The sequence below is a fragment of the Ipomoea nil genome, unplaced genomic scaffold (assembly GCF_001879475.1).
Source record: "Ipomoea nil cultivar Tokyo-kokei standard unplaced genomic scaffold, Asagao_1.1 scaffold1074, whole genome shotgun sequence".
NCBI lineage: Eukaryota > Viridiplantae > Streptophyta > Magnoliopsida > Solanales > Convolvulaceae > Ipomoea > Ipomoea nil.
The window spans coordinates 4,467,009-4,611,187 of NW_017617502.1; the positions used below are offsets into that span (position 1 = coordinate 4,467,009).

The 144,179-nt window shown below is 35.6% G+C and overlaps 6 protein-coding genes and 3 long non-coding RNA genes across 14 annotated transcripts; 5 read left to right on the forward strand and 4 right to left on the reverse strand.

Moving 5' to 3' along the window:
- The first annotated feature begins 10,942 nt into the window (after positions 1-10,942).
- LOC109182807 (ran-binding protein 1 homolog a-like) lies at positions 10,943-14,043 on the forward strand. The gene is made up of 4 exons (XM_019333011.1): positions 10,943-11,221; positions 11,324-11,475; positions 11,588-11,713; positions 13,505-14,043. Exons 1-4 carry the CDS (start codon positions 11,067-11,069, stop codon positions 13,726-13,728), a joined length of 657 nt encoding a protein of 218 aa, XP_019188556.1. The 5' UTR covers positions 10,943-11,066; the 3' UTR covers positions 13,729-14,043.
- Positions 14,044-18,314: 4,271 nt separating this feature from the next.
- LOC109182806 (pyruvate decarboxylase 2-like) lies at positions 18,315-24,588 on the forward strand. 2 transcript variants are annotated; one of them, XM_019333010.1, is made up of 7 exons: positions 18,315-18,342; positions 20,952-21,448; positions 22,195-22,358; positions 22,455-23,105; positions 23,221-23,338; positions 23,736-23,924; positions 24,015-24,588. In XM_019333010.1, exons 1-7 carry the CDS (start codon positions 18,330-18,332, stop codon positions 24,183-24,185), a joined length of 1,803 nt encoding a protein of 600 aa, XP_019188555.1. In that variant the 5' UTR covers positions 18,315-18,329; the 3' UTR covers positions 24,186-24,588. The 2 variants fall into 2 exon arrangements, with proteins under 2 accessions (XP_019188555.1, XP_019188554.1); XM_019333009.1 differs by lacking the exon at positions 18,315-18,342 and having other exon boundaries at positions 20,727-21,448.
- On the reverse strand, positions 24,334-25,156 carry LOC109182808. Its single transcript, XR_002054437.1, has 3 exons — positions 25,034-25,156; positions 24,492-24,932; positions 24,334-24,348 (listed from the first exon to the last, which is right to left on the reverse strand). It is a non-coding gene; the product is annotated as an uncharacterized LOC109182808 (long non-coding RNA).
- Positions 25,157-54,097: 28,941 nt separating this feature from the next.
- Positions 54,098-71,926, forward strand: LOC109182583. The gene is made up of 4 exons (XR_002054387.1): positions 54,098-54,109; positions 56,318-56,323; positions 71,518-71,678; positions 71,854-71,926. It is a non-coding gene; the product is annotated as an uncharacterized LOC109182583 (long non-coding RNA).
- LOC109182581 (probable N-acetyltransferase HLS1) lies at positions 56,312-57,796 on the reverse strand. Of its 2 annotated transcripts, none has more exons than XM_019332734.1 (2): positions 57,655-57,796; positions 56,312-57,447 (listed from the first exon to the last, which is right to left on the reverse strand). In XM_019332734.1, exons 1-2 carry the CDS (start codon positions 57,724-57,726, stop codon positions 56,437-56,439), a joined length of 1,083 nt encoding a protein of 360 aa, XP_019188279.1. In that variant the 5' UTR covers positions 57,727-57,796; the 3' UTR covers positions 56,312-56,436. The 2 variants fall into 2 exon arrangements, with proteins under 2 accessions (XP_019188279.1, XP_019188277.1); XM_019332732.1 differs by having other exon boundaries at positions 57,565-57,796.
- On the reverse strand, positions 61,265-62,071 carry LOC109182582. Its single transcript, XR_002054386.1, has 3 exons — positions 62,011-62,071; positions 61,394-61,492; positions 61,265-61,299 (listed from the first exon to the last, which is right to left on the reverse strand). It is a non-coding gene; the product is annotated as an uncharacterized LOC109182582 (long non-coding RNA).
- Positions 71,927-111,575: 39,649 nt separating the features above from the next.
- Positions 111,576-116,910, forward strand: LOC109182860 (ubiquitin-activating enzyme E1 1-like). Of its 4 annotated transcripts, none has more exons than XM_019333082.1 (7): positions 111,576-111,840; positions 112,032-112,384; positions 112,551-112,768; positions 113,477-114,271; positions 114,576-115,444; positions 115,551-115,983; positions 116,112-116,910. In XM_019333082.1, the coding sequence occupies exons 1-7, from the start codon at positions 111,578-111,580 to the stop codon at positions 116,706-116,708; spliced, it is 3,528 nt and encodes a 1,175-aa protein (XP_019188627.1). In that variant the 5' UTR covers positions 111,576-111,577; the 3' UTR covers positions 116,709-116,910. The 4 variants fall into 4 exon arrangements, with proteins under 4 accessions (XP_019188627.1, XP_019188628.1, XP_019188629.1 ...); XM_019333083.1 differs by having other exon boundaries at positions 111,745-111,827; positions 112,029-112,384; XM_019333084.1 differs by having other exon boundaries at positions 111,745-111,827.
- Positions 116,911-127,206: 10,296 nt separating this feature from the next.
- Positions 127,207-128,422, forward strand: LOC109182861 (uncharacterized protein At5g39865-like). Its single transcript, XM_019333086.1, has one exon. It carries the CDS (start codon positions 127,416-127,418, stop codon positions 128,229-128,231), a length of 816 nt encoding a protein of 271 aa, XP_019188631.1. The 5' UTR covers positions 127,207-127,415; the 3' UTR covers positions 128,232-128,422.
- A 10,647-nt stretch (positions 128,423-139,069) lies between these two features.
- LOC109182574 (BAG family molecular chaperone regulator 4-like) lies at positions 139,070-140,735 on the reverse strand. Its single transcript, XM_019332727.1, has 4 exons — positions 140,331-140,735; positions 139,806-140,050; positions 139,584-139,730; positions 139,070-139,407 (listed from the first exon to the last, which is right to left on the reverse strand). Exons 1-4 carry the CDS (start codon positions 140,578-140,580, stop codon positions 139,207-139,209), a joined length of 843 nt encoding a protein of 280 aa, XP_019188272.1. The 5' UTR covers positions 140,581-140,735; the 3' UTR covers positions 139,070-139,206.
- Positions 140,736-144,179: the final 3,444 nt, after the last annotated feature.

The window sequence follows — 144,179 nt, forward strand, 5'->3', positions numbered from 1 at the left end:
TATGAGCCCCAAGAAATAGATGAACAACGATTTGAAGAAAATGAGGCTTGCTTTAAAAGAATAGAAGAACATTTAGAGCAAATTGCTAAATTTGTGCAAGGGCATGTGCCAGGTAAGTTACCTAATCAACCTGAGGATGCTCTGAATGATGAAAAAAACAAGTTAAAAGATAATATCACTTCTAAACAAACTGAAATAATTGAAAACTTTCATAATGATGTTGATATTATTGTTGAAAATGAGCCTCAATTGCATAAATCTGATAATCCTTATGTGCCTCCCAAGCTTTATGTGCCCCCAATCCTTGTTGATGAAAGCTTTGAAACCACCCCTATACAAAATGAAGATTTTGAGGAAGAAGAGCTTTATGTACCACCCCAGCCTTATGTGCTGCCAATTCCATTTCCAAATAGGCTCAAAAGTTGTGTGCCTGTAAGTGTAGTGTTACAAAAAGAATTGTCCCTAATCCCTATTGATGTTCAAGCAGGCAAACTGACCAAAAGTGTGCTTGATGAAACTGTTGATTTTTCAAATTTTAAATCTATGAATTTGCCTGACAGATCTAATCAAGTTTTTGCAGTTAAGGGGTTGAATTTCGCAGAGGATGGTAAGTTGGAGTTTGATAAACTCCAAAAAGAAAATCTTTTGAATGGCGTTGATAAATTAGTTTCTTTTTGTTATTCTCAAACTGCAGGGCTAAATGATAATTCCACAAATAAAAAATCTAATAAAGGAGGACTCTCTTTGTCTTCTTTTCTTTCCTCTCACAACATTGGAGACAATGTTGAAAATAAGTGTGGGGAAGGGATTTTACCCACAAATCACAAAAAATTAAAAAATTTTAAACTTTTTAATTTCCTTATGTATATTTTCTTAAACCTGTTTATTTTAAAATTCTAGCATTAGTTGAGCTTTACCTTTATAAGTCTTTTAAATATTCGTTGATAGAAATATTGCATGTTTTTGTCAACTCTTAGTGTGTATATTGATTTTGACTAGTTGTTAATTTCTTTAATTTTATATCTTTGACAAATCAAAAATCAAAAGAAAATAAAAAAAAATAGAATTTGAAAATCACAAATACCCTTATGTGTTCTATACAATTTCTTTAGTAGTTTATATGCATTTTTCACTTTATTTTACCTTTTTCAAATTCTTAAACAATTTTTGAGTGCTATAAATTGTGGTGTAGTGTGTTGGTTCAAGGATCATCTTTGTGGCATAAGTAAGGTGAAAAGAAAAAAGTTAAAAAAATATTTAAAAAGATAAATGAGAGTGTTTTATTTATTTTGTTTGCAATATAGTAAGAGATTCTACTCCGCTGAATCAGCCACCTATACACATGTACCATAAATAAATAAGTGTCGTGGTCTGGTTTATGAGTACACACAAAAATGAAAACCCAAACAAGTCTGGCGTAAAATGGCGAGGTTTTTGGGGAAGTTCTCTTTTGAAAAAGTCAAAATAAAAAAATAATGAGTGAATTTTGGAAAAGACGAGCAATTGCTTTTCAATTTTAATAAATGCCTTGATTCTTATTTCCTTCATGTTTTGCACCTGCACAGTGATAGAATATTTCTGAATTTGGTTTAGGTTGAATTTGGTGAAATTTTCATATTTGTTTATTGAGATTTTGTATAGTTCATATAAGGGGTGTCAGCACACGGGCACACGTTTTATATTTATTTTAGTTGTTAAAGTTTTTAATTTCTAGTCAAATGTTTTATACATTCTTTGAGTTGGCACTAACTTTGCATTGGTGGCAATAAATTTGAAAGACTATTCGGGTAAAGCTCAGTTTAATGTTGGATTTGTTTTTGGTTTTATTTCGAACTTCTTTATCTTTTCTTTTTTAATAATGCATTTGCTTGAGGACAAGCAAATAAATAAGTGTGGGGAGATTTGATAAACATTATTTTTAGTATTATTTTTAATGATATTTTTATAGTTAATTTTCAATAATTAATTAATTTATATATAGTTTTATTTATTATTTTGAATAAATAACTTTGTTAATATTATTCAATTTTAGGTTGTTTTTATTAAATTTATTTTATTATTTGAATTCTGTTAGTCTAATAATTTCTTGATCCTAATTTAATGATAATTATAACTTTAGTAGTACATATGTTCAGTAGGAGTTTAATAAATGTAGATTAGTTATATATGGTCTCTAATATTATTATTATTATTATTATTATTATTATTATTATTATTGTTATTATTATTATTATTATTATTATTATTTGAGTTAATAAAATTGTTGTTAGCCGATTATTTTAGGGCCATGAAATAAACAATCTTTTTAATTCTTTCGGTCAATTGGCGAGGAGCGAGAAAGGCGCAGCAAACCAGAGCCAATATTCCGCAGATGAATTTTTCTGGCAATCCGGTTGATCAGCGGGAGCTCAAGCGGAAGCTGTTGGATTTAGGCATTATAAATAGAAGAAAACTTGAGAATCAAGGACACCAATCTCACTCCGGACCAATTCCGGAGGCCATTTCGGAAACTTCGATTATCTTTCTAACTCGGCGGCAAACCTGATTCGGCATCTAAACTTTTGTTCGTAGCTGTACGATTCGGCAGCAGCGCGCAGTTCCAATTTCCTTAATTTCATTCGGCAGTTTTTTTGGTTCTTTTTCTAGCTTCTTTAATTCTTCATGCACTTTGTTTAATTTAATTCTTTAATTTCTCAATTCACTTTATTTAATTGTTAATTCCTCAATTTCAATTTCAATTTGTTTACTTGTGAAAAGATTGTTTCAGTAGAGCTTAATTGCAGATTTAATGACAAATCTTAATCACAGTGGTTAATGCTAATTATTTTGCTAATTATAATGCTTAAAGATTAAGTATTTTGTTAATTGCAATGATCAATGATAATTGATTTATGTTCTAGTCTTTAATTTCTTCTTCCAAAAGACTGAACCCCAACCCTAAGGGTCTAGTCTTTAATTTCTTGTTATTTTGTTTCGTAGTTATTCAATTGTTTTTCCTGCCTTGCAATTTCATTTAGTTAATCCATGTTGATTGTCGTTTAGTTTAATCTATTTGTTATTATGCTTTCTGGTTTAATTTTATTGCCTACCTGAGTTTTATTGATCGTTATCTTTGACATTTGTTTATAGCACTTTAAATTATTAAGTTATTTATTTTAAGTTATTAAATTGCATCGTATCAATTCCCTGAGGGATCGACCCTTGCTATTGCACACTATAACTACATGACTCGTGCACTTGCGAGGACATATATAAAATTGTCCATCACCATTTAGCGACCGAAATTGCGACCGAATACATTCCGTTGTGAAATGGCGACGGAATTAAATTCCGTCATGTATCTTGGCGCAAAGATAAAATAAAGTCCGCGAAATATTAGCAGCAAATATTCACAACCGAATTTGCGACGGAAGTAATTTACGTCGTCCATGTTGCGACGGAAAAGGCGACCGATTTGTGTTCCATCGTGAAATGGCGACGGAATTTGCGATCGATTTGATTTCATCCTTAAATGAATTAAGTTTTAGATTATTGACTAAATATGGCGACGGAAATTGCGACCGCCTCGCCTAGACTCCGTCGCAATAGTTTTATTGAATTTTATTTTTCTTGTACTTAAACGCTGGCGTTTTGACTATGAAATTAGAATTAAAATAAAATAAAACTTTTTAACCCTAAGTGCTAAAATCTCTCAGAAGACAGTAGAACACTCCATTGTAGAAATCTCTCACGATGAACGCCATCGCAGAAGACAGCAGCACACCGCCGTACAGGCGTCGTCATCCGCCGTGCAGGTGACCACATATACACTTGGAGAACCATCTTCACTTACGCTCATCATGGTTTGTATTCAAACCCCATTACATTTTTCTTTTCTTGTATACACAGAAGCACTTGTTTTGTTTCTCCAATCATGTTTGTTTCTGACTGTTAAAAGGTGCTTTATTTTCCCCTAATTGTTCAAACATTTAACCTGAAAGAAAAATTTGTGATCTGGAAACCTAGCAATCAGGAAATTGTTCTATACTATTTTGAGAATGCTAGGGTTTCTAAATGTTATTGTTTCAGTGTTTCCTAATTGTCTTATTTTTAACTTGAAATTTGTTATTATTTTCAACAGATTTAGCATTTCTAAATGCCTAGTATCAATACTTTCAGTTTCTGTCGTTCTTACAATTTGATTTAATAGGGTTTAAGGTTTAGATGGAATCGTGTTATGTAAGATTTTTATGTGTCCAGGGCAAATGGTCAAGGGGAAATCATGAGATCAAACTAGTTATTATATAAGTTTTGACAGATTTCTTTTATGATTAAGACTAAACATGTTTTAGGTTTGTTTATCTTTGTTTCTCATTAGTTTTCGTTATATTTTAAATATCATTATGCTATAATAATACATCGTATTTCTTTATAGAATTTCATACTTTTCTTTCATTAGATATGAACAATAAAAATCAATGTTGCAAAAGACGCCTAGCGCCTAGGGCGCCGATTTTTTTTTTTAAATTATTTTAATTAAAAATAAAATTAAAAATTACAAATTTTCAAAATTTAGTAATAAAACATAATGTTTTCATAGTTATTTCTTAGAAACTATTTACGAAAGTGTTTGTAAAATTGTTCAAAAGATTGTTTAAACCATTTAAATACATAAAAAACTAAAATTAATAGCTAAAGAAGCATTTTTTTGAGAAATTAGTGGACCAAACCGCCTTTGACAGTTTGCAGTGTATAGATCTCGAAAAAATACGTGTTTTTAAAAAAATTTGTCCAAATCGGACAACCGAGTCAAAAGTTATGCCTTCCGAAACTTTTCCCACATTTTCAAAAAAAAAAAAAAGATAAAAATTCCACGAACCGGCCGGTTAGGCCGCCTAGACCGCCTAGCCGGCCGGCCGCGGAGGAGGCAGCCGAGGCCATTCCTCGCGGCGGCCTCCCACCGCCTAGCGCCTAGGTGCGATTTTTGCAACACTGATAAAAACAGATTCTTTGAAGGAGAATTATGGGCTGACCATCCTCATGAGTGAGTATCCCCCTGAGTAGAATATGTAAATTTGTAATCGACTTTAACCAAGCTATATCCTGCAATTTTGGTAAGCAGTGCAAAATAGTTATAAATAAATTTGATGGCACATATACATGCTGTTTTTGTGATAATTCCCATGTGATTGAGCAAAGTTTATTCAAACACCTAACCTCTTGAATGTTGTTCAATCAAAAAGAAGTTTGAAGGTAAATCATGTTTGAGAATGACTTGAATCAGAAATTTCTCTTCTTTTTATTAGTTAAATCAGTTTTTTGGACAGAATGTAGTGGACCTGAAAGGTTAGTGTTATAATTTGATGTCTTTTACATTCATGTGTATGTGTGTCCACTTGTAGGTGAGAGGCCTCTTGCGTGGCTATTACTTTGTGAAATTTATTTCTATTTCTAGCTCTATCATTCTGCAGCTGATGATATTTTTAAGACTTGGAAGAGAAGCATGGATGGATTACATTGGGAAAAAAAAGGCTGATAGATGTCATTTTGTTTAGCAACATGATGAATTAGGGATTTAAGCTTTCTGTGTTCAATTCATGCTTCTTTTTGTGTTGGTCCATAATATTGGTTGATTGTGATTATTACAGGATTTGTTTCACTTGGGGAACTAGCATGGAAGAATGAATTACCATTCTCCCCATCAAGAGTAAAATATGATTTTCATATCCCATGTGCTACTTTGTCGCTTACATGGTTTCCATCTGTTTTTAACATTGATTCTCTTGCATTATTAATTAGAGTTGAAGACTCAAACAGAAGTGGATTCTCAGGGCGTTTGACTTCAGCATCTAATACTGGTAAGGAAGACCTTGACCTCGGTATATGTGTTGAAGTCACTTGGTCTTTCTTAAAGATATAGATTTTACTGCGCATTCTTATAATTTAGTATATATGAATATAAATATATAGGCATAAATGAGTAATATGGATAGAAGTTGGATGTATCAAAGACGACCTCAACATGGTGATCTTAATCAAGATTTTATTGAAGGATTGGAAACATTTATTGAGTTTGCATGTAGTATGCCGAATTTTATGGATAAACTAAAATTCGATGTCCATGTAAAAGATGTCGTCACATCTCATTTGAAGAAGCTGAGATGGTGAGATTTCACTTGTGCAAATTTGGTTTTGTGCCAAATTACTTCGAGTGGAATAGACATGGAGAAATGTCATAGAATCGAACTTCAATTGTTTAAGTTATAAGTATTATGTGTTTTGTATTATGTGGAAAGAAGATATGGACAGAACACAAGGTTGCCACAAGGTTGATCCCACTTTCGAAATGAGACCTTGAACTTGAAGGATTTGATAATGAGGATTGATTGAACTCAGGAGTAGAAACTGCAGAGTTAATTTGGGAAGCAGTAGCGTAAATCTTTTAAAGATAAGGGTTGTTGCTGCCTTGTGACTGATTCCACAATCGAAGAGGATGTCACATGAGTTTAGTCTGAATTCTGGGTAGAATGAATAACTGGAGTTTACTTGACCCCAACTTTTATGTTTTTTGTTGATTGTGATTGTGTTTTATTGTGTTTATTGATTGATGTTGGAGATTATAATTGAATTGTATTATATATTGAACAGGGAGATAGTCTTATATACAAAGGAAACTCTGCCGATTTTTTTCTTACTTTAATAATTGCTTTTGTTTGTTAAATATAATTTGTAGGAAGGACAATTGGGTCATTGTCCATTGTATTATGAACTGTTCAGGCATACACATACCAAACAACACGATGGGCAAGCATTCATAGCTGAAAAAGCCAAACAAATTCATGTAAGTTTAATTTGTTTTAAGTTTTTAAAATATATATGCCTTTACATATATTTTGTACTAAATCTCTTACATATTTTAGGAACAAGTTGAATCACAACGGGAGATGTTGGCAGAAAATGGGGAGCAGGTGAATGACAATCAATTATACTATGACGCGGTTGGTGGACACGATAAGAAAAGAAGAGTTTATGGACTTGGTTCATATGGTTATTCTGCTGTTTATGGTCAAACTAATGATAACACTTCTGGCAATATGACACCAACATCGCGACCACCCGACAATGCTACTTCTACTTCTGCAAATGTACAACATGAAATTCAGAGTTTGAAGGAAACTATTCTCCTTATGCAACAACGACTTGATGCTATTGATGGCGGGAGAGTGGGTACTTCATCATCACCTCCATCTCAAATCAATTGATTTTAATGGTTGTTTGTTAATGTTGTTTAGACTTGAATTGACTATTATTATGTATTAAGTGTGGATTGATTTTGTATTATTATGTTGTTGACTATTATTATGTATTAAGTGTGGATTGGTAATGTATTATTAAGTTGTTTAGAGTTGAATTGACGATTATATTATGTATGAAATGTGGATTGGTAATGTATTATTATTTTAACTTAATTTACAATTATGTTATCTTTTATTTTAAAAAGATTCATTACTATTTAAAATCACAGTTTTATTTTAAAATAATTAAAAAACGCGACGGAATATTTGTTGTAAATGATGCGACAAAATTGGCAACCGAAAAGATAATATGGCGACGGAATATTCAGTTCAGAAATAATGACGGATTTGCAACGGAAACAATTCCGTTGCGAAATGGGCGACGGAATTATTCCATCGTCTATCAAAATACGACAAGGTGATAGACGACAGAATAAATTCCGTCACGATTCGCGACGAAAAAATTCTGTCGCGATTCGCAGTTTTTCTTGTAGTGTTCTTTTCTCAAATTCCTTTTCATCACTTTTTAATATACATTTTTTTTCTTTTCTTTCAACCAAGCAACAAACCATTGTCTTCAACGAACCAAGATCCCACATCAAGGCAAAATTATCTAGAGGACTGCTAGCAAAACAACTCCACTGAAAGTCTCTTCTATGAAAAAGAACAAATGCTCTATTCTCTCAAGGGTGGAGGAAAACATTTTTTGCTAAAGGCTAAGGGTTTCATAATGGGGTTAACACAAAAAAAAAAACAATCACAATAAAGGGTTAAGTGCTTAGCACTTATTAAACAAACAAAAGGCTCAAAGAGGAGAACAAATGGTAATAACATATATAAGGGTAGGCTTAAAGGCTATGTGCTAAACAAAAAATGGGCTAAATCACTTCAAAACATGCAAAACTTAGACTTTGCTTAGGGAGTAATGCGGAAAGTTCTAGCAAAACACCCATGACCGGAATCTCACATAAGCATTCACTAGCAATGCATAACATCCAAGATCAAGAATTAATGAGTGGTTAACAAGACTATTAACAACAGAATAGATCAATCATGTGTTACACCTCAAATCATCAATCATAAATTGAATTGCAACAAATACCACTAAAACAAACCACAAACCAACAAGAGAGAGCAATTGTACCTACATGCTAAGACAGGTAACTTATTAACAACAAGAAACTGAGTCATCCAAGCAAAAATTTTGAAAATTATCCCAAATTTTGGCTCTCCCCCACACTTAAAATTTTGCATCGTCCTTGATGTAAAACCAAAGAAAAAGAGAGCAAGCAAAAAGAGAAAGATAAAAAGCAATAAAACAACATGAACTAAATATGCTAAATAGAAGACTAAACTAGATGAAAATAATAGAAAGCAATAAACAAATATGAAATATGAAAGATAACATGGAGTGCCTCCCATCAAACACTAAGTTTAACGTCGCTAGCTCGACGTAACCTCTTTAGGAGTGCTCATCCCGATTGACTCGCGAGGTTGACCTCACCACCCAAGAAGTTTTTCCATTTTTCATGCTCATCATATGTCATCTCAAAACTGGGATCAAGATGTTCATCCGTATCAAGGGACTTGCTATTTACCATAGAACAATTTTCATCCCCAATAGATTTTTGCTCGTCAAGAACATTAAATTCAACTTTTTCCTCCCCAAAGTCAAAGATCATTGATCACTTTGCATTAATTATTGCTCTAGTTGTTGCCAAGAAAGGTCTCCCCAAAATGATTGAAACATCAGAATTTACTTTATAGCATCTATCATAATAAAATCACAAGGCACAAAGTATTTGTCCACACGGACTAGGACATCTTCAAGAATTCCAATGGGGCTCCTAGTAGATTGGTCCGCAAATTGCAATGTAAGTTAGACCGGCTGTGGATCTCCCAAATTCAACTTTTAGCAAAGAGATAATGGCATGACATTAACACTGGCCCATAGATCACAAAGGGATCTTTTCATCATACGGCCACCAATAACACAAGGGATTGTGAATTTTCCCGGATCTCTATGCTTCCTAAGACTCCTTCCTTCATTACGTGACAAGGCCCGATACTCTTGTACCATAGCAATTATCTCATGATCCCCAAATTTTCTCTTTTTAGCAAGAATATCCCTCAAAAATTTTCCATAAGAAGGGACTTGAGAAAGCAAATCAAGCAACGAAATTGAAACTTTCAAATTTTCTACCACATCCAAAAACTTTTTCCATCTACTATCCTTTATTTGTTTTTGAAATTTTTGAGGGAAAGGCAATGGTGATTCATACCTTCTCACGGGCTTCTCTACCTCATCATGGACTTGTGGATTTTGCTTCAAAACTACTGGTTCAACTCCTTCCTCAAGTGTCTCTTCAATCTCCACATCAACAATTTTATTTGAAGTTGGTGTTTTGATTTGAAGAGAGGGTTCTCCAAGTATCTTCCCACTCTTTGTGACAATGGCATTGGCATGTTCCTTTGGACTCTCGGGGCAAGCTAGCAGTTTCCCAGTGACCTTGATTCTAGAGGTTGAGGCTTGGTTTGCATGTTGATTTCCTAGCATCTTATTACGAGCACTTAGTTGATCCAGCCTCTCAATCACTTGCTTGAGTCTCTCCTCACTTTGCAATTGAGATTTTAGCAACATGTTCATCATAACTCTCAAGTCTGGTTGTGGTGGAGCTTCCAAAGCGGGTAAATGAGGTCTAGGTTGAGACTGCATACCTTGGAACTGTTGCCCTTGGAAACTTGGTGGTCATCTATTATTAAAATGTTGGGGATTGCAGCCCCCATTAGATTGCTCTATGAAAAACCTGGGTGGCTCCTTGAGGAATTTGGATTATAGGCCCCTTGAGGTTGAAAGGATTGTTGTGGTGGCCTATTGTACCCCACCAAGTTAATATGCTCCATGGCCGTTGCTGCCATCTTTTTATTTTTTACTTTTTAAAATTTTTTTATATTAATTATTTATTATTATTTAACTAAAAAATGTCACATCAACAATTTACCTACTATTATAGGTAATTAATCTGTTGTTGGGTCTAAGTGCATGAAAATAACAAGTCTATATATGATATATGCTGAGGGAATAACAAGTCTATATATGATATATGCTGAGGGTATTAAAGTAAAATAATCGTTAACATGAACAACTATCGTACAAAGAGCCAATAACGCCTCAACTGAGGCTCAATCTCAGTATCTCACAACCTCCCATATGGGAGTCCAACCCAGGTATCATCTGAGCACAATGTGCTTGACTTATATTACATACCCTAGTTTAATTTTAACCAAACACATAAATATAACATTATTAAAAATCTAACATTCCTAACAATCTGACAATCTTTTCTTACATTTCGTGAACCAAATGACCCGTAAAGGGGAGCCACTCTTCTCCTTATAGGAGAAATAGCTCATCATTAAGAACATTGTTCTTGAAAATAAAAATCATTATCAAGAAAAAGAATAGAACTATTCCTCAAAAATGCTATTTCATTTCAGGCATATTCCGTCAACTTAATTTGACGTAAGTGTAATAATACCAAAGTAGTATTGAAATTATTTTTTGGTGCGGCAAATAATTGGAGTCGAATGTGTTGACATGCCCTAAATGGCCCTAGTGCCCAGCGTCTTCTGCGTAGATATCACGTTTGCTGTCCCGGACTTCTCTTTATTCAAAAATCGCCCCCGTTATTATATCAACCTCCTCAAAAATCGAACCCTTCACTCTTCACTTACTCCCTCTAGAAACTTCTGCGATTTTTAATCACCATTTCAGATACGCATCTACTACCAATGGCCAGCACCGAGCCTGAGAACCAGCACAGGGAGGAGGAAGAAGCCGTCGGAGCGGATGATGAGGACACCGGAGCTCAGGTTGCGCCTATCGTTAAGCTTGAAGAGGTTGCAGTTACTACCGGCGAGGAAGATGAAGACGCCATCCTCGACTTGTATTAATCCTTCTATAAATTCTCCGATCTAACTATTCTCTCCAGATCTGTTATAATTCTACGGTTCCGGACTTAATCTTTGGTTTTCTGAAAACTTTACAGAAAGTCGAAGCTTTATCGGTATGATAAGGATGGGAATCAATGGAAAGAGAGAGGCGCCGGCACAGTCAAGCTCTTGAAGCATAAGGAGACCGGAAAAGTCCGCCTTGTTATGCGCCAGTCGAAGACACTTAAGATTTGCGCTAATCATCTTGGTCTGTTTTCGTGTTTCTTTCGATTAGTTGTTAGTAACTTATTAGTTGTGGATGCGTTGAATTGTATTTTTCCTGATGATCTGAGTGAAGTCTCGGTGTTTGTGATTTGCAGTACTACCATCAATGACTGTTCAGGAACATGCTGGCAACGACAAGTCTTGTGTGTGGCATGCACCAGATTTTGCAGATGGTGAACTCAAGGATGAGCTTTTCTGTATCCGATTTTCATCTGTGGAGAGTAAGTGTTTGTTATTTGTGGACTAGTACTTTTGCATTTGCCTTTTTAACCTATATTCCTTTCTGTAGCTCAATTCCATTTGCTTGATGCAATGCTATATCTGTAGTTCACTACTTTCTTCCATGACCAATATAGTGCCATTTAAAGTGCTTGTTTGATTTGTTCAATTTGCAATTTTGATGTCTCTGATATTCAGAGATTTGATTGTCGCAGCTAGTTTGCATTGAGTTTAGATGTTATTAGGGGTTGACAAGTTAAAAAGGATTTCTTATCAATCAAAAGTTAAAAAATGCCTAATTCCTGATGCAAGTACATTTAATCCAGTCTGGAACTACAGTGAAGAACTGGTTTTTAGACTTGCCTTTAATTCCTTAAAGATAATTGGTCTATCACTTCCCTGCTTCACAAATCATAAAGCCTTAACTAATACTGAGTATGAATCAGATTACCATATTCAAGGTTAAATCACCTCACCTTGAAGAAAGGTTCTATATTTGCACACTTTCTGAAAAGAAGATGAGCTAAGGAAAGATCAACAAGCATTTGTCTAAAGCCCACTTAAAATATATGATCATTTGAAACCCTTTAAAGTGTAGCCCTTCCCCTGTTTTTGAAATTTTCAAAGGTTATGCAACAAATAGAAGATTATGTCTAGGATTGGTTAGCATGTGGTAGATTCTCCAAAAGTGAAATTGTGAAGTACTTTGTTGGTTTGAACCAAAAGAGAAAAATGTGGCATGGGGCTCAATGCCTAAAGTTTTTAAAGTATATGTCTATATGAATTAAATATGATTTATTCTACAAATCCAAATGGATTACTTATATAATAGAAATTTATAAGTGGAATTGTGAAATACTTTCTTGGTTTGAAGTTTGAACAAAAGAAAATATGTGGCATTGGGGTCAATGCTTAAAATTTTTAAAGTATATGTTTTATTCTACAAATCTGAATGGATTATTTAGTATATTAGAATATAAATTCACAAGTAGGGGGTTGGTATAGTGTCTGTTCTGGTGGAACTTTTGATTTGGGGTTATGTTTGTTTTGGGTGAAATTATATGCAAAAATTGTAACACTTAAATTTATTATTGTCTGGGGTTTCAAATTTATGTATAAAATTGTCGCTCATATTTGAACTGAATATTTTTAATATGATGTACTGTAATAAAATATCCAAAATGATAACTTAGTGTCTAAGTGGGTTTACCCATAATACGAACTTTGATTTGGATTTTGGGTGCACTTTTGGATAATTCGAATAATGGCCAACTCTATTCATAAGGGTCTAAGAACTATTATGCTGCATAGAGTTGATTACATAAATAGAGCTTTGACAAGGAATGCATATGATATATTTCTTGTGACATCTACTTTGCAGTTGCTGAATATTTTTTCATGCAGTTAGTCAGTTACATTAGGTGTTTCTTGTCCTTGAGTGAAGTATTCTTCTGCCTAATTTTACCCCTTTATGCTTAGTTAGTAGAATGAGTATTTGGTTTGCTTTGATGTTTAGATGGAGCTATCAGTTATATGTGGGTTTCCGTTAGATGTCAAACGGAATGAAACTGAGATCAACTAAACTGTGTCCTTATTTCTCGAAAGAGATTAATGTCATTCTTTGAAAAGTATCCCAAGGTTTCCCACTATTGGAAGTATAGTTGGGGGTTTTTGAGATGCGTTGTAATTGCGATTCTTGTTATGAATAATTGATTGCATTTCAGCAGTTATTTCATTTTCTATTTGTATGGATCTTTAGCATATAGTTCAGTCTATTACTGTTTGACTTCTAGATTGCAAGAACTTCATGGAGACATTCCAAGAGATTGCTGAATCACAGAAGAAGAATGAGGAAAACAAAGACGCTTCTGCTGCTGCTGGACTGCTTGAGAAATTGAGTGTTGAAGATGAGAACGCTGAAAAGAAGGCAGAGAAAGGTGAAGAGACAACGAAGGAGGCTCCTGTTGCAACCGATGATAAAGCAGCTGAAGATGCAGGGGACAAGAAATCTACTTGAAAGGGTATCACATGCAATACTTGTTCCCGTTTCAACTTGGCTGAGGTTTGTTGTGTCACCTGTTTCGAACCCACTGGGTATGATGAGTCGAGTCTGGTCTGGTTTGGTCTGGTCAAATGCAAGCAATATTAGCTTTTGAGGTATGTTTTGGGTGATGGCAGAGAGTTTTAGCCATTCAGGGTTCTTGTATGCGGGTATTAAGAGTATTGCTATGGGAAACTTCCTATGGCTTTGGTTGGCATTTTCTTGTGTGATATCCAAGTGTCTGTTACAGAATGGGTCAATTTTGCATTTTTATTTTTTATTTTTTATTTTTTTTATTTTTTATTATTTTTTTTTTTTTTGGAACTACTGATGGAGTTCTTATCTATATTAAATTTTGAACTTCATTCACACAAGATCTTCCTTCAGGTACGTGATGCACTGTTACCAACTGAAAACATCTTTTAATTAAAGTAACCAACTCAGTTATTCCATAATGCAGCATAGCATATCACTATTACAAACTGGCAAATTGAAACTGCATTGGAAGAACCAGTTGTAGTGAAAGGCAACCGCACTAGGCCAACTATATTGTTGTCTAAGGTGTTGGATTGCTTCTGTGACTAAATTGTTATCTTTTGGCTATTTTAATTAGTGGGAGTGACATATGTGTCAACTCCAATCACACTTAGTCGACGTGGTGTTTAAGTACTAGTCATAAATATAGTTAGCATTATATTAACATTAAGATATCTTTCCTTTAAGGCATGCTTTTAAGAATTTTAGGGATCATATAGTGTACTCTCTTTGTACAACTTGAATGGTTTCTTCTTTTGATGTGAACATATTTTATTTTGAGAAATATCTCTTAAGGTACCAAGAATAAATGTTGGGTTTGTTCATAAAAGATTTAAGTTAGTGAATCAAAATGCATGTGATGCATAGAAGATAATACTCTCTTGAATAGAGGACATATTGTTGTGAGGGCTTATTAAGTAGTTTGGTTGAATTGAATGACAAGAAATTGTTGATTTATCAAGCTGGACCATGCATATAGTAAACCTATATTGATGGAATATTTGATGTATTGTTTATAGCACATAACGTTATGGTAATCACATTACTCGGAATAATTTCAAATACACCATCTAAAGTTTTGCGTCAAGTGTGAAAAAACGTCTAATCTTTTCCTTGCAGTTCTATAGAGATAGCAACACACAACTAAGAAGATGTCAATAATGATGAGAGGTATTTTGATCTCTAATATTACTTTCGCTGTTAGGAGGTTAGGTTTCATACATGTTACATTATATTTATGAAACCTTAACCCAAAATCATTTTGTATGTAATTCCTAAACTGAGTTACCATACCATGGGTATGGTGCATACCGCATTACAATTTACAAATACAGTTCAACCAAACTACTTAATATGTGTATTCCTCAAGTGAAATAATAATCAGTGATAGAGATTACCTTGACTACTGTATTCCTGAGAAGGCTGGAAAAAATATTCAAAACACAACACAATATTTCACTAATTTACTTATGCAACTAACAAACTTGACTCAAGAAATATGCACATATTTGAACAAGAAGATGGAACAGAAACCTTTTAAGAAAGATACTGCTTTCTCAACTACTCCGTACTAACTTAAGGGGATTATTGTGATCTGCAAAGAATATATTTTCTGCAATTGGTATAGGCCCAGTTTGGTAAAAAATTGGCCTATAGGTCAATTTTGGCTTATTTGACCACTATTAATTGTTTGATTTAGTTAAAATATCAATATAAATGTTTGGTTAATTAGCTTTTTGCAACTCCAAAAGGCTAAATATAAAAAGCTACTCCAAACAACTTTTTCAATTAGTTTTTTGAAAAAAAAAATTATACCAAACAGCTATCAGCTAACAGCTAATTTACCAAACACTTTTTTATAATCAGCTAATATTATCAATTATTTATACCCTCAAATTAATACAATCAACTAACAGCAAACAGCTATCAGCTAACAACCATTTTACCAAATAGGGCCATAAACTATAATGCCATTTGGACCTATCCAGTGTGACAACAATGGAATTCCGTATACTAAGCAAAGAAAAGAATGATATAAAACAACCAAATTAAAGATATATATCAGTATATCATTTTTCTCATTTGGAGGGTACAAAAGATTTACCAGTACATCAATCACGGTGACTTAGCTGCACAAATATAATAACAAGAAACATTAGCCTTTAGCCAGTCTATGAGACACTCCTGAATTTTTCCATAACAGAGCTCCCTACATCAAATCGGGCAAAGATGCACCAAAGCTCCTTATCTGCAGAGCACTTCTTTCTTCTCATTTAATTAAATTATTTTTTTGCTTTATAGTAGTCTTTTAACGTCAAGAAACATTTAGTGAGTGCATAATAGGCAACTAGGCAATAGGCATTTTATCTCCCTCTGCCAAGAATTATTATGCTGTTAAAATGTTACTGTGCGCAAAGAAAAAGTCAAAAGGCATATTATGGAATAAATTATAATTATGACAATAATAATAATAGTATTATTATGGAATAAATTTCAATTAAAACAATAATAATAGTGTGCTCAAACTCGCAATGCAAGGAGCAACATTCAAGTTTCAAACCTTAAACCTCCAAGTTGAAATACAACAAACACATGTTCCTAGCATTTCTTCATAGAGCCTTTTAAGTTTACTTGAAAACTTTTAGTTTTTATTTCTAAACTAGCTAGGTAAAAATAAAATATTGGGCCTCCAAAATTTGGAGCCCCTCCAAAATTTGGGGCCCTGTGCGGTAGCCCAGCTTGCACAGCCCAAAATTCGGCCCTGGAGTGGAGTGGAGCGGAAGAAACTTAGAAATGGATAACGCTAACCCCATCCCATCAATTCTCTCCCACTTTCTAAAATGGATCCCACTTCTACATCACTCAATTTGCAAATCATTTACTATTCACACTACATCCATGTAATATTCTCTCACTTTCTAAAGTGGTCTCACTTTCATATTATATTATTATATTATAAATATAATAATAAATAGCTAATAAATTAAAACAAAAATTAAAAAAAAGGTACATAAAGGCTGCCGCAGTTGCAAGCCTTCTATCCTACATGGCAAAAAAAATTAAAACAAAATAGCTTTTAAAAAGTCACATCATTTAGAAAGGGGAAGCATTGCTGGGATGGGATTAGCCTTAGAGGAGCTTTGTTGATTTTTGATAAAAGGGTCCAATAGACCCTTTTACTAGTTCAATTAACCAAAATTTATTTTAACATGTAGTAACTTTACCAAAAATTGCAACTTATAAAAGTTTCTAGACATCTATATATTAAACTGTTACCTAAATATGTGTTTTAATTTCCTTTGTTCGGTGAGCATACTTTAAAGTATGAATAGTATAGTGATACTGATTATTTACTGGAAATATGGTGGAGATCATTATTATCTGTGAATTACCACTCGGATCGTATTTAAAAATACACATCAAATTGTTGTAAAAGATCTAGAGATTAGCTTAGCTTCATTACTCATTAGTGGTAAGACTTTATACTACCATAAAAAAGAATATAGATACCTATTAGGATAAGGAACATAAGCTAGACCCTTTTTCTGTTGTTTTCCTAGAGCATTAATGCAATTTGCTAAAGTAAGCAGCAACCTAGCTATTAATATTTAAAATTAAAATTTCACCTTAAGATTGTGAAGCAGACAAGTAAAGATACAATAAATACCAGCACAACAACACTTTTTTTCATATTAAACTTGTCAGTTGTCATTATACCTCATTATTTAAATATATTGGCATGTTTCTTTCTTTGATTTATCTTGATTAACAGTACAAAGTAAACACACAATTAATCCAAAGAATGAAAATGTTAACATTAAATTGATTCTGACAAATAAATACACCAACCTCTCTGCTTCTATCCAAGCTCATGTTGTAATGCTTTTAACTGATGTCAACCAGACAGTGCATATACTAGCTTCAGTTATCCAATCACACACATATACCCATCATCACATATATATATGTATGCTACTTAATATATTATATAATAATATATTATATATAAGGAGTAATATTAGGACTATATGTATTTGAGTTAGTTTATGACTTCTTATCCTAGTTTTCATATGACTCTTCTGGTATATATAGCTATGATTTGTATCTTTGTAATCAAGTTCATTCAGTTCTCATTAGTAATACACACACAAATCTAGAAAACAAACAACAATACTTCACATGGCGGGTTCAAGAAAATATATATTTGTAAATGAGTTTTCAAATTTAAAGATACGGAAAACTAAAAGTTGGTCTTCCTGTGTAAAAAAAAAAAAAAAAAAAAAAAACAAAACACAAAAAAACAGTTTGTTTTCTCACTTACAAGGGTGTTCAGTCACTATGATTTACTACTTATTTTATTAGGTCAAGATGTGGAGATCCGACCAAAGAATTTGCCTTTTGAAGGTGAGGAACTACAAGCTAGCATTGAATGCATCATGAAATTAAACGACTATGCACATGTTTCTTTGATTATATGTCTTACCTACCCCAAGGATCAAAAGCTCTTGCTCTAGGATTATTTTTCAAGAAGCAACTTGGCAATGCTTTTACGTGGTATGATTTACCAATTACTTTCATTTATATACTTCATTGTAATAGAAAAGTAATGCTATATGTACTCTAATTTTTAACTTCTTAGCTGATTAATATGACATGTTTTGATTAATTAAAGGAAATGTAGACTATAATTCTTTTTTCTTTCCTTTACATTAAAAAAAATTAGAGGTGTGGTGATCAATGATGAGACATTATCTGATTGTTTTGAGGCACCTAACATTCCCCGGCCATTAGCATTACTTGATTGATGTAACTCCTTAAATTTACATAATGACTTTAAAGCATTGAATTTAAATTGAAGATTTTGGAAAGTTTACAAAGAATTAAGGGGGTGTTTGGTTGGATGGAAAACATTTTTCATGGAAAATATTTTCCTAAAAGTGAAGGAAAATGATGTTTTATGTTGTTTGGTTGGATGGAAAACATTTTCTATTGGAAAAAGTTTTCCTTGAGAATGAGGAAAATAAATTCTTAGCTCATGTTAGGTATTTTGTTTTCCATGGAAAAGGTTTTCCATGGAAAACTAATTAATATGACAATTTTACCCTCACCATTCTTTATTAATTACTCTTATTATTATTATATTATTATTGTTGTGTAGGGTTATATTTGTCATTATACACATTATTCCTTACCATTCCAAACTAAACCAAACAATGGAATTCATATTCCCAGTAATTTCTTTTCCACCAACCAAACAATGGAATCTATTTTCTTGGAATTTATTTTCCATGGAATTTCAATTCCATTTCACTTCAAATATTTTCCAGCGAACCAATTGTTACAACAAAATAGAAAGATTTGCGGGAAAGTCTGCAATACTATCTGAAGATGTGTTTTGGGTGAAAATCGCATTGTAATTCTAGCTAGCAAATGACAATAAGGTGGTAAGTCAATAATTACCAATTTAGATTACACATAGCTAACTAGCTCAAACCAAGAGGAGAGTCAAACTTGAAATCTTGTAGTTACGAAACTAACTGTCTGACCAACTCGTTTCGAGTTTTGCCCAAAACAAGAATAATTCTAATTTATAGGAAAAGTTACAAAAAATATATTAACAAGAGTTAATTCCATCAGAGGTTCCTTGTCTTTGGTGGCAATTCTAAATTTAGTCCCACATTATTGTTTTTGTCATTTAACATCCTAAACTATTATTTTTTAGACACTTTTAGTCTTTCTCATTACTTTTCCTATTTTTAGTAAGGACATTTTTGTATTTTCATATTTTTCTTTTGTTATTTTTTCGGTTTCAACCGATTTAATTGATTTAAAAGGTAACCTCTGTTTTTTTGTAATCATATCTTTTCAACCGATTTTTAGTAAAGTCATAATATATCCCAATGTATACCCCAATATAATATAACTGACAATTAATGACAATATACATATTAAGGATGGAAATCTATTAATAATCCCCGGCGCGGCCTTATACTAAAGTACAAATAAGCTATTGAACTATTTGGAAAACAATAATTAAGCTATCAAACTCAAATAACCCCCAAATAAGCCATTGAACTCATAAAGAAAAGAGCAATTAACATTTTTAACAGGTTAATTCCATGTTTTTGCTAATTGGATTGCTAAATATTTATTTTATTTACATTTTTTTTATATTATAATCCACCTACATAGTATTATATTTTAAAGTAATTATAATCAAAATAGTTTTGTCTAGAGATCTAATTTATTTATTTATTATTTTTTTTTAAAACAGACCAATGAAAAAAATAATAATAAATAAATCAATCAAATCTCGACAAGACAAAACTATTTTGATTATAATTACTTTAAAATATAATACTATCCAAGTGGATAATAATAATAATAATAATAATAATAATAATAATAATAATAATAATAATAATAATAATAATAATAATAATAATAAACATTTGGCAATCCCGTCAGCAAAAGCCCGGAGTTAACCTGTTAAAAATGTTAATTGCTCTTTTTTTTTCGAGTTCAATGACTTATTTGGGATTATTTGAGTTCAATGGCTTAATTGTTGTTTCCCAAATAGTTCAGTGGCTTATTTGTATTTTATCCTAATAAAATAATATTTGAAATAAGTTAATGACATCTAAGATCTTCCGAGTTTGGTGATTTTGCCACATTTAATTTTCAAATCGACCCCTCGTTGTCATTCGAGTTTTGAATTTCAACCTACCATAGTCTTTCCCTTAACATCTGCCGCCTACGTCATAAAAAGTAATGACAAAAGAGTATTTTTATGAACCTAGACATGTACTAATATTGAATGAAATCGAAATGTAAAGTTAAATTTACACTTGTAAACAAAAAATAAGTTTAGTTACTGAGTGTATAAGAGAAAGATATGCAATTTGGTTGACCAAAGAAAATTTCATTGGGGCTAGCTTAGCTCCTCCAATCCGATCCTGTATTTACGAATCAAATACCGTTAAACAGTTGTTCATACAAATAATGTAAACCACATATACCCACTCTTCCTCTCCTTAAATTTTCTCCTTCACATCATAATATTCTTGCATGCATGCAATTAAGCAATTCTGATCTCTATACTATATATACACCGTACCGATCGATCGAGCTGCAAATTAAAGCATTAAACATGGACGTTGCAGTAGGAAACTTTGAGGGATCCCAGCCCAACAACGGAGACGTGGTTTGCCCCAACGGCGGTGTTTCCGCCGTTTCTCCGCCCACCACCACCCCGCCGGACGCCACCCTGGGCCGCCACATTGCCCGTCGGCTGGTGGAGATAGGCGTGAGAGACGTGTTCACGGTGCCGGGAGACTTCAACCTGACGCTGCTGGACCACCTGATTGCGGAGCCGAGTCTTAACAACATTGGGTGCTGCAACGAGCTGAATGCGGGGTACGCCGCCGACGGCTATGCCAGGCAGCGGGGAGTCGGCGCTTGCGTCGTCACCTTCACGGTGGGCGGGCTTAGCGTGCTTAACGCCATTGCCGGTGCTAATAGCGAGAACCTTCCCGTGATTTGTTTGGTGGGTGGGCCTAATACTAACGATTATGGAACTAATAGGATTTTGCATCACACCATTGGATTGGCTGATTTTAGCCAGGAGTTCAGGTGCTTCCAGACTGTTACTTGCTATCAGGTACTATTCTCTCCCTGCCCTCACTTAACATCATTATATATATATATATATATATATATATATATATATATATATATATATATATATATATATATATATATATATATGTCAAACTATGTAGTGTGATGACATCTCTGTTACCATTCCAAATGAGTAGCCACACTAATCCAATCTCGATGGTTGGGTTTGACGGATATATTATACCCGAACCGACTCGGGTAGCATCGCGGATTCGGAGTACCGAGGTGGAACTCAAGACACCTCGGCCCAAGGCACCTCGCATCTCGAAGGTATCTCGGCCCGAGCCACTTGGTGGTGGGCTCGGGTGGAGCAGCTCGGCCTTACTCGAGCTTGGGTCATAATGAGCTCGGGTAAGGGAGCTCGGTCCTGCCTGAGCTCAACAGGCGTTGACCCAACCCAGTCTTGCCCGAGCGCGGTCAACACATAGATCTAACCTCCCGCCATTTTAGGGGGGTTGTTCAGGGGTTTTTGCCTGTATAAAAGTCCTTCCCATTGTCTTGTTGGGACACCAGGACATCGTATTGCTTACCTATTTAATTGTTATTTACATTCTTATCCGGATTTATTGATTCGGGTCCACCCCGGGTAATTAAATCTATCAGACTTAATAAAGAAGTTTAGAAGATACTACTTTGTAAAGAATAAAAAAAATCATTATATATATACATAGGGAAAATTGTATTTTTTGTCCAAGTTTGATTTGGGTAGTATACGTTGATGATCAGGCTTTGATCAACCACTTGGATGATGCGCATGAACAAATTGATACAGCAATCTCCACAGCTCTCAAAGAAAGCAAACCTGTGTATGTGAGTATAAGTTGCAACCTTGCTGGCATTCCTCATCCAAGTTTCAGCAGGGAGCCCATTCCATTTAACATTTCACCCAGGTTGGTACTTGGTTCTAGCTAACATTTACCATCAAATCAAATAATTGAATAAATGTTAGTACTTAGTATTTGTGGTGATGATATTATTACATACAGATTGAGCAATAAGTTGGGGACAGAGGCGGCTGTGGAGGCGGCAGCCGCCTTCCTGAACAAGGCGGTGAAGCCCGTGATGGTGGGAGGGCCAAAGCTGAGAGTTGCCAAGGCCTGCGAGGCTTTCGTCGAGTTCGCTGATGCTAGTGGCTATCCTATAGCAGTGATGCCCTCCGGCAAAGGGCTAGTCCCGGAACAGCACCCTCATTTCATCGGCACCTACTGGGGTGCAGTGAGCACTGCCTTCTGTGGAGAAATCGTCGAATCTGCAGACGCTTATCTGTTTGCCGGACCAATCTTTAACGACTACAGCTCTGTCGGTTACTCCCTCCTCCTCAAGAAGGAGAAGGCGGTCATCGTGCACCCTGACAGAGTTGTGATTGGGAACGGTCAGACTTTCGGATGCGTGCTCATGAAAGATTTCTTCACGGAGCTAGCGAAAAAGATTAAGAAAAACAACACTGCTTATGAGAACTATTCCCGGATCTATATTTCTGAAGGGAGTCCTCTCAAATCCTTGCCCACTGACCCTCTTAGGGTCAATATCATGTTCCAGCACATTCAGAAGATGCTTTCCTCTGATACTGCAGTCATTGCTGAGACTGGGGATTCCTGGTTCAATTGTCAAAAGCTAAAGTTACCAACAGGATGTGGGTATGTATATATATATGTGTTTGATCATATCATATAGTATAAATATAAATAAATAAATGCATACACTCACTAGACACAATACAATTGTACCATAAAAATGGGCTTTAATTTGCAGGTACGAGTTTCAGATGCAGTATGGTTCAATTGGATGGTCAGTTGGTGCCACTTTGGGATATGCACAATCTGTGCCCAGCAAAAGGGTGATTGCATGTATAGGCGATGGCAGCTTTCAGGTACCCATTATGAATGCTTAGCAAAGGACAGATTCAAAAATTCTAATTCATTTCTATGACAAAATATACCCGCCTTGTTTGGTAAATTAATTAGTTTATCAGTCAATTTACCAAACAGAGCCACAATGTTTATGATAAACTAGGGTATAATCCGAGACATAGCCAAAAATATACTTGAATGGAGTAAAATGATGTTGGTAGTGAGAGGGTCAACAAACTAAGCTATTCAAACACTTTGTAATTTTTGTATATATATTATATATATATAGGGGGTGGGGAGGGATGGGGGAAACTGCCCGGATTACCCCCCCCCCCCCCCCCCACTGGATCCAGTCCTGCTCGTAGCAAGTTAATGTGATTATAAATCTTTGATTTATTGCAATTTTTTTGATGGAAGGTTACGGCTCAAGATATTTCAACAATGATGCGGTGCAACCAGAAGACCATCATATTCTTGGTCAACAATGGAGGATACACAATTGAGGTGGAAATCCACGACGGCCCTTACAATGTCATCAAGAACTGGAACTACACCGGGCTAGTCGATGCCATCTGCAACGGGGAAGGCAAATGCTGGACAACAAAGGTTAGCACAAGCACCCACCATAAACCTAGTGTATGCTTTTACTGCTATCATCTCAGCTCTATTCTGCTGGTTTAATGATATAATCTGCAGGTGTTCACTGAGGAGGACCTGATCAAAGCAATAGAAACAGCAACAGGGGAGAAGGCAGATTGTCTGTGTTTCATTGAAGTCATAGTCCACAAGGATGATACCAGCAAAGAGCTACTCGAATGGGGTTCCAGAGTAGCATCTGCCAATGGCCGCCCACCCAACCCTCAGTGAACAACATTCAGAGCTAGGTTTAATCAAATAATTCATAAACAGATTCATACTCCACTTTTACAATTGCAACTTTTTTTTAACAAAACCGCAAACAAAATTTTCACAAAGCTTTGAGAGTAATTGAGATAATACCATAATCATTTCTGATTTGCAGATAATATCCCTTTCATTCAATGGTCATTTTCAAGACCATCATGTGTTTAGATGAATTCAGCACTACTGCACTTCTATAATAACAACATTTTTAACAAAACAGCAAAAAACAATTTGAGAGATTAATCATTTCTGATTTGCAGATAATATCACTTTCATTCAATGGTCATTCTCAAGACTATCATGTGTTTAGATGAATTCAGCACTACTGCACTTCTATAATAACAACATTCTTAACAAAACAGCAAAAAAGAAAAAAAAACTATTAGAGAGATTAATCATTTCTGATTTGCAGATAATCGCTATAGTAACGAGACAAAAGGAATAAAATTGAGAGAGAAATATATTAAAGCAACACACTCTTAAGTTCATTGTGTAAAACTGAAGATTGCAATCTCGACTACTCCACAAAGCAGAAATTCTCGGATTACAGAACGACATGTTACTACTAAAACGCTCCGAAACAAAAACAGAAACAGCACAGATAAACCTAAAAAGCCGAAGATAGGAGGAAACAGATTCGTGCTTCTACTTGGATCTCTGCCTCATCTTTCGGCGCTTCCTCTTCAACCTCCTCATACGCTTCTTCTTCCACTGCAAAATTCATTTTAAAAAAAATGAATAACGCCATAACTAAAAGGTGGAGATTACAAGTCACGCAGAAAATCGATGAGCGATTTCTACAGAAATTATACCTTAGCTCTCATGTTGAACTGCTGCGCTAGGTTTCAATGCAAATCTCTCCTCCGCTGCCGATAAAGAAAAGCTTAATCGAAGTACAGAAACAATGACGAGATCTTATAAACAAAAACCCTAGTGGCGATGGGAGTAGATTGGTTAAATGGGCCTGGGCCACTGGAACCATTCATTTAAAAACAAAAAGCTATTGACCGAAACAAATGGACTTTTAGTAAGAACTCTTCAAAAATTGATTTCAGAAGCCTGCCTTAAAAAACATACTGGCAAATGTGTGGCCCACAGTCCAAAATATCGTCGTGAATATTATAAGTAAAAATAATGTACATTATGTGTTAAAATAATTTATATTATGTTTTAGAATAATGTATATTACGTATTATAATAATATACATTATGTGTTTTTAGAATAATGAAATATCTGTGGTAATATAATGTACATTATGTTTTAAAATAATGTACATTATGCTTTAGAATAATGTACATTATGTTTTAGAATAATGTACATTATGTTTTAGAATAATGTATATTATGAGTTATAAAAATGTATATTGCAACTGGGCGCGTGAAAAAATAAAATTAAGCAAAATGATGTCGTTTTTTTTTTACAGTGGTCCACATAACTATGTGGACCACAGTCCGCGCAATAACTATTGAAGCATACTTGCCCCAAACTGGGGGCGAATTTTACTGTGGACCATGGTCCAAAACGGTGTTGTTTCTTTTAATGAAAAGAAACGACACCCGTTTCGTGTAATTAGTTCGGTTAGTATAACATATTCAATTTCATTTTATATATTGTAGTTTCATTCCAGCACAACAAAAGTTTCATTTTGTTTCAACTACAGTTTCATTCAATATTATACATACAATAGTCTTATTACAATGAGACATGTTATTGAATATCATTTTATACTCATTGTAATTTTGTTACAACACTACTATCATATTTCTAATTCAACTACGATTTCATTGGACAATATACACTCAAATATGTGAAACTATTATTTAGTTTCATTTTATATACACTGTAATTTCATTATAACACAACTAAAGTATCATTTTGATATAACTACAGTTTCATTTGACAATATACACTCAATATGTGAGACATGTTATTCAGTTTCTTTTTATACATACTGCAGTTTCATTTCGGCAAAACTAAAGTATCATTTCAATTCAACTACAGTTCTATTTGACAATATACACTCAATATGTGAGACATGTTATTCAGTTTCATTTCATACATACTGCAGTTTCATTTCAAAACAACTAAAGTATCATTTCAATTCAATTACAGTTTCATTTGATAATATATGCAAGACAAATTATTCAGTTTCATTTTAGATAAACTGTAGTTTCATTTTGTTATAAATACCCAAAAATACAAGATTTGTTAAAATTTAATGATGATGACTCCGTTTTCAGACCATGGTCCACGGTATAAGAACCGCAAACTGGGTACAACTGGTAACTTTTTTTTTTCTCGAGTCATTAAATTTATTACAACTGTTAATTTTTTTTTTTTCGTGTTATGAAATTTATTACAACTGTTAACTTTCATTTTTTTCTCTATTCATGAAATTTACTACAACTGTATACTTTTTTCTCGAGTCATGAAATTTACTACGGCTAATTTTTTTCTCCAGTCATGAAATTTACTGCAACTGCTAGAAGTCATAAAATTTACGATATACTTATTAATTGAAGAGATTTTTATTTAGAAAAAAATTGAACAAAATAAGAAAAATTAGAAAAATTGGTAACAAACAACATGCCGATAATACGTAGATAAACACCATGCGGTACGTTGTAGTCAGTTATTGTTCAATGACTTGTTTTCTAACAATCATCCACATGTCCACTCTCTGTATTTCATACAGAATGACATGAGACTCACCATAAGAAGGACAATGTGCTAGTCTTATCGGAATTTTAATGGGATCTAATCCCAATAAGAATTTCTATGACTAGCTAGGAATATTTTTACAATACTTCATTTATTAATTCTTCGTCACTTATATTCTTAACTCTTAAGAATGAAGAATTAAGAAGATTGTAGTGAATAATATCAAATATTAACTTGACAAAATAAAAATAAATAAAATATTTATTTAATTAGAAATCAATGACCAAAACAATAAATGTTGAGTGCTAAGGCATACATGTCTAACAGTCTCCCGGCCACTTGCACTAGACCAATCGATAATCCTAATCTTTTCGGCTGGGAAACTGACAACGCTGGCAATGAAAATGAATATTCCGATGATAGCTTCTACTGTATAGGTGTAGAAATTAAAAGCTCCGATCCGTCTTTGAAAGTGATAACATTGATAAGGTAGCTCATAGTCAGTGGCGGAACCAGAAAATTATGTGAGTGGGGGCGTATTTCAAATTACTTTAGAAATGTCAATGAAAAAAATATCAAAAACACACATAACGGTTCAAATACAAAATATATTATAAATTATAATACAATGTTTATGAGTTATGACAGACTACAAGATAGTTAGGGGAGCCAAAACTATACTTGGTAGGATTAAATTTTAAAGGGAGAAGTGTCAAATAGGCCCATCTACTACTGTCAAGTGCTTAATTCCCACCACGAACTAAATTTAAGGCTAATTAACCACACTTACCTACTAAATTTGTTCAATTGACTTTTTTTTGCAGGTAGCTAAGATTGGAGAATGTCTTTCGATTCAATTAGAAACAGGATAAAGATTACAGAGTATATCACAACTAAAACTCTAACTAACCCTGATATGTAGAACTAGCCTTGACTAACTAATAATAACCACATACTACAAGACTATATATTATACAATAATAATATGAAATAATAACTTCACTAATACACCCCCTCAAGCACAAGATGGCAGAGAAGCCACATTGAGCTTGCCCCGTAGAGTAGCAAAACACGGTGATGGAAGCGGTTTGGTGAAGATATCGGCCAGCTGATCAGTAGTAGACACATAATTCACCACGAAATCCCCTGCAGCCACTTTGTCACGAACGAAGTGATAGTCAATCTCTACGTGTTTAGTGCGAGCATGGAAAACCGGGTTTGCACATAGATACGTCACACCAAGATTGTCACACCATAGTGTCGCAGGTTGACCTGAGTGTAACCCAAGCTCTTTAAGTAACGAAACAACCCAGGTGACCTCAGTGGAGACATTAGCTAATGCCTTATACTCAGCTTCAGTGGAAGAACGAGCCACAGTGCGCTGCTTCTTGGATAGCCATGAGATGAGGTTGGAACCCACATAAACAGCATAACCACTAGTACTCTTCCTGTCGATGGGACAGCCAGCCCAGTCTGAATTAGAGTAGGCATGAATGACAGTAGAAGCGGACGGAGTAAGCTGCAACCCATAGTCTAAGGTACCTTTGATGTAACAGAGAACTCGTTTTACCAGATTCCAGTGATCTTCGGTTGGAGAATGCATAAACTGACAAAGCCGATTGACCGCATAAGACAAGTTTGGTCGCGTGATCGTCAAATACTGTAACGCGCAAACAATACGCTGATACTGCGTCGGATTATCATACGGGGTATCCACCGTAGTGAGTGACTTGGTTACAGCGGCTGGAGTGGTAAGTGGTTTACAGTCAACCATACCCGAGCGGCCAAGTAGATCTGTCATGTAGCGCCGTTGCGACAAAAGAAGACCATCACCTACCACAACTGTCTCGATACCCAAAAAGAATCCCGGGGTTCCTAGATCTCGGATTTTGAAGGTTGTAGACAGTCGCTGTAGTAAAGTAGTCACAAGCTTGGCATCATTGCCCATCATAATGATGTCATCTACGTAGACCAACAAAAACACACGGGAATCTCCTGCAGTGTAGTAAAACAAAGAGACATCGGTTTTGGACGCCTGAAAACCTGTGGACAACAAAAAATCGTGAAGGCGCTTGAACCAGGCTCTGGGTGCCTGTTTCAACCCATAAAGAGACCGTTGTATGTGACACACATGACCCGGTGTGGTGGGATCCTCGTACCCTGGTGGCTGTTTCATGTAAACTGTTTCGTCTAGATGGCCGTTTAGAAAGGCGTTGTGAACATCTAATTGTCGTAGAGTCCAACCCTTGGATACAGCCAAAGAAAACAGCATGCGAACGGTAGTGGGTTTGACTACAGGACTAAATGTGTCAAAAAAGTCCTCCCCTGCAACCTTGTTAAACCCTTTGGCCACCAAACGAGCCTTATACCGCTCTACTGATCCATCAGCGGTGCGCTTAGTGCGGAACACCCACTTGCACCCAATAATATTCATATGGGGTTCAGGTGGGACTAGGCGCCAGGTATGATTGTGGAGAAGAGCATTAAACTCCTGAAACATGGCTTCACGCCAATGTGCATGTCCAACGGCCTGTGAATAACACGTCGGGTCTGAACTGACAGTTAAGGCCTGAAAGGGCTCGTCCGTACCCTTGGTCATGTGACGGAGACGCATGACATGGTCCCGTCCTTGTAGTTGAGCACGCCGCTTACGAGTCCGTACCGAGGCGGTGTGAGTGATCGCCAGTTGTGGTGGATCACGAGCTAAGGGTATGGGCTCAGGCTCAGCAACCTCTCGTGGGCCCGGCGGATCAGTGAGTACTAAAGATGTACTCGTCGTGACAACAGGTGCTGCCGCCCACGGTAAACTCGGTGGAGGCAAAACTTGTTGCACTTTCTTTGCTGAAAAAGGAAACACATGTTCATCAAAACGGACATGGCGGCAGATATAGGTCTTACCAGTAGCCAAGTCAGTGCATCTATATCCCCTAAAGGAGGGTGGGTAACCTAGGAAGACGCACGGGGTGGAGCGATACTCTATCTTATGCCTGTTATACGGGCGTAGATACGGGTAACACTGACACCCAAAGACGCGAAGAAAGGTGTATGGAGGTGGTGTTTTGAAGAGACGCGAGTATGGGCTATCATAATTAATGGCAGAAGACGGCAAGTAGTTGATTAAGACACTTGCTGTTTCAAAGACATATTCCCAATATTCGTGAGGAACTTGTCCCTCAGCAAGTAGAGTTAGGCCCATTTCGACAATGTGTCGATTACGGCGCTCTACATGCCCATTTTGCTCATGTGTATATGCACATGACTGGCGGTGATTAATGCCTAAGGTTTGAAATACATTGTGTAATTTTCTGTATTCACCCCCTAGATCAGATTGGATTGACTTTATAGAACGCCCAAATTGGCGCTCGACCAGAACACGAAACGACTCGAAACATTTATATATGTCTGATTTTACCTGTAATGGATAAAACCAGCAAAAGCATGAGAAATCATCTACAAATAAACAGAAATAACGGTAACCACTAACAGATAGTACCGGGGATGATCCCCAAATGTCAGTAAAAATAAGATCTAGTACATTTTCACTAGAACGTGGTACACTGTCTAATTTAAAACGCGATGATTTCCCGAGATGGTACGAGACGCAGGAACTGACAGGATCATTTTTATTGGATTTGACTGGGCAACTCTGTAGGACTTTATTCTGGACAGTTTTATGCGGGTGACCGAGCCTTTGGTGCCAAACCGTGGGAGTGGCCCGGGAACTAACATACGCAAAATGTGAAGGTGACGCCGAAAGCTTGTAGAGCCCGCCCGTAGCAGGACCTCTAAGCAGGACCGCTTTGGTGATGGAATCCTTCACAAAAAACAGGAATCATGAAACTCAAAATATACACCGTTATCAACTGCAAATTTATGAACAGAAAGTAACGGGACTGAGAGACTCGGGACATGTAATATAGTGTTTAAACTAAGAGATTTTGACTCAGAAGGAAGGGATGCATGACCGACTCTAGTAATGGCCAAACCTGCACCATTACCCACACGGAGCACATCAGAACCAGCATATTCCTCCGACTAGCCCATCATGTTCACATCGGGGGTCGCATGCGCGGTGGCACCGGTGTCCGGGTACCATCCGTCCGCAGGGGCGTGCACCGGCGCCGGCGGAGTGTCACCCGATAGAGCAACGTGAGCTTGCGGCGCGGCCGTTTGCGGATGATACTGCTTGAAGCAGTACATAGCCGAATGTCCATGTGAGCGACAAATCTGGCACCGAGGACCTCCGCGGCCACCTAGGTTCTGCCGACCACCGCGCCCACCACGGCCACCGGACGAGGATGCTCGCCCCGACTGCTGTTGTTGCTGTCGTCCGCCTCCAGAAGACGTGCCATGCCCCGAGCCAGCATAGTACGCCGAGTGGGCAGCAGTACCGTCGACGGCAGGGTAGTCGTCCACCAAAATGAACTCATTCGCCTGCAGGTAATCCGAAAGATGTGCAAGGGTGACAGCATTACCGGAGGTGAAGGAGGCAGCCAATGTTTTGAGTTCTGGACGTAGACCGCGAATGACGTACAGATTTTGTTCCATCAAAGGCAAAGGCCGGCCGGCCTGGATTAGGGACTCCTCCAACACCCCCGCACGCCCGAGATAATCAGCGGTGGTGGAATTCCCTTGGCGGAGAAGCTAGAACTGCCCCAACAAATTGAGACACCTAGCTTAGCTGGAGGAACCTAACGCCGTGGTGATGGATTCCCATATCGCAGCAGACGTGTCGCGGCCAAGCGCAAGGTACAAGACCTCATCCGACATCGATGAGATCACAAGTGAAAGGATCGCTTGATCCTGTTTCACCGAAGCTTGGTACGCTGGGTTCGGAACAATGCTGGCTGCCGGAACAGTACTGGACTCCGCGGAAGACGACGGAGCAGCGATGGTTGCCGGCGGACAGGGCAGGCTACCATCCACATAACCGAGGAGTTTCTGGCTCCTAAGGAATGGGAGCGGCTGAGTATGCCAGAACAAGAAGTTTCGGGATGTCAGCTTCATGGTCACATAGTGGTGGGCGCCCGTGAGAGAGTTTCCGGCGGCCGGAGTTGGTGAACCGGCGGCAGCAGCGGAAGGAGTGGCTTCAGAGGAATTCGAAGACATCTCGGGTAGAAGGTGGAAGATCAGATAATTTGGCAGTGGAGGTTACGGTGGAAAGGGGGTAATTTGACGGTGGAGATTAGAAAATAGGATCGAGTCCCGACTGATACCAGATTAGAGAATGTCTTTCGATTCAATTAGAAACAGGATAAAGATTACAGAGTATATCACAACTAAAACTCTAACTAACCCTGATATGTAGAACTAGCCTTGACTAACTAATAATAACCACATACTACAAGACTATATATTATACAATAATAATATGAAATAATAACTTCACTAATAGCTAACAGGTTACCAATTCTGTTGACTTGTGATTAATATTTCTTGAATCTGTTCTGTATTGTCTAGCTTATCTATGGGACGCAGTTTTTGGCTAATGATTTTTCTATCCCCTTGAAAAGTAGTACAAGTGTTTAGGTCTCAATAGCTTGATAGGAAATCATATTGTGTAATCCCCGTTCCCTAAACAAAGTGTACTTTAATATTGAGCTTTTAGTGGATTTAGGCAAATTCTCAATTTGAGAAGTGCCTCGCAGATTAGGGCTGCTTGCCCGAAACTGCGTTATAAATATTTGTGTCACAACGTCTGTTTCAACGTTACCGAATTCAAACGTCTATATTAATTTCAAATTCAATTATTAAAAAAATAATTTATTTTTAAAAAAAAAAAAACTAAAAAAAAAAGGAATTTCAGCCACCAGCTGTCCGACGAGGACAGCCGGTGGCTGAGTATTTCACAGACAACCCTCCTAGTCAGCGAGATAATCCGATCTTGCGTGAGAAGCAAACAGTTTTAGTCATATCGTGGGTTGATATCAGATTCCGACGGGCGGCGGCGAAATCATCAAGAACCTGGAAGACACCACCAGGGACACTGCCAGACACCAGTCGTGTGACAACCCAAAATTTAATTTTATATATTCGGTTTTTAAGAAATTCCAAAATAGCCATTTTCACTCTATAAAAATTTTTGCGATGAATTTGGTGTTTGAATAAATTATTTTGAGCCACTTTTAAGTAAATTCTACATCGGGACTTATTTTTAAATTTAAAATCCTAAATCCTTGGTACATTGCATACCTAATTTTTGATCCGAAAGTCAATCTGAGTGAAACCGGGAGGAATCTGAGAAACCTAAACGAAGTGGTTATCTAAAAAGTATTTTTAGAAATATGTTTTTTGACCCCGAGCTATTTAAAATCTCATTCTAGCCCATGGTCCATAGTGCAAGGTGGACCATGAACTTCTAAGTTTTTGTCTGATCTTTGTAAAAGCAAGCAAAATTCCCACTTAGCCCTCAACCAATCATTGGCATTTATCCTAGGGTTTTGCACGCTATTTATTCAACACTAAAGCTTTGTCTTTCCTGATCTCTTCCTTGCATCCCCTTTTCCTAAGCTCTCTGTAAACAAAGAAGAAACAAAGCAGTAAGTTTCCTAGCTTTCATTCTCATCCATTCATTTCCTTTAAGGTTTTCATCCTCCTATGTTCAATCTCTATGTTTGGTTAAGCTTGGTTTATGTTGTTGTTTGAGGTGTCTAGATGGTGAATGGAATGGGGTTTGAGTAGAGTGGAGGGGTTGAGATTCACACAAGGAAGAAGAACAAGAAGAAGAGACAAGAAGGTATAACCCCATGGATTCCCATCTTGAGTTTTTGCTTTGTGAAGCCATTGATTTATAAGTAGAAATGCTAGATTTTTGAAGTGTTTGAGCCATTAAGTGATCTATTACTTGTCTATGATGTGTTGTTGATGATTTGGGAGTGTTTGGTTGCCTGTTTTTGTCTTACAGATGAAGGAGAAACTCACTGGTGCACAAACCAGTGTGCACCAGATGAGACACGGGACTAGCCAACGGCCCTAGGCAGGGACCGTTGGCAAGTCCCGTGGAGGATCGGCCCCAGGGCACGGCTCCAGGGCAGAGCCGTGCTCTTGGGCCACCGCTGGGCGGTCCCGGGCGGCGGGGCTCCTCTAGCCCCGCCGCAAGCCCCGTTGAGGTTGTCTTGTACTGTGCAGTGGCCGGGCCCTTGTGGCTCAGCTACGTGCCGTTTCAGACCAGGTGTCACGGGCCCTTGTGACTCGGTACCTTGGGGGTTTCATGACGCACGATTGGACTTTGATTTCGTTGAGTTTGGAGAAGAAATGAGCATTTTATGCTAGGATTTGTAAGCCTATTTGTTGCAGAAGCATGTTTACAGTGAATGGCAAATAGAAACATCAGACTTAGTTTATTTATTTTTTGAGCTTGTTATCTTTTGATTGATTAAGTAGAGAAGCATGAACGCTATGTGTTAAGTTTGGATAAAAAAACATGCAAAAAATGTTTATATGATTGGTTGAGTTGTCTGCTATTGTTTAGCATTATTGAAAGGGTACAGAGCATGTTCAAATTGAAGGTTAAACTACAGTAAATGAGTTCCTTGACGCAACTTGAGTTCCAATAGCATGTTAAATACTTGTTAAGTGTTTATTGAAATGAATTGTTAAGTTTTGAGTAGCAAGCATGATTTATGAAATTGTTGAGTTTCACAGTAAATATAAGTTAGAGGCATCAATTCACAGTAAATGGCATTGTTGAGCATGTCATGTTTTAAAAAATGTGCATAAGAGGCCAATGTGAGCCTAGGTATATTTTCTAAAATCTCATATTCATGTAGAGATCTGTTATCTTATCATATTGAGGTTTAGCTGAGAAATTATGTGCATTGATTGCATGAGAAGAATATTTGCATATCTTGAGATGCATGAGTGATATATCTATATATATATATATATATATATATATATATATATATATATATATATATATATATATATATATATATATATATATATATATATATATATATATATCTATAAGTGAGGTTTTGGAGGACCCGTTGGGAATATGTCCTTTCGGAGTAAAAGAGACAGTAACGGATATTGCGATCCGACAGATTATCATGTAACGCGGCGCATTCCCACGTTACGAGGTTGGAGACTGTCCGCCAGGCTTGGAATCCTGGTTAGGGGGTGTGCACACTAAAAGTACAATAACTGATTCCACAGAGAAAGCAAGCAAGAAAGAAAGATAAAGAACCAAGAGAGTGGTTCTGTGGGCGAGTTGAGTATGTGGCCGGCTAGATTGCCGAGCCGGTTAGGTCCATTCACGATTCGTGAAGACCTACCTCCCCACGAGTTAGAGGTTCCGTAGTTACGGATGTGGCGGATGCACGAGGTTGCACCATACGCTAAGGCTTCGTTGCGGCGGAGTACCTACCTCGCACAAGAAAAGAAATGAGAAATATGAGAAAGTTTGAGCAAGAAAGATATCGAGTCAAGAGACTCAAGAGAAAGAAAGCGAGTCATCGTGACCATGGTTGAAAAAATCGCGAGGCACCCATCGAGCACTCGGGGAGCGCCTAGCGCCTAGGGCGCCTGTGTATTTTTTATTTTAAAAAGATTTCTTAAAAGTTTTAAATTTTTTAAGACTTGATAATTATAAACTATTTAATACTTTAATAGTTAATACTAAAATATTAAATATTAACCTAAAAAAATCTAGAGTTTGAACAATTTAGGGTTATTTCGCTCAAAACGATGTTGTTTTGAGTGAAATAACTCATTTAAAAAAGAATGGACCAATAGTTAATTGGCCGACTAGGCGGCCTAGTCGGTGCCTATGAGACCTAGTCGGCGCCTAGGAGGCCTAAACGGCACTTAGACGGCCTCGTCGGTCGCCTAGCCGGCCAGATGCCTAGACCACCGATTATGGTGATACGCTAGGCTGCCGGCCAGCGCCTAGCGCCTAGGCGTCGATTAATCGGTGCCTAGGCGGGATTTTTGCAACATTGATCGTGACTCTAAGAAACCTCCACAGAAAAGTATTCTATTTTACAAACGAGTGTATGAGTATACTTATAGTATAGCACGAGATTGCATAATGAGAATGTTTGCACGAGATTGCATTTGAGTATAGTATTGCACGAGATTGCATTTGAGTATAGTATTGCACTAGTTTGCATATGAGAATGACTAACCGAGATTGTATATTGAGCATGATTGCCTTAGTTGCATTTTGATGTCTTATATATCCAATTTTCATGATGAGAACTTGAAAGCATGAAGATAATTTCGTATTGGTTGTTAGTATGAGATTGCTTGATAGCATGAGTTCGTTATGATGAGATTTTTTATGAGAAATATGTGTTGGTGTATTTATGTTGATGAGTTTTATGTATTTGAAGCATGCCTGTTGATATTATAGGTTGCGAGCATACAGAAAGTCTGTGATATATCTAAAGTTGTCTAAGTGTTGAGATTGTTTGATTGAATTGGTGAACAAATGTTTTTCCAAAGTATATACTGTAGTACTTTACAGGGTTGAGTGTGATTATACTTGGTTTCGTGCTAACTGGTGTTTTCCTACTTGTCTAAGTGTTATTTTGCAAATCCCCTTTCAGGTGGGCCCATCATTTGAGAGATGATCGAGTTAGACTAGTTTAGTAGATCCAGTAGTCTAAACTCTCTTTATTATTATGATGTTTATTTGATGGATTGTAGACTTATGCTGTTTATGTTTGGTGATAGACACCGGGGTGTTTTTCCCCTTGTGACTTTTAAATTAAGTAATTTTAATGTTAGTTTGGTTTAATGATTTAGTTCCATCCTTAGCCTGTGCAATCACCATGGAGAGGTGGTTGTGGCGGTGACATTCTCACTAGTTTATTATTTAAGTTGTTTATCCGCTGCTTAGTTTATTTTGATTTTGCTTTTAGAACTGTAAATAAGATTAAGAAAAGTGGGGTGTTACAAGTCAGAGACTCTCCGATACATTCTCCAACACAAAGGTGGCGTAAGTTATCTCCGGCGCTATCTAGGCAGCTACAATGAGACGATCGACGCCGATACTTTCCGGACAGCTGTGCCGTTGTTGCGCTACGAAGATTATGCTGATTACATCAATAAAATGGCCGACGGTGTCCTCACCGACGAAAATGACGGCGACCGGTCCCTCCTCTCCATTGACCCTCTCACCTGCTTTTTCTATAGGTAATACGGAGTAATAAATTAGGCTCACCACTTTGAAACACAAGTATTAGCAGTAGTTTTGAGGTTTAATATTTTCAATTTTTGCAGCTCGGACAAGTTCAATGAAACCAAAGTTAATTCCCTATTTTGATTCAAAGCCTGCAAAAGAGATATCGGCCATGGCTCATCAAGGCAGCTTTGCAAATGTAGGCAGGTATTATCAGTTCCTTTGACAATGTCTTCCAACCAATGAGTTTTATGCTTAACCTTAAACGCCAAGCGCTGTGGTTTCTCTATGCTGGCAATGTTGCAGAGACTGGATATTTTTAATTTTTAAATTATTTTTTTAATAATTGAATTGGTAACCCGTTGGCAACCTGCAAAAAAAGTCAATTGAACAAATTTAGCAGGTATGTGTGGTTAGTTAGTCTTTAATTTAGTTCGTGGTGGGAATCGAGCACTTGGCAGTAGTAGATTGGCCTATTTGACACTTCTCTCAATCTTAAAACACTTTAAAATGTTATAAAAATATATGAAACATAATCCATTAGATAAAATAGTTTAAATAGAAAAGACAATATATTCATAAATACTTTAATTTTAATTTTCTTTTAGTTAGATCAACTTTAAAATTTTCTAAATTAATTCGAATACAATGAAGTATAATATAAATTTGTGGACTACATTAACTATATGATTTACAAGTAGACTTAAAAAATATTTAATTCATTGAATGATTGAAAGGGTTAAAATAAAGAAAAGAAACTAAAAATACTATAAGATTAGAATGACTAAAATAAAAAAATAAAAAAATAAAAAAACTAAAAATACAAACCTAAGGTTTCAGCCAACTAGGCTACTAACACCTTTAATAATTTGTATATCTATATTATATAAAATGGTTTAATTAAGGAGGGGCCAGTGGGGGCAGGTGCCCCACGCCCCCATTGTAGGTCCGCCATTGAGCATAGTGCTTGTTCGTCGATGATGATTCTCATTCCGATAGTGATGGTATTTCTGACTTAAATGAAGCGTTGTGATTATTGAAATTCACAACTCATTAGAATTAGCTGGACTCTGAATGATTGGGCGGATCCATTTACAAGATATTGTTGAGCCTATCAATTACATATTTATGATGGCCCAATGTTACATATTTAGCCCATGATTCACAATTAGTTTTATATAAAGAAATAATACCTTAACCAAATATATTTACTATTTTAGATAATTTGGTAAAAGTTTGAATGTATTTGAATTCACTTTTTTTTTTTTTTTTAATTTCAATTTCAAATGTGTGGTGTGGATTGTATTTCCCATGCTATAAATAGAGGTCTCATTTCAAGTGAAAGGGGCGAAAGAGGAGAAGTGATTGAAGTGTTCAAGCTTTGAGGCATTCAAGACTGAAGTTCAAGTTTTCGAGTTTGAAGTCCAAGTATCCAAGTATTTCAATTATCAAGTTTCATGTATTTTGAGTCTAAGTACTGAATTCAAGTATTTCAAGTATCAAGTTTCAAGTATTTCGAGTTTAAATACTCAATTCAAGTATTTCAAGTATCATTTTTCAAGTATTTCGAGTCTTAAGTACTCTGATTCAAGTATTTTGAGTCTAAGTACTCCAATTCAAGTATCTAGTTTCAAGTATTTCAAGTTCAAGCATTTCAAGTAATCTCGAGTATTTCAAGCTCGAGTAATCAAGTGCAAGTATTTCAAATTCCAAGTTCGTTGCAATCGAGCCAAATTTGTTTGTGGCGAAGTGTTTGATCTTCAAGTAAATTTCAAACAAACAATCAAGTGTCCGTGAGGTGTTTAAATCAAGCAAAGAATAAGAGGATTACTTTAGAGATTATTGTGCCCACATTACACAGTTACACATTGTTTGCCTTGTACTGGATTTTTTGTGTTAATACAATACACTTTAAATGTTCTATGTTAACAAATTGGCACGCTAAGTGGGACAACTCTACGTCTCGTCTCTTTGCTAAGTCGTCTAGGACCAAGTTTGTTCAAATGGCTTCAAACAAGCCAGTTAAGCAAGTTAAGGTTGGTGACTCCAAGTCTGCATTAGTGGGTTATTCCGATGTTGGCTACATGTCTGATCCCCATAATGCGTGAGTTATTCAGATGCTGGCTATATGTCTGATCCTCATAATGCCAAATCTCAGACTGGTTATGTTTTCCTTTGTGGATGTACAACTATTTCATGGAGATATGTTAAACAGACCCTAGTTTCTACCTCATATAATCACTAAGAGATTATTGCTCTATATGAGGCTTCATGAGAATGCGTATGGTTGAGGTCCCTAATTCATCATATCAATAGCTCATGCGGTATAGAATGCAAAGATGATATTCACACTGTCCTGTATGAGGACAATGCAGCATGTGTTACAGATATGAGTAATGGGTATGTTAAAGGGAACCTTACAAAACGTACACATTGCACCCAAGTTCTTTTATTCGCATGAATTCCAGAAGAGTGGTAAAATTCTTGTTCAGAAGGTTCGCTCAAGTGACAATCTGGCAGATCTGTTCACCAAGTCCCTGCCTACATCCACCTTTGAAAAATATGTTCACAAAATTGGCATGCGTAGGCTTAGAATATTGTTGTGTTCAGGGGGAGCAACAACCTCTAGATGTTCTTGATAAATTGGTTCAGAAGGCCATCATAATCCTGAAGATTAAGCCCTGAAGGCATTTGGTTGTACTATTTTCCCTTAGTTCAGTTTTTCCCACTGAGTTTTCTTAATCTAAGGTTTTTAATGAGGCAACCAGTGTAACACATGATTATACATACATCATGTACTTTTTTTTCTTGACTAGGTTTTTCCCATGGCTTTTCTAGCAAGGTTTTTAACAATGCATGATTATGGGAAGATAATGTCCAAGGGAGAGTGTTATGAATATTTATTAATGTGTGCCCATTAGTTTTAGTGGTTAATTATTTTCCTAGTGTTTAGGAAAAGATATACATTGTATTACACTGTTCAATTGATGAATTAATGAGAATCTCCCGTAGCTTTTTGTAACACCCCTAACTTTGAGAGTAATTTAAAGCAATTTAAACTTAAGAAGCAATGCAACTAACCAAAAAGATTATAAACAAGCGGAAGCTAAGTAAACAGTAACATGGTGTTATGCCACATCTAAGCAGCATACTTAGATGCACATGCTAGCAACAATCTAATCCAAAACCATTATGAAATTTACAAGTCTAAGTTTAAGGCTTGCAGGCCACAACTTCTAGGCTAAGAGAATGGAAGGCTAGTCTAAACAACGTCTCCATCTAGCGCACTCAAGGATGAACTACTCTGTACCTGTAAAACATTAAGGGGTAGCACCCGTTAGCGAATAATGCTAAGTACACTGCGGGAAAAAATGACATTTTCCGTCCACTTCCGACCACCCGGAAAAGTGGACGGCAAATTAGTTTTTTTTTTTTTTTTTTTTTTTTTCTAAATTATTGACCACCCGATTGGATAGTCGGAATTTGGACGGTATTACCGACCACTCTCAAATGGTTGTCGGAAATGCAGCCCACTAGAAATGTGGTTGAAAATGTTATGACCGTTGTTTGTTAACTGGTAGGCTTTGACGTGTTTCCGACAACCAAAGTAGTCGGAAGTCAGAATATATATATTCTTTAATTTCCACATCTTACCTCAGATATAACCATCAACTCTTTCTTACCCTTCAACTCTTTCCTACCCTCCAACTCTTTCCTATCCTCAAATTTCCTACCCTCAAATTACCGGAAGTTATCAATGTAGGAATCATCATCTCCACCTTGGATCTGTGGATCTGCATCTACCCATTTCAAAAATATTTTTTGAGATGAATCTGCTTTCTAGGTGAATCCCCTCCCTCTTCTGCCTCAGTGCATTCTGCCTCAATCCATTGGCTGTGGACAACAATCGTCGGCTAAAGGTGAGTGTTTAGTCTTAATAGCATCACATTCTAGGTGAATCCCTACCCTCTTCTGCTCCTGTGTATTTATGAAGATTAGAACTTCTGCTTTTCCCTCCTTCCGTTTCTTCTTTTTTGATTCTTCAGATGCATCATTGAGAGGGCATTTTTAGATTAATTGCAGTAGTTGTGTTTATTCTTCCTGGTATGCTTATATTCAAGTGATGAAATTCCTGAACTGATTTTCCCAAACCTAGGAATTCTTCATAATTTCAATATATATTTGAATCCTATACAGTTTCCCTTTTGCAAAATGGTTTAAAGAAATTATAATCCTAATGTAACTGACGAGCAAGTTGATCGTGAAATTGAAAGAAATTTTGCAAAATGGTTTAAAGATTACATAAGAATTTATATTAATTTCCATTCTTTATAGAGAGGTTTATGTCATTATAGTATACTATTACTTACTTGTTTACTAATATTAGGTGTACAATCCATTGAATAATGTGCATAACCAATGTCTGATTGATTTGGAAAATGGTCCTTTAATGGGGGTTAACATGTACACTGGGTATGTCGTTAACGGTTTCAAGTTTCAAACCAAAGTGCAATGTTTTAGAAAGTCAACTTCGAACTATGGGGTGTCAATTAAGGGAACAAGTTTGGCACAACTGGAATCATACTTTTTTGGCACATTACAAGAGGTCGTTGAGGTTGAGTACCCTAATATTCCAATTAAAAAGGTTGTCTTATTTAAGTGTGAGTGATTTGACCCAACACCTAATATTGGGGTACAATTCAATTCTGAACATGGTATCACTGAGGTGCAATGCAATAGAAGGTATAACAAGTTTGATCATTTTATCATTGCACAAAGTGCATCTCAGGTGTGTTACATTCCATACCCACGAGGTATAAAGGAGAAAGTAAATTGGTTGGTGGTATTGAATGTGCGTCCTAGAGGAACTATAAGCTTATAGTAATAGTGAAACTTATCAGCAAGATGACATGTCTTTGAAGAGATATGGTGAAGTTTCAACTCAAGAAGAAGTGACAAACTTAGTACACGAACCGTTACAAATAGATGAAGTGCAATTACCCCCGGTTAGACAAGAACGGTTGGAAGAATATAGTGAAGGGTTTGAAGAAGAATATAGTGAAGAAGAGAATGAGCAATTTGAGGATGAAGAGGAAGGGTTTAAAGAAAAATATAGTGAAGAAGAGAATGAGCAATTTGAGGATGAAGATGGTGGATATTCTGATGATGAAAAAAGTAGTGAATAATAATAACTAATGTGTAAGTGTGTAAATAAATAAAATATAATAATAATAATAATAATAATAATTATTATTATTATTTAATATAAAAAAAAAGGCATGTTGGCTACAGCTATATAAGGGAAGATATTAATTTTGACATTATGAGAAATGAATCATCTTCGCATCTGAAGTTAAATCCTCTTCGCATCCCTAAATGCCCTTGGCGGGGTTGCTACTAAATCCTCTCCGCATATGAAGCTAAGGAATCGCTATCTTCAAGTCAAAGTCATCGCCATCCTCAACTGAGTCGCACCTCAAGCTAAAGCTATGGAGTCGCCATCCTCAACTGAGTCGCACCTCAACCGAGTCATCAACGGAGTCATTTCAAGCTAAAGCTGCGGAGTCCCACATCTTCATCCGCATCTCAACCAAAAGGTAATTGCATTTCAAATTTTCAATGCTATATATTAAGTGTACTAAATTTATTCTCTGTTTAGGGTTTCTGAGTAGATATTAAGAAATATACTGTATACATTGTTGTTTTTCTATTTTTTTTTATACAGAGTCTAGACTCTAGATTCATAATTTTCATAGCCTAAGGAAGAAGAGAAATCTAAATTTCATATACTTTAAGCTTTGTAAGCAGGGTGAATCTAAATTTTCATAGGGTTTCTGAGTAGATGCACTGGGATAGTGCTTCTGTAAGCTTTCTTATATCTTCCAATGTGTGAGCTGCACTTAGTGTTATCCTTAACCTACAAGTCACAACAACCAAACCTCAGACAACACAACCTCTAGTTTATTATTATTATTATTATTATTATTATTTTTTATTGCAGTGCATCGCCTACTAATTACTCACTTGAATTCTCATCAACATTTATCAGCTGCATGATATATTGGTGCATTATTCTCATCAAATAAACTATTTTAGTTGTCTCAACCTTGGAGTAACTTTTCAAGTTGATCATGATAAGTAGCATCTACTTGGAAATAATAATTTCTAGTAATAGTTTGACTTAATGTTATGATCATAATGCAGTCTCTGTTAAATAAGTAGCTATGCTGATTCTCTGGTAGACATCTATAATTGTTAGGAGTTCATATTGTTTGGAATCTAGACCTCTAGACTTGAGGTTGCATCTAGTACAATGGCAAAACATGGAAAATTTTCAGTTGATGCTAAGGCTCGTATTAAAACAAAACATATGAGAAGAAGAAAGAAGATATCTAAGGTATTATTGTCTCTTAGTTATTTGTTGTTTAAGTTATTGTGCATATTTAACCTTGTTACTAATGAATAGAGTTGGCAGTTAATTAACAGTACTCTTTTTATAATGAATAGAGGTCTTCTATGCAGGGGAGAAAATCTGAAGCTCAAGATTTGGAACATCAAGATTTTGAGGTATGTTTGTTTTGACATTTTTGTGGCATTGACATCTTTTTGCATTCCAAATAATCGTTAGTGGACTGAACTTTTCATTTTTGCTCAGTTTTAACTATCCAAATTTGCATGAAGCATTGATCCTCTGAAGAAGCTTGCTTTGTGTGTGCATTCCCTTCTTTATGTAGGCTAAGCTTTTAACTTTTGCTTATGAATGTCTGTCATTTGATTAAGCTATTTGGCACACACATAAATTGAAGTAAGCATTACACTAAATGTAGTTGCGGTTGGTAAACCCATCACCCATATGACTTGGAAAACAACTTTTTATAAACATTTTCCTTATGATTAAGCTACTTTTTAATCTATCAGTCTATCACCCATTAGGTTAGATAACATTGTTCATCCAATGGGACTACTTGAACTATTCTACATGAGGATCAAAAGGTGATGCCATTTATTTATTTTGTTGCATGATGGAAACATTTAGCTTGGTCTGGTTTAATATTAACCTTTGTTACCACAGAAAATTGTTAACATGGATTATGTGTCTCTATTGCAGCTATTGGGAAATTATGCAACTGCATCAGCTTCAAAAGAACAAAATGTTAAGCTAGGTAAGTTGGCTATGGGAGCTTTAATAGAGGACTTAAATAAATAGTGGCTTTAAAGTTATTTTGGACTACTTTAGGAACATTAAAAGGGGAAAATTTGTTATTGCTATGAACCTTTGCTACTACAACGATCATCTTGCCTACTATTTGGTAAAAGATATGCTCTGTATCTATTTGCAAGTATTATTGTGCACTTTAATTCCCTCAGGTAGATAATCATCAAGATTTAAACAGGAGCCTTATTGTTGAAAGGAATTATACTGAGTTATCTCTGTTATGTTTTGACATCTAAGTTTCTAGTGACAGAATTTCAGTTCATTTTAAAATCGCAAAAGAAACTTCCTCTATAATTTAAATCATCTTTCCCTGTAAAGTAGACTTTATTTTTGGAGGAAAATGCAGAATTAATTTCAACTGACTTTGTTTTATTTGTGAACATAATATGCCTGATGTCTCAGCATAACAATAAACGCAAGGGTAAAGGAATTTCTCTTCCACAATCTGAAGAACTGATATTGCAACCTCCATCAATGGCTATTTTAGAAGAAGATCATATGAAAATACGAATGATTCCTACGCCACCGAACATTGTGCGACGAGAGTTACATGATACTGATTCAGAGCGTACAATATCAACTGGTCCAAGCACAAGTAATAGTCATATGGCAGGAGGACCATCAACGAGCAGTTCTGAACTAAGCAGTCACAATAAGACCTTTATTCATCTTATTGGAAATACAACGTAAGTAGTTTTGAGTGCTGGTGTGTTAGTACTTTCAAAATATCATTTGTTTTTATTTGTTTCTAAATTTGTAATGCATTGCAGATTCGAATCTAGTAGTGTGCACACAAATATTATGCCTTGCATTAAGCGGATATTCCCTGAGGTAGTTAAAACTTTTAAAACTGCTCCTCAACATTTTAAGGATGTTTGGTTTAATGAATTCAAGGTAAAGCATTATACATTTGGCATAATATTTGAAAAAAAAGGGCTGCTAAAAGACTATTTTTTGTTTCAGAAACGACATGAATGAGATCCTAATGACGAGGATACTGTTCGGATGATATTTGAGAAAAGGGCTGCTAAATTGCTTGCTGACGCGTTAAGTGATGTGCGCACAAGATTGGCATCAGGAAATGGAGTACCAGGATGGATATCTGATCCTGTATTGGCCCAATACCATGTCATATAGAACATCAATGAATTCAAGAAGATAAGTGAGAAGAATAAGCATAATAGGAACTCAGATTGTGGAGGAATAGGTCCATCATTACACACTGCAGGTTCTATCCCTATCACCGAACATAGAAGAAGACTAGTAAGTTATATACAATCAATTGATACCTATTTTTGAATAGAAAGAAAATTTATATTGAATTTATATTAAGTATTATTTCTACTATTGTTGAATAGAAAGAAAAGCTTGGAAAGGAACCTACTTATACAGAACTATTCAATGCCACGCACACACTTAAACGAGGAGGAGGATATGTATACCGAAAAGCGCAGCAAGTAATTGTAAGATTCCCTATTCAATGTTGCTTTAATATAGAACTATTCAATGCTATTGTTTTAAATAATTACATATCTTAAATATCAATTATTAGTTGAATAAGAGAACTCTGCTATGAGTTTCTGTTTTGCTATGAGTCTAGAAAGATTTATTATTACAACAGTTCTAACACAAGCCAATTTAGACGGATAAATGTGAGTTTCTGTTTGAGTATAGTTGCTTACCATTTAGTTCTGTGAGTTTCTGTTTTGCTATGTGAGTACAGTTGCTATGAGTTGTTCCCAGGCTATACCTGGATATATATGTCAAAGAAATGCCTTCCCAGGCTGAAATAACTGAAATAAGTAAGTGAAAGAGGATAAACGCGAGCATTCCTATACAATTCAGAGAGACCTGATGATGAAACGTGTGTTTTGATCAGTAGAATCATCCAAGAAATCCCCTGTGCTACTGAATCCCCAATAACCACTGCTACTATTGTAGTATTTTGCAGAACCACCTTCAACTTCTGCATCCCCTACATATTTAACTTCCCGGTTTCCCTCATTGATAGGCACATCATTTCCACCAGAATTTACATGCATGGAACAACCATCTACACTGTTTGAGTATAGTTGCTTACCATTTAGTTCTGAGTTTCTGTTTGAGTATAATTGCTTACTATCTACACTGTATGCATAAATATTTGGTTTCAAATCAAGTTGCTTACCATTTAGTTTACCATAAATATTTGGCTTACCATCTATACTGTATACCATTTACACTGTTTGAGTATAGTTGCTTACCATTTAGTTCTGAGTTTTGATCTGTTTGAGTATAGTTACTTACCATCTTACACTGTATGCATAAATATTTGGCTTCAAATCAAGTTGCTTACCATTTAGTTTACCATAAATATTTGGCTTACCATATACACTGTATACCATCTACACTGTTTGAGTATAGTTGCTTACCATTTAGTTCTAAGTTTCTGGTTGAGCATAGTTGCTTACCAATTTAGGCTTCTTTTTTTTTTTTTTTCCCTCAGGAAACAGTGACAGACTTGAAGCAAAAACAACCAGAAATGGCAGAAACAACAGTGTGGTTGAAGGCCACTGGTGGCGTGAGGAAATGGGGGTCCGTTTCAGGATTTGGGTCAGATACTCAACATTACTTCCCGGAGGCTATGATACACCAGAAATTAAAGATTGGACCATCAACTTCACATGCATCTTACGAGGCTGGAATTAAGCAATTAGAAGATCAGAATCAAGTAATGCATCAAAAGCAAAAGGATATGGAAGAGCAATACCGTAGTATATGTGAGACTGTCCAGAAAATGGAATCAGCATTTGCCAACTTTAGTGCACAGCTTAGTAGTCCTAACTTGGATGGTATTCGCAGTAATGATGATACACAACCCCCCCTCCGATCAGTCCGAGGATAATACACTATCCCCCCACTCTGATCAAGATTAGATAGTGTATTATTTTGAATGTTTTTAACATGTATTTTGGATGGTGAAACAATTGCTACAACCTTTTTTTTTGAAAGCACAATTGCTACAACCTTATTAGCATGCTTAGCTAATATTTTGACAAATGTATTTTTGATGATGAAACAATTGCTACACCTTGATTTAAATGATTGACTAATGTTTGATTTCCCGAAATTGTTAATTGTATTGTAGAATTTAATATTGTAGTGCTGAAATTTGAATTTCAATTGTAATAGGTCAAATTCATTTGATATTTGCATAATTTTAATTTTTATTCTTTTTGTTAATAAATCTTACCGACCACCCTAGTGGTCGGCAATACAAATTTTAATTTTTTCTTTGTAAATCTTACCAACCATCGGTGGATGTTAATTTTGACTAATTACCGACCACCAGTGATAGGAAATATGCTCCCCTTATCCGACAACCATTAGTTCCGACGTCCTAAAAAAGAAGTCGGTATTTTCGACCACTTTGACTAGTTGTTGGTAATAGCTGGGGCTTTTTTTCCGAATCCACAAAGTGGTCACTAAGTTGGTCGGAAACTGCATTTCCGACCGGAAATGCCCCTTTTCCGACCAGTTTTTGGTGGTCGGAAAAATGCAGATTTTCAGCAGTGGTAACCCACTCCAACGCGTTGAGTACGATATAATATAGTTTATAAGGAAATAATTTTTGAGACTGAATACATAGATATAGTCTTAGCAACACTAGCTTTAAAACAAGAGATAGAGACATCATTTGACTCATCAAAAGATTCACTCAATCATACCGACCAACAACGGTTAAGCAATGGAATCAATGCAAGAAGATAATGATATAGATTCAACGATAGTCAACGTTAATGTATTCAATAAACAATCATCAAGATCACATATAAAGAGATGCTCATAAGCAATGAATTTCAAGAAACATTATCAATGATCAAGCTTCACATTCCAACCTTATACCAAGTTCCAACCTTTACTCCTCTCCATCCTTATAACAGTTCCAACCTGTACCTCCAAGCCACCTTATACAACCAGTCCAACCTTATCTCTTCGTGGAGACTTAGCTCCTCCGCCTGCTTTTCATTATATAACATATCACGTGATAGTTAGCGCCAATCATTTGAGCAAAGCTCATATCCGCCAACTTTTATACACATAGTCACATAATCATTGACATAGGATTATCAAGGCTCATTCATAGCCCAATCAAAGTACAATCATTTGTACAAAGAATCAAAGATAGGTTCAATCGAAGAATTCAAGAGAGAATACGAAGGAAACATTTCAAGGTGATACCACAAGTCCATAATAACGAAATGCTTCCAAATCAAAGGATCACAACGATTGGTAACACAAGTCACCAATCCTCAGCAAGAATAGGCAAGATCAATACGAGGTAAACACATACTAGTTCCAACGAAAAACGTAGCTAGCATGCAATTCAATCAAGATAATCAATAAGGCTCATACGAACAACATATACTTCATATCAATCCAACGAATCACAAGATTGGATCATAAACACGATTCAAGACTCACAAGTCCTATTACGGTACTTAAGACATCGTTCTAGACTTACGAAACATCAATCGAGACACACAAGTGCACAATGGATCAACAAAATGGAGGCCAAAATACATCGTACCAGTGGGCGGAACAGTGGGTGGTCAACCACCCATGCCCCCCCAGCCACCATCACCCTTGTACCCAGCGGGTGGAACGGCGGGAGGCACACTGCCCGCCGGTCTACCCGCGGGTACCGCAACCTGGAGAGAAATTCCCTTCTGAGAAAATTGCCAAAATGCTCAAGTTCAAGTCCAAAACACCTCAAAGCTCATACACATCAGCAAAGTAACTTGAACACATAGAATAGCTCAAAGAATAGCATTTATGAACCCTAAATACAAGCTCTAAATGCATAAACACAAGAATATGCACAATTTCATTCAAGAACATCAAGAACATCGAGAAATCATCATAGCAAGTATAAAATAGGTTTTGTAAGACATGGGTTATCTCTTGTAGCCTAAGGAACACTTCCTCAAACTCCTAAACTTCCTCTTGAAGGTCTTCTTCCACAAGATCTTCCAAACACAAACCAAAACCCCAACAAAACAAACAAAACTTAGATAAAGGTGATGGAAAACCAAGAAATAACACTAAACAAGCCTAGGACTTACCCTTCCTAAGGTTGTAGAGGTGGAAAGGTGGAATCTTGGAGGTTTTTCCTTTGCAAGGTTGGGAGAGTTTTAGGTTAGCTTGGAGAGAAAGCTAAAGTGTAGAGAGAACGGTATAGAGAAGGGTGTTTCTTACCTAAGTGAGGAAGACTAAGGGGGTAGTATTAGAAAATGTCTTGGATACCAAGCTAGGATTGTGAAATGGCTAAAATGACCTCCCTTTCCCACAACTAGTTAAGAGAAAATTAAAGATTAGGTACAAGACATAAAGCACAAGGTCTTTCCATGGACTAAATTAAAAGATCAAGGAACTTAGGGTCCGTTTGGAAAGCAGGAAAATGACTTCTGGGAAATATTTTATGAAAAATGAGTCATTTTCTAGAAAAAATTTTCCTTTACTGTGTTTGGCTGCACAATGGAAAACTGTCTTTTGGTATTTGGTTCATGAATAGAATGAAATACTTAAACATTTTAACTGGTTTTATGCTAAAGTATCATCAAGCTCTTCACTGATTTCCCCAGCCGAAAATCACTTATGGTTTCCGGCTGGGAAACCAGTGACTCTGGTTTTCGCATCGGAAACCAGAGGCAATGGTTTCCGATGCGAAAACCAGTGAATTGGTTTTCGATGCGGAAATCAGTGAAGAAGACCAGAAAATTTTCCAGCTGTGGGTTTTCCTCCCCACAGTTGGAAAATAACTACACTGTTGGAGGAAAAAAAAATTCAGAAGGGAAAATGATGAAATAGTTTCTAGTGTTGGTGAAATTTTTGTGGATTGTTGGAGGAGGAAGTGTTGGTAGAGTTGTCTGAATGTTGAAGGAGGAGGCGAAGTGGTGAAGTCGCACTGAAGCAGTGTGTGTGTGTGTTTAGAAGATGGAAAATGACTTCCCCCTAAAAAAAAGGGGAAGTCATTTTCCAGAAATCAGCCCTCATTTTCTGTTGACTATCCATCATTTTCCTTTGAGCATTTCATTTTCAACCTACCCAAACACCAGAAACTCGGAAAATGATTTCCAGAAGTCATTTTCCGAGTTTCCAAACAGACCCTTAGTCAATTTAGGTCCCTCCACTATTCTCAATGAAACTTAGGAAGGAAATTATAGAAAAAATATATGAATTAATTGGACAATTAATTCGGTTTAAAGGTTAATTTCTCGGGGTGTCACACTTTTCTTCTCTAGTCTCAATTTTAGTTTTATATTTTCTCTCTCTCGCTATTCTATCACTATTGCATAACAAAAGATTCTAATCGAAGATCACCAAAGATCAACTACGGAAAAAACGTCTTAATTTACAATAACAAATACAATATTTGAGAAAAAAATAATATATTACCCATAGATGTATGGATAAGATATCAAATATTATTAAGCTTGTGGTATTTAGCAAATATATAGCAACTATGTCCAAATGAAATTATTTACCAAAAAAAATGAAAAAAACTACAATGGCGAAGGTTTGATCTAAGATCATTGTAAGAAATATATCATATTTATATTATGCTTTTTTGTAGAACTTGAGAACATTTTTTTTTTTAAATGAAGACAAAGGAAGGAAACCCCAGAAAACTAAATTAAACTTCATTGTTGTTACGAAATATTACTACGAAAATAATATTTCTGGGAAAAAGAATAACAAGCACGAAATGAAAGGATTTTTAGGCTAGGTGTTTAGCTTGAGTCGTGTGAAACCCACACTATCCTTAAAACCTTATTTGCTACCTTCCTTTGGTACAAGGAGCGTTGTAGCCTAGGTTTCCCATGATATAAAACAAGCTACAGTTTAATGTTTGAGCACTCAAACACTTAAACCCGGCGAACTAGAACAAGACTATGATCAGTGAAAGGTAGGAGTAGGAAGAGCAGAGTTTCGTGTTGAAGAAAGCTGATTTTTGTGTGTGTAAAATCAGCTGCTCTACCAAAGGTTATATAGGAGAAGATGGAATTAATAGAATTAAAGAATGACATTAATTTCTGATTTAAAACCTAGACTATAACCTTCAAAACTGACAACCATTAACCTGAAGAGACAAATTCTAAAATTTAAAATTGGAATAAATATGAAATTAATTCTGTAACATAAGAATTAATACTCCAAAACGGTAACTTGAACGGTACCTTCGAGCTGTGCCCGAATGGTAATCCGAAAGATTACAACCGAGGGGTTAGCCATTCCGTCAAACATCTTTGACCAAATGGTAGTCCTCCAATGTTGGAAAAACTACAATCGAGCCGAGCAATCTACTCGGACAATGGCTCTATGTTGGAAAAACTAAAATTTGGCATAACTTTACTTGCCAACCAATTTTTTGAATAACATTTATACCCACATACATGAGTTTACACCCCCCCTATATGCAATAAAAGGGCTCTATGCTATACAATTCAATAAGTCTTAGAAAGGTTCTTGTATATATAGTGGTGTAAACCCACTTCCCAAACCAATGTGGGAGAAAAGCTTCTTTAAAGCTTTTCCACCTTCATTTTCTAACTTAAATGGATCTACTTTTAAAATCAATTTCTCATTCACCCATTATTCATTTTGAGTGTATAATATATCAATCTCTTTGTCTCACTACAAAGAACACGAATTGACTTTGACCCGACCCAAATTAAAACTGGACCCACTAATATTTGTACCACAAAATAGCTACTTAAAATGTCATTTTATGCTATTTTTTCAACAATTGTTTAGCACTATAAGCCGCTAAACACAAACAATCTTGTCTCTCCACAAAATCTGGTGTAAAGAATTTGATGGAGAATCAACCAAATGTAAACCCCTTTCTTGTCTCACAGAATTCAAGAAGTTAGTTTGGTAACTACAAGGTTCTAAGTTCAACTCTCTGTATGAGCTATATCTATTAGACTTTTTAGTTTGAATCATCCATTTATAAGTTACCTAAGTTGGCTTATCTCATTGTGACACTTTACCAATTAAGATCACAAGGTAAGTTTCACCTAAGCAAAGTGCACAATGTAACTGCATGCGAACGTTCCCATAAAATAAAAAAAAAAAAATCGAGAAATTAAATGTGAGTAATCATATGCTAACATGTTTCCCATGCATGGCCTCGTCTCTTGCACTAGTTGTGAGTTGTGACTTCTCAACACTTTTAGCATTAAAAGTTCCTACTGGTGCTACTTAAGCATGCCTTAAGGGTTTGGACGGTTTAAACCATTATAATAGAGTGCGTGCTTATTTACTAACTAGAGACCTAACATAACACAAATTTACTTTACTTCTTTTCCTAAGCTTTTATAAACACCAGTTGATTAAAATTGATTAATACACATACAAATATATGTGTATGTGCGTGAGAAAATAAAGATAATTACATCTTCAGGACTCACATCAATCACACTTTTGTTACACAGGTGTAGTTAATAAGAAAAGGAAATTAGGGTTTGATGAAGCATGACAATTAGATTAGACGCAATCCACCCACAGCCCACAGCTAGCTAGCAAAGTGTAAACAGTACAGTAGTGATTCGATCTGCTGCGCAGCTAGCAATATAATGGTGAAGTGAAAAAAAGGGTGTGTTTGGTTCGCACATGAGAGTCGAAATCGGAATGAGAATCAAATACTTGGTAATGGTAATGAGTTTTGGTAAAAATATTTTGCATGTTTGGTAGTAGGGTGGAGTGGCAAATTATGATGTGGAACCATATTCACCTTGCAAGGTGGACACAGTTTCAAAACTGTTCATAATTATGAATATATAGTTCAAAAATTATGAACATATAGCTCTATAATTATGAACATAAAGTTGTGAACATAATTATGAATATAAAGATTCAATAATTGTGAATATGAAGTTAAAAAATTATGAATATATAACTTTATAATTATAAACATATAGTTCAGTGATTATGAACATAGAGTTTTATAATTGTGAGTATAGAGTTCAATAATTATGAATATGAAGTTCAAAAATTATGAATATATAACTTTATAATTATGAATATATAGTTCAATAATTATGAACATAGAACCGTGTCCACCTTGTAAGGTGGACACGGTTCCACAACATAACTATTGGGGTGGAATTGGAATGATTACCAATATTGCTGTTTGTTTATGTATGATCCTATAATGAGAATAAAGGTTTTAAAAATACAAAAACAAAACATCAAGACAATTTATTATAATATAAAGACATCCAAAGCACTAATATGAACAAAAAAATAAAAACAAAAATCTAAAATCACTAATCCAAACTTAAAAATCAAATTACTTAGGAGGGAAAATAATAGAATGGAACACTTGCTAAGCACCTTGTGCTCAGATAACACCCGGGGTTGGATTCCCATACGAGAGGTTGTGAGTTCGAGCCTCAGTGGAGGCGTTATTGGCTCTTTGTGCATGCTACATTGTAATAGAGTCAGTAGCATTCAAAAAAAAAAAAAAAAAATAGAATGAAACATTTATTTTATTAAGGAATGAATTTTCTAATTAAGCTCTAGAAACCTGTCAACTAAACAACAACAATGACTTTGATTCCCATTCCTGATAACTAAACCCATGAACCAAACATACCCTTTTAATTAATGGTAGCTTCAGCCGCAGGATGTAATTATATAGTTACCAAATTAAATCCATTAACAAAGGATGATTAACGTTGTGATTGGGTTTTGACAACTCGTATCTCACATTAAGCCAATTAGAATGGCGATTATGTTCCCCCACTGTCGCCATCACTTGTCGTTATTCTATCATATATATATGGAACTGTTCAACAACTGTTTCCACATTATTGATAGTGAAATGCATAGATGTTACTTGCTAACTTCCGCCTTTGGCACTAGGCCAGGAATGAAATTGAAATTATATGTACACAATAACAAAATTATTGAATAGCGTGTATATGTGTCGCTACCTCCGAATTAATTAAATTTGACATCACGATATATATAAAAATTAAACCTTGATTAAATGTGATAATTTAAATGATTTACATCTCATCTCACTTGAATCAAACATTTTTCAACCTGCCCAAATTGCCAAATTGCTTTAAAAATTGTCAAAAAATAAATAAATTAGCCTAGATTAGAGAAGGATTATATTGTGGTCCTGTTTGGTAAAATAGTTAGTCTATAGGTCAATTTTGACTTATTTGATCACTATTAATTATTTGATTTGATTTAAAAATTAATATAAGTGTTTGGTTAATTAACTTTTTGTACCTCAAAATGCTAAAATTTAAAAAAATTACTCAAAACAACTTTTTCAATTAGCTTTTTGAGAAAAGAAATTATACCAAACAGCTATCAACTAACAACTAATTTATCAGACATTTTTTTACAATCAGTTAATGTTATCAACTAATTATACCGTCTAATTAACCTAATTAGCTAACAGCTAACAACCATTTACCAAACATGGCTTATGAATGTCAGATTTGAATTAACCCTTTAACATTAACATTTTTCTTTTTTCATTCAACACGTACATTTTTTGATCTCTCAAATATTCTTTTTTTTCTACAAAAAGTGCAAAAACAACTAGAAACAAGTATAAAGGGGCTGGGTTTTAGCATTTTTACTTTTCAATCTCAAGTAGTAATTACTAGGGTGGATTCAGGAATTTTTTTGAGTGAGCTGAAGTTCAAATAAATTTAAAAATGTTTATGAAAAAATATAAAATATGATATAAAGTATAAATAAATATATTAAAGATTAAAAGAAAAAAAGGTAGAATAAAACCCCTTAAAAATATTGTATATTACAAACTATCAAAATTTGATTTGAATCACAAATATAAATAAAGGGTAAAAAAAAGCTAGAATAAAGCCCCTCCCCACTAGTGAAGTGGTAGAAAAAGTTAAAACAAAGTAAGTGATGTTTATGGGGTTCAAACCCATGACCTATACAACCAAATATTAAGGGTAAAAAAGTTAGAATAAATCCCTTCCCATTTGATATACATTTTATTTATATATATAAATTTACTCATATATATATATTTTTATATATAAACTAGAAAATAGCTTGAACATCAAAAAACTAAAGTACTAAACTACTTAAACATCAAAAAATTTATATATATATATATATATATATATATATATATATGATCGCGTTCAGGTGCGAACTGTCCGTCCAGAAAAGAACTCAGAATGCATGACATCCGTCCACATGTCCAGATCTAACAAATGAGAAACATTAATTTAAAAAAAAAACGCGGTGACAATTTCATAAATAATTAAGCATCGAAGTGCAAGTAAAATATACTACAAGTGCAAGTAAAATGTATTACAAATGCAAGTAGCAATTTCATATAGTGTACCTAACATTATAATTAGTTGCATATAAGGTGCACGAATGTTAACAATATAAATTACTTACACTTGTAAGTGATTTTACTTGCAAAGGTGCACCCAGCTACTTGTACTTGTAACACATTTACTTGCACCAAAGTTTGAGTTATTTACGAAAATGTTATTGCATTGTTTTTAAAAAATTATATTTGATTCTTTGATATGAACACGTGCACGGGTGTGAGTGATTCTTGTTTCTTTCCTTTGGATCCACCCCTGGTAACACTAATTAATGAGACTGGGCTTATTCATGATATAATCGGATCCTGTTTAAAAAGATTGAGAAGAAAGGAAGAGGAAAGTAATGAAGATAAAGATATGTGGAAAATGACTCGGTAGAAAGCTATACATGATACGATATGATAGGTTGGGTGGGTAGTGTAAACAGGCCAGTGGTGGACGAGCGTGGACCTAAACACACGGTGCTACGAACAAAGTAGCCGACGGTGGAAGGAGGCACCCAATTAAGGAAATCTTTCATTGTTTTGAAATTAATTAAGCTATCATGTCATGGATGACAGAAAAGGTAAAAGCAACAATATATGATATATATGTAAAAAACACACTTTATATTATAATGTGCATGAGCCTTGGGATTTTGCTCATACTGGGGCATGCAATACTAGGAGATGTTTTGTTGTTGTTCATATTTGGCACTAAAGCTAGCTAGTGGTGCATCTTTCTTTCTTTCTTTCATTATTTCAGATCAGACATATATGACATCTCATCCCTGCTTGCTAGCTAGCTCATTAGTTATATATGGGAAGAATAATTTAGTTACGTTATTACACCTCCCTTGGGTCAACAAAGAGGGCGCCTTTGGAGTTTGCGATGAGTTCTTGTTTCTGTTCATTGTTAATCTTCAATGGCTTTATGCACCACAAATCCTCCGGACACGACAGTAGTCTCCAATGTGGGATGTCATGTCTTAGCTGCTTATTGTCGTCGTCGCAACACCCAACCTCCGTTACAATAAGTTTAACGTTGTCGTCGTCGTCGGCGGGGAATAAGTTGTTATTATTACATACGAATTTCCAAAGTGCCCGGACCAGCTTGCCGGAGAATGGGCCCTCGCGGTGCAAACCATACACGAAGTAGAATCCGAAGGGGCCGACCAAATCTGGGAATGCGGGAGGCGGTTTCAGACACGGAACAGCGTTGTTCAACAGTTTCGCCATTGTCGCGTACCAGGAACAAGACAAGGTTTGTCGGCCTAAGGTTAGTTTGAAAAGTTTGGCACAGTTCCATACACTGACCATGGCCCAGTTCCTCGGCAGCTCCGTGGTTCCACTGAATTCCCCCGACGAGTCTCCGCGAAAGAAGGCGACCCATGTGCCGAGGTTCAGCTTGTTCCTAAGAATTTTGTCGATATCGACCGGGAAAAAGTCGGATGACCCCGCCATGAAACTCCTGTAAAGAAACTCCGCGCACTCCACGCTAACCTTCGAAATTCCGACACCGGCCGAGGAGGACGGCGGCCGACGGCCGCCGGCCGGGTGGACGAGGATTGACGGAGTCTTGAACCGGACGTAACCGAATTTGTGGACGAAAAGTTCGACGGAGGCCTCATTGTCTTTCTCGGTGGCCATGTACGCATAATCTACGTGGTTGGAGAGGAACCATTCTTCAATGTGGCGCACCAGACCGGAACCAATCCCTTTTCTCCGGTGAACCGGCGACACCCTTAGCCCTAAAACGTATCCTACTTTCACCGGATTCTTAGGGTTTTTCTTAATCGTCACAACTTTCACAGTTCCTCGTATCACTCCAACTATCTCGTTGCCCAACTCGGCCACCTAAACCAAACAAACCGTATGTATATATTAACTAAAAAACCGGCTTATACCTACCTGCTGGTTACGTAAATTAATATGAAAATATATATATAATAATGAAAAAAATAGCATATATACCAGCATGTTGAACTGTGGACTGTTACGAATTCTACAGATGGGGTCACCCATAGTATCTATGAAGAGAAACACATGCTCTTTTGGCCCTACCTCACATCTTCTCTCAAGATCTTCCACGCGAGCTCTGTCGAATCCACTGTTGTAGCTTCGTATCTTAACCATCTTTTCAATTCCCAGTTTTACCAGAAAGCAAAGCAATCAAGAAGATGAGAGAGAGAGAGCCAAAATGTGTGTTTTTTTTTTTTTTTTCAAATATTAATAACTGTATATATATATATAGTATTTTGTTTGCTTAGAATTTTTAAAGTGGTGGAATATAATGCAGATAGATGGTTTTGAATGAAGTTGGTAACGTTAATGAAGATTGATATATATGGAAGAGAGAGGGGGGAAGGAGGCTTGGCCTAGTCCTCCTCCGATCATACTACACAAAAAGGTAATCAATTATAGAATGGTTCATCAATTCGTTTTGTCTTTAGCCTTTACCCATTCTTAACATAAAATTAGCCTATCCACGTTAGGATAACCTCAGCCTCACGACACTCTGCACGCCTAAGCATATTTCTACGTCCTTTATTAATCCCACTAATTCCCATTCATGATTTTACGTTAATAAAAATACAATTAGAGAAAATGGTCAAATAGACCCCTAAACTTTAGCCAAAAGAGCAATTAGGCACATGAATTTTAAAAATAACAATTACACACTTAAACTTGTCAAAATGAGTCAAATAAGTCTGATTTACGGTAACCAACAAGTTACCGATAATAATATTACGTTGACCACCATTAAAACCAACTTCCGGTGAAAAAGCCACAAGTCCGGTTGCCTCTCCAGTGGAGAAGGCGGCCTTCTCCATGTGTGGAGAAGGCGACTAGTCTGGTCGCCTTCTCCACTGGAGAGGCGACCAGAAAGGTTGCCTTCTCTGGTAGAAGGCGGCCGGTTGGTCGCCTTCCGCCGTAGATGGTGACCGACGACGACTTGGTTGTCGAATTTTTTAGCCAGAATTAAAATGATTTGTAATAACAGGTCAATTACCGGTTCATGGGCTTTATTGACTCATTTTGACAAGTTTAAGTGTTTAATTGCTATTTTTTAAAGTTCAGGAACCTAATTGTCCTTTTGACTAAAGTTTAGGGACCTATTTGTCTCTTTTCTCATACAATTATTATTGTATTTATCGCGTGTATATATATATATATATATATATATATATATATATATATATATATATATATATATATATATATATATATTCAGATTTAATATAATGCCATCCCATTATTATTAATCCGTACCATATAGCTAGTCGGCAAACTCATTCACCAAAATATCTCAGCTTGGTGGAATCTAATCATGGCGAACCCTTCCGTGATCATCATTATTATATGAAATATTAATAATAATCATCATAATAAATCAGTTATTCTTCCATAATCTGTTTCGGATTATATATATAGATAACCAAGTGGGCAGATTCACTAAAGGAAGCGCATCCAGATGGTTTAATTTGGCACTTTGGGAGCTGGCGAGTGGCGACGTGTAACCTTGTAGAGCCTAAGGTTTCCGATGATGTCTGGGACTGTTTGATTAAAATAATGACTAGTTTTGGGTTTGTTGTTGTAAATTATATTACTAATTATAAATAATCTTACATCTTAAATATAATTAACTAATAATGATACTTATTGGGTGATGGTATATATAATGAGGAGGGGGGTCGTTGTCAGTTGGCACTTAGTGTATAATTTGTGTATAAAAGTAGTTGGTGATTCGTTGCGTTTTGGGGACTGTGGCACTCGGGGACCCTAGTGAAAAACAACTAGATTCGTGAATGAAAGTGAAACCCCATTATACATTGTCTTCCTTTTCACCAAAATCATAATCATCAAGAACTCACCCAAATATGCTTTCTAAACTCACGTGTGTGTCTAACATCGGAGCTAAGGGGGGATATAATCTATCCAAATTGCGTGATTTATAATGCGTGCATTCAACAAATAAGAGAGTAAGGGCACTAGTATTTTAATCTTCATTTTAACAAAACCATACATACATATATACATATACATACACATATATATATAGATGAAGGATCTAGGGCCAGATTTTAAGGCGTGCAAGAAGGGCAACAGCACAGGGCCTCAATTTTTAGAGGGCCTGATATTTACACCGTTCATGCTTATTTGAAATATAAAAATCATGTATTTTACAGTAGGAAGTGTGTTTTTTTGCATTCAGCTGGTGTTACACCATTCATACTTATTTGAAATATAAAAATCATATATTTTACAGTATAGGTTTTAAAGATTGCACTTATATTTTTGGTTGGGCCTCATTTATTTATAAGAACGGGGTCAAAAAAAAAAAAAAAAAAAAAACCAGCCATGGAAGGATCAGGTGCAGTAATAGGCTGCAGGTGAAAGATGAGGTTTAATCTCAGCCATTGACCTAGCCAAAATCGATCAACAGCCAAGATTGAAGAAAGTACTTTAAAAAAAACGCGGTGGCATTATGGTAATTTTGCATAAGTTCAAAACTTAAGGTGCGTATGTTTAAAGCTTAAGGTGTGTATGTTTAATGCTTAAGGTGCATCACTGTCTAGTTTAAAAATTTTATAGCTTAAGGTGCGTATGTTTAAAGCTTAAGGTGCGTCACTATCGAGTTTAAGGTGCATCAGTTTAATACTTATGGTGCATCAATTTAAAACTTAAGGTGCGTCACTTTTCTAGTTTAAGGTGCATCAGTTTAAAACTTAAGGTGCAGAGTTTTATAGCTTAAGGTGTGTAGTTTTATATCTTAAGGTGCCTAGTTTTATATCTTAAGGTGCATTAGTTTGAGATAGTTGATCATTTGCATGCATGTTGACAAGAAGCGCGTTTTTTATTTTATTTTTATTTTTATTTTTATAAATTCATTGATTTGAGCCGTTGATCTAGATTTGATCAGCTACCACTAGTACAGAACTGCACATCTACCACTATTGTAAAGAGCTTTTCGCAACTGTTGTACAACAGTCGCGGATTCTAGGGTTGCGGAAAGCCTTGGACTTTACGCGACTATTGTGGAACTGTCTCGGAAGGTTCGTCATCCGCGACCGTTGTTCACTTGAATGGTCACGGATTGTTTTTTTTTTTCGTAGGTCATCCGTGACCGTTCTTTGCTAGGAATAGTCGCAGATGGTTTATATTTATTTTAAAAAAAAAAAATCATTCGCGACTATTCTAGTTTAAGAACAGTCGCAGATGATTATTTTTTAAAAAATATTTTATTTATTTTAATTAAAACCCCTTAGTTTTTTTTTTTTTTTTTTTTTTTTTTTTTTTTTTTTTTTTTTTTTTAATTCATGTACCTGTTACAGCTTAAAATTAAATCCATATCAACAGTTTTACACAATACAGTTTATCATCAACACTAATGTTATCAAACTACCACATACTTTATATCATCACACTTTAATACAATAATATCATCATAACACAATACTTTTAACACAAAACTAATATCAAACTTTATACTAACACATGTACAATACTTTATATCATCACAACACAATACTATCATCAAAACACAATACTTTGTATTATCACACTTTAATAAAATAATATCATCAAAACGCAATAATTTTATCAATAAAACAAAAGTTACACGCAATGTTTTAAGAAGTATTTTGCTCAATGCACTCGAATCTCGTTTATGTCGTCGATAGAATATGGACTATTGCTTTCAAATGCCTACAAAATAATTTAATTAATAAAATTCTTAAATATGTTAATTAATAAAATATAATTTAACTATACATATAAAGTTCTATTTAAATTCACTTACCTTATCCAAACAATCAACAAATAAATATTTTGTCACGATATCAAACATGTATCGCATGACATAATATCCACACCCAACACTTCCCGGTTGTATCGGGCGCTACAAAATACATATATATTTTAGTAATTTAAACAAGAGTTAATTACCAAAATGGTCCTTTGACTATAGCGAAATTACCAATTTGGTAATTGACTATTTTTTTTGACTAATTAGGTCCATCAACTTTAAAAATCTTAACCAAATTTGTTCTCTGTTTATTTTTCCGTTAGACATCCGTTAACTCGGGACCAAATTGGTAATTTCTCTATAGTCAAGGGACCATTTCGGTAATTAACTTTTCGGAGGAAATGATGCATGTGATGACCGAAATGGTCCATTGACTATGCAAAATTACCAATTTGGTCCTGAGTTAACGGATGTCTAACAGCAAAACAAATGGAGGACCAAATTGGTTAAGATTTTTAAAGTTGAGGGACCTAATTGGTCATAAAAAATGGTCAAGGAGCAAATTGGTAATTTCACTATAGTCAAGGGACCATTTCGGTAATTAACTCTTTAAACAATTTATTGTAATTCAAAATATCACACTAAAGCTTAAGTTCAATTTTCATACATACTTCGCATTGCTTCCAGTTGATGTTTCTAATCCGTCCATTCGTAGGAACAGAGCGAAACGCCTTATATTAATTATAAACATATATAAAAATTTATAAATAATATAATAGAAGTTAAAATACTTATTTATATAATAAGGTATTTACTTACAAATTCAGAGTAGCTTTAATTTCAATGTCGCGATCACAAGGCAGGGGATCCAAGACATATACCCTTTTTGAGCGTATGCAAATCACTAAAAGTAACCAATAAGATCTACATTTAAAAAACACAAATACATATTAAAATTTTAATATCTAATATTTCAAATCAAGTTATTAATTTATATTAGTAAAGTAAAAGAACAATTTTCTTACTCTTGATGATATGGTACTAAAATAAATTATTTATCTTTGTTATGCTCCATGACATGGATGAAATATGACGAAACAACGGAAACATTCCATTTAAGCATATCCTTTGAATCAGAGTCGAACATGCAAACCTGATTGACGTGACTTGAAATTGATTGCACAACCAATTAAGAAATATGAAATTAAGAAATAATAAGAAATTTAAATATATACAACAGAAACTAACTTAATAACTAAATATAAGAATGCAAACCTCATCCAAAATCACTAAATGCATAGGCCATTGTGCAAATTGCCAACGATATCTACTATATTGACATGCTGTTGAGCTGACATGAGGAGATTAAATTACTCTCCACCAATCACTTCATCGACCCAAACTTTGACACAGTCAGGGACAATGGTTGATGATGCACCATAGTCTCATTGTACTTGGGTGAGCTATACCCTTTGGAACAACAATTGGCGTGCCACCGGGACATACGGCTAGTGAACACCTTTTTGGACTCTATTATTAAAAAAACATGTGTTGATCTTAATCTAACAAGAAAGTATATTTGATATATGAAATAACTTTTGATATTACCTTAATTTCTTTAACTAGATATGTGTCAACTGAATGACAACTGCTTTGTGTAGGCGGTAGATCACAAAGCGTTGGATCAAAAGGGGTGTAGACACTTTGAGGAGTTCCAGCCGAGACCCCTTGTGAAAATAGATGTGTCTCTGACATCTTCTTCATCATAAACTGGAGTTTCTGGTTCAGGCTATCAATATTGGGTTGCATCTTTGCTTCCATCTTCGTGATTGTATCTTGCATGCATTTATCTATGATTTGTTTGACAACATCTACCGTGAAAACCCCACTCGATGTGCTTTGTTTTCGGTCTAGTCTACCAAACACTCTTTAGATGATAGAGTATGAACCAATTCCTCTTACAAAACCTGAATGGTCATCCTTTCCAAGAACTGCTGACAATATGTCATGATGTCTTTTTGGTTCAAATGTCCCTTGATTAATTTCTTCACATTTTTCTACCTGTTCCAACAAATAAGATAACTCAAGTATTAGTATTTTTATAAATATTTTGTATTATAATGACATTTTTTGAAAAAAAAAATATAATACTTACAATTTTATGAAGCACTTCATGTGTTTTTTCATTCTGAATAAAGTAACTTCCATCATCTGCTTTTTTGGTTCTTGCTCGTATCCAATCAAAGCTGCAATCATCAGACACCAAAGACGAGCTAACTAATGCACACAAAGACTGTGAAGATAAATAGTTTGATTTCATCCACTCTTGTCGTTTCCTCACATATCCACCAGAACCTAAGAAGTGTGGATGCTCATTTAACGTCTGCATTTCCCTCGCCTTATGACTTTTTTCCGATGATTTCACTGACATGTTAATATTAATAAAACACTTGAATTACTTATAATATACCTTAAACTCTGTAGTCTACCGCCCATTGTTACCCTACCACACTTATCAAACTAAACTGAAATTTGTTCATTATTAGCCTTCTTCTTTTTTTCAAGTTTTTGCATATTGTGGGCTTTTTTTTTTTTTTTTTTTTTTTTCGGTCCGTTAGCAGAAGTAGGAGGGTCTGAAGGAGGAGTAGATGTAGATTGATAAGTTATGGTTGTCTATATATACCTACACAAACAAACAAAATTATTAGTAAACATGTTATATTGCATTCCAACGCGAATAAAATACTCCTAAAATTTCTACAATCAACTAATGTTATCAACTAGTTATACTCTCTAATTAACCCAATCAGCTAACAGCCATTTACAAAACATGACCTAAATCCTTTTTCAAGATTGCTCTTTAAATATTTAAAGATGTAAATGCGGCTCTTCCATAATGACTAAGTTTATATGTATTAAATTTACTTCATACCATTTTATAGTATTAAATTAAATAAGTGTATTAATCTCCAAAAGATGACAAATTAGAAGAGTATGATTCTCATTCCTTCGATCAAGCTCATCACATAAGGTCTAAGTATATACTCTCATATAGTTGCAGTGTGTTTTCTAGCTAAATTATTATTATTATTATTATTAGGAAAAATTACATTTTTCGTAACTAAGTTATAAGATAATTGTAGAATTTGTCTATAAATGTTGGTCATACTTTCTACCTTAAGTTATCATTGACGTTGCACTTTTCGTCCATTTACAAATAAGGGACGAAAAGTGAGCACGAACGGATGAAAAGTGCAACGCCAATGATAACTTAGGGACGAAAAGTGTGCATGCATGACCAAGACTCAAGGACAAATTCTACAATTACCTTATTATTATTATTATTATTATTATTATTATTATTATTATTATTATTATTATTATTATTATTATTATTATTATTATTGTTATTGTTATTGTTATTGTTATTGTTATTGTTATTATTATTGTTATTTATTATTTTTATTATTATTATTATTATTATTATTATTATTATTATTATTATTATTATTATTATTATTATTATTATTATTATTATTATTATTATTATTATTATTATTATTATTATTATTATTATTATTACTACTACTACTACTGCTGTAGTGCAATTAAAGATATGGTTTGAATAGTTTATATATTTGATGTTATCATTGCTTGAATTTGTGCAAATAATTGCTCAAATTAATAGCTAATGTCTAGATGTACGCATATAGTGCTATAACATTGAAAGTTTTATTTATCATTGTTTAGTATTTTCATAAATTAGGCAAATGTGCTCGTTCTCTAACAACTCAGTTATAGGACTGAATTGCTATCATAATTCATTTGTATGGAAGATATATTTTTTGTCTAGATATATAGCAATTTTTCCATTAAAAAAGAAACATAATATCACTGATTATATTTACACATTATTGAAACCTCTTTGTAGACGACATTGGTAGTGGCAACAAAATCTTGTCCATCATCGTCTAGGGTTAATACCTTCCATCCATCAGGACGGGTTACTCGGGTTAAATTATATAATAGTAGATGTTATTATTGAAATATTTCTGTTCCATTTTTAATTTACCATTACTATTGTTTAAAATATGCATTTACTATTGATGATGTAGAGTGTTATTATTGAAATATTTTCGTCCAATTTTTAATTTCGGTTCCATTTTTAATTGAAATGCAATGATCTGACCATTTCTTTTTTTTTTAGTCAATTATGGATCATTTTTTATTTGCAGTCAATTATTAATATTCATTTTCTTTTATATTTTTAGTCAATTAGTAATATTAGATTCATTTTCAGTCAATTATTATTATTTTTTTAGATAATTAGTCAATTAGAGTATAGATGGAGTGATATTTTTACCTAATTTCTATCCCATTTTTATTTGATGATGTAGAATATTATTATTGAAATATTTTTTTTCCATTTTTAATTTACCTTTACTATTTTTTAAAATATATATTTATTATTGATGATGTAGAATATTATTATTGAAATATTTCCTTCCAATTCTAATTTTCCTTTACTTGATGATGTAGAATATTATTATTAAAATATTTATGTTCTATTTTTTTTTTATTTCCGTTCCATTGTTTGAAATTGTGAAAGATTTATGATATAATTGTGATTTGATTTATTCTACTGCGTAATATTATTGTGAAAAATTAAAATGCAATAATTTGACCATTTCTTTTTTCATTTTAGCCAATTATGGATCTTTTTTTTTTCAATCAATTATTAATATTCATTTCCTTTGCCCAATTAACCTAATTTCCATTCATTTTTCCATTTTTAATTTTTAGTCAATTATTAATATTCATTTCATTTTTCAATTTACATAATTCTCGTTTCATTTTTAATTGATGATGTAGAATATTATTGTGACATATTTCTATTCCTTTTTTAGTTTACGTTCGTTTTTTAATTTACCTTTACTATTTACTATTATTTGGGCGGAAAATCAAGTAAATAGGATTTTGTTTTTAATTATAGTATAGATATAGATATAGATTATTTATTTATTTATTATTATTATTATTATTGTTGTTGTTGTTGTTGTTATTATTATTATTAAGTTAATTCTGTTTTCTTTTTCATTTTTCATTTTCTATTGTTTGTGAAGAAGTGTGTGGGCAAGAATGAAAGAAAGAATTTCTAAGTATAGATGGATTATTAGCTTAGCTATCATAATAATTATTAGCCAATTATACTAACGGTGCGTTTGGAAACCCAAAAAATGCTTCTAGAAATAATTTTCTGGGTGTTCAGTGTTTGGTTTGAGAGGAGAATTTTCTGGAAAAAGACTTTTTTTTGGAGGAAGTCATTTTCAGTTTACAATAGTGGAGCAGCCAATCACCCGCCACCACTGAGTACAGCCAAAACTTATGTTGCATGTAATTTAAAATAAAAATTGTTATATTATAAACAAAACAATAAACATGTTTTTCTTTTATATATAACAATTAAAATGTTTAAGTATACAATTTTACTCATTTTCCTATTCATTTTCTGAAAAATGAACCAAATACACAAAGATATATATAGATTAAATATGTGGATGGTAGAAAAGAAAAAAGTGATTAGAAAATTTGACAATTACCTTTGTTCTTGTTATGTGCTTCCTATTGTTTCCTATAACTCCTAATCTTGTGAGCTTCTTTATAGTACTATATTTGAGATGGTAATACAACTTCAATATTTTTATTTAAAACACTGTGTTTTGTTTTATAAGGCAATTAGATGTGATTTTTAATCTTCTCTTGAAATTGGAAAAACCCAAAAAAAATAAAAAAATCACAATGAATTATTAAATTGTAATTTGAAATTCTTTTTCTACAGAATTACTGGAGTAATTTATCCTTCGATTACTACTTCATGCTTCATAAGATACTAATAATGCATGTATGTATATTAGTTTTTTTTTTTTTAAATGTATAGATTAGCCCCCCCCCCCCCCCCCCCCCCCCCGGCTCTTTTTTTTTTTTTTTTTGCATGTTTTATTTATTGTGTATTTGTGCATAATAGTTGGAGGTTATACTTTGATAAAAGTCATAGTTCTTCCTTAACCCTGTGTAACTTGGGATTTATCTGTGTTATTAATTTGTTATCTTTTTTTTTTTTTTTTTTTTTTTTGCATTATTGTTAGAGTTTTTATAATAAGATGCTAGTCCACTAAGAGTAAGGTCCTACTGTGCTATTAACAAATTATATTGTATAAGATATACTTGTGTTCTTAATTTAAAAGGAGAAATCTGTACATCTTGTATTAGTTTGATATGAATATTTATTTATTTATTAATATTGTAAATAAAAATACATTTAATCCCTATATACAAAATCTACAGAAAACCCACAAAAGACCTATACATTTCTTTTATACTATTACACCTCTTATTACTTGTCAGTGTCTTTGATTGTCAGTTCACACATCTGCAAAAAAAAAAAAAAAAAAAAAAAAAAAAAATTGTTAAGCACTTAGGTAAAAATCATATAAGTAGTTAAGCTGCAATAAGTTAAGTCAACTATTTTATAAAGCAGTAATTTTCAAACATGTAAAACACATAAAATGCCACAAGGGCATACCTATCCAACCATTTTACCCATTACAGGCCGTTTGGTTGGGGGGGAGGGGGGGGGGGGTGAGGGGATTACGTGGGAAAGGAATTGCAATTTCATGGGATATGAATTACTGAGAATAAATTGGAAATTTAAATTTCAGTATTTGGTTTACATGAATAGAATTACTGGGAATTTCAATTCTAATGTTTGGTATACATGGGAATTGAAAGGGAATAAGTAGTATAAAGTCCAAAATGCCCATTATTTTGGTATTAATTTTAAATTAAAAAAAGGGAGGGGTAATTTTGTCTCATCACTAGCTTTTTTTCTTCCTAAAATTCCAGGAATTAAAATCCCAGGGGGAGACATGGGATTTTAATTCCATGAAAATGTGGAAATTGCAATTCCTTCCAACCAAACTAAGGAATTTTATGACCTTTGGAATTAGGCGAGAATTAAGTAGGAAGAGAATTTAAATTCCCTCCAACCAAACGCCCTGTTAGTTGTTTAATTGTCACATTTATTGAACTATTATTTACCATAATAATATTTGATTTCACATAGTAATAGTTTGAGAGATAGTTTGGGCGAGAATGTGTAAAATTAGGATTTTGTTTTTTTATTAATAGTATACTATTATTAAAAACAAAATCCTCCTTTCGTGCATTCCGGTCCAAACACTTGCGCCCAAACAATTAATCTATTCTATACTGTTGGTTTGTACAACCCTGATGGCTGCTCGGCTGGCCAACACTACCGAAAGAAAATAAAGATCTTTTGTGAGATAATGAAAATAAAGATGAGTTAATAGAGAGAGAACAATGCGGTGTTATTTCTCTAGGGTTTGGCCCTCGAAGTGTCGATCCAATAAAACCCTTTACATGATGATCTCGGGGAGATATTTATACATAGATGCGGAGTTCGCATATGGTAAGTAGGGTTGACGCAAGGCCTAACTTAATGGGGGAATAGGGCTGACGTGCTGTCAGCTTACTGCCTTTTCCATATGAACTAAATAAGGAAGCTGCCTAATGCGCGAGGATTTCTTCTGTAGAATCTGCTCAACGCGTTACTGGGGTGTGCCTGGCGAGGAATGGTCCCGACTGCGCGGAGAGCTTTCCTGGGTACTTACCCCTAGATAATGACATCCCGTCCGTAGGGTCTGGTCGGCCAGCCAGGTCCCGGGAAAGTGTTTGATCAGAGGCGCGCCACCCGGCGTAACTGGTCGTTTAACCGTATCTCTTCTACGAGCCCGCCTCGGGATACGCCGGCCGGTGGGTTGGCTGATTAGGAGTGCTCGACGGCCACCGCAAGGCGCTTCGCCTCTTGGCTGGGAAGTCCTTGGCGACCCTCCCCCTGCCAAGTAATGAATCATCTCTAAGTCTTGTTGTCTTGTCTGACCTTCCATCCATGCGGCAGATTTGGGGTATCTATCATATACTATAATTAAAAAACAAAATCATATTTACTTGATTTCACGCCCAAACAATAGTAAATAGTAAAGATAAATTAAAAAATGAACATAAATATTTTACAATAATACTCTAAATCATCATCAATTAAAAATGGAACAAAAATTATGTAAATTGAAAAAAGAAATGAATATTAATAATTGACTATAAATTAAAAATAGAAAAAGAAACGAAAATTATGTTAATTGGAAAAGGAATTGAATATTAATAATTGATTGAAAAAAAATGATCCATAATTGACTAAAATGGAAAGAAAGTTGTTGGATCATTGCATTTTAATTTTTCACAATAATATTACACAGTAGAATAAATCAAATCACAATTATATCATAAATCTTTCACAATTTTAAACAAAGGAACAGAAATTAGAAATGGAACGAAAATATTTTAATAATAATATTCTATATCATCAAGTAAAGGTAAATTAAAAATGGAAAGACAATATTTCAATAATAATATTCTACACCATAAATAGTAAAGACATATTTTAAACAATAATAAAGGTAAACTAAAAATGGAACAGAAATATTTCAATAAAAATATTCTACATCATCAATTAAAAATTGAACAGAAATTAGATAAAAATATCAGTGCATCTGATATTCTAATTGAAATTGACTGGAAAAAAAATGAATAATTGGCTGAAAATGAATATGATATTACTAATTTACTGAAAATATAAAAGGATCACTAATTGACTGATATTCTACCATTATATATTTTCACCTGAGTCACCCATCTTGATGGACTGAAGGTGTTAGCTCTAGACGAAGATGGACAATATTGTGTTGCTACTACCAATGTTGTCTACAAAGAGGTTTCAATAATGTGTAAATACAATCGGTGATATTATGTTTTTTAAATGGCAACATTGTTATATATCTAGACAAAAAATATATTTTCTATAAAAATGAATTAGGATATCAATTCATTCTTATAACTGAGTTGCTAGAGAACGAGCACATTTGCCTAATTTATAAAAATACTAAATAATGATAAATAAAATTTCTAAAGTTACAGCACCGCATGCGTACATCTACACATTAGCAAAGAAATGATAACATCAAAACAGATAAATGATCAAAGCCACATCTTTAATTGCACTCTATCATATTTGATGTTCTAATTTAAATAATTATATATCAATCTAAATATTCTTAATATATTACAACAAATATATTTCGTGCATCACACAAGTGAAACTACTAGTATTTGATAAAATTAAAATAGGCAGAGCCATCAACCACTCTGACGTGTCAGAATAATCAATTCATTTATGATTTTTAACATTTTAAAGTTAAAAGAAATAAGACATTAAATATATATATATATATATATATATATATATATATATATATATATATATATATATATATATATATATATAAACAAAGAAAAGAAAAACACATTGTCCTCAATTGCTTATTTAGCAAAGCCATTTCTCCGGTTTGATATTCGTCGTCATCCTCCTCCGATCTGTCATCGGAAAAGTTAGGAGTAACATATCGAGGGTTTGTTTTCACCAGCAGGGCCAAACTTGCCACCAGTGCAGTTTGGCAGACATGGAAATCCGGCCATTTTGTCACTGAAATCTAGACTCCATAGTCGACCGGAATACCCGGCCGCCCTTCAAAATAATTGGTCCGATTCTCCACAGCACTGAACATACATCCTTAGCCATAACTAAAAAAATCATTCCCGGCCTAATCAGATAATGCTTCGGCCACCACCGTTTGCCGCTACCGTGGTCGCCGGCGACCGTTTCTTTTTGCCAACTTTTTCTTCATTTTAAAAAAGAGTAAAAACATTTTTGGTCCTAGATTTATAGTGGCACGGACAATTTTAGTCCTTTTTAAAAAAATCAGACAATTTGTGGTCACTCTTATTATGACGAGGACAAATTTGGTCCTCCGTCTAAATTTCCGTTAGATGGCAAGTTAAATAGGGGGTAATTTCGTCTTATCAAGTGCCCTTCATTCTTTCCCTTTTTTTTTTCCCTTTTTATTCCCGTTCTTAGTCAGTGAAGACATTCGAGTGGTTCTGTTCTTCATTCGAGATTGACGAGCGAAGAGGCAGATTGAAGAAGCAATCCTGGTCGAAGCAACACTCTCTCTAAACAGGCAAATCTGGTCGAAGGAAAATGCAAGGAGGAAGCTGTAACTCTTCCAGTTCATCAACTACAAGGCGAAAGGTATATGGTGAATGGATTTCGATTCAAGTTTGTGAATGTGGGCAAGAAATGGTTTTGAGAACATCTTGGACCAATGAGAACCCGGGAAGGAGGTACTGGGAATGTTTAGGATGCAAGGTTAGATGCAAAATTTTAAATTTGTTTGGATAAATTTGTTTTTTAAAAAAAAAAAATTTAAGCTGTAATCATTATCCATGCTGATAAATATGTTTTTTTTTTGTTGAGTTTGATGATTCAGAAATGTGAAATTGAATTACTTATATTGGTGTTTTAATTTGTGCAAATTTATCAGGATGGATTCGTGGCTTGGTTCGATCCCCCAATGTGCCCTAGGTCAAAGAAGATTATACCGGGCTTATTGAAGAAAGTTAACAAAATTGAAGAAGAAAACGCATATTTAAAATGCAAGTTGAGCAAATGGGAAGACATTCAAATTAAGAATAATCGTAGGAATACAAAATGTAGATCCATGATGATGTTGGTTGCAGTTGCCCTTATTGTACTATTAATTTCTTATCTTTCAATTGTTGTATCTGTAGGGAGCAACATGTATATGCTTCCATAATTGGTGTTTGGTTTATCAATGGATATTTGGTTTATCAGTTTATTTGTAGGGAGCAAATGGATATTTGAGTTTATCAATGGATATTTGGTTTCACTGGATATTTGGTTTATTCAGTTTATTCAAATTCAGTTTATCAGTTTAACAATTTATTCAAATTCAGTTTATCAGTGGATATTTGGTTTCACTGCCAGTTTTACAAAGCAAATACACAAATCAGTTTATCAATGCTTCCAAAAAACACCATTACATTCACTGCCAATTTCAGTTTTACAAAGCAAAGCTACACAACATTCATTCACTGATTACATTCATTCACTGCCAATTTTAGTAAGAATCTGCCAATAAACACCATTACATTCACTGCCAATTTCAGTTTTAAAAGCTAAGCAAGAATGTCAGTTTTGATGTCAAAAATACAAGGCTTAAACAGTGATTACATGGAACAAAAAAAGGAACATCTTAATGTCATTCATTCGATGTCCACAGGTGTATCCACGGTGTTGGTGAACCTGCACTTCAGTGTTGTCCTAGATCTTGTCATAGGTTCCCTCTGAATTGGTAATTTGTTCCTTGATGTCAACCCTAAGTTAGACCTTTTGGGAGGAAGAGGTCTAACACAAACATTCTTTGGCTGAGGAGGTGTAACAGAAACATGCTCTGGCTGTGTAATGTCAACCCCATACTCTGGCTGTGTAATTGAGATTTCATCAGGTTGAGGTCCATTGTCATACATTGTTGCCACCTCTGCTGCTTCATTCCAAAATTCAGTCATGTCTTCAGCTGCAACACTACTCCCTTCAAGTGAAGTCCCAGTAACTGCTGCAAGTGGAGTCCCAGATGTGTTCTTCCTTGTCCTAGTTGCTGCTGCAAGTGGAGTCCCAGATGTGTTCTTCCTTGTCCTAGTAGCTGCTGCAACTGGAGTCCCAGAGTTGTTCTTCTTTGTCCTAGTAGCTGCTGCAACTTGGAGTCCAGTAGATGATGGAAGTGGAGTCCCGGATTTGTTCTTCCTTGTCCTTTTTCTTGGATTCAGCTACATCACAAACAAACAATGGATTATAGTAAATATCTTTCTTTTAACAGTAAATATATGCATACATTAAAAGTAGTTGTCAATACCTTTCTTTGACTTGTAGAAGGATCTTGAGGGCATGTTCTAGAGTTATGGCCAGTCTTATTGCATTTCTTGCAATGCTTAACTAGCAAGCTAGGTTTCATATGTGTCCCATCCTTGGTGAGTTCATCTCTGCCCCTTTTTCTCAATTTCTTTGGTCTTCCCACTTTGGTTGTGTATAGTGGAGGCAATGGAGGTTCCTTGTCTGACCTTGGCCATTCACTTGGACCAAAAAGTGGGTTTATCTTCCCTCCATAGGTATTCAAGTAATTGTTTGTTGAGTAGCAAGGGTGTACATAGTTATGAACAGGCCCTCTTCCATGTTTCATCCAGATGGCACACACAGCATGTTTACAAGGTATCCCAGTTAACTCCCACCTCCTACAACTACAGCTACCCCTTAACAAATCTATTGTATGTTGCTCTAACCCCTCTAACCCTACCATGCACTTTATCTCAAATAGATTATCATCACTTTGAGTCGCCAAACATCCAGCAGCATCCCTCTCAATTTCAAAAAAATTTTTCATTATTGAAGGACAGAATGGACCCTTCCACTTAGTAGCCTTTTGTTTATTTTCAAATAATTTAGCCATAAGTAACTTCCTAATAGATTCTACACAAGATATTAGTGGTTCTGCCCTTGCATCTAAAATCATGGCATTGAAACTTTCTGATATGTTGTTCACTAATGCATCAGAATTAGAAAAAGTTGTGAAATGGGACCTTGACCATTCTGAAGGATGTTTCTCAGCTAGCCACAAGTATGCATTCATATCTAACTTCTTGATCTCCTCCATAGCATCAGTGAAGCTGTTTACTGTTGTTGCCTTGGCTGCTGCCCATAAACAATCCTTCATTGTCTTGTCCACAAAACCTGCCAACTTCATGTTCCCATGGAGATGCCTAACACAAAATCTATGTGTGGCATTTGGAAACACTTGCTCAAATGCAGGCAAGAGACCTTTCTGTTTGTCTATAATATATATATATATATATATATATATATATATATATATATATATATATATATATATATATATATATATATATATATATATATATATATATATATAAGGAGTAATAAACAGAATTAGTGCAGAATTCAAATTTCAAAATTCAAAAATCAGAATTCAAAATTCAAAAATCAGAATTCAAAATTCAAAATTCAGATTGATAACTCAGAATTCTATACCTGAAATAAAGGTTAGTTGTTGTTCAGCTTGTGGTGTGATCTCTAGGTCATCGTGAAGATACTGCAAGAACCAAATCCATGAATCTTTTGTTTCTCCTTCTACAATGGCATAAGCCAATGGGAATATACTTTCATTTCCATCTACACCCACAGCAGTTAAAAGTTGTCCTCCAAACTTGTTCTTTAGATGTGTGCCATCTTCACCACTTTCATTACTGTACTCATAGTCCTCTGAAACACTGTCTGACTCATCACTGTCAGTATATTCACCCTCTGCAGACCCATCACCATCACCCTTAGCCTCACCAGACTCACCACAAACAACCCACACTTCAATCTCCTTAGGAAACATTCCAAAATCAGAAATTACCCAGCAGTCACTGTCATTTACTAATTCAAATAATTCTCTTGAATTAGTAAGTGTGAAATACTTAAACTTGTCTAGCATGTTATATCCCAATTCTTCAACTGTCTCCCTTAATGTTATCATCCCCCACAAATCAATGTCCAAAGTAAAACGTTGACTAATTCCTCCAACATATCCTACTCCTTTAACTTTAAGGCAACCACCATGTTTTAGCTTCAATATAAACTGAGCACTGTTTCCATCTATTTCATTAGGACAAAAGAAAAAAAAATAACTTAAAGAAAGAACAAAATTCAACACTGTCCAAAGCAGTAAAATCCAATATAAGAAAGCAACACTGATTATTTAAAGCCAATAACACATGGACCTAGATAGCATACATGTGGTTTATTTTGCAATAAAATACACAATTGATTATTTAAAGCCAATACTGATTATTCAACACTGATTATTTTGCAATAAAACCAACCAATTGAATACATAATTGTGGTCCCCAATGGGAAAGACAAATGCAAGTGGTCCACACTATATGAATATATGTACTACACTTCATAAAAGTGAACAACAAACCAAAAACACATGGACCCATTCACAACTGCACTGGGACCTAGATAGCAACACAAATTATTTAAACAAACTACTTTCAACAATAAAGATAGCAACACAAATTATTTACAACTGCACTGGGACCTAGATAGCATACATATATAAAGGATAGCATACATATATAAAGAAACAACTTTCAACATACAGAGCACACATAGACAAACGAAATGCTTCCTTACCTGATTTATTCATCTCCATTTGCCTCCGTTCGTCCTCTATTTCGTCTAATTGTGGAGTAGAGTGGTGAATGTGGTCTTCAATCATTGCGAATGTGGACTTCAATCTTCGAGCGAATGTGGTCTTCAATCTTCGAATTATGTCTTCGACATGGTCGTCTCCTAGTAAGAATACAATTTAGGGTTTCACTCGAATATCTTCGCTAACTGAGAACGGGAATAAAACGGGAATAAAAAGGGAAAAAAAAAGGGAAAGAATGAAGGGAACTTGATAAGACGAAATTACCCCCTATTTAACTTGCCATCTAACGGAAATTTAGACGGAGGACCAAAATTGTCCTCGTCATAATAAGAGTGTCCACAAATTGTCTGATTTTTTAAAAAAGGACTAAAATTGTCCGTGCCACTATAAATCTAGGACCAAAAATGTCTTTTACTCTTTTAAAAAAATACATACAAGTATCACATATTGATGAGGCAATATATATGCACATGATTTGCACGAATATATTTATTAATTCTAAAATAAAACAAGAATGAGTTAATGCCCAATGTCTATAATTAAATAAAGCTCAATGTCTATAATTAAATAAATATTTGAAACTATATCAATGCAAGATTATATATGATGAGAAGTTCATACATAAGTTATTTAATGTCGAATTTGTTTATATAAATATGTAACTCATAGTATATGAATACAATGTAATATATGAGATTCATTATAATTGTTACTAAACCTTTTTTAAATAGTAACCAAGTATTTTTGTTACAAAAGGTTCTAATATATTTAATTAATGCACATATATACAAGATCAATGAATGAATCAACGGGACCAATCCTTATGTAACCCAAAGATCAAAATGCTAAAAAAAGTGTTTGGTTATTCAACTGTTTGAAGCAATAATTTGTTCCAAGCCACCGAAAATACAAACATTGCAATTTACAATATTTTCACTTAGCGTTTTTGGGAATGATTTCCCCAAAACACCTCTATATTTAAAAAAAAAAAAAAAATTATTGTAAAGTAATTTCGACTCATTGAATAACAAGAGCTAGTTTTGTTGGCTCACTGCTTGCCCATCAACAGATGGGCAAGCTTAATTTTTAAATTGGAGCCTTAAGGCTCCTTTTATAGGAGCCTCAAGGCTCCAATGCTACTTTTCCCATCGATGTGGGAAAATTGGCAAAACTAAGGGGAGCCGAACGTTCGGCTCCCCATATGTTTTATTATTTTATTTTTTTAATTAAATTATTTTTATTTTTACTTTTTTAAAAAATTATTATTATTATTATTATTATTATTATTATTATTATTATTATTATTTTCACCCGTGCGATGCACGGAATAGAATTGTTGTAATGTATTAAGAATAATTAAATTGATATATAATTATTTAAGTTAATTTCACCAGAGGTCGTTTATACAATTCTAAATTTAATCCTAGACTATAGTTATTAATTATTACGATTTATTCTATGTTATAATTCGTACGTTAATATTCTTACTATTATTATTAACAAATAATTACATTTAGATAATTTTTTACCCAGAATTATTGTACGAATGGGAAAGTAGAAATCAATATATTTTATTGGGAAGATGGATTTTTTAGGAATTGGGCGGAAAGTTAAAATTTCATAATTTGTTTTTATATATAGTATAGATGTGCAAAGGGAATTGTATTACACTATTTTATAATTTTAGAATAGAATTTTTACCCAGAATTATTTATGAATGAGAAAGTAGAAATCAATACATTTTATTGGGAAGAGAGATTTTTTAGGAATTGGGCGGGAAGTTAAAATTTTAGGATTTTATTTTTATATATAGTATAGATAGATGTGCAAAGGGAATTGTATTACACTATTTTATAATTTTAGAATAGAATTTTTACCCAGAATTATTGTACGAATGTGAAAGTAGAAATCAATAAATTTTATTGAGAAGAGATATTTTTTTAGGAATTGGGCGGAAAGTTAAAATTTCATGATTTTGTTTTAATATATAGTATAGATGTGCAAAGGCAATTGTATTACACTATTTTATAATTGTAGAATAAAATTTTTACCCAGAATTATTGTACGAATGGGAAAGTAGAAATCAATATATTTTATTGGGAAGAGAGATTTTTTAGGAATTGGGCGGGAAGTTAAAATTTCAGGACTTTGTTTTTATATATAGTATAGATATGCAAAGGCAATTGTATTACACAATTTTATAATTTTAGAATAGAATTTTTACCCTAAATTATTATAGGAATGGGAAAGTAGAAATCAATATATTTTAGTGGAAAGAGAGATTTTTTAGGAATTGGCCGTGAGGTTAAAATTTTAGGATTTTGTTTTTGTATATAGTATAGATGAGCAAAGGGGATTGTATTACACTATTTTATAATTTTAGAATAGAATTTTTACCAAGAATTATTGTACGAATGAGAAAGTAGAAATCAATATATTTTATTGGGAAGAGAGATTTTTTAGGAATTGGGCGGGAGTTAAAATTTCAGGATTTTGTTTTTATATATAGTATAGATATGCAAAGGCAATTGTCTTACACTATTTTATAATTTTAGAATAGAATTTTTACCCTAAATTATTATAGGAATGGGAAAGTAGAAATCAATATATTTTATTGGGAAGAGAGCTTTTTTAGGAATTGGGCGTGAAGTTAAAATTTAAGGATTTTGTTTTTATATATAGTATAGATGTGCAAAGTGAATTGTATTACACTATTTTATAATTTTAGAATATAATTTTTACCCAGAATTATTGTACGAATGGGAAAGTAGAAATCAATACATTTTATTGGGAAGAGATATTTTTTTGGAATTTGGCGGAAAGTTAAAATTTCAGGATTTTATTTTAATATATAGTATAGATGTGCAAAGGGAATTGTATTACACTATTTTATAATTTTAGAATATAATTTTTATCCAGAATTATTGTACGAATGGGAAAGTAGAAATCAATATATTTTATTGGGAAGAGAGATTTTTTAGAAATTGGGCGAGAAGTTAAAATTTCAGGATTTTGTTTTTATATATAGTATAGATGTGCAAAGGGAATTGTATTACACTATTTTATAATTTTAGAATAGAATTTTTACCCAGAATTATTTTACGAATGGGAATGTAGAAATCAATATATTTTATTGAAAAGTGAGATTTTTTAGGAATTGGGCAGAAGTTAAAATTTCAGGATTTTATTTTTATATATAGTATAGATGTGCAAAGGGAATTGTATTACACTATTTTATAATTTTAGAATAGAATTTTTACCCAGAATTATTGTACGAATGGAAATGTAGAAATCAATATATTTTATTGAAAAGAGAGATTTTTTAGGAATTGGGCAGGAAGTTTAAATTTTCGAATTTTATTTTTATATATAGTATAGATGTGCAAAGGCAATTGTATTACACTATTTTATAATTTTAAAATAGAATTTTTACCCAGAATTATTGTATGAATGGGAAAATAGAAATCAATATATTTTATTGGGAAGAGAGATTTTTTAGGAATTGGGGGGAAAGTTAAAATTTCAGGACTTTGTTTTTATATATAGTATAGATATGCAAATGCAATTGTATTACACAATTTTATAATTTTAGAATAGAATTTTTACCCTAAATTATTATAGGAATGGGAAAGTAGAAATCAATATATTTTAGTGGAAAGAGAGATTTTTTAAGAATTGACCGTGAAGTTAAAATTTTAGGATTTTGTTTTGAATTTTAGGATTTTTTTTTTGTATATAGTATATATGAGCAAAGGGAATTGTATTACACTATTTTATAATTTTAGAATAGAATTTTTACCAAGAATTATTGTTCGAATGAGAAAGTAGAAATCATTATATTTTATAGGGAAGAGAGATTTTTTAGGAATTGGGCGGGAAGTTAAAATTTCAGGATTTTATTTTTATATATAGTATAGATTATTATTATTATTATTATTATTATTATTATTATTATTATTATTATTATTATTATTATTATTATTATTATTATTATTATTATTATTATTATTATTATTATTATTATTATACCCCTATGTCATTTTACATGTTAATCTAAACAACTCATTTTTCAAATATTTTTTTACCAACCGTTGATATAATTCGCTGGTCAAATCCTCTAACGCTAACCGCTAACTGCTGATAGCCACACAAGGACATTGCGAGACAGTTTCCCACTTCAATTTGTTGGGTAATTTGAATACTCTCTTTGTCAACATATCCTTAAGTAGTTAATCTGATTGACATAATTATATAATTTTTTAGGCTAAAGTGTCATCCGGCACCATGAACTATATCGGATTGTTCATGCCGCACCCTGAACTTTCATAACGTATATTTAGATCCACAAACTATTATTTTTATTTCACCTAGAACTTTTTAAAGGTTTCTAGGTTACTATGATGACATGGCAAAGGTTATTAGCTTATGTGAATCTTCTTTTTTAAATCAACCCCAAATTTTATTATAAATAACTAAAATCAGAAGTCCTATATCACTCCTCTTTCTTAGTTTCTTAGTTTTTTTTGCTTATGAATGGATTTTTATGCATGGCCCTTAATTGCATTATTGTTTCTATTAAAAAAAATAAAAAAATCCGAGGCATCCACATGTACTACTATTTACGTTTATAGCGGCGCCGCTGCTCCCAACTCTGTCGCCAGCCCAACCACGCCTAGCAGATGAACATTTAATTTCTCTCCTTCCTCTTCTCTTCGCTACTCAGAGAGTACCCATGCTCTTTGCATATATTGATTGCCAAAAGGTCAATGTATTAAGGATGAAGCTTGCCTCGCTCCAAGAAGATTGAGAGGCTGAGAAACTAATAATATTGGAGTTGTTTATTGGAGTTGTAGAGAGAAAATTTTACCCATATATATATATGTAGAGAGAAAATTTTAATTTTGGTTCACTGTCTATTGGAGTTGTTTTAATTGTAACACTTGACTTTCAAAAATGTTAATTTAGTACCTTGACTATGCAATTTCTATCAATTTTGGTCACGCCGGCCAAATTGTCGGCCAAATCTCACCGAAAAAATTTAATAGGTCAAATAACGAGAATATTTTAGTCATTTCACTCACCACCCCTTTCTTCTCCGATGAGCTTCTATCTATTTCCGGCGAGGATTTCTTCTCCCATAAGATTATTTCCATTTCCAATAAGAAATCGAACCTGTAACAAGGTTTATCAACTAATAATATAAATCAACAATAATATTGTGTATGTTGTGCACTCCCAATTTCAAAACGTCGCATATAAATCAAATCCAAAAACCTCTTTCTGTATTCCTTCTGCATCGACGACCTGAAATTATTGAGGGCAATTGAAATTATTGGTTGACCAATTGACCAGATAGGGTTTAGGGTTTGGCCGGTAATGTGATGTGATCGGAAGCTCATCGGAGAAGAAATGGGTGAGGAGTAAAATGACTAAAATGTCCTTGTTATTTAACCTATTAAATTTTTCCGGTGAGATTTGGCCGGCGTGACTAAAATTGATAGAAATTGCATAGTCAAGGTACTAAATTAACATTTTTAAAAGTCAAGTGTTGCAATTAAAACAACTCCAATAATCAGTGGATCAAAATTGAATTTTTTTCTCTCTCTCTCTCTCTCTCTCTCTCTCTCTCTATATATATATATATATATATTCTGGGTATGAATAAGAAATGTAGTTTGAAACAAAGCATATGTAAGAGTGGATTCATATTCAGTGAACAAAATTTCACTTACAGCAATACCATTATATACTACACACCCATCACAAGTGTATATACATTAAGTTGAAGGGTGAAGGTGAAGCGAATAAGTTGCTCCGAACGTTGAACCAGCGGCGCCTCCATCCGCGGCGGTCTTCAAAAGTCCGGTTCTTGCATCACCGGAACGGAATTAAGGCGAGCTGAGAGCTAGGCAAGCTGAAGCTCATTTACTGACTCTGCATAAAGTATGGAAAGCGGAGAGTGAGTGAACGGTGGAGAACTGTTTCGAAAATTTTGATTTTTCAAATATAATATAATATTTATGAAAATGAAAAGGTTAAACCCCCCCCCCCCCCCCCCCCCCACACACACACACACACACACACACACACACATATATATATATATATATATATATATATATATATATATATATATATATATATATATATATATATATATATATATATGATGGAGGAATGGAAGAGATGAGAGGGACATAAAATGTAATATATATTACCTCGGAGCTTGCAAGAGACAGGGCGGCAATCGCCGACGAGTTGATCATAAAGAAATTTCATTTGTTGCCGCCGGTGTTTTTCCGTCTAGCCGACCACTTAATTGGCTATTTTTTAAACAGAGAAAGATGGAGCTTGATCGTTTTCTTCATTGAAAATGCTGGGGAAATGAATGTCCAAGCGCAAAGCTGTAGAGAATGACCAAGGTGCTAAAAGAGAAAAAAAAAAAAAAGTCCATGTCAGCATATTATTACCTGCAACTTGTAGGTAACCTTTAAAAAGTCATAGGTGAAAAAAAAAATAATAGTTTGTGGATCTAAATGTACGTTATGAAAGTTTAGGGTGCGGCATGAACAATCCGATATAGTTCATGGTGCGGGATGACACTTTAGTCATTTTTTAAATTTTTTCATGATATTAATAAAATACTTGGTAAATAAATATATAGCATTATTTTGTATTATAACTTTGATATTTAATTAAAAATAGCGCACAAAAAAGATAATAGACAATGTAGTGAATATATATAATAAATTGATGAATTTGAATGTAAAAAATTTTTACATTGGAGAAAAATAAAGACAATATAAGTAATGAAATTATTTCTCTTAATTAATTTATTGATAATGAATAACTTTTTTTGAATAAAGACATTGTAGGGACAATGTAGCAAATATAATCCATTGATGAATTTGAATGTAAAGAATATTTATATTGGAGAAAAATAAAGACAATATAACTAATGAAATTATTTCTCTTATTTAATTTATTGATAACGAATAATTTTTTTTGAATAAAGACATTGTAGATACATATTCTAAATTAAAGAAATGCATATTTATTATTTTTTTGTTGTAGCTACTAAATTATTATTTTTATTATAATTTAATAAGAATAAAATAGAGTACTAATTATGCCAACTTTGATTGGAATGGAGTTTGAACCTAAGGCATTTCTTATTGAAATCAATGAGTAAGTTAACGGTGAACTAACATAAATTAACGGAGAAAATAATATTTAACGGAAAAGTTAACGGATAATCATATAATTAAGGATAAATTAGGAAATCTCAAAGAAAAATTAAAATCAGATCAATCTGAGCCATTCATTTGATTAAAAAATGTGACCGTCATTTTTCTACCCATTATAAGTCTAACTCTCTTGGGCTCTTATTAGTATAGTAGAAATTAAAATCAGATCAATCTGAGCCATTCATTTGATTAAAAAATGTGACCGTCATTTTTTCTACTCATTATAGGCCTAACTCTCCTGGGCTCTTATTAGTATAGTAGATTTAAACATAAAATCACAGTAAAAGAAACTTTTAATTTTTAAGGGAAAATGACAGATATTTTCATTGAATTATATGCTCATATTGATTTTTTCTCCTGAATTATAAATATAAATATAAATATATATATATATAAATATATATATATATATATATATATATATATATATATATATATACACACACACACACATTAGCCCTTATTTATTCTAAAAGTAACTACTTATTCACCTATTAAATAGCTATATGGACTATTAAAAATAAAGATTAAACTGGTATTTCACGTTTTCCTTTTCCAATACTACTGTTGGGAATTTGGGCGGAAAATGTCGCAGTGCGTACCACTGTTTATGTAGGTTAGATTTATAAGAAGAAAGAAAAGGGAAATTTGTGTCATGTATAGAACACTACGTTAAAAGCAATTTTCGGAGACTGTGCGGTTTTTTATACCCGGTACGCTTCCGACTGGTTACACACAGATATGCTACGACTAACCGACACAATTAATCGTAGTCGAACCTGACCGTAAGCTCAGACGAGAGAAGAGAAGGGAAGAGAGGATGATTGTTGTGGTTTTGAGAGCACTGGGAGGCTGGGAATTTATAGCTTCTGAAATACCCAACTCTCCCACTTCAGCCACATGTTTTCCACAAAAATAGCAACAGTTGAGTAGAAGTGGGCCACACAAATGCGAAGACTTATTATGGCCACACAGATTATTCTGGACTCCACTTATTTGAATGTTATTTTCAACATCCCACACACATTCAAACAAGTGTGGAAGAAGGATATGTCTGAGCGAGAAGCGAGAGCGGACCTTAATGCCAATGGTTAAACTTGAACTGACACATAGTGACTTGAGTAACTTTCTCCTTAGTAGTGAATTACATCTTGAACTAACTAAAGAGATGTAGTTTTGAACTCATGTGCATACATCAGCACCTGTAATGCAGGTTCTTCGAGAGTCAAACTCTTTGACTTAAGGTCTACCTCTACGTAGACTCTATTTAGAACATTTTGTGTTCAGTTGTTTATGTGTATGCAAGCTTTTGCTTACTTTACTGACTTCAAGCTCATTTCTTTTGATGCATCGAGGATGGTCTTTCTATTTAGTCCTTTTGTGAGAGGATCTGCAATATTCCTCTTGGACTCCACATACTCTAATGTGAGTACCTCAGTCGTAATCAACACTCTTACACACTCATGTCTGACTCTTTTATGTGCCTTCTTTTTGCCACACATATAGCAGTTTGTGAGTCACAGTGTATGGGCACAGACGGTGTAGCACACCCCCACAATGGCACGTCTGCCAATATGTTTCTTAGCCACTCGGCTTCTTGCCCAGTTATATCAAGAGCTATAAATTCAGCCTCCATTGTTGATCTAGATATACATGATTGTTTCGTGGATTTCCACGATATTGCAGCTCCACCCATAGTTAACACATACCCACGGGTAGAGCTCACATCATCACTGTCATTTACCCAGTTAGCATCACAGTACCCTTCTAGAGTTGCAGGGAACCAAGTATAATGTAATCCCCAGTCGATTGCGCCCTTTAGGTAGCATAGCCCTCGTCTTAGTGCATGCCAGTGAGAATCACTCAGGTTATGAGTGTATCGACTGAGTTTATTTACTGCAAGAGCAATATCAGGTCTGGTATAGTTCATTAAGAACATCAGACTCACAATTATTTTTTGCATATTCTTCTTGAGACACACATGTCTCTGTATTTTTTTTTTTTTTGGACAGTTTCACACTCGGATCATATGGCGTTAGTGCCAGAGTCACCTCAAAGCTATCAAACATCTTTAATAGCTTCTCTGTGTAGTGACTTTGTGATAACTTGTAGCCATCTTCTACTTTTATGACTTTTACTCCAAGTATCACATCGGCTCCCCCCATATCTTTCATGTCAAATTTATCGCATAGAGACCTTATAGTCTCTCTTTTATCGCATTTATATTTAAACTGAAGACTAACATATCATCTACATAGATGCATATAAGCACAGTGCTAAACTCAATCTCCTTCGAGTACAGGCAAACATCCGATCTATTTAGCGAGTAGCCCAGATCTAACAGTGTTTTATGAAATTTTTCATACACTGTTTGGGAGCTTGTTTTAGTCCGTACAAAGATTTTATAAGTCTACATACATTTCCTTCTTGCCTTGAATCAATGCGCCCAGGTGGTTAATCCATGTAGATTTCTTCCTCTAGGTCCCCATTTAGGAAGGCTGTTTTGACATCCATTTGATGGACTATCCACTTGTGGGATGAGGCTATGGCAAACAGCACACGTATTGTGTCTATTTTGGTCACGGGGGAATACGTGCAGAAGTAGTCTTCACCAAACTTCTGTTTATACCATTGGCTACAAGCCTAGCCTTGAACCTTTCGATTGACTCGTCTAGTCTTAGTTTCCTTTTAAAGATCCATTTGCAGCCAATTGGTTTGACCCCTTTTGGCAGATCTACCACTTCCCAAGTGTGATTAAACCTAATGGAGTCTAACTCACTTTGGATGGCTTCTTTCCTAAAGACAGCATCAACGGAGCGCACAACAGCCTCAAAGAACTTTGGTTATTCTTCTAAGATTAATTGACATATGAACTGATTAGAAATTTCATTAACGTCATTCAACTCAGATATGCATGTACTAAAATCAGGCCCAAAACTCGTTTCAATTCTGTCTCTTGCTTCTCCTAGGCTCTTCTGGCTTGTTCTCAGTTTGAAAAGGAGGAGGCAGTAAAGAGTTGCCTCTTTGCGAGCTACTTAATTGGAGTTAGTTTTAGTGGGAAGACATGTTCGAAGAACTCAGCCTCTCGTGCCTCGCACATAGAGCGACTGTCTAGGTACATAAACCTGTATGTATCATTATTTTCTGCATATCCCACCAAAACTGCATCTGGAGTTTTAGACCCAAGGTTAGGTCTCTTGAAAGATGGAAGGCCTACCTTTACTAAGCACCCCCACAATGCAACACTTACAAATATTTTTCACAAAAGTATTTGATCTCTTACCCAAATTGATCTTTGGTGCCTAACATTAGCTCTTTTGTAGACTGAGTTTTGCAAATTTGCTTTGTGAAGCATTATAGTAGCTCTGCACTTTATCTGATACATACTCAATTGAATATATTTGAACAAACTTGGTTATCTTGACCCATCATAATTACCCTTTGAACATGAATTATAGGTCTTTCAAGATGACTCAACCAAGAATTTAAATAATATATATAAATGTTCATTTTTTGTAAGCCACGGAGATAATGTTGTCTGTATGCTACTTCAAGTTGGACAACATAATCACAAATTTCACATAATATTCTTAAAAGAAGTTAATCTCATATACAAAGAATATTTTCAAACTGACATTTATTAGGGAATATATTTCAATACGGCGAATTCAACAAGTATAACTTTAATACTTAAAGTTAAGTTAATTCCAACTGCACAACTTTACCTTCACTTGAGGAAATTAAAAACTCATATAAAGCATTCATATGATGCAGATGAATATTACTATTGCAGTACTTCAACAATTTCTATTGCAAGGCTTTGATTGTTTAACAACATATGAAAGTCAACCTCATTTCAGGTGAAGATCAAGTGGCGCTCTAACTAGCCTTCGTGATCAACACCATACTTCTTAAAAACTCTCAAGTCGAGTGGTGAAATTGAAGTTTACTTAAAAACCATCTTCCTAGACAGAGTATTCAAGAAGGATGACGCTTCAATTCCATGCTACAAACAAGTTGCATTAAAGCCTTTGATATATGCTTATTATATCTTTATATACAAATAATTTCAGTACATGATTCAAATCTTTAAAAATCATGTGACAATGATTTATAAGCATCTCATGTTTAAACATTTTTTTGTTTTTTTTTTTTTTTTGAAAGAAAAGTAGCGCCTGTTAATAAATTAAGGGTATGATAACATTTGGGTTCCTCAATTGTCTAAACACAAACAAATTTTCTCCCTTTTTATTTTTTTTTTAAATCTCAAATTGCGATGATCACCATAAATAATGTTTACATACAACTCCAAGCCCAAGAAACACATGCCTCCACATAAGCATGCATATATATATATATATATATATATATATATATATATATATATATATAATAACATAAGATATTAATATTAATTATCATGATCCAACATTTATATTTTGGACGGTAAGAGTAAGAGAGAATATTTAAATAACATAATGATCTTGTCATTTCAATTCTTCAAGATCAATATGCTACAAAAGATAACTTTGTAATAAAAGATAACCTCATATATCATCATAATTATAATTACTTGCTCTTAAAATTCAAGACTACAAAACCACAAATTATGAGAGATACATGTGGTATAAAAACATGAAACTAAGCTATTATATATTTAAGCAAATCTCATTTTAGTGATGGTGTATGTATTCATATGCATATATACTGTATATCATATAATGCGTATATATAAGTTCATAGTATAATTCATAGTACGTAGGTTGCATGACTTTTAAAAGTCGAATAAAATGCATGGATGCACTGCTATACTCATTAAAATAATAAGCGCACACATTAATGTTATTAAAGCATTATATGATACTTAACTTAATTGGGGGGGGGGGGGGGGGGGGAAGAATGCATTAGAGCCATACTTCAGTTCTGCTACCATTAAGATCAACTTACAGCAACTTCAAGTGGTCAGAATCCCAGGCAGCAGCAGTAGCACTCAGACTCACCACCAGCAAATCACGAAGCGCAGTTGCAGATCCGGCTGTGGCAAGATTTATGTACTCTTCGACTCGTCCGATGACAGCGCCGTCGAGCCAAAGTCGAGAACTCTCCGTCATGCGATGTTAACTCAAAAGCTTATCAATTCTCAAGGACTTCCAACTTGGAGAAATCAACAATAGGCTTGTTCATGAAGGCAGATATTGTATTGTAAAATCGTTTTTAACTGTTGGGAATTTGGGCAGAAAATGTCGCAGTGCGTACCGCTGTTTATGTATGCTGGATTTATAAGAAGAAAGAAAAGGAAAATCTGTATCGTGTATAGAACACTACCTTAAAAGCGATCTTCAGAGATTGCGCGGTCTTTTATACCCGGTACGCTTCTGACTGGTTGCACACAGATATGCTACGACTAACCGACACAATTAATCACAGTCGAACCTGACCGTAAGCTCAGACGAGAGAAGAGAGGATGATTGTTGTGGTTTTGGCACTGGGAAGCTCAGAATTTATAGCTTCTGAAATACCCAACTCTCCCACTTCAGTCACATGTTTTTCACAAAAATAGCAACAGTTGAGTAGAAATAGGCCACACAAATGCGAAGACTTATTATGGCCACACAGATTATTCTGGACTCTACTTATTTGAATGCTATTTCCAACAACTACTGACCTTAGTATAGCTACTCAAGTGTTGCATCAATATTTTTGTCTTAAATTTTCGTTTACAAACTATCCAGCTTGTTTTAATAGTTGTAGACTTGTAGTTAGCGTGTTATAATTATTAGGACTCTGTATTTGAGTCTGTTTAGAACTTCTTATCCTTGTCACACTGTGATTCTCTACTTCTTATCCTTGTCACACTGTGACTCTCTATTATATATATTCACATCATCTGATCTCATTGTAATCATGTTCAGTTAATACAATACAATCAGTTCTCATCTGGTATCAGTTAGCTAGGGTTCCAAAAAAAAAAAAAACACAATTCGGTGATCCCCACAACAGCTCATCCCTCTGATCTCCGAAACCTCGTCCATGATCTCTTCAAAGAAATCGTCTTCGCCGCCGTCCAGCATAGGATTCATAGGCTGTGGTAATCCGCATCAAGCTCAGCAGCATGGCAGACGTGGTTATGATGATCCATGTCAAATTTTTAAACGTTTTGGTCGCACCGGGGTCAATTGTTTTTGGCGCTATGATGATCCGTGTCAAATTTGTAAACGTTTTGATCACACGGGAGTCAATTGTTTTTGGCGCTATGATGATCCATGTCAAATTTGTAAACGTTTTGGTCACACGGGAGCCAATTGTTTTTGGCGCTATAATGATCCGTGTCAAATTTGTAAAAGTTTCAGTCACACGGGAATCAACTATTTTCGGCGATATTCAGGGGCTCCGGGTTCTCAAGCTAATTTGGTGTTTCAGAATGGTTTAGTTGCTAAAACCTCGTCAAAGTCTCATACTTGGGTTCCGGACACTGGAGCCACAAATCATGCAACTCTAAACATCGCTGCCCTTTCTACATCGGAGAAGTACACTGGTAATGACACTTTACGTGTCGGTGACGGTATGGGTTTATCTATTAGTCATGTTGGCCATGCCTCTTTTAATATCCCTTCTAGATCATTTACATTGTCTGATATACTTCACGTTCCACGTTTGTCTAATTCTTTATTATCTGTTCAGAAGTTTGCATCCTTTGAGTTTCACCCCTCCTTTTTTGTTGTGAAGGATATCAATACCAAGGAAATACTTCTTCGGGGCAATAGTTCGGGGGGACTATACACACTTTCATTACCTAGTTCGTCTCCGTCAGCGTTTCTTTCTGCTTGTGCCTCGGCTTCCACTTGGCACAATCGTCTGGGTCACCCTCATAACCGTGTTCTTAGCCATATACTTCGTTCTTGTTTGGTTAGTGGGTCTCGTGATAATATTCGTTGTCATAATTCTTTATGCAATGCGTGTCAATTAGGCAAATCTGTCCGTTTTCCCCTCCCTCGTGTTGCTTCCTCTAGTTCTCAAGTCCTAGATCTTATTTACACAGATATTTGGGGTCCTGCGCCCACTTTATCTACTCCTGGCTTCCGTTATTTTATGATCTTTGTGGATGACTATTCCCGTTATACATGGTTCTTTCCTATGAAATTAAAGTCTGATCTTTATGTTATCTTTGATAAATTTCGTACTCTTGTTGAACGGTCCTTTAATTGCAAAATAAAGGCCATTCAGTCTGATTTAGGTGCTGAGTACAAAAAGTTACATTCTTCGTTTGTTCAATTAGGAATTCAACATAGACAATCCTGTGCCTATACACATGAACAGAATGGTCGTGTTGAACGAAAACATCGTCACGTTGTTGAAACTGGTCTGGCTCTTCTAGCTCATGCCTCTGTTCCTTTGAAATTTTGGGATTTTGCCTTTGAGACTGCTGTCTATTTAATTAACAAAATGCCATATTCTGTATTAAATAACAACAGTCCTCATCTCCTGTGACATAAATCCCCTCCTTCCTATCTTTTTCTTCGTGTCTTTGGGTGTTTATGCTATCCTCATCTTCGACCATATAATCGTCATAAGATGTCATACAGGTCTTCTCCATGTGTCTTCTTAGGTTATCCTGAGTCCTTTAGGGGGTACAGATGCATGGACTTACATACTAATAAGATTTACACATGCAGGCATGTCAGATTTGATGAAGAAGTTTTCCCCTTTGCTACTAAAACTTCTTTGCAAGATCTATCTACTCCGTTTTATAGACCTTGGGCGGAATCTGTTCTCAGTCATAGCACACATATTCCTGCCGTGTCCAATGATGAGCCGCCAGAACCGCCGCTACCAACTTCATTCGAACCAGCCGTGGATCCCGGACAGGCTGCCTCGTCGGGTGATCCTATGGAGTCCGTTGCTCGCCGGTGAGGCCGTCCACGTGGGCGGTCCATCAGGCCCAATGTCCGTACTCACTCTTTGGCCACTCGCAGCAACGCAGATGCTCCTCTTTTTGCTCTAGCAACTCAGGTGCTTCCCACGGAACCCACATGTCACTCTCAAGCTGTCAAATATCCTGAGTGGCGTGAAGCCATGGATCAAGAATTCAATGCTCTCCTGTATAACAACACATGGTCTCTAGTTCCACCCACTGCAGGTATGAATATTATTGGCTGTAAATGGGTGTTTCGTACGAAAAGAAAGGCTGATGGTACTATTGAAATGCATAAAGTCAGGCTGGTTGCGAAAGGTTTTAATCAGGTTCCAGACCAGGACTTCTTCGACACTTTTAGTCCAGTGGTAAAACCTACGACTGTAAGACTCCTTCTATCTCTAGCTTTATCATCTGGGTGGTCTATCAAACAGCTAGATGTTCATAATGCTTTTCTGAATGGTAATCTGGCTGAAACAGTTTATATGAAGCAACCCCCTGGTTATATTGATGCTAACTTCCCGAACCATGTTTGTTTGTTAAAAAGATCTCTGTATGGGTTAAAACAAGCTCCCAGAGCCTGGTTTAATCGACTACATACGTTCTTACTATCAGTTGGCTTTCAAGTATCCAAGACAGATGTCTCTCTGTTCTATTACTCTAAAGACTCTTCTTTGGTTTATCTATTGGTGTACGTGAATGACATTCTTGTAATGGGAAGTGATCAGGGTATTATGTCTCAGCTCTTGTCCAAACTGTCTCCTACATTCAAAATCAGAGATCTTGGTGAACCAAATTTCTTTCTGGGTATTGAAACAGTTAAGAGTGACAATGGGATTATTTGATCTCAACAACGGTATATGAATGATATTTTAAAACGGGCTGGAATGTCTGAATGCAAACCCCTTTCTACACCTATCTCTGTCTCGAAAACTGTCCCCTCCAATTCAGATTTATATGATGATCCCACACAGTACAGGAGTCTAGCTGGAGCACTGCAATATCTCACTGTCACGCGACCTGACCTATCCTTTGCAGTTAATCAGTTATGCCAGCATATGCATGCTCCCACCATGTCACGCTGGGAGCAGCTCAAACGGGTACTCAGGTATGGTAAGGGAATAGTTGATCATGGTTTACGCATACGACGGTGCTCATCTAGAGACATTCATGCCTTCTCTGATTCTGATTGGACTGATTGTCCTGAGGATCGAAAATCCACGAGTGGTTTTGCTGTTTTCTTGGGGAGTAATCTTATATCCTGGGTTTGCAAGAAACAGAGAACTGTTGCCAGGTCATCCACTGAGGCTGAATACAAAGCGCTTGCAGATGTTTGTGCTGAGGTTCTATGGATTATGTCATTACTGCGTGAGATAAAGATTCCGGGTATTTCCATTCTAAAATTATGGTGTGATAATCTAGGAGCTACATATATGAGTGCCAATCCAATCTTTCATGCGCGCACCAAGCATGTGGAGATTGATTATCATTTTGTTCGTGATCGAGTAGCTTCGGGCAATATCCAAGTCAACTTCATCTCCAAAAATGATCAACTTGCTGATATCTTCACCAAAGCTCTGTCTGGACCTAGATTTTCTTCCCTAATGGACAAGCTACAGGTTACTAGTATACACTGTGCTTGAGGTGGAGTATTAGGACTCTGTATTTGAGTCTGTTTAGAACTTCTTATCCTTGTCACATTGTGACTCTCTACTTCTTATCCTTGTCACACTGTGACTCTCTATTGTATATATTCACATCATCTGATCTCATTGTAATCATGTTCAGTTAATACAATACAATCAGTTCTCATCATAATGAAGTAATATTGGAGAAGGAAATAAAGGAAGTGAAACATTAAATAACCCTTATTTTAACATTCCAAACACTACTAGGACTATGTAGTCTAATGGTACCTGGGCTGAACTTCCATTTGGAAGGTTGTAAGTTTGAGCCTTAGTGGAGACGTTATTAGCCCTTTGTGTTTTAGTAGGTTGAGAAAGTATATTAACAGATACTACAATGTAATAAAGCTAGTAGCATTCAAAAAAAAAAAAACATTCCAAACACTTATTTAATGAATAATTAAGCGATTAATATTAATATATAAATAATTCAGACAATATAAGTATATAATTCAGGGTGATAAAGTATAATTTTATTTTAAATATTTTACGTAGATCGATCATGTCATAAAGCTTACAAATGAAATGGGGTTGAAGAAACCCTAAATAATTGTCAGTGTCCAGTTCGTTTTCCTCTATGCACTTTAACCTACTTAGTTCCAACAACCTCAACTTTTTGATTCACAAATAATTACCAGAAATCGACACTTGCACATGCGCAACAACAACAATGGAAGCTTGTACACGCGTTGGGATGTCAGCCACTCCGGGCCCACCACTCAGCAAGGGGGGTAGGGGGGTATGTGTGCCTTTTGGTGTAGTAGTGGGGTTCTTATTTAATTCATTTTTGGAGCTCTCTAAGTGCTCCAAGTTTACATTCTGTCTTTGTGTTTTTCCTTTCAACCATTATGTTGTCTGCATGTCCTTTTCGGATGCTCTACTTTGGAGCTTTGTAGTGTGCCCATCTCCCTGTGGGACCCAAAGTTCTTTCAGACTCCATGTGGGCCCCTCCCTTCTTAACATTTCCCTTTTTTTTTTTCGAAAACTTTCTTTCTTAATTTTGAGTGATTGGTATTTGGATTTTTAAAATATGAGACCAAAATTGTTATTATTATTATTTTATTTTTTTGGGGGAGGGGCCAAAATTGTTATTATTAATCAAGTAATACTATAGATACTTCGACAATTATGATTAATTGATAGTCGAGTTAAAGGTTTCTAATTTAACAGGCAAATATGAGCTTTTTGCCATTTGAATATTGTTTGGGGTTAATGTCATTGGCTTATATTACACCACCTTTTTGTTATTTGAGTATGGTTAAGGTTAACGCTGCTAGTTTACATCTCTTGACGTATTTGAGAGATTCGGATTCAAGATGAAGAGACTCTTTAAGCCTAAAGAAGTTAAAATTCCATTCGATCAACGTCATCTGTAACGATTAATTTGATATTAACATTACGTATGAATACCATGCGAATAATAATAATAATGTAATAAGAGTTAATAGATAGCTAATTTGAATCTCTAAAATTCATAGTTCTCCCCAAACGACTAAAAACTCTCTTATTACTTTCATCTCCTTTAAATTTACATTTGTATGTTTATTGCAATACCAATACTTTATATATGTTGGAATCATTGATTGAAAGTACATCAAATGCATAACTATATTATTTATTTATTTATTATGAACTCAATTATGTTCTTATATATGTCTCTCACATACCAAGTACGTGAGAGTATTTTAATAACGGATTGGACAATAAAAAACATAAATCACTGGGATATTATAAAGTAAGTAAATTGAATATAGAGCGATAAATACTTATATTTATTTAAATCGTTATAATATAACAAATATTTGGTGATGTTCATTTTATAATTAATTTTTCTTTTACGAAATACGGAATAATTAGTCAAGTGAAGCTGAATTAATAATACACTGATGGAATAATTACAAATGGACTCGGAACGGGATAACATGGAGCGAATCAAGTTCAAGGTACCAGAATCGCCAGACCCGATCGACCCGGATGGCCAAGATCCGCGCTTGGTCATGGGGTTGGCCAAGCTAAGGCAGACCACCTCAGCCGAGGTCAGCCACCTCGGCTGGGGTCCGCCACTTGGCCGAGCTCGGCACTCGGCCGAGTGACGGGGTCTTCGCGTTTGTCCGAGTCTTGCGACGTTTGTTGCGGTCCATGGCGATTACAACTTCTCACCGTCTTCTCCGGAGTAGTTAGGGTCGAATTGGAGTATAAAAACACTTCTTTGTGTCTTGTTGGGATCGTTATGTTGTGCATCCGTATGCACCAAGCATGGTGCATCCGGATGCAAAAACGACGTCGTTTTGAAGTCTAACTTTAAAAAAAAAAAAAAAAAAATCAGAATTCCATAACTACACATCCATAATTTCATCACATCCATAATTTCATAACTATACATCCAGAATTACATAACTACACATCCATAATTTCATAACTATAAATCCAAAATTGCATAACTACACATCCATAACTTCATAACTGTACTATACATCCAGAATTGCATAACTACACATCCATAACTTCATAACTATAAATCCAGAATTGCATAACTACACATCCAGAATTGCATAACTATACATCCAGAATTTCATAACTAAAAATCCAGAATGAATGAACTAAAAAATAAATAACATAATGTTGTTGCTGAGAATCGAAACTGTTTTTTTTTTTATTTTTATTTTATGTAGGGCGCTCGTTTTGATGCAAAACGACGTCGTTTTTGCATCCGTATGCATCATGCATGGTGCGTACGAATGCACAGCATAATTTGCCGTCTTGTTGGGACATAATTCATCCATTATCCATAGATTTGTCTTGCTATTGCACAATTCATTTCTTTGTAATAGCATAACACTTGATTAATACAATATTGACTCCGTGACCTATCCATTTTGTCATTTCATTACACTACTTTTGCCATTATTTTTATCATTTATATTTGTTCAATCTTATACTTGTCATATTTTATAATTTTATTGGGTTAATTGATTCGGATCCTGAGTCAATATAATCCATCAAATACATTAGTATATTTAATTATGAAATACGTACTTAATTAGCAACAATAGTTTCTGACTTGTACCCCATCAAAATTTGTTTGGAAAATATGGATTAATTTCAATGTCAATCTCTATCTTATCCAAAAAGTATGAAGTGGAAGTCCAGCTTTATAGATTTTCACTTCGATCGCATAATACATATCACACAACTAATTGCATCCGGCCGTCCATCATAGGTGATTTGATGTGTGTGTAATGGAATTTATTTTACCAATCAAATTGACGCAATAAGGTCCAGTCTAACAATTATGAGAGGGAGGGAAACCTGCCCAAACAATCAGGTTCATGCTCGGGGGAGAGTCAAAGCATTATATGAGCGACCAACGTCACTCCTTAGGACAATCATTATTACATGTATATGGTCCAACAACTATGTGGATCATTAAAATACATTATTTAAATATTGAAAGTACATTATTTTAGTGTTAATTATCGAAATGGTCCCTTGACTATAACAAAATTATCAATTTGGTCCTTGACTCCTTTATTGACCACTTAAGTCCCTCAACTTTAAAAATTTTTAACCAATTTGATCCTCCGTTTATTTTGCCGTCAGACATTCGTAAACTCGGGACAAAATTGGTTATTTTTCTATAGTCAAGGGACCATTTCAGTCATCACGTGCACCATTTTTCCGAAAAGTTAATTACTGAAATGACCCCTTGACTATAGCAAAATTACCAATTTGGTCCCAAGTTAACAGATGTCTAATGGTAAAACAAAAGGAGGACCAAATTGGTTAAGATTTTTAAAGTTGAGGGACTTAATTGGTAAAAAAAAATAGTCAAGGACCAAATTGGTAATTTCGCTATAGTCAAGGGACAATTTTGATAATTAACTCATTATTTTATATAATATCAAATAATATACATTCAGTACACAAATAATATACTTTTAGTATATTAAAAATGTATTTTATATTCATGGTACACACAATAATTTGCCTCCATAGGACCAGCAGGCCAAGCACTTCTAAAATGGATATAATTTGTAACTTTTCACATAAGAAAATATTACTTCTACTCCAAAATTCTATCCTAACTTTTACACCCTCTCATAAAATATTGATATTGACATTTTCTTTGAGACCCACAAGATGAAGATAATAACTTATCATTTTTTGTCACATCATTTTTTTTTTTTGAAATATTGTCACATCATTAATAAAAGTGAGGAAGTAGAAATAGAGAATAAATGTAGTACGTAGAACTCTTTCACATATATATATATACCATTTGAATGAATATGTGAAAGATTTCTATTACATGTACTTTATATTTCTACTCCCTCACTTTTATTTCATTTTTTGACAAAGAATGATAAGTTACCTTCATCTTTTGGATCCCAAAGAAAATGTTAACATCAAAATTTTATAAAATTCAGATCAAATAATAGGCATATATGTAGAGAGAACTAGGAACCAATCATCAATCAAAGTTGTTCATCTAGAATATATATATATATATATATATATATATATATATATATATATATATATATATATATATATATATATATATATATATATATATATATTCTCTCACTTTTATTTCATGATGTGGCAAAGAATAATAAGTTATATTCAGCCTGTGGGTCCCAAAGAAAATATCAGAATCAAAATTTTATGATTCAAATCAAATAATAACATGCACGCAGGATAAAATTAGGAACCAATAAGAGTCATCCATCTGGAAAGCTCTAACGGATCAGAAGCAATTTAAAAAAAAAATACAGTGATACTTTTGTAAATAATTCAAACTTTGAAGAGCAAAGTAATAACACTATGGAGTGCAAGTAACAACATCATAGAGTGTAACAATATAAAGTACACTCGAACTTTGAAGTGTAAGTAATAATACTATAGAGTGCACTTAACGACATCATAGAGTGCAACAATATAAAGTACATCCAACCAACAATATTAAGTTCAACTAATTTTATCATTAGTTGCACCGTACCGAATGTGAAGGGTAAATTATTTGCATTCTGTAATGTAAAATGTTGCACTTTATAGTGATGTTAGTAGCAATTCAAACACATATTACTTGCATTTCAATGTTCGAGTTATTTACAAAAATGACACTGCATTTTTTAAAAATTGCTTCTAATCACTTAATATTTTTAAATGGACGACTCCGATTAGTTTCTAGTTCTCTTTTGGGCAGCAGTTCTCACAGGAGTACAACCCCTATATATATATATATATATATATATATATATATATATATATATATATATATATATATATATATATATATATACACACACACACACACACACACACACACACACTAGTATTTGTACCGTGCGATGCACGGGAAATATGTTATAAAAATATACCCTATATGAGGTTTATACATATAACAAAATTTTATTATTTAATAATTATGTGTGAATTGCTATGATAAAATTATGAACATATATAAATATATATACAATTAAAATAAAAATTGATATTTAAGGTGGATGATTACTACAAATCTTAAACTATATTAAAAATTTAGTACATAGTATTTAATATTACAAATTTTTAAGGACTTAGTAAACTACAATACTACTCTAGAAATCTCAAAGGTCTAAAAAATTTGATCCGCGGTGACTCTAAAAATTGTAATTCAATTACTATTGTAGTTTACTAAGTTCTTAAAAAAATTATAATATTAAATACTATGTACTAAATTTATAAGATTGACCTCATTAGAATAATCTCAATTGAAGTTTATTTGTGAGTTTTTGGATGGATTGGATGAGGCAAGAGAGATTAAAATGAATTAAGGTTAATTTGAATTTTTATGCACCATGTAATAAGTAAATAAATAAATCTTAACTATTATATAACCATATGGTTTCTTAACTATAATATAACCATATGGTTTGGTGAGCAATTATTGTTATAATAATTGCTCACCAAACCATATAGCTATATTATAGTTAAGATATGAGTCCGTTTGAAAACCTGTAAAATGTTTTCTAGAAAATGATTTCTAAAAAAATTAGTCATTTTTAAAAAAATATTTTAATTTTCTGGTGTTTGGATGATTGTCTGAAAAATTATTTTGTCTGTTTGGCAGAAAGTTAAAAAATTATAATTTTTTTTCAGTTTGGTTCATATTCATAAAAATGAACATATTATTTGTTATAATAATAATTAGAATATGTGATGATGGTGGTGGTAGTTGTTGTTACGTTGGTGTTCGTGGTGGTGGCGATGGTGATGGTAATTATGGTGGTTTGGTAGTGGCGGTGGTGGTGGTGGCGGTGGTGGTAGTGGTGGTGGTGTGGAAGTTGTGGTGGTAGTGGTAGTGGTGATGTTGGTGGCAGTGGTTGTGGTGTGGTAGTGTTGTCATTGTTTTTGTGGTGTTGGTGTTGTTGGTGGTGTTAGTGTTGGTGGTGGTTTGGTATTGGTAGTGGTTGTTCGTGTTGGTGGTGGTGGTGGTGTGGTAGTGGTCGTAGTAGTTGGTCGTGGTGGTGTTGTTGTTGATGTTGGTGGTGGCGGCGATGGTGGTGTGGTAGTGGTGGCGGCGATGGTGGTGTGGTAGTGGTGTTGTTGTTGTTGTTGTTGTTGGTGTTGGTGGTGGTGTGGTAATGGTGGTGGTTGTAGTAGTAGTGGTGGTGGTGTGGTAGTAGTTGTGGTGTTGTTGTTGTTGTTGTTGATGATGTTGGTGGTGGTGGTGGTGGTGTTAGTGTTTATAGTGGTAGCGGTGGTGGTGGCGTGGTAGTGGTGGCGGCGGTGGTTGTGATGGTATGGTAGTGGTGGTGGTGGTGATATTAGTGTTGTTGTTGGTGATGGTGGTAGTCGTTGGTGTTGGTGGTGGTGTGGTAGTGGTCGTAGTAGTTGGTCGTGGTGGTGGTGTTGTTGATGTTGGTGGTGGCGGCGATGGTGGTGTGGTAGTGGTGGCGGCGATGGTGGTGTGGCAGTGGTGGTGGTGTTGTTGTTGTTGTTGGTGTTGGTGGTGGTGTGGTAATGGTGGTGGTTGTAGTAGTAGTGGTGGTGGTGTGGTAGTAGTTGTGGTGTTGTTGTTGTTGTTGATGATGATGTTGGTGGTGGTGGTGGTGGTGTTAGTGTTTATAGTGGTAGCGGTGGTGGTGGCGTGGTAGTGGTGGCGGCGGTGGTTGTGATGGTATGGTAGTGGTGGTGGTGGTGATATTAGTGTTGTTGTTGGTGGTGGTGGTAGTCGTTGGTGTTGGTGGTGGTGGTGCTTGTGATGGTGTGGCTGTGTTATGGTGTGATGGTGTAGTGGTGGTGATTGTGGTGGTGGTAGTAATAATAATAATAATTCAAAAATTAATTTAAAAAAAATAAGGTAGTGAAGAAAGAGATTGGAAAAGAAAGAATTTAGAAAATGTTTTCCAACTAAAAAACTATGAAGATATTTTTCGTCAAATTGAACTCTTTTTTCATTGACCAGAATGAATATTATTTTCTTTGAGTACTCAAACACTAAAAAATCCAGAAAATGACTTTCAGAAGTAATTTTTCCGATTTCCAAATGAATCCTTAACCCCGTTATTTTTTTTTATTATTATTTTTTTTTACAGATATTGTGGATTTGTAGACACGACTAGATTTGTATAAATTTGTATTAGTTTTTTCAGTTATTTATTGCTACTGCATATAAAAAATTAAAAAAATAAAAAAAGATGTGTGGATTTTTTTTTTTTTATTTTATTTTATTTTTTTTTTTTTTTGGTGAGAAGATGTGTGGATATTCTTACTTGTTTAATTAAAAGTAGTACACTCTTATTTTTACTTCTTAAATATTTTAGTTTATTCTAAACTTTATTTCTTTATTTATATTTTTTAATTTGCACTTTGGCAGGATAGTAGGTAGTAGTGGTATAGCTACATTTTTTAGAACTATATGAAAAGTTATGCTTGTTGTGCTAAATAGGACTAACACCACAGATACTTTTTACAAGAAAAACTTTTATGATGTAACATGTTTTAATTAATTGATTAATTATCAAATAAAAAGACTCATTAATTTAATAACTATTATCAATTAAAATATGTTACACTACATGATCGAGATTGTGCTTTATTGAAAGTATTTTAAGCATTTTTCATTAAATAAATACATATATACTTGATCCATAGTGTTTAAATAATGAGAGGTTGTCACAGAACATAGACTAGTGGTTGAAAGGATGAATGAAGCTCAAACCCCACTTGAGTTGTAAGCTAAGTTCCTTTATAGACAACAATTAGGTTATTTATGTGTAATATTCAGACCCTACTCCACTAACACATATCTTGTAAAGTTGAGAGACAATTTTATAGCAATTATATTGTGGATCATGGTCTAAAACGGCAGACACTATAGTGTATTTAAACTGACACTGTCTCAGGTATTATTTTTATTATATTATCAAATTAACTGCAATTGAATTGAAATGAAACTGTAGTTGTGTTGAAATGAAACTGCAGTGTATACAAAATGAAACTGAATAACAATTTCACATATTTGAGTGTATATTATCCAGCGAAACTGTAGTTATATTAAAATGATACTGTAGTTGTGTTAAAATGAAACTGAAGTGCATATTTGATGCCTGGACCACAATGCATTGTGGACCGCGGTCCACGGTATAATTTGCCAGAATTTTAAATAATGAGAAATTAAACTAAGACAATATAAAATCACTCCTTCTCTTGAGTCCTGACACATGGATCGTCAATGGTTATAAATTTTTAGAATTCGCAATCTGCCCCATCCAATCGTTGGTTTCCACAAGGATGGTATATGATCTCAAAGGTTACTTTTATTTAATAAATAAATAAATAAAAGAACATAAAATTGGTGCATTTAAATTGGAGCAATAATACATTATAGTGCAGTGAATGGATCCAACTGTCCCAACGGGGTGAGCAGATGCTCATAGTGGTGGCGTTTCTTGTTTAGGAAAGTAGATCACTTGTGATTCTTGAAACAAATATCTACGCAGTATATAAGTAGATAGCTCCGTCATTCCACTTTACCTAATTCTTCAATGGATTTTTATGCCACCAAGCACCATACTCAATCATCCTTTGCAAGACAAAAAATATATAAATGTTGGAATTTAGCAAAATTTAATGGACACGTGGCTGCAACCGTGCAACTCAAATGAGGCAATTTATATCGTGCACCACGGCGCACATAGCAATGTGTGCCCAGACACAAAATGCGCGCATTTCAATTGCCGACGTCGCCCCGTCCGTCCAAACGGTCCAAATCCCATTATGTGTATTCAGTTAAGAGTTTCTGTGTATTATGTATCATGTTAGATGTTAGATTATGTGTATTCAGTTATAAGTTTATGTGTATTCGAAATAGAGAATTTTTTTTTTTGACAATGCATCAAAACAACGTCGTTTTGGGTAGGGCGGGGCGCACAATGCATTGTGCGCCCTGGTGCACGATATAACAACTGTAAAATCTTAGTACCTCCTGTAATTCTCTTATCATTAGAACAATTTGTAAAAGGCCGAGATTAGGACTCAAAATTTTGTTAAGTTGAGGTTGTACGTAGAGGAACATATAGTGGACTTAGTTAATCACCAGAATTATATTATAAGCAATAGATCAACAACAAAGATGTCATTCGACAAACATTTAAGTAACAGTAAAAGCTATAGGAACCAATATAGTTCTTAGCAGCTTGTAGAGATTGTTGGATGTATAGACATTGTCTTCCCGAGGACTTGAGAAAAAAATGGATTAAAAATTCATATTAACAAAGGTCAAACCGGCAAACTTAAGAAAAGGAAAATACGATTAAATGATAGACCTTGAAGAACGACTGAGGATAAAAAAAAAAAAAATTAGCAACAACTACTAACAAACAAAACTAGCAAACCATGTCTATCGAATTACCACTAATACAAATAACACTTTTAATATCGGTGTTTTTCTGACGCCCATCTAATAGGCGTAATAAACAAAAGATAGGATGTCAATTAAAAAATCGACTTTATATATTTTTTCAATTTTTAAAAGTTAACATACGACATCGATTTGTTATTAAAAACTAATGTCATACATTAATTTAATAATTTTTAAAAATTAAATAAATAAGCGACGTCGATTTTTAAGTAAAACCAATGTCGTTTATTTAAAAGAAAATAAGATACAACGCCCATTCTTTCAAAAATCATACATCTATCGTATGTTAATTTTTTTTTAAAAAAAAATAAAAAAATAAATGACGTCAGGTTTTCATAAAAACCCGACGTCGTTTATATTTTTGATTTTTTTAAAAAAATTTTAATATACGTTGGTTTGCTTAAAAAACTGACGTCGTTTATATATATATATATATATATATATATATATATATATATATATATATAATTATTAAATGTATTCTATGATTTCTAACCAAAACCTGTACAATTTACAATTTTCAAAAGCTGTGCAGCAATTTGATATTCAAAATTTTACAATTGATCTCAATTAATCAAACTAATAAATATCATAAACTATTGTTAAAAAATATTTAGCTACGATTTTTGTTCGTTGCTAAATTTTTAAAATTAAAAAAAAAATGCCCACTAATTATTATCTCATACCTATAATATAGTACTTCAATAATATAATTGCAAAATATATTATATTAAGATATTCAAACTCAATAAGAATAACAATAATATAGCATTGTAAAATATTACACCTTAGAAATGATATCGAATATACAAAGTACACAGAATGAATTGACAAAACTTCTAATTGAATCAAATAAATAGAACACCTAAAAAAACTAAGACCACCAACTATTAAGACATTTTAATCTAACTAAAACATCTATTAAATAATTAATAAAAATTTTCTTGCCTTCCTGCATCATATTCATGTCCCAGCCCGCAACAGAATGTCCTTCCACCCTTTCTTCCGTGGGTATGTGTTGATAAAACTGAACATAAGGTATTCGCAGAAAACCAAGAACAAAAACAGCCTACAAATTCAATCGAGGAACAAATTATTCATACAAAAAGTTGTATTAGAAATCCAAAATACTAAACTTGATATATTGAGAGTCAAAATGCCACTATGATTCTTGTAAGTATAGTAGCAAAACAGGTATAATTGTCTAAAGAAGTTGGGGGCATGAATTGCAGACAACCAGGAATCAACGTTCAAAGCACATTTAAGCATTTTCTCTTGCAGATATCCTTATGGGACAATAAAAGATATAATCCGGTTCTTATACACTCTTTTCACCAGCTGTTTTAAGTCTTCAACTATTGCTCGTTCAATCGAAAGAAAGATTATCCTCATACATACTCAATATTGAAAATAAATGTTGATCTTCCAACTCAAAACAACAGGGCATTCTGTTAATCTATTCACTAAACAATAAATGATTATGCATGACTTGTCAATTATGACCTAATTTCTGCTCCAAATCATGAGCAAATTTATCAAATATGCAGATGAACTCCTTCCCAATTATTTTTCTTTTCATTTCTGGATCCACTACACTTTTCAGTTTGCTGAGAAATTGCTCTGTAGCATCAACACAAGTAACCGGTAAATGCATAGCAGAAAACTTGGGCTTGGATTCTGAAAATCTAATTTTTTTTGAAGTGCTATACATATAGTTGTATATTTCATGATCAGGGAAGAAAAACTGGTAAATTTAAAGTCTTAGGATATTAAAGTTTGTACTGTCCAACAATATAGAAACAAAATCAATATGATTCTACACTCTACACTCTACAGTAATGATGCATAAACAGGACATTTTTTTTTATTGAGAATAAAACAGGACATTATTGATTAAGGAAACTAACAATGTAATCCTACAACATGTGATTAGTGGATAGTGGATACAGTAGTTAAATCTGTTCTTCAACACACCAAATTTGTAATTAGTAAGTGCCAAAATACTATTTTGCAATGAGCAAATACCAATTTTGGTCCCACGAGTATTAGCAAAATGACAGTTTTGATCCAAATGTTTAATTCCTACCAATTTTTATCCACAATTATTGTTTTAGTACCAATTTTCATCCATGCCTATTATTTTAGTGCCAAAATTCATCACGATGGTCACACCCCCGTTTAAGGCATGTCTTTCGTCATTTTCAACTTAAGATTCCAATTTGAACATTAATAAAGGGATTTAAACCCCTAAGATCGATCCCAATTCGCAGTTCTCATTTTCATCCTACCTTAGTTTGAGGAAGAGAACTGTAAATTGAGATTTATCTTAGGGCTTAAATCCCTTTATTCATACTCAAATTAGGATCTTAATTTGAAAAGGATAAAAATATCCTTAATAATTTCATATTTCGGCATGTCTTAAACGAAGAAGTGATTGACGTGATGAATTTAGACATTAAAACAGTAGTCGTTGATGAAAATTGATATTAAAACAATAGTCGTGGATAAAATTGGTAAGAATTAAACATGTTGTGGATCAAAACTGTCATTTTGTTAATACTCGTAGGATCAAAACTACTATTAGTAACACACAATTTCAGAAATCCAAATACCTGCAAAAGTACCAATCATTGCATTCTCAGAATCATTCAAATCCCCTTTTGCCTGCAAGAAGAAGAGCTGACTTTATACAATTTCATAGATTGGGGCTATTATTATTATACAAAAGTAGCTTGAGTAGCCCCGTGTACTACCACCTCATTCGCATAGGCCAGGGCCCATTTTATTTCTGAAGGAGAACATATTCTTTTGTTAAGAAACTGGTTAAAAATAACTCAATTACTCAATGCTTAAGAATGCAAGACTGCTGAAGTTTTTCATGTAAAGATATTGGATTTAAAACTAAGTACTTGACTGAATAATAAAACCAGAAAAGAAGAAAAATGTTGAAATAATCAAGCACCCTTCTGAGGTGAAGATGAAAGCTTACAACTCGTGTTGGCCGAACCGAACCACGAACTCAGCAAGAGTTGTTGGTTGGCCGAACCGAACCATGGCATCAACTCGTGTTGGTTCTCGTTAACCCAGCATGATGTGATGATTGGCCGAACGAGTTGATAGGCCGAATTAAACTTTATTAATTTTTTTAGTAATTAATTAATATTCATATTAGTTTGAGCAGGAAAGTTAAAAAGGAGGATTTTATTTTTATTAATAGTATAGATTTTTGTAATTGATGGGAACATGGGACCTTGCGCGACCCATTTTATTGAGAAAGTCTCGGCCCAACTATCCAAGCGGTGTGTCAATCTTTATGAGTGAGGTGTTGGCCCATTAAAAATAATAGAAATCTATTGTGCTAAGGAAAGAATGAAGTTTGGAGCAAAATATTATAAGAATTGTTGCTATGGGGTATCAAACCCACAACCTCAAACATAACAACACAAGTTTCAAACTACCAAGCCAATCAAAATTGTATGTACTAAAGGGCATGAAGCTCCTCTTATGCATGGGAGTGGTTGGAAGCAAAGTAGTGGGGAGACATGTGTGTGGCCAAGGCTGCCAGATGCCGTCCATTTGTCAACCATCCATGAATCCTTCAACAATATAAATAGGAGTTAATTCCCTTTTTGGTCCTAGATTTAAAGGTGATACACTTTTAGTCATTTTTTATCAGAACATCCCCTTTTGGTTTTAGTATTATTGTGACATGACCAATTTTGGTCCTCTATCAACAAAATCGTTGAAATTTCGTTAAATAGAAGGGCATTTTAATCTTTTTAATACAAAGTGTGTTGGCCCGTTATATTTTTTATGTTTTTTTTTTTTTTTGAAAAATTCATAATTGAAGAGTGAATGTCATTGTTTTTAACGAAATTTCAATGGTTTTTTTTATATAGACGACCAAGATTGGTCGTGTCATAAAAATACTAGGACCAAAAAGAGATGTTCTAATAAAAAAGGACTAAAAGTCGACTACCACATATAAATCTAGGACAAAAAATAGAATTAACTCGTATAAATAGGCAACATTCCCTCCCAAAGGGACCTCTTAGCTCACCAAACCTCTTCTAGTCCAATGATTTGAGTTTTTTCCTTCTTGTTGGCACACCAGGGTTCGAGACCTGTTGCTTTAGTTCTATTTTATTTAATTTATTAGTCCTTTAGCTTGTGTTATTTATTATTTGGGCCGTCATTTTGGGCCCGACTTATTCCATTGCTTAGGGCTATAATCCATTGCTCAAGGGCTATAGTATACATTATTTGTTTATTCTTTGGGCCTCTGTTTTGGGCCAACGTCTTGGGCTATATACGTACTATTTTGGGCCTAGTGCCCCGGGTAATAAAGCTACTAAGCTACTAAGCACCAGTGGATTGTGCGGGTACATACTATTTTGGGCCTAGTACCGCATGGTATTTGTGATTAAGGTGCGTGAGTTTGTGTTTAAGGTGCGTGAATTTTGTGCTTAAGGTGCGTGAGATTTGTGCTTAAGGTGCGTGAGTTTTATGCTTAAGGTGCGTGAGTTTGTGCTTAAGGTGCGTGGGTTTTGTGCTTAATGTGAATAGTTGTTAAAACTTAAGGTGTGTGAGTTTTGTTCTTAAGGTGCGTGGGTTTTGTGCTTAAGGTGCGTGAGTTCTGTGTTTAAGGTGCGTGAGTTCTGTGTTTAAGGTGCGTGAGTTCTGTGTTTAAGGTGCGTGAGTTCTGTGTTTAATGTGAGTCATTTTAAAACCTTAGGTGTGTGGTTTGTGTTCTTAAGGTGCTGGAAAATTGACTGAAATGTGACACTAGCATCATGCAATTCCCAAAATATGACGCTGTTGAAAATTGGACAAAATTAGGAAAAACACGTTTGAGAAATGCGTTTTATCACATTTTCAATCAAACATGAAATGCAAGTGGGACTTGCGTTTCTCGAGAAACGCATTTTTTTGGGTCTCCGACGGCATCTCCACCAAAGGAGAAGACCAACCTTCGTTGGAGAAACCAGCGACCAGTTTTGGTCGTCGGCTTCTCCGACGAAGGAGAAGGCCACTTGTTGTAGCCAAGAATTATCCAAAAGCATGTCAATGAATGTGTACATCAAACATTAACATCATGCAAACATAAATCATTCATAAACTCAAGAACCCTAGGTTAGTGTTCTTCCCCGTTTTGCAATAATCACAAATCAAGCATCAAGAAAGATAATACAACCCTAACTCAAGTCCATAAACTAACTACACATGATTAAATAACATAAAGAACACAAAAACATAAATATAAAGCATAAACATTGCAAAAGAGCTTTAAAAGAAGAGTAAGAAACTTCTCTATTGAAGATGAAGAATTTGTGGTTCAATCCCACTCCAATCCATGATTACAAGCTTCGTAGATGAGTTAGAAATGAAATACTAGACTAATCTAAGCTATGGAAGTGAAAGAAGGTGAAAAGGAATCTAATTTCTAGAGAGAATTCTAACCTTAAAAAAAAAAAAAAAAAAAAAAAAAAAAAAAAAAAAAAAAACCTAGAGTGAGAAAGTTGCAAAATGAATAATGAAGTCTCCCCCTTTCAATCTGGAAATTTTCGCCCTTTAAAACTACCTTCAGCCCATTATTTTCCATTTACGCGCGCCTTACAGCGTGATGCGGTGCGTAAATGGGAAATAACATTATTTCCCATTTACTCCGCCGTTACTGCGTGACAGCTCGCGTAAATGGATCTCCTGATACTTTTTTCGCTGATTTCGACTGCTTAGATGTCCAAATTGACCTTCGTGATCTTCATGAAAGTTGTAGATATTTTCGATGCCGATCCACAGCCACCTGAATCACCTCGATCGGACACTTCTAGCTCCAGATATGATTTTTCTTCTGAAATATCCTAAAATTGTCAATATTTTGCTATTTTCACAAATGTAATTAAAACTAGTCCTTGTGCCTAACTTTAATCAAATTAACCTATTCTAAGCACATAATAGGCCTGCAGGACTTAATTAAGCAAAATATGACTCTTAATTAACCCATAGAAGTAACACAATTTAACACTTATCAGTCACTTTTTTTCCCCGAGTTATATACTTATAGCATTTTTCTCCCTAAATTATTCAAGTAAGCATATTAGTCCCCTCAATTATTCTAAAAGTGTCGACTTTCCCACCTTGATATTTTAAATTGATATTTCTACCCTTAAAGTAAACATTTTATTTATTTTTTCTTCTCCAACAAAGTATTGCTTATACGTAAGGATGACCACGGTTTGGTTCGAACTAAACCAGACACTACAACAATCGAATCGATAGTTTTCGGTTATGATTCAGATCCAGAACTCAATATTTGGGTTTCAATTTATTAAAATCATGAATTAAAAAATCTGAATCTTGAACCGTGAACCAACTATTCGAATCGGAACAACTACTAGCATTTGCTTAAAATTAGAATTATAGTGTTTACAAATAATGTATGTTCTTTTTTACATTTATTATGATTCCTACATATAAGTATATCTAACCGCGATTTGGTTTTGATTTTGAACTGCCGGTTCACGATTCCGGATCCAGTTTGAACTGCTGGTTCAAACTTTATTTTAAAATTTTATTTTTTATTTTTAAAATAGCCTAAATTCAACAATAAGTGTATTTTATATTTTTTTTTAGTTCGAAACATGTGCCAACCGTTCCGGTTCGCGATTTTAATAAACTCTAAATATCGGATTTCGATTCTAAATTGTAATCGGAATATTTCGGTTTGGTTGCTATAGTGTCTGTTCGGTTTGAACCAAATCATGGTCATAATTTGTTGGAGAAGAAAAAAAATAAAATATTTATTTTAAGGGTAAATATGTCCATTTAACATATCAGGAAAAAACTGTCACTTGAATAATTCATTAAAAAAAATGTTGTAAGTATATAACTCAGGAAAAAAAGTGTCATTTTCTCTATTGTTCTATGTTTTTTTGAAGGCAACCATGCGCGGTCATTTTATAGATAAACCAGAATAGAGTCAGGGGGACTTCGTCCCAATACAAAGCTGTAGACTGTTCTGGAACTGTAGAAGCTAAAGTATGAGCTAATAAATTCTGGGATCTAGGAATAAAATTAACTGAGCAGAAATCAAAAGTAGATACGCAAATTTTGCAAGCATCAACGACATAACCGATATATGATCTGAGTGGGGGTCCTTTTCTATGTTCAGGGGAAAAAGGAGTTAATACCAGCCAAGGTCCCTCGAGTATAGTGGTTCCGCCACCTATGGTCCTAAACTTTTAAATTAACCCTTCGTGGTCCTCCAAGTTTAAAAAATGACCTGCAATAGTCCTGCCGTTACTATTTTCCGTTTGAGCCGTGAAATGCAGGGGCATTATGGACCTTTCATAACTTTCATAATTTTCAAGCTTTGAGTTCGCCGGTGAGACAAGGTCCAGTTTCAACTTGGACGCCTTCGCACCTCCATTGTCCCCGTCTCATTGCTGGTTTCTGACTCTCCACTGTTGCGATACTAAATCCCTTGTCTCATCGTCGGTTTTTGGCTCTCCGTCGCCGGCAATTTTGCCTACGGTGCCGAACTCCTCGTCGACAGCTCCCTTTTCTGTTGTTGGTGAGATTCCAAAACAGTCTTGCATTTTTCTATTCCTTTCTTTTTCTTTGATTTCTTCTTTTTGTTTTGTTTTGGTAATAATTTCAGCTTCGAAGAGGAAGAGATCAAGGCAGGTTTCAGAGAATAGTGTTCAAGCAGCTGGGCATGACAGTGGGATGATAGTGTTCAAGCTAGAGAGGGAGCGCCCTGCATTTTCTGTGAGTGGAGATTATCTGTTTTATGTTAAAGACCGGTTCCTTCGTATCTATGAGTATTCAACTCAGAAAGACACACAGTTGATACCAATTCGTAGGCCTGGTTCAAACAGCTTAAATCAAGGTCCCCGAACCCTTTCATACAGTGCTACTGAAAATGCTGTCTTAACATGTTCAGATATGGATGGTGGTTCTTATGAACTATATGTTGTGCCCAAAGACAGTTATGGGAGGGGTGATACAGTTTAAGATGCAAAGAGAGGAAGTGGAGGATCAGCAGTGTTTATTGCTCGATAGAGGTTTGCGGTGCTTGAGAAGAGTACCAATCAAGTTCTAGTCAAGAATCTCAAAAATGAAATTGTCAAGAAAAGTATTCTTCCAATTGCTAAAGATGCAATATTTTATGTTGGGACTGGAAATGTACTGTGCTGGGCAGAGGACAGGGTGGTGATATTTGTCTTAAGAGTGGAGCCTGGGATGACAATGGAGTTTTCATATATACAACACTGACCCACATTAAGTATTGCCTTCCTAATGGGGATAGTGGAATTATCAAGACCTTGGATATCCCAGTATATATTACTAAAATCAATGGGAAAAACCGTCCCATTTTCAAGCCCGTCATCGGCTTCTTTTTCCCCAAATTTCGAGGAAACACTAGTTCAAAATGGTGGTGGCTCTTTGTTATATGGTTTGGGCAGTTCAATCAATTCACAATCAAATCCAACGGTGGAGCCGATGAAGGTGGAATCGAAAATCAAGCGCCGGAAAGGAGGAGGAGGTGGTTGTGAGCTTCCCGAAGAAGGAACCACCTCTTTCTGCTTCTTTGGAGGACTCGAAAGCGATGGCTGCATAACAAGCAAATTAATGGGCACAACTCGTTGGTAACTAAGGCCTAAGGTAATTGAATTGTCGTAGGGAATCTGCAAGACTTTTCGTTAACTCCACAGCTCTTCCCTGCAACCGCTCACCATCGTTTCCCTCCTTCAAAGCCACCTACCTAGCTGCCGCGCCTCCAAAAGCTCCCCACCTCCCCACCCCAACTTCTTCCTCTTAATTCCCTAAATTCCCTTCAAATCGCTCTCGGTAGCCTCTCAATTTCTTCAATTTCCATCAATTTGGGTGAGAAAATTGTGAAAGCTCTATAATACCCTCGTATTTCACCGCTCAAACAGAAAACACTAACGGCAGGACTATTGTTGGTCATTTTCGAAACTTGAAGGACCACAAAAGGTTGATTTGAAAGTTTAGGACTATAGCTGGTGGAACCACTATACTCGAGGGACCTTAGTTGGTATTAATTCGGGGAAAAAGTGTCATTTTCTCTATTGTTCTATGTAAAAAAAAATTTTGAAAGGAAAATGTTTTACAATTATTTAGCTTTTTTTCATCTAAAAGCAATTCATTGTAACCGTTCTATACTTTCCAACTTTCAATTTTCAAAGCTCCTGACATGATGAAAGATTGGAGGCATGCAAAGCAGTTTCCCACCGGTGACGATAGTCCATGCCTCCATGGCACCTCTGACCTGTCCTCAAGCCAACCAAATCGCATTCCACATGGCAATTCTCCCCCACTCACCCCCTCAAAACCCAAATTCCAAAACCGAAATTCACTTTCTACAGTTTTCAATCTCCACAACACTCATATCTCATATCTCACTATCTCCGATTCCATTCCTTTCTTCTCCGGAGCTCCAATAGGTATTCTCCTAGATTAAGCATTCTTTATCTGCTTAGATTAGTCTTCTTTGCTTCGTAAACTGCATTTCGCATCACTCCATTACGAAAATATATGGTTAGGGGTTGTTTGTTTTGGTATTATGTATTTCGATTGTTTGTATCTTAATTTGTTGAGTACTTTCGGAGTTTTGATAACTTTATGGGGTTGCGTGGAGTTTTCAGCAGTTTGTTGCACTATATGCTTCCTAGAAAGAGACCGGCGGAAGGCGGGGTTGTTGAAGGAGGCAGCGCTTGCGTTGATTGCAATCGCGTCGTAAAAGCGCATCGCACCGGTTGCTTCATCTCCTGCGCGAATAAAGAGAAGACCAGCGGCTTCTCCGGTGCTGCCAACACTAGCGGCAATAACAGTGTTGACGAACCTTCACTGGCCGAAATGGCGTTCGGAAATGGCAATTCGCGCGATATCGATGAGGATCTCCACAGCCGACAGCTCGCCGTGTATGGACGCGAGACGATGCGGCGGCTATTTGCCTCCAATGTTCTCGTCTCGGGGTTGCAAGGTCTCGGTGCGGAGATCGGTATGGGCTTAAAATTTTGAAATTAGTCTGTTATTTTTGTTGTTAAGCTTTTAGTTTTGTCTTCTGTTGTGATTGTATTTTGCATCTGATTATTCCTGGTGTGGCTTCTCTGTATTTGGATCAGACTTCTTATATGTGTGATACCTGAATTTTTATGTTCTTGCAGCAAAGAGTCTTATACTTGCTGGTGTGAAGTCTGTGATGCTGCATGATGAAGGCACAGTGGAACTATGGGATTTGTCAAGCAATTTTATTTTCTCAGAGAGTGATGTTGGCAAGAACAGGGCACTTGCTTCCCTTCAAAAGCTTCAAGAGCTTAATAATGCCGTGACTGTCTCTACACTGACTACAAAACTGACTAAAGGAAAACTCTCTGAGTTTCAAGTAATTCATTTTTGTCTTTTTAATTTTATTTTTATTGTCATTGAGGTTCTTAGTTTCCTATGCTAGCTTTTATTATGGTTTTTGTGTAAGATTGTAAGCTCAGTTTGAATTAGCCGTTGTTAGAATTTGTAAACAAACTTATTTTCTTTCAGAAAGGTGGTTGCCATTATAGGGTATAAACATGTCAAAAAATGCACTGCATTCAAATGCCTATTGGGAGAGCGTTTGGAGCAGTAGGTCACTCTAGCTGCTCCAAAAGCTCTCCCAAGTGGCCTAAGTCTAACTTTATTAATTAGTGTTTCTTTAGCTGTTCAACTTCTCAAATAATTTTTGTGCACATATATTAAGCATCTATCAATTTTATCTCATAGTTCATAGTGAAGGGAACACATTCTTGATTTTTATGCCTGACACCTCCCTCCCTCATCCAACTCTGTCGCCCCTAAAGTTATTCTTAGCAGTTAGCTAACTATCTTTTTTGTCCATGTAAATGAATTTTTTTGCTATGCATTTGCTTCTAGATGTGAAAATGAACTTGTTCATTTGATAATTTTAGTGCCTATGTTTATTTCTTACTTGATTCCCAACTCAAAAGTTCATCCCCTTTTAAAGTTCATGAATTTGGTTGTCCCATAATGTCTATTTATGACATTATGTTGTATAAACCTCCTTTTGACCTTAAATAGTTACTTGTATCATTGTATGTAGGCTGTGGTGTTCACTGATATAAGCTTAAAAGATGCAGTTGAATTTGATGATTATTGTCACTGCCATCAACCTCCAATAGCATTCATCAAAGCTGAAGTGAGAGGCCTTTTTGGAAGTGTGTTTTGTGATTTTGGTCCTCAGTTCACTGTCTCTGATGTGGATGGTGAGGAACCTCATACGGGCATTGTTGCATCTATCAGTAATGACAATCCTGCTCTTGTGTCATGTGTAGATGATGAAAGGCTTGAGTTTCAGGATGGGGATCTTGTTGTATTTTCTGAAATTCGGGGCATGACAGAACTTAATGATGCCAAACCAAGAAAGATTATAAGTGCTAGGCCTTATTCTTTCACCCTTGATGAGGATACAACGAAGTTTGGTGTGTATGAGAGAGGCGGTATGGTGACTCAGGTGAAGCAGCCCAAAGTTTTGAACTTTAAACCGTTGCGAGAAGCTCTAAAGGATCCCGGTGACTTTCTTCTTAGTGATTTCTCAAAGTTTGACCACCCACCGCTCTTGCATTTAGCATTCCAAGCACTCGATAAGTTCAGGTCTGAAATGGGGCGTTTCCCCATTGCTGGATCTGAAGGTGATGCTCAGAAAATAATCTTTATTGCCAATGACATGAACGAAAGCTTAGGAAATGCAAAAATAGAAGATATAAATCCAAAACTTCTTAGACACTTTTCCTTTGGTGCACGTGCTGTACTTAATCCAATGGCTGCAATGTTTGGTGGTATTGTTGGACAGGAGGTTGCGAAGGCATGCTCTGGGAAGTTCCATCCACTTTTTCAGGTTATAGTTACTTTCTCTTTGCAAAGAGTTCAAAATAAATGGCTTTGCTTTGTCTATGTTTAAACTTTTATCAGCTAAGAATATGTTTGTGTTAGGGTATTAGCTTTAAACAAGTCCTGGATGATGAATTTTCTTTCATTTATTTGCTTTCTTAGCTTTTTCTCTCTATCCCTCTCATTCATTTCTATCAATGTTTTTGGATGGGAGGGGTTTATTGACTCATGCTGGCAATTTTGTCTCACTTATTTTCTGTTTCTTTATTATAGATTAAGCTGACTGTCATTATTCCCTTATTTCTTTGCAGTTCTTTTACTTTGACTCTGTGGAATCACTTCCTACTGAGGCACTGGAACCTAGTGACTTTAGTCCATTGAATTGCCGATATGATGCACAAATTTCAGTTTTTGGGCATAAACTGCAGAAGAAACTTGAAGAAGCCAAGATGTTTCTTGTTGGATCTGGTGCATTGGGCTGTGAGTTTCTCAAGAACTTAGCACTTATGGGAGTTGCATGCAACAGTCAAGGAAAACTAACGGTCACTGATGATGATGTGATTGAAAAAAGTAATCTTAGTAGACAGTTTCTCTTCCGCGATTGGAACATTGGCCAGGCCAAATCAACTGTTGCTGCTGCAGCTGCAACATCAATAAATCCTCATTTTCTTGTAGAAGCTCTGCAAAATCGTGTGGGACCTGAAACTGAGAATGTGTTCGATGACACCTTCTGGGAGAATCTTAATGTTGTTATTAATGCCCTTGACAATGTGAATGCAAGGCTATATGTTGATCAGAGATGCGTGTACTTCCAGAAGCCACTTCTGGAGTCAGGAACCCTGGGGACCAAATGCAACACGCAGATGGTGATTCCTCATTTGACAGAGAACTATGGTGCATCACGGGATCCTCCAGAGAAACAGGCACCAATGTGCACACTGCACTCTTTCCCACACAACATTGATCACTGCTTGACATGGGCTCGCTCAGAGTTTGAGGGGTTACTTGAAAAAACACCGTCTGAAGTGAATGCTTATCTTTCTAGTCCTGGTGAATATACATCTGCACAGATCAATGCTGGTGATGCTCAAGCAAGGGACAAGTTGGAGCGTGTTCTTGAGTGCATAGATAAGGAGAGATGTGAAACCTTCCGAGATGCTGTGGCATGGGCGCGCCTGAAGTAATGCTTGATATCATCTTTCTTTATTGTTTCCTAGTATTTTTATGAACTAAATCATTTTCTACTAATCTATGATAATTCTTCTGACTAGGTTTTCTTTTTGTAGGTTTGAAGATTATTTTTCAAACCGTGTCAAACAATTGATTTTCACTTTTCCTGAGGATGCCATAACAAGTAGCGGAGCACCTTTCTGGTCAGCCCCTAAGCGTTTCCCGCATCCATTGCAGTTTTCTTCCAAGGATCCTAGTCATCTCCATTTCATTATGGCTGCATCCATATTACGTGCTGAGACATTTGGCATACCCATCCCTGAGTGGGCTACGCACCCAAAGAAATTGGCTGAAGCTGTAGATAGTGTTGTCGTTCCTGAATTTCAACCAAAGAAAGATGCGAAAATTGTGACCGATGAGAAAGCTACCAATCTATCAATTGCTTCTATAGATAATGCTGCAGTAATCAATGAACTAATAATGAAGCTTGAGCAGTGTCGAAAGCGTCTACCTCCTAACTTCAGGATGAAGCCTATTCAATTTGAAAAGGTCTTAATTTTATTCTTCTCTGGATCAATACTTTTGCTTAATTTGGTACTGTGCTGCATTTTATTGATTTCTAAATTGTGCATGATTTACGTACATAAATTATTTTGTGGATGTTATTTGTCAAGCAGGATGACAATACAAATTACCACATGGATTTGATCGCTGGCCTTGCAAATATGCGGGCAAGAAACTACAGTATACCTGAAGTTGACAAGCTGAAAGCCAAATTTATTGCTGGAAGGATTATACCGGCAATTGCAACTTCTACTGCCCTGGCTACTGGTTTGGTTTGCCTTGAGCTCTACAAGGTTTTAGATGGGGGACACAAACTGGAAGACTATCGCAACACGTTCGCCAACCTTGCTTTACCTCTATTCTCGATGGCTGAGCCGGTTCCTCCCAAGGTCATCAAGCACCGGGACATGAGCTGGACGGTTTGGGATAGATGGGTTATTAAGGACAATCCCACGCTGAAGGAACTTATCCAATGGTTGGCAGATAAAGGCTTGAATGCGTACAGCATTTCATGTGGGAACTCCCTGCTTTTTAACAGCATGTTTCCTAGGCACAAGGAGCGGATGAACAAGAAAATTGTGGATTTGGCGAGGGATATTGCTAAGGTAGAGTTGCCACCATATCGGCGCCACTTGGATGTTGTGGTAGCATGTGAAGACGACGAAGAGAATGATGTTGACATCCCTCTTGTATCCGTATACTTCCGCTGATCATTCGGTTCGGTAGAGAATTTCTATGACAGTGCAGCTCTTAGTCACAGACCTTTTCTCAAATCCTTTGTTCAATTAAAGTGTGGCATATATATAGAAAGGGTGGGTATTTCTTTTGCCTTTTAAGATACTGGAATTTAGAAATACAAATTGACTACTGTGTGTATTTGAGTTCATCAATGGCATGTGCAATCTTTGATCATTAGGACTGGTGAGGTGAAGTCTAATCTTTCTGGTTCTGTCAGGCAGGCTTATTTTAAAGAGGAGAGGAGAGGAGAGGATGATGTCTTCAGTCAAATTTGTACTTTTGGTCTTTATTTATGCTGAGAGTTACCAGTCCTTTCCACTAAAGTTAAAAGGAGAAGAGACCAAAGTTCGAAATTCGACAGCAGCAGTATGTGGATTGTGTCTAAAGTAGACAAATTTTTTATGCGCACCGGCATTTGACCCTGTCTGCTGAGCTATATAATTACCGGAATTTACATTCTTCCAAATGCTTGGTCGGGTCAGAGTTTGGGGCATTTGGGATTGGGCCGTTGGGGATTTAACCTTTCGGGAAAAGAAAAGTTAAACATATTTGGGAGAAGAGATCAAAGTTCGAAACTCGACAGCGGCAGTGTGGGGATTGTGTCCAAATTGGTAGATTCTTTGTTCGCGCCAGCATTTGGTCCTGTCTGTTAAGTAAGTTACCGTAACTTACATTCTCACAAATGCTCTGTCGGGTCAGAGTGGGAGGACCCTTGGGGTTGGGCCGTTGGGGATTCAAGCTTTTGGAAGAAGAAAAGTTAAACATAGTTGTTAGTTAATGTTGTCAACTATGGTTGAGTACATTATTATTACTCACTCCTAAGCTGCTTTATCTTTCAGAGTTTCAGGCATTCAGCTGCTGAACTACCAAGTCAGATCAGGAAACGCACGCCACAACTCCAACAATATATATACAAACCAATTCTCGCGTGCAGTAATCATATACCCCCCACATCTTCTGCTAATTCTAGTCTAGTTTATGATTTCTTTTAATTCATAGAAATCAGAAGTGGATCAGGTCAATACAAAATCACTGCTCTATTTGATCTGATCTGATCCGATCCGATCCATGCCCACTACGTGGAAACTGATCTGAAATTACTAAGAGTAAATTTTACAAGCATTAGTATTTTACTTTTAGTATGAAATGACTAACTTGAATACAAAGGGCCACAAAATAAATGACTCTTTGGAAAGGTTAAATTATTAATTTGTGCCTTTAAAGTACTATTGGATTGAAAATGTGACAATAATGGTCAATTTAAGTTAATGAAACTCCAAACAAAGTTTGTTTTGAAATCAAACTCCAAACAAAATTAGTTGTTAAATTATGAATAATTAGGTAAACAATTTATCCATAGTAACAGTTAGATATTAAGCTTCAATACTAGTGTGTTATATTTGTAAATGCAAATTATATTATTATTATTATTATTATTATTATTATTATTATTATTATGTTGGAAAAATTAGCTTAAAATGGCATATTAAGTGGCTATTTTGTGGTACAATTATCAGTGGGGTCCACTACCGATTTGGGTCGGGTCAAAGTGGATTCGGATTCTTCGTAGTAAGACGAAGAGATTGATATATTGTACGCTCAAAACGGATAATGGGTGAATGAGATATTAATTCTCAAAGTAGACCCATTTAAGTTGGGAAATGAAGGGAAAATGTAGGACTTTGTCCCACATTGGTTTGGAAACAAGATTTGCCCCCCTTATATACATGAGCTCCTTTCAAGCTTGTAGAATTGTATAGCATAGAGGCTCTCTCGCGGGGGGGGGGGGGGGGGGGGGGGGGGTGCAAATCAAAATCAAACTAGAGGACCTTAAAAAGGCAAAAGGCTTGAAATCAAGCCCGAGCTCGCGTGCGCCGGCACCTGCGGGCACGAATGTCGTCCGGAAATGGGCTGGCCTTGTCTGAAAGTGCAGAAAACGAAAGGAATTCCTGTAGCATACACAGTACAAAAACGAAAGGAATTCCAGAAGCTGAAAACGTTTTATCCTGGGAAACCTAGGCTACAACGCTCCTAGCGCACTTGTGGGAGGTAGCAAATAAGGTTTTAAGGAAAAGAACCTTGTGTTCGAACTCGTGCTAAACCTATACCCAAACACTCAACCTTTTCCTTCCCAATTTTCTGTTTTCCCATATAATATTAATCTTTCTGTAGGATTATTATTATTTTTGGGATTTTAAACCATATTACCCAACATATTATTATTATTATTATTATTATTATTATTATTATTATTATTATTATTATTATTATTATTTTGTGCTAAGAGAGTTGTACATAATGTTTAATATATTGTATAATCTTAAAACCTTATATCCGTTTGTTGTTGAGAACAACAGTGGTGGGAATGGCAATAATGTTGCTAATTTCCAGGCTACACCAGTGAACGTTGGTTCACAAGATGGTGGGAGCACTGAGGGATATATTCCCATGACTCGGGTACCTACGGTACCCAGTGGTTCGGCCGAAAGACCGGAGAAATTTACCGGTATTGGATCGAATTTCAAAAGGTGGCAACAAAAGATGTTGTTCTACCTAGCAACTCTCGGCTTGGCGAGATTTTTGACCGAGAAGGTTCCCGAACGAAGGGAACAGGATGCCCAATCCGTGATGGCAGTTGTCTATTGGAAGGATTCGGACTTCCTATGCCGAAACTACATCCTAAATGGATTGTGTGATGCGTTATACGATGTATATCGCAAGATTGGCACAGCGAAAGCGCCGTGGGAAGCTTTGGATCATAAATACCGAAGTGAGGATGCCGGCGCAAAGAAATTTGTGGTTGGCCGATTCCTTGACTTCAAAATGGTTGATTCCAAAACCGTGCTAAGTCAGGTTGAAGATCTACAACTAATCTTTGATGAAATCCGTGACGAAGGCATGACGTTGAGTGAAGCCTTCCTAGTGGGATCTGTTATCCACTTGCTGCCTCCAGGGTGGAAGGACTTCAAGAACTACCTTAAACATAAGCGAAAGGAAATGAACCTGGAGGACCTGATCCAGCGACTCCGAATTGAGGAGGGGAACAGGACGAATGATGGCAGAAATTCTGTCACTGTTGGCGCTAAAGCCAATGTTGTGGAGCATGCTAAAAACTCCAAGAAGAACAAGAAGGACAAGCAAAAGCTAGGTCCGAAAGGAGGCATTACCAAGAAGAAATTTCATGGAAAATGCTTCAATTGTGGCAAGACTGGCCACAAGTCCTCTGAGTGCAAAGTTCCAAAGAAGAAGAACAAGAGTTCTGAAGCCAACATGGTTGAGGAAAGCAATCAGAAGGAGGTCGAGATTAGCCTTTCGGCTATGGTGACCGAGGTGAACCTCGTGGACTCTAACCCACGAGAGTGGTTCATCGACACTGGTGCAACAAGGCACTTGTGTTGCAACCGAGAAATGTTCAACACCTTTGAGGTCGTTGAGGGCGAGAAGGTTTGGATGGGAAACTCTGCTCAGTCTGCTGTGGAAGGCGTGGGCAAGGTGGTTCTGAAGATGACTTCCGGGAAGGAACTGACGTTGAACAACGTGCTGTATGTTCCAGAGCTGAGGAAGAATCTGGTGTCTGGCTCACTGTTGAACAAGCATGGCTTTCGCATGGTGTTCGAGTCAGACAAGGTTGTTTTGTCTAAGTTAGGAATGTTTGTAGGCAAAGGTTATGTAACTGATGGGCTTTTTAAGCTCAATGTAATGCCTATTATCATGAATAAGAGCAAAGTTAATTCCGTTTACTTGCTTGAGTCTTCCAATTTGTGGCATGGTAGACTAGGTCACGCTAATTATAATTCTATACGTAGATTAATTAACATGGACCATATTCCTAATTTTCAAATTAACACAAATAACAAATGTGAAATTTGTGTTGAGGCAAAATTAACAAAAGTACCTTTCAAATCGGTTGAAAGGGAAACTGAACCACTAGAATTAATCCATAGTGATTTGTGTGATTTTAGATCGATACAAACGAGAGGTGGTAATAAATATTTTATCACGTTTATCGACGATAGCACACGTTATTGCTATGTGTATTTGCTTAAAAGCAAAGACGAAGCCTTGGAAAAATTCATTCTTTATAAGAATGAAGTTGAAAACCAACTTAATTGTAAGATTAAGAAAGTTAAAAGCGATCGAGGTGGTGAGTACGAAGCACCTATTGGTGACTTCTGTGCGAGTGTAGGTATAATACACGAGCGTACTGCACCTTACTCACCTCAATCGAACGGTGTTGCCGAACGAAAGAATCGTACATTGAAAGATATGATGAATGCGATGCTTATAAGTTCGGGCCTACCTCAAGACGCGTGGGGTGAGGCTATTTTGACAAGTAATTACCTTTTAAATAAGGTACCCCACAAGAAGCTTGATAAGACTCCTTATGAGCTGTGGAACGGTAGGAAACCTTCCTACCAGTACCTGAAAGTGTGGGGGTGTCTTGCCAAAGTTTTGGTGCCAACACCTAAGAAAGTAAAGATAGGTCCTAAGACGGTGGACTGTATCTTTATTGGCTATGCACATAATAGTAGTGCTTATCGGTTCTTAGTACACGAGTCCCATAATCCGGACGTACACGAGAACACGATAATAGAATCAAGGAATGCATCTTTCTTTGAAAATGTATTTCCTTGTAGGTCCAATGAGGGACCGAGTTCGTCAAAACGAACATTTGACGAAGCTATGGAGAATGATAGTGGGGAATCCGAGAGAGAATCCGAGCTCGAGCCAAGACGCAGTAAGCGGGCAAGAGTTGGAAAATCATTTGGTCCTGATTTTCTAACTTACTTGTTGGAGTACGATTCAAGTACTCTAACTTGTCTATTAGAAAATGAACCCGATTTTCTATCTTGTTTGATAGAAAACGAGCCTCGAACGTACGGAGAAGCCGTGACTTCTACAGAAGGACCAATGTGGAAAGAGGCTATTAAAAGTGAAGTGGATTCTATTTTACAGAATCACACTTGGGAACTTGTTGATCTTCCTCCGGGTAGTAAACCCTTAGGATCCAAGTGGGTCTTTAAAAGGAAGATGAAACCCGATGGTTCCATCGAGAAGTATAAGGCTAGGCTTGTAATCAAGGGTTACAGGCAACGCGAGGGCCTTGATTACTTCGACACGTATTCTCCCGTGACGAGAATAAATTCCATTAGAATGATACTTGCTATAGCCGCGCTGCGAAATTTGGAAGTTCATCAAATGGACGTTAAAACCGCTTTCCTAAATGGCGAGTTAGATGAGGAAATCTATATGTAACAACCCGAAGGGTTCGTGGTTCCGGGCCAAGAAAGGAAAGTGTGTAAGTTGGTTAAATCGCTATATGGTTTAAAACAAGCGCCTAAGCAATGGCACGAGAAGTTTGACCATGCGATATTAACTAATGGGTTTAAAATAAACGAAAGTGACAAATGTGTCTACGTTAAGGAAACGATAGACGGTTATGTCATTCTTTATTTATACGTAGATGACATGCTCATCGTTGGTAGTAACGATCGAATGATCAAGTCTACCAAAAACATGTTAAATACGAGATTTGACATGAAGGATATGGGTTTGGCTGATTTAATCATCGGGATTAGAATCATTAGAAGACCTGATGGTCTGGTGTTAAGCCAATCACATTATATTGATAAAATCCTTGAAAAATTTAACAAGGATAATCATCAAGGGACTAGGACGCCATTAGATCGAAGCGTTCATCTAACCAAGAACCACGGAGAGTGTATTTCTCAAGTAGAATATGCTCGGGTTATTGGTAGTTTGATGTATCTAATGAGCTGTACTAGGCCGGATATTGCCTTTGCGGTTAGTAAACTCAGTAGATATACGAGTAACGCCGGTGCCATGCACTGGACGGCAATAGTGAAGGTTCTGAGATACTTAAGGTATACTCGAGACCTTGGACTGCACTATGGGAGATATCCTGCTGTACTTGAAGGGTATAGCGACGCTAGCTGGATATCTGATATTAAGGACTCTAAGTCCACGAGTGGCTACGTGTTTACACTAGCCGGTGCAGCCGTTGCATGGAAATCCTCAAAACAGACCGTGATAGCTAGATCCACGATGGAATCTGAGCTGATAGCCTTGGACAAATGTTGTGAAGAGGCTGAATGGCTACGCCATTTTTTAGAGGATATTCCAAATTGGGAAAGACCTGTACCTCCAATGTGTGTGCATTGCGATAGTCAAGCTGCAATTGGACGAGTACAGAATCATATGTATAATGGTAAGTCTAGACATGTGCGTCGTAGACATAATACCATTAGACAACTTCTCACAACTGGTGTTGTCTCGATTGACTACGTAAAGTCAGAAGACAATATAGCGGATCCGTTAACCAAAGGGTTATGTAGAGTAGTTGTGGAGAAGTTGAGACGAGGAATGGGTCTAAAGCCCTTGGTATAAAGTTCTATAGTGGACACCCAACCTAGCTGGCACCTAGGTTCAATGGGACAACTAAATTATGGAACGGAGCGTGTCACTGTGGGGGTCTCGGATTCCCTACCACTCCTTGTTAGAAACAGTGGCTCCCGCACAAGGTTAGCATGTTAAATGCTTTAGTGATTCGAATGTCGGTTGACATATGTGAGTATGCGGGATACTCGGGAAAGAATCACCTATGTGAGAGAGAAGTGAGGGTCGCTTCAAAGGAGAATTGACGGGCACAATTCTTCACAAACTCTTGTAGAACCAGGAATGGTGACCCACGACCAAAATGGACACAATCATGAGAAAAAAGCATGGTTGGGAGGTTCCTGTGTGAGATATGTCATCGTCTACACAAACGGCAGTCGGTTCAAAGACATCGCGTTCTACCGTACAGCTAGTAGAGTAAATGTGTCTTCACGAGGGAAGGTTCAAAGGGTGTGACCCTACCTATCCTATGCAGGGATCGACCATTGAACACAGTTGTTTCCGTTTTAAAACTACCCCGAAAATCAATTTTCATTCATGTGGGGGATTGTTGGAAAAATTAGCTTAAAATGGCATAAAATGGCATATTAAGTGGCTATTTTGTGGTACAATTATCAGTGGGGTCCACTACCGATTTGGGTCGGGTCAAAGTGGATTCGGATTCTTCGTAGTAAGACGAAGAGATTGATATATTGTACGCTCAAAACGGATAATGGGTGAATGAGATATTGATTCTCAAAGTAGACCCATTTAAGTTGGGAAATGAAGGGAAAATGTATGACTTTGTCCCACATTGGTTTGGAAACAAGATTTGCCCCCCTTATATACATGAGCTCCTTTCAAGCTTGTAGAATTGTATAGCATAGAGGCTCTCTCGCGCGGGGGGGGGGGGGGGGGGGTGCAAATCAAAATCCAACTAGAGGACATCAAAAAGGCTTGAAATCAAGCCCGAGCTCGCGTGCGCCGGCACTTGCGGGCACGAATGTCGTCTGGAAATGGGCTGGCCTTGCGGGCTAAGTTATGCCACTGATATAGTCACTTGGTTCGGCCGGAACCGAACCGAGAGCACAACTCTCGTGCATCTGTGACCTACTCTCGTGCTACAGAGGAGCATGAGAGGCTGTGGTGCACCGAGAGCACAACTCTTGTGCATTCTGTGACCACGAGAGTGGTGCACTCTCGGGTTGCACCACAGTGAGCACGGGAGATGTACTCTCGTGTTGCTGGTCCGTGTGCTCTCGTGTGAACCTGCACCCCAACGGTCTGAAACCCGAAAGTGCAGAAGATTAAACTCATCTGTTACGGAATTAATACTGTTTTAATTCCAATTTTTAAATTCTGAGTTTAATCCTACTTAGTGGTGACCGTTACAGGTGTTACACAATTGGTTTTAACACCAATTTAATGGCCATGTTGAATGCTATCACTCCAACATCCCTATATAAAGAGAGGTAGAGCAGTAGCATTTTACACAATACAAAAACGAAAGGAATTCCAGTAGCTTTCAGCTTCCCAAAACTCTGCTTCTACTCTCTTCTTTACCAACTAGTGTTCTCTACTTTACTTTGTTTGCCAGGTTCCTTGTTTAGGTGCTTAAACAAGGAATCGTAGCACGTTTTATCCTGGGAAACCTAGGCTACAACGCTCCTAGCACTTGTGGGAGGTAGCAAATAAGGTTTTAAGGAAAAGAACCTTGTGTTCGAACTTGTGCTAAACCTATACCCAAACACTCAACCTTTTCCTTCCCAATTTTATGTTTTCCCATATAATATTAATCTTTCTGTAGGATTATTATTATTTTTGGGATTTTAAACCATATTACCCAACATATTATTATTATTATTATTATTATTATTATTATTATTATTATTATTATTATTATTATTATTTTGTGCTAAGAGAGTTGTACATAATGTTTAATATATTGTATATTGAATTTTTGTTGGACACGAATTGTCTCTTAGCTTGTAGTTATAATACTATTTAATCAAAATTGTTATATCACATTTCTTTAATCAAATTCACAAGTCTATTATAGCATGTAAGCTAATTTCATTCAATTTCTTAGTTTGTTAGTAATTTATTTGTTTTCTAATTAATTTTTACATATTTTCTATTTAATCGTGTCATATATAAGTCATGACTCACTAGGTGTAAATTAAATAAACAATATTGCTCTTTGATATACAAAAATTTACTTTTTACTCTTTTTTTTTTTTTTTTTGGAAATGTTCTATTTCTTTTATACTTTGTATAAGTTAGAATGAAATTTTGTGTGATGTTAGTTTACTAATATTACTCCAATTATTTGATTATACTACATTTAGTTCCTCAAATGATTACAAATTGTATTTTAATATTGACAGGATAATAGGGCTGGCACCCGACCCGGATCACAAATGGGCATTGACTCAGCATCACATGGGAACCCAACGGGCAGAACTCCAACGGTTAGGAATTCCAACAGGTGTCACCTTTATTGTCTTTGAAGCCACCATTGATACCACCTTTGATGAGAGAGAGTTAAAGCCTCAACGCCTCATTCATGACTCTTCATATTCTTGTCGTTAGCTCAGCTCCCCAATGATGACTCTTCATGTTGTTACCGTTAGGACCTAGCATAAATAGAACTTCCCTCAGCTGAGCAGGGGACACACTGTACTTTCTATACTGAGACAAAAGCAATACAACTATTGTTACATCTATTGTTACCTTGTCACATCATTTGTTATTCTAATATTACAACCGGTAACGTTTTTACCGTCAAATATTGACCATCAAATTTTGCACATCATATATAGAAATTAGTTGTTTCAAATATAAAAGTAAGAATTAATTCTAAAGTAATAAATAATTATATTCTCAATCTAAATTGACCTTTTAATCAAGACCCCTCATTCTGATCTCTTAATTCTCTTTATATAGCAAAACCTCAACCACCATCGCCATCCAACAACCTTAACCAAACCTCATAGATTTCATTATATTTTAAAATAAAAATAATACAAGTACATTCTCATTTCTTTACGAGTTAATACTCGATTTGGTGGCAAATTTTACTGTGGACCATGGTCTATGTCAACATAGATCATGAAGTATATATCATTTTTGTTACACTTTAGTTTCATTTGACAATATTGCTATGTTTTTTAGTTTCATTTTCCCTCCACACTAGTTTCATTATAGCAATATACTAAAGTATAATTTTAATTCTACTATAGTTTCATTTGATAATATACATTATTGCTCAAGCTCTATTTTTTTGTTTCATTTTCCACACACACTAGTTTAATTATAGTAATGTTGAAGTTTTATTTTAATTGCACTTCAGATCATTTGACAATATATTTTATTGTATGGCTCTGGATTTTAGTTTCATTTTCCGCACACATTAGTTTCGTTATAGCAATACTAAAGTATCATTTTAATTATACTACAGTTTCATTTGACAATAATGTGCTCTATTTTTTAGTTTCATTTTCAACACACACTAGTTTCATTATAGTAATAATAAAGTATCATTTTAATAATAATACAGTTCCATTCGATGATCATGGTCCACACAACGATGTGTAGACCATGGTCCACTGTATAACAACTGCGATTTGGTCTCGACTATTAAGATTTCACTACTTTAGTTATTAACTTTTAAACTTTTTCAATTTCATCCAATTATGCAATTTTTACCTAAAATAGACCTTTGTCCAAACTAAAAAACCAAAAAAGTCTTTATTAGGACCATTTTGATTAACAATTTTTTTTTTTAAAATACTACTGACTCTATTACAATGTAGTATCGGTTCATAATTACTTCCTCAATCAATTGAAGCACAAAAAGCAAGAGGCTCGATCCCACAACTTCCATTATAAGAGAGCAACTTGATGCCGTTCTTTGGCTATTAATATAATTGTGAATGAAATTAAACTAGGTTTGAAAGTCTAGAATTAAAGTAGTGAATCCCAATAGTGAAGGAAGAAATCTAGTATTAACTTTTTCTTTATTTTATCTCAAGTACCATGGGCTTATGGGGATATAAAACCCATAGCTGATTCCCTTCACTTATAATTACCCTTCACCCCGCCTTCGCAGCTTTTCCTCTTCTCAAACTCTGAATTCTCAATCGCCGGCGCCCACCACTTATCTTCTCCGTACCTTCAATTTTTTCCAGCCAAAATGTATTGAAACATCAATTCCCAACACCTTAAACTTGTCGAATTTCTGTTCCGATTTTTGGCAATTTTGAGTATTGATTTCTGAACCAATGTGGCTAACTCGAACCGCATCAAAGAATCGCAGTTCTTCCTCCAAATTCGCCTGCTCTTCCTTCAAAGATATCTACACCCTCTGCGCCGCCGACGAGCCCACTACCCAGATCCAAACCTATTTCAAGAAACCCAATATCTTCCACCGGGTTTTCCGCGCCAACGCCGTCGTCTCCGCCTTCTTGGCTCCGCCCAAGGCCCTCCCCGGGGCCGAGACGAAACCTAATGCCGTACCTTCGCCGGAATCGCCGGTGAATTTGGTCGGGCAAACAGAGGGTTCAGAGCCGCCGGGGATATTCCTACCGGGAACCGAGAACCAAATCGTCGTATACTTCACGAGCCTCCGAGTGGTCCGCCGGACTTTCGAGGACTGCAAGGCCGTCCGGTTGATCTTACGGAGCCTCCGCGTCTCGATCGACGAGCGAGACGTGTCTATGGACGGCGGGTTCACGGAGGAGCTACAGCGCGTTATGGGCGTCGGCGAAACGACGAAACTAACCCTGCCGCGGGTTTTCATCGGCGGAAGATACATTGGCGGCGCGAAGGAGATCCGGCAGCTCCACGAGACCGGCCAGTTGAAGAAGATGGTGAAAGGCCTACCGCCGGCGATTCCAGACGCGTGCCAGGTGTGCAGCGGCCACAGATTTATCCTCTGCGACGAGTGCAACGGCAGCCACAAATGTTACCGGGAAAAAGGCGGATTCCGGAGCTGCACCGCCTGCAACGAGAACGGTCTCATTAGGTGCCCATCTTGTTCCGGCGCGCCGCCGGTGCCGGTGTCGGCGCCGGTGGGATCCCTCAAATTAGACTATTAGCATTCTTGTCAACCAAGACTCTAATTAGGTCGTGACTCCTTGAATTGAATTAGGTGGTGAAAAATGAAAATAATTTACACGTTCCTGTTCTTTTTTTTTCTTGTAACGGGCATGTAACTTTAAGATTTCTGTGTTTACCCTCTATTTTAGACAATAATAATGCATTTAATAATGGAAAATGGTGCTCTTTATTTTTATTTAATTTTCTATTTATAACACAATTTTGTAAATTTGTTTAGTGATACTTTCGTCTCAGGGAGGCAAGCAAAATAAAAATAAAAAACAGAGAAGAACAAAAATAAAATTGAAGTGAAAATAGCGAGTAACTCCATTAATGTGTTTTAAAAGCTTTCTTGTGGTTCCGGAGGATCCAACTACATGAGAACTAAGAACGGAGAGCTTTCCCCCCTTCCGCCCTATTCTTTAGAATGATTGATTGCCCTTCAGAGACCCTTACTGCCAACCTGAGACCAGACAGCTAATACGTTCCACTTATTGAACAGGATTCTATGGTCCGTCTGTGACCCCTGGATGCCGAAAGCGTCCTTGGGGTGATCTCGTAGTTCCTACAGGGTGGAGATGATGGGTTGGTCCATGGATCTTCCTTCCTTTTCTTTTGTCGCATTTCGTTCTAAGGGTTGAAGGGAAATAGTGCATCATGCTGTTCGCAAGGGCCAATGGAGTAACCTTGGGTTAGAAAAAAAAAAAAATCCAATGGTATAACAAAAAAAACACATATTGAAGAGCAATTGAAATGATTGCTAGCTTGGTGACCACTCCAATTCTTTAATTAAATGAGAAGCTCATAAAAAAATAAATAATCCTTGCAAAATAACCCCACCATGGGATTGATCTTAATGACATGTTTCCACCTACGAGACTCATAAATGAGTGCATTGTACGAAAGTAGGATGTCCTTCACCCACAAGTCCATACCAAACAAAATTGGGAAAAAAATAAATAAAACAAAAAACAAAAACAGATAAAAGGGAGTAGGTTATGAGTGGGAAAGTTAACTAAACTCTTGACATATGAAGTTTACCCAATGCCTAATAATAAATGCCCTAGAAAATGAACATATATACTGATGTAAGCTGCTGAACCGCTTTGGTAGATTCCTAGCTGGCTAATAGTGGAAACAAAATAGAAACTGAATGGATCCTTGCTTTGGTTTGCTTTACTGTGGTTGAGAAGCCCTTTTTGGTGTCTTCTCGAGGAGTGGGTTTTGTAGCTGGAGACTGCAGGAGTGTATACCAACCGGCAACCGCAAGATGCACACCTACGTACTGCAGCTTGTTGAGTGTTGACAACTTGACATTGGCCCTTTTTGATAAAGGGATGTTAACACAAAAAATTGAATATGTATATATTTAAATTCAAAATTCTGGTTACATTGAGTATCAATGTAGTGTGAGTACAAATCTCTAAATAGTCCTCAGATTTTTCAATTGGATGCCTTGAACACTCTACCACCGAAGAGTCTCTGGAATTCAAGTGGTTTGATCTTCAAAGAATGGTTGATATATATAGCTTGTTCTTCGTTAAAGGGCCTTCGAGTTTAAATATTTTGATCTTCAATGGGGGTTTGGATCAACATGCATAATCTTTATGGAGGATAGACTTTTACTTTCAGGATCACATTTTCATTGTGATCTCTGAATAATATTTTCAGATTTACATGATTATTTCCTAGGATGAATACATAAAAATAAGAGTTCCTATTTATAGCGATGGGATAAAAGAGTTTTGATAGGTTCAAACTCTTTTGATTTTTAAACCAAGTCAAACAACTAATAGTGGTTAAATAAGTCAAAATTGATCTATAGGTTAATTATTTTACGAAACTAGGCCATTATATTTCCCGTATAATATATGTTATATATTAAGACTTTAATTATATGGTACAAATTAATTAAACTTATTAAGTAGTTTGGTTGGATTGAATAACTAATGTTGTTAGTCAATCATTTTGTGCTTGCCTAATAATATAATATAAAGTGTATATTGTAGTCAATCATTCAATCGTTTTGTGCTTGCCCAATAATATAAAGTGTATATTGTAGTCAAACATTTAGTTTACATACACATGCTGCTCAAAAGCCCCAAGCAATACACCTAAGGTTCTGAGTTATATGAGACAAAATGACTATTCTTACTTAACAGTCTACTGTTTAAAAGAGAAAAAATAGTCAAATAGGCCCTCCAACTTTAGCTTAAAAGTCAATTAGGCCCCTACACTTTTTAAAGGTGCAATTACACCCCTCAACAATTCATTTAAGTGCAATGAAGCCCAAAAACAAAGCAGGTCATTAGGGTTTAGGCCACCTTCCGGCGAATTTTCTGAAAAAAAAAAAAAAAAAAAAAAAGTGACCGACAAAATTTCCGACAAAAAAGTGACCGGCGAAATTTTTGGCAAATCTAGGTCGGTTGCTGGTCACTTTTTTTTGCCGAAAAATTCGCCGGTAGGTGGCCTGAACCCTAATGACCTGTGATAGCAGGTCATTAACTTGTTTTTGGGCTTCATTGCACCTAAATGAATTGTTGATAGGTGTAATTGCACCTTTAAAAAGTTTATGGGCTTAATTGATTTTTAAGCTAAAGTTTGAGGGCCTATTTGACCCTTTTCCCTTTAAAAGACAACACAACTGAGAAGACATCAACTATGACTGGAGATCAATGTAACATTGCTTCCGCTTTCACTACTACGAGATTAGGTTTCTAGTAGACTTTATTCAATTAATTAAGGTTAGACTACATTTAGGGTGTGTTTGGAAACCCGGAAAATGACTTCTGGAAGTCATTTTCCGGGGTTTTGGTGTTTGGTTACATTGGAAAATGACTGGTCAAAGGAAAATGGGGTGGAAGTCAATGGAAAAGGAAGGCAATTTTATGGAAAATGACTTCCCCTTTTTTTTGGGGGAAGTCATTTTCCAACTTTTACACCAACATCATCAACACCATACCACCACCACCACCACTACCAACATACCACCGTCGCCGCCATCTCCACCATACCACCGCCACCACCACCACCATACCACCGTTGTCACACCACCACCATCACACCGCCGCCGCCGCCACCACTACCACCATACCACCGCAACCACCGTCGCCACCACTACCGTCGCCGCCACTACCACCATACCACCGCAACCACCGTCGCCACCACTACCGTCGCCGCCACTACCACCATACCACCGCAACCACCGTCGCCGCCATCACCACCATACCACCGCCCCCACCACCACCATACCATCGCACCCACCGCCGCCGCCACCACCACCATACCACCGCAACCACCGTCGCCGCCACCACTACCGTCATACCACCGCCGCCGCCACCACCACCATACCACCGCCGCCACCACCACACCACCGTCGCCGCCACCACCACCACCACCACACCATCGTCATACTACCACCACCATCACACCACCACCAATTATTATTATTATTATTATTATTATTATTATTATTATTATTATATAACGAATAACACCACTACCACTACACCACCACCACCACCATAATATTTTTGATATATTATTAGTTTTTTTTTTTTTGTTGAAAAACTTAGCTATTTTTTATTATATTTAAAATTAATATTATATTATTATATATTATTATACATGTTGTAATATTCTAAATAAAATAATTAAAATATTTAATTATACAATTCTACTCATTTTCCAGAAAATGAACCAAACACACAAAAACAGTTTTCCAGAATGCAACCAAACACCGGAAAGGAAAATGTTTTCCGGAAAATGACTCATTTTCCAGAAGTCATTTTCCTGGTTTCCAAACGGACCCTTATATCTAAACATGTGTACCAACCTGCAACCGCAAGATGCACGTACACGTACTGCAGCTTAGCTTGTTTTAGCCTACTGCAGGCCCTACGACCAGAACATGTTGCTATGGCATTCCTGTAGGAGAACTTTTACCACTTTAGAAGCAAACACTAGCTATGGGTATAACAGCCAATATATTGAACCAACAGAAAAGAATGGCAATTAACGTTGCAGTTAATTATAGCGTAGTTGTTGAAGTTATTGCTTTGGAATTTGGATTTCAGTTCCTTTCAAAGATGAGTTATGTTGGGTTTTGGATATCACAACATGAAGCAGCGGCAGTTCAAGAAAGAAATTAAAGGAGAAAAATAATGAAATGAGTGATATTATTAATTAAACACCACAGTTAGCTAGCTGATTAGAGTTGATTAGTTGGCAGCAATTTGTTTAGTTAGTTGGCACCTGCCTTTCTCCTCTTTGTATATATAAATAGCTACCTCAAGCTCTGTAATGAGGAGACTTAAGAGTCATAAACTATATGCATTCAACTGAGAATCCTTCAATTCGTTAGGACTAGCTTAGTCTCTCTCAACTTCTGATTGGGAACAACTATTACTCCTGGGAAAGAGCTATGGCATGGTGTGCTCTCCAAAAACAAATTAGCTAGGCTTGTAAATGGAGCTATATAAATGCTTGGAAAATCTGATGAAACCCTCCATACATAGGAGAGAGCTAACAACTTAGTTCTCTCATGGATTCTACATGCTGTGATTCCTGGAATATAATAGCGCAAAGTGTGTTGTGGTAGAATCTGTGTTAGGGCCTAATTACAATATATAGCAACTTGGACTGGAAATATTAAAAATATTTCTAGTATAAGATTTAGATCCAATAAATCATACATAATAATAAGGCTATTTTGAAGAATGATTTCAGTATTGGTAAAAATATATTTTAATAAGAGTTACAACTAAACAGCTTGGTTAACATAAGCGGCCGTGAACTCTTGTCCCTTAAGAGAAGTCGGGAGTTCAAACCCCCTCTCATATAGAAAAATCAATCTGGCCAACTGAAGAAGACTACTCTACTTGCGGTTTAGAGTCAGTTGTAGCAGTTTTTACTCGAAATGATCGGCGTCATCACTGCGGGTTAAGGATTCTCAAATCGTAGACGAAAGACAAGTGTAGACGTTGATGTAACGAAGAGGAATCAAACCATGTCAAGTGGATGCTTTTGGATCAATGGTGAAGGACTTTCAAATGTTGAATTGGAGATTTAAAAGTTAAACTTGGAGAATGGAGAATTTGGAACTTAAGGTCGGATTCTACCGCGTGAAGATAGTTCCAATTACTTTTGAAGAGATAAAGAAGGGATAAGTTAGAAGATGTGAACTTGGAAGAAACACAATTACTTTTGAAGAGATAAAGAAGGGATAAGTTAGAAGATGTGAACTTGGAAGAAACACAGTTTAAGACAAGGGGTGATGACTTTGGACCTTTGAAGATATATGAAGATGTGAAGAAGTGTACTAAGTAGGGAGTATGTTCTTATGAAGTGAATTTTGGAAGGAGGACATTGTATCCTGTATTCAGTATACCCGAATGTAATAACTTGCGTGAAGATTCGAAGAAGGAAATTTTAGTGACAAGAATAAAAGATCAATTGAACCTTAAGAAGGCCGGAGAGAAAATAATGTTAAGATTTCCAGTTACTAAGAAGTGACGAAGGTCAGTAAAAAGGAACAAGTTAAAAGATGTGGACTTAGAAGTGATAAGTTATGTGATAACTTAAGGAAGGAATTTTAGTGATAAGAATGAAACAAGAGGGAGCTGAACATATGATAATAAGGTGATTAAATTGTAGAAGAATTAAGATCGACGGGAGCAAACCTAAAGGATTGGTTTAGTCATTGGATTTCCTTAAATAGAGTGAGATTTTAAATAGATGGATTTAGTGTGAGACTTGTTGTTGACAGGAAAGAAAGTATTGCTAAGAATTTCGTTTGAAAGGAAATGGTAAAGATTAGTAAGAAGAGAAAATGAAGTCGGAGCTTATTGGACTATAAGAAGTTTTGTAAAAGATTCAGAAAAAGAGACTTATAAGTTAGTATTGCTGACTAAATTGGATAAGGATTTAAAGTGTATTGAAAAAGTATGATCGTAATTCGTCGTGTGTGATTCTCTCGAAGTAGGGAAGATGAACAAGACTATTAAGAGGTAAGCAACAAATTGGTAAAAGTAGCAAGGATAGTTAAGATATTTTGTTATTGGAGTCACGGCACTCTATCATGAATCACTTGACAGATGAAGTAAATGATAGTTTGTATTATCAAGAATTTTTGGATAAAGTGCTCATTAATTGGTTAAGTTATGTTCCTGAAGTTAATAAAGAAATTATAAAAGGAATTCACTGGTTCGGATTGAAAGGGAGTTACTACACTTAACCTACAGAAAAAGAAAACTAAGATTGAGTTGGACCACACCAAGTGGACAAATGGATTGACCTACCTCTAGGATGAGTTATCATGTATGGTAGGAAGGATGAGACTATTATATTATGACTAGTATGTTGATAGAGACTGAATGATGAATATAATGATTAGGCGATAATGAGGGTTGACTATGTTTATTAATGATAATGGGAGGATTAAGCAACGATGAGGATCAAATGTACTGATTGTAGTGGTTGAAGTTTATTAGCTATGATTGAAGTGAACATGATACTGTTATGAGAATAGGATCATGTTACATGTAACATATCAGTGATGGGTGAGAATGGTAAACGGTCTATAAGGGAAGTACTTAATACTCCAAACAAGAGATATTATGATCTGTATTAGATTGAAATTTCGAGTATCTAACCCTTGTGAAGAATAACAAGTTGCTATTGAGTGAGAATACAAGTGTTTATGGATCGCCTTCAAATTTCATGCAAAAAACGTAGAAGTTCACAGTGTTGAGACTGAGAAAGTGGTAAGGACGTCAAGATGAAAAAGGTAATGAGGAAGATTACGAGATAGTGGATTCTAGCAATGCTTCTATGAATGACGATCAAGGTTGAAAGAGACAAGAACAAAGAAAGGTCAAGATTAAGAACTCGTGTTATAAGTGATGGATGAACTACAGAGGAGTGTGGAGTTAGGATTCTCCTCGGTAAAAGAATGAATCAAGGTATTTCTAAATTCACCCAAGGACAACAAGTGCTGAATCCAGAGTTTGAATCGAGGTTCATTCAGAGATGATCCATCAAAGGTAAGGTTGAGTTTTGGTTATCAAGGTTGTGCCCCAAGAAACTTTGGTACGAGGCAATCGTTAAGTTTCCTTAAGTTTTAGCAATTCCATTTAGTAGATGGAATATATGTGGTGTTGGTTCTTGAGTGGTTGCATGCTTATTTAGAATTCCTACTCTTTCAAACAATTCCAAGAATTCCTGAGCTTAATCTTGCAACTCTTGCAATGTTCTAAGTTATCCCTTCAGAAGAAATTTCATTTTAAGAAACTCAATTCGTTTGACCTTAGCTTCGAGGACGAAGCTTCTTTTAAGGGGGGTAGAATGTGACAATCCAAAATTTATTTTCCTAAATTCTATTTTATAAAATTCCAAAAATAATTATTTTTACTCCTCTGAATTTTTTTTCCAAAATAGGTGTATGAATTAAATATTTTATACTATGATTTTTATTAATTCAACACCAAGTAGTAGCCTATTTCGAAAATCCCAAGTATTGGGTATATTCATGTATCAAGTTTTGACCCAAAAAGTCAATCTGAGTGAAACCGGTGGAATCTGAGTCAAATGTTTTTACTTGAAAACATCTTTATAAGAAATCTATTTTTATCTCCTATGGTGTATAAACCTATTTTAATACTCTAATCTAAGTTAAAAGAAGGAGCCTGATGTTCCTCTTATCAGCCAATACATCTTACCTAGGGTTTCAAACCCTATTTAAACAACACTATTCACTCCTGAGAACTTAATCCCTCCATTTTGCCTCCATCCATTCTCTTCATCTCTTTCATCATTCACTGTATGTTTGAGTTTGTGATGTGTGTTGCTTGTATTTTGTTTGTCTGAGAAAATAGGAGGTGAGGGTGGAAATCTCTGTTGAAGAAGAACAGGGATCCACACTAGGAATAGCAAAGCTGAAAGGTATAAACCATGGATTACCAAAGGTGCCAAAAGTCCATCCTCCACGGCACCACGCAATTAATGCGGTATTTATATGAAGTGAAATGGGACATATGCTGGGCTCTCGACATGTCCGCCATGTGTTGTTCATGCAGTTGGCGCACTCAGGAATGGTGTCCAGCCGGCCACGTGGGCTTAGATCTCTGACTAGCTACCCACTAAGACCGGGCAAATCCATGCGAAGTTCGGTGCCGACCTGATATGATTGAGATCTCCTATGGGGAATAGAACGTTATCACAGCTGCTAATTAGTTCAGTTACTATATTTGGGGTCGGCACAGTCGGGTTCATGGTCAGTCCAAATTGAGAATGATCTCCCTAGGTGACATGACCGAATACCGATCAAGTGTACGGTACAAGAGGGATCGTATACCTTAGGGGTATTCCCTAGCTATGAGGCTATGAGCCACATTTAGTCTTTGAATATTAAAATTTTTTGATTTAGTTGGGTGATTCTTTAATCGCAGAATTAACAACTAATATCCCTTCTAATTAAATAATTTGTATTTTTTATACAAAATATTCAGTATTTGTAAATTTAAATTTGTAATATAATTTTAATTTTTTAACTTAGATTTTAACATTATTAAAGTTTGTATATAATATTTGTATTCTAAAGTTTGTATATAACTTAGGTGACTGGCAAATTATATCGTGCACCGCGGTGCATAATCAATTATGCACTGCGCATCAAAACGACGTCGTTTTATTTAATGAAAAGAAAGTAAGAAACAGCATCCGATCAGCGCTGTTCCGCAAAAAAGTAACTCTGTTCTTCAGTTTCATTTTGTATACACCACAGTTTCAGTTCAACACAACTTCTGTTTCATTTCGATATAACTACAGTTTCATTCAATATTTATACACTCAAATATGTGAAAATGTTATTTAATTTTATTTTATATACACTATAATTTCATTAAAACACAACTACATGATCATTTCCATATAATTACAGTTTAATTGTACAATATACACTCAAATATGTGAAATGTTATTCAGTTTCATTTTATATACACTGCAGTTTTATTTCACCACAACTACAGTATCATTTTGATATAACTGCAGTTTCATTTGATAATATAAAAATAATACGTGAGGCAGTATCGGTTTAGATACACTGTAGTGTCGCTCCATTAACTAACAGCATGCCGTTTCTTTACTTAAAGAAACGACGCCGTTTTGATTGCGGTGCACGTGCACCGCAGTCCACGATATAACGACCCTAGGTGTCTTAGGTGGGCCGGTAATAGCTTGAGGCACCACTACTCTACTCCCCACTTTCTCCAATCATTATTATGTAGATAGTGTGAATCATGATCTAAAAATAGAGAAAATTTCAATTTTGGTTCACTGACTATTGGAGTTGTGTTAATTGCAACACTTGACTTTCAAAAATGTTAATTTAGTACCTTGACTATGCAATTTCTATCAATTTTAGTCACGCCGGCCAAATTACCGACCAAATCTCACCGGAAAAATTTAATAGGTCAAATAATAGGGGTATTTTAGTCATTTTGCTCGCCACCCCTCTTTTCTCCAATTAGCTTCTCTCCCTTTCCGATTGACGATTCTGGAGGGTATCGAACTCCACTGCCACCACATGGTTGGAAGCATTGCCATAGGAGTTGGTTTCATTGAAGAGGCCAAAATATGGGTACGGAAATGCGCCAGGAAGACTTCTTGGTGGTGTAATGGCAAAGGTAAGGCCATAGCACAAGCTGGGAATCTGGGTCACCATAGCACAAACAAAGGTGGTGGAGAACGAGAAAACAGAGGCGTTGGGTGAATTCTTGAAATTGATTGGCATGGGGTAAAAGCTCCACCATTTATAATCTTCTTCCGGCGGTAGTTTTGGGTATACAAACATTTATAATCTTCTTCTTTCGACCGTAATCGTGTCCTCACGACAAGAACTCAGGCTTAGGTGACCTATTTCCGGCGGTGGTCAGACCGATCAACAGATCTACGGCTAATTTGTGGCATTGCAGTATGAATTAGGACATTGCAGATTATAAAGATGAAAAATCCGAGATGCGAAAGAGAAAGAGACAAACATTTAAAAAAAAAAAAAGCGAAAGAGACATTTTAGTACATTCTCGTACCAGAGCTTTGCCATTTTTGAGATGAACCCCATTTCTTGATTTGATAAAAACATATCAGCAAGTTTCTTAAAAGCCTTGAGATTGGCAAAGAATGAAAGAAAAACAGTCGATTTGCGAAGAAGATTTTCAGATTGGAGCAGAACAATGTTCCTCGTCGTCTTCTTCTTTGTTAATCGCCGGAAAACATGGTGGAAAAGATGACTCGTCGGAGAAGGAATAAAAGTAGTGAAATGACTAAAATATCCATATTATTTTATTTATTAATATTTTCTGGTCACATTTGGCCGATAATTTGGCCGGCGTGACCAAAATTGATAAGAATTGCATAGTCAAAGTACTAAATTAACATTTTTGAAAGTCAAGGTGTTGCAATTAACACAACTCCAATAGTCAGTGAACCAAAATTGAAATTTTCTCTCTAAAAATATATAAAGTACTTTAATCAAACTCATAAATACATTATATTATCTAAAAAAAAATTTATTATTCTAACACATAAAGTACATTATTTTAACTCATAATTTTTTTTTCAAAATATTCATTAAATAATTTGCCCCACTTTCTCAGCTGTATCCCTGTATTTGTAGTCCACCTAGCCAAACATATGCCCTAGGCTACAGCGTTTGGTCTGATACTCTGATTGATTATTCATTGCCGTATTGCTGCAACCTTGTGAATCTCATGTTTAGACCAAATTATGCAACAGTGCAAGCCCGCAGATTTGTAAATTATATTGTTACTGTGAGACTAAGTTCTCTTCATTAATGTTTGATTTAAGCCAAAAAAAAAAAAAAAAACACAAATCTTTACATTAAAAATGTAGTCCGTAGCAATGTTGCATACAAAATCTGTGGGAAAAAATAAGGAAAAAAAAGGCAGAGATGATCCATCAGTCAAATAGCTCCCAGTCATGAGTGATTGTTGTGGACTGCTGTAATGGCTTTGGTGCAGTGAGGCTTCCAACTCCAGACTCCAATCTCTCCCATTTGGTACCCATCATAGTTGTAGCATTAGGACTTCTTATAAAAGGGTTGGAACATCTTGCCTTCATATTGTCCACACTATCCACAAAGCTTTGAACTCGACGAACCTGTCAATTGCACGTACAATCTAAATTAAGACGTTGCCATTAGACCTGAATATTCGTGTTTCATGACACCATATTTACGGGTTTTGACCCAATGTTGCAGAAGCCGCTAGGCACCTAATCAGTCGAGTAATAATAATAAGAAAAACATCTATCTTTTTGAAGTGTGACTAACGAACCTCCATTTTTCTTTGAGCTCTTGCTTCTCCATCTGCTACAATACTGTCGAGTTTAAGCAACTGCAACATGAGCAACTCCGTCAACACAACAAACTCCTTGTCGTCGACTTTGCTACCTCTCTCCAAAGTTGTCTCTAACGCTGCAACCTAAAACGACAACATATACAACGTAACTAGTTTGTCGTTTAATTTGTATGCAGGAGTGCTGAGAGAGCAAAGAACCTTGTTGTAGAGCTTATCAACTTCTGCTCTAACTATGGAAACAGCTTCATAGGCTGGATTTTTCATCAACTCCTTCATTTTCTTGTCTTTGCTCGCAGGATCCTCCAAAAGGATAACCTTTGACATGTCTTTTACACCAGCCATGTGAAGGCATTCATTGTTGTCCTTCTCTTTTCCTTGGAACAATAGCCTCTGCACTTTAGGCTCCAGCCCACTTTTATGCCAAACAACTTCCTTCAGTTCCCCTTCATTATTGTATTATTACATTCCACAATTATGCCTCAAAACCCCAACAACTGCCCAAACCAAATCTCATGAAAACCTACTAACCGTAGTTTCTAACATATATAGGCAACAGTCAATGGTTTTCAATATTGCTGCTAAGGATAAACCAACTATATTCATTGCTTAATCCAAGAATGATAGTCATAATTAACTATAAATAATTAAACTTGGCCTAACTACACCACAAAAACAAGATTATATAATGGCCCAAATTCCAGAAGGTATGAATTAATGAATTACCGAAAGTAGATTGAGCTGGGATAGTGACATCGTGGTAACAAGAATCAAAAGACAGCTTGATTTTGATGATCGGACCAACCCCAGTAGTAGTTGCATCTGACGGCGCAGAATTAACGGGTGATGATGAATCCCCACAACTACTTCTCCTCTGGACCAGCAGGCCACCAGGTCTCACCTCCCAATCTATGACACTTCTCTCATTCTTAGTCTCCACACTCCTACTTTTTGAAGAAGAAGAAAACTTTCTCATTGCTATAAAAATGGTGGAGGGTGGGACGTTTGATTCAGAAAGGTGAGGGGTTAATTTAATGTAATGGTGAAGAAGAAGAAGACGAAGAAAGAGAGAGAAAGGTTGAGGTTTGAACAGAGTTTGATGGGATATCAGTGTGGAAAGTGACTTCTCAACTGTCCATTGGGAGCTGGGACTCCTATTGTATGTTGGATACTAATTAGTAGAACATAAAAGCCATTGGTAACTTTTATTTTTTTTTTTGGAGATTTTTTCCTTCTGCATGAGAAGCCCAAATATTATTTTCCTATTATAAACTTACCAGTTAAGATTGGTGGGATGAAATTAACTATTACAAATTATTACTGGACTATAAAAAATACATTTTTAATATATTAAAATTACATTATTTTTATAATCAATATACATTATACAAAATAATGTTTTTTTTTTCTAAAAACAAGGTAGATTTTTAATATACTAAAAGTACTTTATTTATGTATTGAATGTACATTATTTGATAGTATATAAAATTGCTGCGGCAAATTCTACCTAAGTATTCGTATGGTAATGTGTGAGGTAATTGAGAATAGTAGCTCGACATTGTAGTCCGAAGGTCGAAGGTTTCTGTGCTCGTAGAAGCTCTAGACAGAAAGAGTCAAAAGTCCTTTCTACCAGCGTCTCGTGGACTTTTTATAGGGAATTCGAGGGGACACATGCCGAGAGGCCGACATGTGCGCCACGTGCTCTCCATGCACTCGGTAATTTGGTCGGCTAAGGAGAAGTGTGCACGTGTAAGAATATATATGACTAACTAATTGCTCTTGGGGATCAGTTTGAATGCGAAGTATACGTGCTTTGGGTCTCAGACGAGCAAGTAGGTCAGAACCGAGCACAGAAAGGCTAAGGCATCCGCGGGGCTCGCCAACCCGGGTGGGGTGGGCTAGGGTTGCATGAACCCTAGCCCGCAAGCCTGGCGGGCCAGCCCGCAAAAGCTCGCTAGAAATTAGACCCGTGGTGGGGCGGGGCGACTTGCTTTGACAGTACTAAGTAATAGGTTGGGTTGTGCACTGATAAGTTCCAAAGATGCATGCTTTTAAGGGTCATTTAGGTGTTGTGTTGTGCTTATTTGGAGTTCTTTGTGGATGATTTATTTTGAAAATGCTTTGAAATGTGATAATGTGTTGTAAATGCCCTATAAATATGTACACTTTAGTATTTTGAAGGTTTTTGAGCTTAAATGATGGCATATGGGCTTGAACTGGCGCAACCGAGGAAGAATGCAAGGGAGAAAAGTGCCTCCGAAGATGTCACAAGTGATCCATGTTCGTGACCAGGTCGTGAATGGAAACCAGAAGATGCCACGAGTTGATTCACGTTCGTGAACTAGGGAAAGGCTGAAATCTAAGCTGCGTACACATGAGCGTACGTGCGTACGCCTGTCAGATTTCAGCTTTTCGATCCACGAACGTGAATCAAGCGTAAATATGGACCAGAAGTTGTCACGACTCGATTCACGAACGTGGATGGTTTGTGACTAGTGACCTGGGCGAAAAAAGTAGCATTTAAAAGAGGCTTGTGGCGGGATTTTCTATCAACTTTTTATTCTTCCTTTGTACGTTAGATATTTTCAGAGCTTTTAGATTATGATTTTCTCTCTCTATGTTTAGATCGTCTTCTAGTTCATTATCTCTTCAATTCTCCATCCAAGCATGAGGAATCTCAAGGATTGAAGGAAGAATTAACAACCTATTGAATCTCTCTTGATTGTTGGAGTAATCTAGTGGATTGTAGCAATTAAGCTTGGTAATCTCTTGCAGATTTCCATCTTCAATGCCATCTTACATTGTATTACTTTGCTTAATTGTGTTTCTACTGCAATCTAGACAATGCTTGACTAGAATACTCTTGTGAATTGGATCCTATTTTCTTGTGTTGTGTATGAATTGATCAAGGTAGCTGTGGCTATATGTGTGATGTCTTGGTGTAAGAGGAATTTATATTGACTCTTGTGTGTGAAGTACACCACATGCATGGAGGTTTAGGTAGGATTATGCTTGCAAGAGATTGATGCATAATCCTAGACTCCTTCCCGTCCGGAATTAGATGTAGACAACATGTTCGATGAAATGCCTCATAGGGAATGATGACACTAGCGTGCTTCCATGCCTATAATAGTCCATGTAGGCCGAGAGGAACATGGCATTGGAAGTCATCTCACATAGATTCAATCACCACATAGTTTCACTTCTAACTTTATTCATTACACACACTCAAGGGGTAGGCAATCCAATTCACCTCACATCTTCTTTGCTTACACATTTACTTTCCTTGACTTCTTGCATTTCCATACAATGTACTTTTTTAGCTTCTTATTTCGAGATTATTTCAAGACTTTTAGTCAAGTGGTAAAACCGGTCACCATTCGTGTTATTCTCACTAATGCTTTATCACAGGGATGGTTGTTACGCCGGTTGGATGTCAACAACGCCTTCTTGAATGGTACTTTGTATGAAGAATTCTATATGGAGTAGCCAACATGTTTTGTTGATCTGGTCTCGACCGGCCATGTTTGCAAATTGAAAAAGGCGATTAACGGTTTAAAGTAAGCCCCGGGGGCTTGGTACTTAGAGCTGTCTAATTTTCTTATTTCTTTTGGTTTCAAGAAGTTTGTAGTTGACTCGTCCTTGTTTATTTATTGTACTCATGGTATAGTTGTGTATGTTGATGACATCATCCTAACAGGAAGCCAATCTACTTTCATTGCTTCGTTCGTGAGGTGCCTAGCCAATGGGTTTTCGTTTAAGGACTTGGGTCCGCTACATCACTTTCTTGGTGTTGATGTTGTTCCTACGTTGGACTACTTATTCTTGTCACAGAGTTAGTATGTGATTGATATTTTGGACTAGTATGGTATGACGAGGGCGAAGGAAGTTTCAACACCAATGTCACCCTCGGTGGACTTGTGTGCTGATACTTCTCCGGCTTTTGATGCGATGGTGTATCACCAGGCTATAGGTCGGTTATAGTATTTGGTTATTACCAGACTAGAGATTTCTTTTGTAGTGAATCGTTTAGCTCAATTTATGGCGTCACCAACTAAGGTGCATTGGCAGTTTGTGAAGCGAATTCTGGTACAGTTCACTACGGTTTGCACTTTCAGGGTGGTCCTTCTGGTTCTCTTTTGGCTTATTCTGACTCGGACTGGGGAGGCCTTCATGATGGGGGTCGCTCCACGACGGCATATGTTGTGTTTTTTGGTGCTAATGTTGTCTCCTAGAGATCTGCTAAACAACGATCTGTGTCTCGGTCTTCTATGGAAGCTGAGTTTCGGGCACTTGCTAACTATGTTGCTGAGGTCATGTGGATTCAGAATTTGTTAAAAGAGCTTGGGGTTCGGTTACACCATTCACCTATGCTGGTTACTAATAATTTAAGTGTCTCGTATGTGTGCAAGAATCCAGTTTTTCGCTCCCGGATGAAACACTTGACGCTCGATTATTTTTTTGTTCTTGAGCAAGTCAGTTCAAGTTCACTACGGGTCAGGCATGTCCAGACTTCTGAACAGGTTGCTGATATCTTGACAAAGCCATTGGGCCACCGCTTATTTGTTGGGTTTC

What these genes read in the sequence shown, in the direction of transcription:
- LOC109182861 (XM_019333086.1), top strand. Translation starts at nt 127,416, where the DNA reads ATGTGGCTAACTCGAACCGCATCAAAGAATCGCAGTTCTTCCTCCAAA.
- LOC109182574 (XM_019332727.1), bottom strand. Translation starts at nt 140,580, where the DNA reads ATGAGAAAGTTTTCTTCTTCTTCAAAAAGTAGGAGTGTGGAGACTAAG. An exon ending in CCCAGCTCAATCTACTTTCG is followed by an intron (nt 140,051 to 140,330) that starts GTAATTCATTAA and finishes ACAATAATGAAG; the next exon opens with GGGAACTGAAGGAAGTTGTT. An exon ending in TTGATAAGCTCTACAACAAG is followed by an intron (nt 139,731 to 139,805) that starts GTTCTTTGCTCT and finishes TTGTCGTTTTAG; the next exon opens with GTTGCAGCGTTAGAGACAAC.
- LOC109182581 (XM_019332732.1), bottom strand. Translation starts at nt 57,726, where the DNA reads ATGGTTAAGATACGAAGCTACAACAGTGGATTCGACAGAGCTCGCGTG. An exon ending in GTCCACAGTTCAACATGCTG is followed by an intron (nt 57,448 to 57,564) that starts GTATATATGCTA and finishes TGTTTGGTTTAG; the next exon opens with GTGGCCGAGTTGGGCAACGA.
- LOC109182860 (XM_019333082.1), top strand. Translation starts at nt 111,578, where the DNA reads ATGATGAAAGATTGGAGGCATGCAAAGCAGTTTCCCACCGGTGACGAT. An exon ending in GTGGCATGGGCGCGCCTGAA is followed by an intron (nt 115,445 to 115,550) that starts GTAATGCTTGAT and finishes TTCTTTTTGTAG; the next exon opens with GTTTGAAGATTATTTTTCAA. An exon ending in AGCCTATTCAATTTGAAAAG is followed by an intron (nt 115,984 to 116,111) that starts GTCTTAATTTTA and finishes TTTGTCAAGCAG; the next exon opens with GATGACAATACAAATTACCA.
- LOC109182806 (XM_019333009.1), top strand. Translation starts at nt 20,861, where the DNA reads ATGCAATTAAGCAATTCTGATCTCTATACTATATATACACCGTACCGA. An exon ending in AGACTGTTACTTGCTATCAG is followed by an intron (nt 21,449 to 22,194) that starts GTACTATTCTCT and finishes GTTGATGATCAG; the next exon opens with GCTTTGATCAACCACTTGGA. An exon ending in CCATTTAACATTTCACCCAG is followed by an intron (nt 22,359 to 22,454) that starts GTTGGTACTTGG and finishes TATTACATACAG; the next exon opens with ATTGAGCAATAAGTTGGGGA.
- LOC109182807 (XM_019333011.1), top strand. Translation starts at nt 11,067, where the DNA reads ATGGCCAGCACCGAGCCTGAGAACCAGCACAGGGAGGAGGAAGAAGCC. An exon ending in GAAGACGCCATCCTCGACTT is followed by an intron (nt 11,222 to 11,323) that starts GTATTAATCCTT and finishes AAAACTTTACAG; the next exon opens with AAAGTCGAAGCTTTATCGGT. An exon ending in GATTTGCGCTAATCATCTTG is followed by an intron (nt 11,476 to 11,587) that starts GTCTGTTTTCGT and finishes TGTGATTTGCAG; the next exon opens with TACTACCATCAATGACTGTT.